Consider the following 126935-nt stretch of genomic DNA (forward strand, 5'->3'; position numbering starts at 1 on the left):
TGGGACTAGATTTGGCATTGCTGGAAGCAGTGGAGAATACAAATCAATGATTCTAAATGTAAAATAATGCACCTTGGGGGGGGGGGGGAATAATAATCTCCTGAGAGAGTACAACAGTGTTAGCCAGCACTACAGAAGAAAAATATTTGGGGTGCTTATTTCAGGTGATTGCAAAATGAGCAAATAGTGTGGCCAGGCAGTGAGAAAAGCAAATAAAATTCTAGGATGCATCACTAGAGGACTCACCGGAAGAAGGTCCTGATTCCTCTATATAGATCTTTATATCAATAGAGGACTCACCGGAAGAAGGTCTGGATTCCTCTATATAGATCTTTACATCACTAAAGGGATCACCGGAAGAAGGTCCTAATTCCTCTATATAGATCTTTATATCACTAGAGGACTCACCGGAAGAAGGTCCTGATTCCTCTATATCAGTGGTACTCAACCTTCCTAGTGCCGTGACCCCCTTGATAAAATTTCCCGAGTTGTGGGGACCCGTAACAGTAAAATTTTCGCTGCGTGGGTTGTTGGCACCCAAGGCAAGACAAGTACCGTATTTATCGGCGTATAAAACGCACCCTAACTGAAAGAGGGAAGTTTCAGGGAAAACCCTTTCCACGGCCCCCTGCGTATAACACTCAGGCGCAGTTTACCCTCTATTTTCCGGGTAAGAAAGTGAGTGTTGTACACCAATAAATACAGTAATTTGCGCCCCTAATCCTCAGACTACCCAGAGTACCTTCCACTCGTATAATATTAAAACCCCTCATGGTACATTTTAGGCTGTGCCACTCTTTGTTCTCCTTCCTTTCCCTTTGCTCTGTCTTAATTTCTTGTTTTTTCCCCATCGCTCTCTAGCAGTCTCTTGTTCTTTATTTTTATTTATTTATTTTTGTTCTCCACCCCCCCCCCCCCCTTCCATGTAGGCTCTTTTTATTCCTTCTATCACTCCCTTGGTGGGATGAGTGGCAGTGCTGGGGGGAGTTCTGATCAGCCAACTTAGATGCTCTTGATCAAGGTCATCTGCTTAACTGAGAACTGTAGTGGGGACTTCGAATGGCAACTCTAATCACAGGTAGTGTTACTCACTGTGTCTCAGGCTTCACTGTGTCTCCAGCACTGTGGTGTCTCGCACCAGTGACACCTGTGGCAAATCATCCCGACCCCCAGGTTTAGAACCACTGCTGTATATAGATCTTTATATCACTAGAGGACTCACCGGAAGAAGGTCCGAATTCCTCTATTTAGATCTTTATATCACTAGAGGATTTACTGGAAGAAGATCCTGATTCCTCTATAGATCTTTATATCACTAGAGGACTCACCAGAAGGAGGTCCGAATTCCTCTATATAGAGCTTTATATCACTAGAGGACTCACCGGAAGAAGGTCCTGATTTCCCTGCATAAATCTTTAGTTATTAGAGGGAGGTCCTGATTCCCATATATACAGTATCTCTCAAAAGTAATTACACCCCTCCCATTTTTGTAAATATTTTATTCTATCTTTTCATGTGACAACATTGAAGAAATTACACTTTGTTATACAAGCTGTACACTCACTAGTTTACATTATAACAGCCATTAATGTCTAAACTGCTGGCAACAAAAGTACACCCCTAAGTGAAAATGTCCAAATAGGGCCCAAAGTGTCAATATTTTGTGTGGCCACCATTATTTTCCAGCACTGCCCTAACCCTCTTGGGCATGGAGTTCACCGGTTGCCACTGGAGTTTTCTTCCACTCCTCCATGAAGACATCACAGCTGGTGGATTTTGGAGACCTTGCGCTCCTCCACCTTCTGTTTGAGGAGCCCTCAGATTTACAGCCTCTGCACTTCCAGTGCAATTTCAAGTGCAGTGCAAAGTGTATTTGCCTTTTGTAAATAACCCACATGGTTCCAGTAATCCATGTCCTTAGTCTTCTTTTTCTTCAGCAAACTGTTTACTGGATTTCTTGTGCATCATCTTTAGAAGAGGCTTCCTTCTGGGATGACAGCCATGCAGACCAATTTGATGCAGTGTGCGGAGTATAGTCTGAGCACTGACAGGCTGACCCCCCTACCCCTTCAACCTCTGCAGCAATGCTGGCAGCACTCATACGTCTATTTCCCAAAGACAACCTCTGGATATGACACTGAGCACGTGCACTCAGCTTCTTTGGTTGACCATGGGGAGGCCTGTTCTGAGTGGAACCTGTCCTGTTAAACCGCTGTATGGTCTGCACATGCTCAGTTGCTCTCTATTTTTAGACACTGTTGAGTTTGTAGAGGCCGATCTGCTTAAAGCCTTAAAACTGAATTAAACCCTCCTATTCTTTACAGCCAATAAAGTTGCTTTTGTTTGATCTGCAACTGCCATGGTCTGCACATGTGATCAGTTAGGACACCAGTCATTTGACAGTTTGGTTAAAGAACACAAGCAAATGTGACAGTTAGAGATCCCAGAATTCCAGTAATATAACTGTTTTTCTAAACTGTTAAATCGATGGGTTTAGTTCTGCTTTATAATTTACTGCTGTTCAGGGGCTCTGGGCTTCAGCAAAATGGCTGCCTCCAGCAACAAGAAACAGGAGCAGAGCTGGAGGCAATTTACAGCACATACAAATGTTGGTAACATAATTATACATTTGGAATGTATGTTCCTTGCTAAAGAAAATAATTTGTGATCAAGTAGATATGAGTAAAGTTCCGCTTTAACCACAAAAACCTAGCCCTACTTAGTCCACTACAAGAGCAAACTTGGGGACCCCCGCACCCCATTAGAATCACATGACCGCTGGGGAACGTACAGAGGCTTCAGCCACAGTTCCCACATCTTGGCTATGCCCCTCATATGGAGTAAATGTGCTCTCAAAGAAGCTGGCACCCCCTGTGGGAGGAGAACCGATGGAAGGGTGAGCGAGAGGCTTTTCATTGGTGCTATCTTTTGTATATAGCCTATTGAGTGCATTGACTTATACACTTGTCTGTGTTGCTGAGCTATGCAAAGAATTAAGGGCCAGATTCACAGAAAAAGTACCCCGGAGTATATGCTGATACTCTGCGTAAGTCGTCCGTGAATACGAAAGTACGTAAAGCACGTCGCCGTTCAAAACATTACGTGGGGTGACGTCATTTCGCGCAAAGCACGGCGGGTAATTTCAACTACATGAATCTGGCCCTAGGTTTTTATAACAGGTGGTAAAGAAAACCTAAAAAAATAAATAAAAAGGAGGCATACAGCGCCACCTGCTGGCTAAAAATAAGAATACAGGATAATACCACACCATATTTTGTACTTGCAGTTCGTGTAATAAAAAATAAATGTATACACTTAGATTTTCTTTAAAACACGTAATAATACTAAATGGGGGAGGTAAGGGGTGCTAGTTTTCATCTAGAGGCCCTCTACTCATTCAGATAGTGTTGCACATAGAGTAAGTACTGTATATGATCTGTAGCACTGAAGGAAAAAAACATATCCTAAAGATGCTGGGATGTCGTCATTCCCAGAACTCTCTTCTTTCATCTCCCCAGAGAGCAGCCATGACTCATTTGACAACAACTAATTATTCTGGTAGTCTGGTTAGTGGGAGAGCTCATTTGCATTTTGAGGACTTGACTAGATCTCGGCAGGTACAAAAATATTAGTATATCTGTGCATGTTTACCGCATTGCCATGTAAATATACATTATATATATATATATTTTTTTTTTTTTTTGGTTGAATAAGGAGTTATTTAACACCTAGACTCCGGTAACCTGTAGACAAATCTTTTCCAGCATGGTTTACCATGTTGAGTGAGAATGTTATTACATTCTATTTTGGAGCTGTCACCGACAGCTTCTGATCTACATGGGTGAACCAATCACTGTGGTTTCCGAACTTATGATCATCACGTCAGCCAATCATGCTGATAATATGGTCCTTGCCTCTCACATAGATAAAGTGACAGCTTAAAGGGGTTGTAAAGACAAAAATATTTTCCTCTTAAAGCGGGGGTTCACCCGTACATAACACATTTTCCCCTTAGCTTCATGCTCGTTTTGTCTAGGGGAATCGGCTAGTTGTTTTAAAATATGATCCGTACTTACCGTTTACGAGATGCATCTTCTCCGCCGCTTCCGGGTATGGGCTGCGGGACTGGGTGTTCCTATTTCGATTGACAGTCTTCCGAGAGGCTTCCGACGGTCGCATCCATCGCGTCATTATTTTCCGAAAGAAGCCGAACGTCGGTGCGCAGGCGCAGTATAGAGCCGCACCGACGTTCGGCTTCTTTCGGCTACTAGTGACGCGATGGATGCGACCGTCGGAAGCCTCTCTGAAGACTGTCAATCAAGAAGGTATGCCCGCTCCCGAAGACCCATACCCGGAAGCGACGGAGAAGATGCATCTCGTAAACGGTAAGTACGGCTCATATTTTAAAACAACTAGCCGATTCCCCTAGACAAAACAAGCAGGAATCTAAGGGGAAAAGAGAAAAAAAACACATCATTGGGTGAACTCCCGCTTTAAATTAAAGTCTGACAGTAGCTGATAAAGTAAAAAGTAAAGTTTTGCATTATAACTAGTTTGATACCTGTTGAAATCGAGCTGTTCTATTCACCTCCAGCACTCCTGAATCATTATTCTCACTGACTTCCTGGTTTGCGGTGCGCATTCATTCTTGCTACATCACGGCCTAATGGGAACTACAGTTCCCATTAGGCTTAGCCTCCATGCCTGTGAGGGATAAGAGAGCATCTTCACGCAGGGCTGTAGTCATAGGAAGGGGGTGAGCACATTCTGCTTTCCACCATGCAAAACGGCTCAGATTCTGGTGGAAAGCAAGAAGAGGAGAGACAGGAAATGGCATTTTCAAACCTGGATTACTGTATTTTGAAAGTCAATAGGAAAAACGAGGTAAGTGATATTTAAATGCTCTAGCTTACAGCAATCAATTGATCTAATAAAAAAACAAACCTTTAGTGTTCCTTTAAGCCAGAAGGCTCCAGCTGTCACCATTACACATGTGCCGAAAGGCCCCCGGTTTGGTTCGCGGAAGAAATTTCGAACATCGCAAAAGTTCGGAACCAAATATTGAAGTCGATGGCCCCCGAACTGGAAAGATCAAAGGTGCCTATTTTGAAGGCTTATATGCAAGTAATCGCACATACAATTGTTATGGGCGTCCGGGGACTGCCCTGGGGGACATGGATTTATTAAAAAAAAGGTTTGTAAAAAACAAATTTTAAATGAGCAGTAATTTATTGATGCATAAAGCGAAACCATAAAAATGAGAAATAAAAATTTAAAATGCCTTTAAATATATTGCATGGAGAGTCCCCTTAGTCTGCCTGTATAGTGGCACATCTGTACCATGTATAGAACCTGCTACAGCAATAATGACATTTATAATGCCAAGAAAAATGAAATTTTCCCTGCAAGCTTTCTTTATTTTGTAAATATTGGCTTAGAGGGCCAGTCTATATGATGAGGCCACAATTTAGCGCACTCAGAACAAGGTTCAAGATTTTTTGGATGAATTCTGGTGTCTCTTTCGCAGACTTTGGATAGAAGTAACAGGTGCAGGAAAACTGGGCTTTGTTGGTTGTGGCTAAGGATGAGCTCCAGCGTGTTCGCATAGTACACGTGCAGAGCCCGCCAGGAAGTCTGCACGGCGCTGTGCTAATCACAGCCAGGGAGACATTTCCCGATCTCTGCAGCAGAGCATCGGGACAATGTCTCCCTGGCTTTGATTAGCGCAGCGCTGTGCAGACTTCCTGCGGGCTCTGCACGTGTACTATGCGAACACGCTGGAGCTCATCCTTAGTCGTGGCTTCACACCGTAACCCTATAGAGGTACTCTTGATGAAAGCAAAAATTGGCCTTGCTGTCAAAAATTAAATGATATGCCCTTGTCAAACAGGTACGGAAAAATTTGGCCTTGGGTGTCGGTGGCGCCTTCACACCGTAACCCTATAGAGCAGGGGTGTCCAAACTTTTTTCAATAAGGGCCAGATTTGATGAAGTGAACATGCGTGAGGGCCATTTTGTCTGACATTCTTTGAACCATTAAAATGCAGTCTAAATGTGTTCCTCCGAGCAACTAATACACGGCCCAACAAGAATTCTCTTGCCTTTGTGGCTGTTAGTGGTGAAGAGATAAGCTTGGGTTTGTTATTTGGATATACCGTATTTATCGGCGTATAACACGCACCAGTTATTTCAGGAAAAAAATTACATTTTAAATAACTGTGAAGCAAAATAAGGGTCAGTGTCCATTAATGCAGCCTAATCGGTGCCCATCTGCAGCCTCACCATTGCCATGAATGCAGCCTCACCATTGCCATGAATGCAGCCTGATTGATGCCCATCTGCAGCCTCGGCGGGGACAGGCAGGGTGGCGGGACGAGAGCCAACAGATTACATACAGGAGAATCTCCTGTTTACATGGCGGCCCATTTAATACAAATTCCCGCCTCCTATGATAGACAGAACAGTCAGGAGACCCAGGAGACGGGACTTCTAATTACAGACGCTGCCGAGTATTCTCCTGTATGTAATCTGATGGCGCTCGTCCAGCCCCCTCCCTGTCCCCTCCGAGGCAGCGCTGAAAAATACAGTATATATCTTTTGGGGGCCACAAAAGATATGTATATCCAAATTACCAGGGGGCCACATTAAACCAGAACGCAGGCCGCAATTGGCCCGCGGGCCGGACTTTGGACATGTCTGCTATAGAGGTTCTCCTGATGAAATCAAGAATTGGACTTGTCAAAAATTGCAATGATATGCCTCGGCCAAACAGTAGCGGAAAAATTGGTCTGTGGGTGTCGGTGGCGCCTTCACACAGTAACACTATTATTACTACTATTGATGAAATCAAGAATTGGCCTTGCGGTCAAAAACTTAAATGATATGCACCTGTCAAACAGGTGTGGAAAAATCGGTCCTTGGGTGTTAATTGTGCCTATAAAACCTACACCAAAAAATGTCTTTCAGATGAAATCAACACCCACAAATCTAGGCAGCCTAGATTGTCTTTCAGAGATTCCAGATCCAGAAAGTACTTAATCAGCAACATCGGCATCAGGGGCATGATAGCTGCTGCTAATTCAGGACTGATTCATTTTGATAAATGTCAGCCGATCCATGGAATCTGTAGACAGACACACTCTTCTCTGTCGCAAAACCTCGGGCAGCACTAATTGCCCTTTTGGAAACCTTGGTGGTTGCAGGGCAACCCAGCAACTAAATTGCATACTGGGCAAGTTCTGGTCAGTGGTCTATTCTCATGACCCAGTAACCCAGTGGATAGTCAACTGGAAAGCTCTCCATGTCTGTCTTCATGCCTGGGTGCTGAGGACAAAAAAAAGTTGAAAAGCATAATTGAGGCGGCCCCCTTCGCCATCGCTCCTCTCTTGACCAACAGAAGCCTCAAAACTACCTTTTCAGTGAATGGTGTGTTAAATTTGGTGTTATCGCTCTCTCTCACATACTGGTCACTGGAAGTACAACATGGCACCTCATGGCAAAGAACTCTCTAAGGACCTGAAAAAATAATTGTTGCTCTACATATGGCTGCCCTAGGCTATAAGAAGATTGCCAAGACCCTGAAACTGAGCAGCAGCACGGTGGCCAAGACCATACAGCATTTTAACAGGACAGGTTCCACTCAGAACAGGCCTCACCATGGTCGACCAAAGAAGTTAAGTTCACGTGCTCAGCGTCATATCCAGAGGTTGTCTTTGGAAAATAGACGTATGAGTGCTGCCAGCATTGCTGCAGAGGTTGAAGGGGTGGGGGGTCAGCCTGTCAGTGCTCAGACCATATGCCACACAATGTATCAAATTGGTCTGCATGGCTGTCATCCAAGAAGGAAGCCTCTTCTAAAGTTGTGGCACAAGAAAGCCTGAAAACAGTTTGCTGAAGACAAGCAGACTAAGGACATGGATTACTGGAACCATGTCCTGTGGTCTGATGAGACCAAGATAAACGTATTTGGTGTCAGATGGTGTCAAGTGTGTGTGGCGGCAACCAGGTGAGGAGTACAAAGACAAGTGTGTCTTGCCTACAGTCAAGCATGGTGGTGGGAGTGTCATGGTCTGGGGCGGCATGAGTGCTGCCGGCACTGGGGAGCTACAGATCATTGAGGGAACTATGACTGCCAACATGTACTGTGACATACTGAAGCAGAGCATGATCCCCTCCCTTCGAAGACTGGGCTGCAGGGCAGTATTCCAACATGATAATGACCCCAAACACCCCTCCAAGACAACCAGTGCTTTTCTAAAGAAGCTGAGGGTAAAGGTGATGGACTGGCCAAGCATGTCTCCAGACCTAAACCCTATTAAGCATCTGTGGGGCCTCCTCAAATGGAAGGTGGAGGAGCGCAAGGTCTCTAACATCCACCAGCTCTGTGATGTTGTCATGGAGGAATGAAAGAAAACTCCAGTGGCAACCTGTGAAGCTCTGGTGAACTCCATGCCCAAGAGGGTTAAGGCAGTGCTACAAAATAATGGTCGCCACACAAAATATTGACACTTTGGGCCCAATTTGGACATTTTCACTTAGGGGTGCACTCACTTTTGTTGCCAGCGGTTTAGACATTAATGGCTGTGTGTTGAGTTACTTTGAGGGGACAGCAAATTTACACTGTTATACAAGCTGTACACTCACTACACAACATTGTAGCAAAGTGTCATTTCTTCAGTGTTGTCTCATGAAAAGATAGAAGAAAATATTTACAAAAATGTGAGGGGTGTACTCACTTTTGTGAGATACTGTATATCAGTGTCATCATGGGATAGGCTTTAGCATCCTCCTGAACAAAACCTGAGAGGTATGTATGGGATACTTATTGAACCAAAATAGATCAAACTCAAGGCATGGATTTTGGGGAAATTTTCATGATTTTTGGGGGGTTCTCTTTCTTAATTCTCCAGGGGCCAGATGCGGCCCTTTGCTTTCTTTTATTCGGGGCTTGGGGTGCTATTTTATTCACACCAATGAAGGGCACAATTCCTCCCAATGACACCAACAAGTGATGTTCCTCCCAATGACATCAACAGTAGGGCCCAATGACACCTATGATGGGGCACAATTCCTCCTAATGACACCAACAAAGGAGCTCAATGGAACCAATGATGGGGCCCAATTCCTTCCAATGACACCAACAATGGGGCCTAATTCCTTCCAATGATACCAACAATGGAACCCAATGATGAGGCCCAATTGCCCCCCACTGACACCAACAATGGGGGATTGTTTACTCCCACTGATGTTGGGACATTTTGTACTCCTGATGGCCACAGTCCGGCCCCCCTAAGGTCTGAAGTACAGTCAACTGGCAATTTGTTTAGAAAGCTTGGAGACCCTCAGACTCTCAGTGACTCTCTAAGAAGCTGAGCCAGGTGAAAATCCAGATATGTGGGCGGATCCCGACCATATGGTCTCAATCTTTCCCCAGCCTGGACCAGCTCTGTGACGTCAGCCTACAGCGGCTTTCAGCCCGCTGTCAGCTGAAAACGAGTCACAGGAGTGCAGAACGAACTGTACTACTATGGATCACAGGAGAAGTACAGCCAAACAAGCTTTGGTTGTACTTCTCCTTTAAGAATTAATAGCATCTGCAGAGGGCAGCACATTTCCATGTATGTCCCAAGGACCGATTCACACCACTGGCAGGGCAGGAATGCACATGACAGCGCATGTTTTCCTGCATCGGACTGCAACATTGCGGCAGGCAAACTGGACACCTAGCTGACACGTTTGACACTTTTTTGTGGACCAGTGACATTACTCAAGTGATCAGTGCTAAAAATATGCACTGCCACTGTACTAATGACACTAGCTTAACACCAGGGGCAATCAAAGTGTGCCTAGGGGGTGCTTTCTAACTGTGTGTGTGTAGGGGGGGAGGGGGCGGTGCTCTGACCGGGTGAACACAGAGATCGGTTTTCCTGCTAAGAACACAACACAAGATCTCCATCTTCTCCCCTGTCAGAGCGGCGATCTGCCTTGTTTACATAGGCAATTAGGTGGCTCACCAATCTGCCTCTCCTGGGAACGATCGTGGGTGGTCGGTGGACATCATGTCTGCCAGGCCTGGTGATTGGCTCCCCCATTATCCAATCAGCGTGCAATCGCGCCTCCAAGTGACGTACAGGTTACGTTGTTTCGCACAGCCGGGCCGCCTTGCTGCAGTAAATGTGCACCGCTACCAAATCAAACCAAGTACAAGATGAGGACAGTAACGGTCCTTCTGCATAGCTGAAGCAAAAGTCCTTGCAAAAGCAAACTGTGGACTTGGCTTTGTAGTAGAAGTAGTTAAAAACGTCTTCTTTAGAGCAATCAGAACCAGCCGATGTTCCCCTTTACACAACACACAGCTGACTCTCTAGCACCAGAGGGGTTGCAGCAGCGCACACGGGGCCGTCGTTAAGGCAGGGCAAAAAGGGGCTGCTGCCCCGGGTCCAGTCATTGTTGTGGGGCCCAAAGCAGCTGCCCCTTTGAGCCTACACTGCCTATAAATAGTTGACAAGTGGATTTGCGAGGGTCCAAGAAAATGTTTGCCCAGGGTCCAATCAATAGTAAAGACGGCCCAGAGCACACAGTCTCTAAGATCTCTCACTGTCTGTACTCTGTAAGTTGGTTGCCTCCTTCCAACATCCATGTGACCATCCTCTGCTTTTCACAGAACTTTGGATCTCTGTGGAACATAGGTGTGGAGCAAGACAAATGATCAGTATGAATATTTATACAGCCCTGGCCAATCCCAAGAAGGGTGGCCCTGAAGGCTGCTGGGAGTCTGTATAAATACTCTGAGACACAGAGTAGTGAGGTCTTGTCCTGGAGAGGAGAAGTCCAGCCTGGAGGGTTTGCTGCCCTGTGGGCTGCCCTATCATGTGCTTACTATTGGTGAGGCCTCAGCTAGGCTAGCTGAGGGGTCTGGATGCTGGAGTTGCAGAGAGCTGACTAAAAGGCTGTCATGTGGAGATCTAGTCCAGGGTCGTCTTAATAACATCATGGGCCCCTGGGCAAAGTAATGCTCTGGGGCCCCTACTAGCCTGTCGCAATTTACGCAATTTACTCAATTTAAGAATTCAAGTATAAATACCGTATATACTTGAGTATAAGCCGACCCGAGTATAAGCCGAGGCACCTAATTTTACCACAAAAAAATGGGAAAACTTATTGACTTGAGTATAAGTCTAGGGGGAGAATGCAGCAGCCACTGTAATCAGAAAAGAGGGTCAACAATGCCCATTTGCACGCTTCACTGTGCCCATTGCAACCTCACTGTGCCCATTACAACCTCACTGTGCCCATTACCTCACTGTGCCCATCCTCACTGTGCCCATCCTCACTGTGCCCATCCTCACTGTGCCCATTCTCACTGTGCCCATTACCTCACTGTGCCCATTACCTCACTGTACCCATCCTCACTGTGCCCATTACCTTACTGTGCCCATTACAACCTCACTTTGCCCATTGCAGCGTACCTGAAATTCTTGACAGGCTGCGCTGCGGGCGTCCATTTTTTAAAACTCGCGGCTTCCTCCTGGTCCCGTCCCGTTTCGTGATAGGCGTTTGACACTGTGTTCAGTGTTCCGCCTATCACGGACATTCTTTCATTCTCGGATTCAGTTTCCCAGCAGACACTGTGTTCAGTGTTCCGCCAGTCACGGACGTTCTTTCATCCTCGGACAAGAGAAGGTCTGTGATAGGCGGAACACTGAGCACAGTGTCTGCTGGGAAACTGAATCCGAGAATGAAAGAACGTCCGTGATAGGCGGAACACTGAACACAGTGTCAAACGCCTATCACGGAAAGGGACCAGGAGGAAGCCACGAAAAAAAAAGTGCTGAAAAACGTGACTTATACTCGAGTATATACGGTAGTTGATAGAATTAAACATAATAGAATAGATTTTAAACAATAAGAAAACATGCCCTAAACCAAAGACTAATCAACACAAAGGGCATAGTAAAAAAGGAGTCAGGCGGGTAGAATACTGGGATCAGGAGGGCACAGTACAGTTCAGGGGATGCTGGCCAGGACATGGCCATCCCGGGACAGCTTAGTAGAAAGCATGACTGTCCCAGCAAGTATAATGCAAGATAATGGGGCCCCCATGCACCTGGGGCCCCTGGGCAGTGCCCATGTATTAAGACAGCCCTGATCTAGTCTGGTATCACATCCCTTCTCCTGTGATACCAGATTAGATCAAGTCTACATTGATTGGTTTGTATGAAAGTTACAGGCCCGGATTCACAAAGGAGTTACGACGGCGTATCTCCAGATACGCCGTCGTAACTCTGAGTGTGAGGCGTCGCATCTCTGCGCCTGATTCATAGAATCAGATACGCCTCACAGTTGCCTAGATACGAGCAGGGTAAGTCTCTTACGCCGTTGTATCTTGGGGTGCATATTTACGCTGGCCGCTAGGGGCGCTTCCGTATATTTCCGCGTAGAATATGAAAATTAGCTAGATACTCCGATTCACGAACGTACGTGCGCCCGGCGTATCAAGATACGTCGTTTACGTAAGGCGTCGGACCGACGTAAAGTTACCCCTCATAAAGCAGGGGTAAGTCATGTTAGGTATGGACGTCGGAAATGTCCGAACAGCGTCGTATTTTACGTCGTTTGCGTAAGTCGTTCGTGAATGGGGCTGGGCGTAATTTACTTTGAATATTCGACGTAATACTGAGCATGCGCCGTTCGATAAGAGCGTCATTTACGTGGGGTCACGAAACATTTACATACAACACGCCCCCTACCAGCCTAGTTTGAATTAGGCGGGCTTACGCCGTGTCAGATACACTGCGCCGCCGTAACTTAGAGCGCAAGTTGTTTCTGAATACGGGACCTACCGCTCTAAGTTACGGCGGCGTAGTGTATCTGAGATATGCTACGCCCGCCTAAAGATAGGCGTTTTTTGAGAATCTGGGCCACAGTGTCTACAAACTCGAAATTTTCAAAATTCGGAATTTTTGAAATTCTAGAATTTAGAAAATCCAAAAATTGGAAATTCAAAAATACGGAGATTTTCAAATTTCCGAATTTTTGAAATTCCGATTTTTGAATTTCCGATTTTCAAATTTCTAATTTTCGTATTTTCGGAATTTTTAGAATTTCCGAAATTTTTGAATTTCCGATTTCCGAATTTCCAAAATTCCAAATTTCCGAAATTCTGAATTCTCGAATTTTCGAAATACCTGATTTTCGAAATTCTGAATTTTCAAAATTCCGAATGTTGAAACTGCATGATAGTGCCCTTTCTTCAGTGCGCATGCGCAGATGACGTCGGCACAAACGTATATGGTAAATATCTCCTAAACCGTGTAGGTTTAAGAGATATTTCCAGTACCTACAGGTAAGCCTTATTATAGGCTTACCTGTAGGTAAAAGTGGTGTGTAAGGGTTTACAATCACTTTATTGGGCTGCCAATGCACCAGATGATCAAAAGATCAGACATGCACTTTTTTTCTGCAATATACACTCACCAGACACTTTATTAGGTACACCTTGCTCATACAGATTTGGACCCCCTTTTGCCTTCAGAACTTCCTTCATTCTTCGTGGTATAGATTCAACAAGGTGTTGGAAACATTCCTCAGAGATTTTGGTCCATAGTGATATGATAACATTATGCAGTTGCTGCAGATTTGTTGGCTGCACATCCTTGATGCGAATCTCCTGTTCCACCACATCCCAAAGGTGCTCTATTGGATGAGTGTGGAGGCCATTGGAGTGCAGTGACCTCATTGTCCAGTGGTGAGATGATCTGATCTTTGTGACATGGAGCATTATCCTGCTGGAAGGAGCCATTAGAAGATGGGTACACTGGAGTCATAAAGGGATGGACATGGTCAGCAACAATTCTCAGGTAGGTTGTGGCGTTTAACCACTTAAGACCCGGACCTTTAGGCAGCTAAAGGACCCGGCCAGTTTTTGCGATTCGGCACTGCGTCGCTTTAACAGACAATTGCGCGGTCGTGCGACGTGGCTCCCAAACAAAATTGGCGTCCTTTTTTCCCCACAAATAGAGCTTTCTTTTGGTGGTATTTGATCACCTCTGCGGTTTTTATTTTTTGCGCTATAAACAAAAATAGAGCGACAATTTAAAAAAAAATTCAATATTTTTTTACTTTTTGATATAATAAACAGAGCTTTTTTTCTCAGAAAATAGGTGCAGGAACTCAACCAAGACCCCGTTCAGATTCACAAACAGTAGAAGGGTCTTAAAGGGGCATTAAATACCAAGATTGCATTACATACAGAATGTAAAGCTCAGGTGGTTACACACAGAGTGCAGAGCTGTCACTTGTAAACATAGAAACCAGAATTCTGTGTTTACAAGTGATTGTGGTGAGCAGGCACCAAAGGGTCTGAGCCAGAGGTGGTGGAACTGAGTTCCCCCAAGTTCCCCCTGAAAAAAAGCCCTGATAATAAATATCCCCAGAAATATATAAAAATATTATTTTTTTCCTCAGTTTAGGCCGATACGTATTCTTCTACATATTTTTGGTAAAAAAAATCGCAATAAGCGTTTATCGGTTGGTTTGCGCAAAATTTATAGCATTTACAAAGTAGGGGATAGTTTTATTGCATTTTTATTAATTATTTTTATTTTTTTACTAGTAATGGCGGCGATCAGCAAATTTTTTCGTGACTGCGACACTTAAAGAGGACGTACCTGTACGTGCATGTGCCCAGCCGTGCCATTCTGCCGACGTAAATGTGCAGGAGGCGGTCCTTAGGCTTTTAAGCAATGCTCAATTTGTACTAAGGGGTCCAACGTGTGCCAAGGAAATATCCCCCCACACCATTACACCACCAGCCTGAACCGTAGATACAAGGCAGGATGGATCCACGATTTCATGTTTTTTACACCAAATTCTGACCTGACCATCTGAATGTCGCAGCTAAAATCGAGACTCGTCAGACCAGGCAATGTTTTTTCAATCTTCTATTGTACAATTTGGGTATTCCTGTGCGAATTGTAGCCTCAGTTTCTTGTTCTTAGCTGACAGGAATGGCACCCGGTGTGGTCTGCTGCTGCTGCTGCTGTAGCCCATCTGCACCAAGGTTCAATGTGTTGTGCGTTCAGAGATGGTATTCTGCATGCCTTGGTTGTAACAAGTGGTTATTTGAGTTCCTATCATCTCACCTCTGACCTCTGACGTCAGTAAGGCATTTTCCCCCACAGAACTGTCGCTCACTGGATATTTTCTCTTTTTCAGACCATTCTCTGTAAACCCGAGGGATGGTTGTGTGTGAAAATCCCACTAGATCAGCAGTTTTTGAAATCCTCAGACCAGCCCGTCTGGCACCAACAACCATGCCACGTTCAAAAATCAATTAAATCCCCTTTCTTCCTCATTCTGATGCTCGTTTTGAATTTCAGCAAGTCGTCTTCACCACGTCTAGATGCCTAAATGCATTGAGTGGCTGCAATTTGATTGGCTGATTAGCAATTTGTGTTACCTAGCAATTGAACAGGTGTACCTAATAAAGTGGCCGGTGAGTGTATGTGCTATATGCTATAAAACAAATTAAGGTTTATTAGTTGAAGTGGTTGTAAAGTCAGTGAGCACCATTACTGTCAGCCCCTCTGTTATAACAAGATATAATACACAGTGTTAGAGTTTTTTTAAAATTATGCTGCTAAATACCCTATTTGTGTGCGCCGCTGTGCGGTCACGTGACCTCCCGTGGCTCTCCTCCCCAGATCTAAGGACTATAGCAGGAGGGGCTGAGAATCCATTATGACGTCAGCTGTGAGGTCACGTGACCTTCCGCAGCTCTCCTCCCCAGATCTAAGGACTATAGCAGGAGGGGCTGAGAATCCATTATGACGTCAGCTGTGAGGTCACGTGACCTCCCGTGGCTCTCCTCCCCAGATCTAAGGACTATAGCAGGAGGGGCTGAGAATCCATTATGACGTCAGCTGTGAGGTCACGTGAGCGGCGTGAGGTAATGTGGTGGCACAGCGGAACTCTGAAATACGGTAGTTAGCAGCATCATTTAAAAAAAAAAACATTGACACTGTTTATTATACCTTGTTATAAGAGAGGGGCTGGCAGTAATTGTACGCACTAACTTTACTGCCGCACAAAATAGCGGCAGGAGGGAGGGGAGGGGCGAGTTTCGAGATCGCTCACATATTAGGAACTGACAGGCAGGGAGGGAGGGGGAGAGAGAGGAGAGACTAACATAGCGGAATGACAGAGGTACATAAACTGACCACGGTATCATGGATCAGCAGCTATGATTACTGTGGTCAGTTCACATAGGGGACACACGAACATGCAGGATCAACCAGGGATTTTACAGCATAGAAAAGGACAGATTAAACCGCACAAGCACTATGCTGTTTCACATGCTTTAAAGGAACGGGATCTTTATTTTTTTGGAGTGCAAGGATTACTATTGCGACAACACATCACCACTTATCGACCTGCTCACTTACATTTAATGCGGCAGGTTGTCTCTCCTGCGCGAACCGACGTACCTGTACATCGGTCCGTGCAAGGAGGATAGCGGGCGGTGCAGGCTCATGCGCCGACCCACGATCACTGTGTACAGAGGCAGAACAGGGAACTGCCTATGTAAACATGGAGATTCCCCGTTCTGCCGAATGACATGTCATTTTATGCCCTGTACACACGATCGGACCTTTGTCTGACCAAATTCACATCAGAATTCCATTGGAGGAAAAGAGAACATGTTCTCTCTATGTAAACTCCAATGGAATTCATCGGAATTTCCGATGGAATTACTCCTATGGGGCTTACACACGGGCGGAACTTCCAATGGAAAAATTCTGATCGCGTGTACGCCCCATCAGAGACATTTTTACTATCACCCCCTTAACCACTTAAGGACCCCTTCACGCCGATATACGTCGACAGAATGGCACGGCTGTACGTGTCTCTGTAAGCCCAGCCGTGGGGTCGCGAGCGCTCTGTTGTCAGGCGCGCTAGCGACCTGGTCCGAAGCTCCGTGACGGGCCCGTGGGACCCGAACGCCGCCGGTGTCCCGCGATCAGTCACCGGAGCTGAAGAACGGGGAGAGGTGTATGTAAACACACCTTCCCTGTTCTTCATTGTGGCAGCGTCAGTGATCGTCTGTTCCCTGATCTAGGGAAAGACGATCACTGACGTCACACGTCCAGCCCCGCCCCCCTACAGTTAGAAACACATATGAGGTCACACATAACCCCTACAGCGCCCCTTAGTGGTTAACTCCTAAACTGCAATTGTCATTTTCACAGTAAACAGTGCATTTGTATAGCACTTTTTGCTGTGAAAATGACAATGGTCCCAAAAATGTGTCAAAATTGTCCGATGTGCCCGCCATAATGTCGCAGTCACAAAAAAAATCGCTGATTGCCGCTATTAGTAATTAAAAAAAATATTAATAAAAATGCAATAAAACTATCCCCTATTTTGTAAACGCTATAAATTTTGCGCAAACCAATCGATAAGCGCTTATTGCGATTTTTTTTACCAAAACTAGGTAGAAGAATACGTATCGGCCTAAACTGAGGAAAAAAAACTTGTTTTATATATTTTTGGGGGATTTTTATTATAGCAAAAAGGAAAAAATATTGAATTTTTTTCAAAATTGTCGCTCTATTTTTGTTTATAGCGCAAAAAATAAAAACGCAGAGGTGATCAAATACCACCAAAAGAAAGCTCTATTTATGGGGAAAAAAGGACGTCAATTTTGTTTGGGAGCCACGTCGCACGACCGCGCAATTGTCAGTTAAAGCGACGCAGTGCCGAATCTCAAAAAGTGCTCTGGTCTTTGGGCAGCCAAATGGTCCGGGGCTGAAGTGGTTAAGCAACTATTGTGTAACGGTGACAAGACCCCCATGTTGGGCAACTGTTGTGCTCTGTGAATCTATGATGGATAAGAGGGATAAAGGGACCCCCTTGCTTAGAAACAATTGTGGTCTGTGAATATATGGCTGGCGAATGGGGGAGAAAGGATCCATGTGTTTGGCAACTGTTGTGCTTTGTGAATCCTTAACAAATAACAGGACCCCTATGTGGGGCAATCATTGTGTTTGTGAATCTATGACGGGCGAACAGGGTCAAGAGACCCCTATGCTTGGTAACCAGCGTGCTCTATAAATCTATGATGGGGGAGTGGGATTACAGGGCCCAAGTGCTAAGCAACTATTGTGCTCTGTTAACATATGACAGGTGAATAGGGTGATGGGACCCCTGTGTTGGGCAGTTAATGTGCTCTGTGAATATATGACAGATGAAAAGGGTGATAGGACCCCTGTGTTGGGCAGTTAATGTGCTCTGTGAATATATGACAGATGAAAAGGGTGATAGGACCCCTGTGTTGGGCAGTTAATGTGCTCTGTGAATATATGACAGATGAAAAGGGTGATAGGACCCCTGTGTTGGGCAGTTGATGAGCTCTGTGAATTTATAACAGGTAAGTGAGGCGATGGGACCCCTGTGTTGGGCAGTTAATGTGCTCTGTGAATATATGACAGATGAATAGGGTGATAGGACCCCTGTGTTGGGCAGTTAATGTGCTCTGTGAATATATGACAGATGAAAAGGGTGATAGGACCCCTGTGTTGGGCAGTTAATGTGCTCTGTGAATTTATAACAGGTGAGTGAGGCGATGGGACCCCTGTGTTGGGCAGTTAATGTGCTCTGTGAATATATGACAGATGAATAGGGTGATGGGACCCCCGTGTTGGGCAGTTAATGTGCTCTGTGAATTTATAACAGGTGAGTGAGGCGATGGGACCCCTGTGTTGGGCAGTTAATGTGCTCTGTGAATTTATAATAGATGAGCAGGGTGATGGGACCCCCGTGTTGGGCAGTTAATGTGCTCTGTGAATTTATAACAGGTGAGTGAGGCGATGGGACCCCTGTGTTGGGCAGTTAATGTGCTCTGTGAATTTATAATAGATGAGCAGGGTGATGGGACCCCCGTGCTAACTATTGTAGTTGGTTAATCTATGATGGGTGAGCTGGTGATGGGACCCCCATGCTGAGCAACTATTGTGCTCTGTAAATCTATGAAGGGTAAGCTGGGTGATGGGGCCCCCTTGCTGAAAATCTATTGTGTCCTGTTGATCTATGGCTGGTGAATGGGGTGATAGGATTGTGTTGGGCCACTATTGGACCTTCTGAATCTATGATGGGAGACTGTGTGGAGCAACTATTGTGCTCTGTGAATCTATGAGAGGTGAGTGGGGTAATGGGATCCCCTTGCAGGACAACTATTGTTCTCTGTAAACCCTGACAGGTAAGTGGGGTGACAGGACCCCCGTGTTGGACAACTATTGCGCTCTGACTCTAGTTGAGTGGGAAGAGGGGACCCCTGTGCTGGACAACTATTGTGCTCTGTGAAACTATGATGGGTAAATGGGGTGACAAGACCAGTGTGCTATAAGAGGTGAATGTGTTAATGGGACCCCCTTGCAGGACAACTATTGTGCTCTGTAAACCTTAACATGTAAGTGGGGTGATGAGACCCCCGTGCTGGGCAACTATTGGTTCTCTGTGAATCTATGAGAGGTGAGTGGGGTAATGGGACCCCCTTGCTGGGCAACTATTGTGCTCTGCGAATCTATGAGAGGTGAGTGGGGTAATGGGACCCCCTTGCTGGGCAACAATTGTGCTCTGCGAATCTATGAGAGGTGAGTGGGGTAATGGGACCCCCTTGCAGGACAACTATTGCGTACTGTAAACCCTGACATGTAAGTGGAGGGACGGGACCCCCGTGCTGGGCAACTATTGTGCTCTGTGAATCTATGAAAGGTGAGTGGGGCAATGAGATCCTCTTGCTGGACAACTATTGTGCTCTGCGAATCTATGAGAGGTGAGTGGGGTAATGGGACCACATTGCAGGACAATTGTGTCCTGGAAACCCTGACAATTGGGGGTGACAGGACCCCTGTGCTGGGTATCTATTGAGGTTTGTGAATCTGAGACAAATGTGCAATGTGAGCAGAAGACCTCCTTCTTCTGAAATTTTGCTGATCTATGCCGTGGGAATAGGGTGACAGGACCCCCCCCCCCCCCCCATGCTAGGCTTCTATTGTGCTCTGTGTAGCAATGATAGGTAAGTGGGGTGACAGGACCCCAGTGCTGGACTATTGCACTCTGTGACTCTATAACAGTTAAGGGGGATGAGGGGACAAATATTGTGCTCTGCAAAACTATGATGGGTGAATGGGGTCATAAGACCCCTGTGCAGGGCAACAACTTTTCTCTGTAAATCTATGATAGATGAGCGGGGTGATTGGACCCCCACGCTGGACAACTATTGCGCTCTGTGACTCTATAACAGTTGAGTGGGATGAGGGGACCCCTGTACTGGGCAAATATTGTGCTCTGCGAAACTATGATGGGTGAATTGAATGACAAGACCCCTGTGCTGGGCATCTATTTTGCTCTGTGATTCTATGATAGATGAGCGGGGTGATGGGACCCCCATACAGGACAACTTTTGCGCTCTGTGACTCTATAACAGTTAAGTGGGATGAGGGGACCCCTGTACTGGGCAAATGTTGTGCTCTGTGAAACTATGATGGGTGAAAGGGATCATAAGACCCCTGTGCTGGGCAACTATTTTGACCTGTAAATTGATGATAGATGAGCAGGGTAATGAGACCCCCCATGCTGGGCATCTATTTTGCTCTGTGATTCTATAATAGATGAGCGGGGTGATGGGACCCCAGTGCTGGGCATCTATTTTGCTCTGTGATTCTGTAATAGATGAGCGGGGTGATGGGACCCCCGTGCTGGGCATCTATTTTGCTCTGTGATTCTATAATAGATGAGCGGGGTGATGAGACCCCCGTGCTGGGCATCTATTTTGCTCTGTGATTCTATAATAGATGAGCGGGGTGATGGGACCCCCGTGCTGGGCATCTATTTTGCTCTGTGATTCTATAATAGATGAGCGGGGTGATGGGACCCCCGTGCTGGGCATCTATTTTGCTCTGTGATTCTATAATAGATGAGCGGGGTGATGAGACCCCCGTGCTGGGCATCTATTTTTCTCTGTGATTCTATGATAGATGAGCGGGGTGATGAGACCCCCGTGCTGGGCATCTATTTTGCTCTGTGATTCTATAATAGATGAGCGGGGTGATGGGACCCCCGTGCTGGGCATCTATTTTGCTCTGTGATTCTATAATAGATGAGCGGGGTGATGGGACCCCCGTGCTGGGCATCTATTTTTCTCTGTGATTCTATGATAGATGAGCGGGGTGATGAGACCCCCGTGCTGGGCATCTATTTTGCTCTGTGATTCTATAATAGATGAGCGGGGTGATGGGACCCCCGTGCTGGGCATCTATTTTGCTCTGTGATTCTATAATAGATGAGCGGGGTGATGGGACCCCCATGCTGGGCATCTATTTTGCTCTGTGATTCTATAATAGACGAGCGGGGTGATGGGACCCCCATGCTGGGCATCTATTTTGCTCTGTGATTCTATAATAGATGAGCGGGGTGATGGGACCCCCGTGCTGGGCATGTATTTTGCTCTGTGATTCTATAATAGATGAGCGGGGTGATGGGACCCCCGTGCTGGGCATCTATTTTGCTCTGTGATTCTATAATAGATGAGCGGGGTGATGGGACCCCCGTGCTGGACAACTATTTTGCTCTGTGATTCTATAATAGATGAGCGGGGTGATGGGACCCCCGTGCTGGACAACTATTGTGCTCTGTGATTCTATAATAGATGAGCGGGGTGATGGGACCCCCGTGCTGGGCATCTATTTTGCTCTGTGATTCTATAATAGATGAGCGGGGTGATGGGACCCCCGTGCTGGGCATCTATTTTGCTCTGTGATTCTATAATAGACGAGCGGGGTGATGGGACCCCCGTGCTGGGCATCTATTTTGCTCTGTGATTCTATAATAGACGAGCGGGGTGATGGGACCCCCGTGCTGGGCATCTATTTTGCTCTGTGATTCTATAATAGACGAGCGGGGTGATGGGACCCCCATGCTGGGCATCTATTTTGCTCTGTGATTCTATAATAGATGAGCGGGGTGATGGGACCCCCGTGCTGGACAACTATTGTGCTCTGTGATTCTATAATAGATGAGCGGGGTGATGGGACCCCCGTGCTGGGCATCTATTTTGCTCTGTGATTCTATAATAGATGAGCGGGGTGATGGGACCCCCGTGCTGGGCATCTATTTTGCTCTGTGATTCTATAATAGACGAGCGGGGTGATGGGACCCCCGTGCTGGGCATCTATTTTGCTCTGTGATTCTATAATAGATGAGCGGGGTGATGGGACCCCCGTGCTGGGCATCTATTTTGCTCTGTGATTCTATAATAGACGAGCGGGGTGATGGGACCCCCGTGGTGGGCATCTATTTTGCTCTGTGATTCTATAATAGATGAGCGGGGTGATGGGACCCCCGTGCTGGACAACTATTGTGCTCGGTGAACCTTCATTATAGACCTTGCTTGTTTTCTCTTGCAAAACCTCCATTCAGTTGCTACAAGAGATGTACCATGAAGAGATCGCCTTGCTTTGGTGCAGCACACACTGTAAGAGCCCATTCACACCTTGGCGTATTCACGCCCGACGCTCGTGCCGCTGGAGGGGTGATTTGACATTGTTGTCTATGGAGATGGTTCACATCTCACGCCGAAACGCTGTACGCCTGCCGCCTGAAAACAAGTCCCAGACCCTTTTTTTCAGGCGGCTTTCGGCGTTCGGCATAGACAACAATGTGTTGTTAAAAAAAAAAAAATAGGTTAAAACGACCCGTTTTGTCGCGGCAAATCGCGGTACAATACGCCGCAATTTGTCGCGGCAAAATACGCCGCGTTGTAGTGTGAATGCAGCCTAGACATGCTCACTATATATAGCAGCAGATCTTCTAATGTCCCTCTCTTTGTCTTTTTACAGATCACAGCTTGGATTCTTTTTTTTTTTTTGGGGGGGGGGTCCAGCAAATGTACCCTGTACCTCTTCTTCACCCTCCAGCACCCTCAGTACTATCGGATGTGCCATGAGTCTGGCCTGCGCCGCTTGCTCAACGTAACATTGCAACCGTCAGCAATAACAGTGTGCTGTGCATCAGATCTGGTGAAGATGCATTGTTGTGTCTGTGGGTAAGAAATTAAAAAAAATAATAATAAAGCACCCAATGTTATCTTTTTGGGAAAAAATAAAATATGTTTTTATATATATATATATATATATATATATATATACACACACACACATACAGTATATGGATCTAACCCTACCCCTCCCCCCCAGCATCCCTTCCCTCCCTCCTCCACCTCCCCCCCCTCCTCTATCTCCCAGGCCCCGGATGTAAGTGACGTCACTGTGAGCCATCTTTTGTCAGAGGCTGGAGAAGAAGGAGCCGCAGCAGCACCAGAGACTGAACAGCACCCTGCAAAGATGTGAGTGATCCCCTCCCTCCCCTCCCTTGCATCGCACCACAGCACCCCACACTGCCATCCCTGCTCCGCATCCCACCCTGGTCCTCAAAATCTGCCACAATCAGGGAAATCCACACTCACTGCACCCAGCTGGAGGGTTGCTAGTGTCACACACACATACACACACACATATACACACACACACACACTGCACCCAGATCTGATGCTTCGCCCATCGCTGCAGCCAGGATCTGTACCACTGCAGTCAGATGGAGCCCAGGTGTCACCCTGACACCCAGCGACACCTACATTTGTCAGAGCCTAGGCAAAAGGCGCCGCCGCACCTTGCAAATCCATCGTTTCGATGGAACGGAGGGGAGAGGGACGCTGATACACGACACCCAGGGCTGGGATTGTGCATTGCACCTTGCAGATTGCAGGTGGAGGCTTTAGCGTGTCACACGCAGAGAAAGATGGCAACCAAAGGGACCGGGGGGGGGCTGTGTATCACACCTTGGTGGGGCGCCGTTGCCATTGGACGGGGGTCACGGGGAACAAAAAAAAAAAAACATGGTAAATCCAGGATTTGTGCATTGCAGATTGTAATTAGGTGGAGTGTCGCGGCTCGCACTGCCCCCAGATGGAGGTTGGTGTCACACACTTACAGGGATTAGGATTGTGTGTCGTTCCTTGTAAATACAGCCATGGAGGGGAGATGAAGGAGCATGCTGAAGGGTAGCAATCAGCTGGTGTCACACACACACACTCTGCATCCCTCACACACACACACACTCTGCATCCCTCACACACACACACACTCTGCATCCCTCACACACACACACACACACTCTGCATCCCTCACACACACACACACACACACACACACACTCTCTGCATCCCTCACACACACACACTCTGCATCCCTCACACACACACACACTCTGCATCCCTCACACACACACACACTCTGCATCCCTCACACACACACACACACACACACACTCTGCATCCCTCACACACACACACACACACTGCATCCCTCACACACACACACACACTCTGCATCCCTCACACACACACACTCTGCATCCCTCACACACACACTGCATCCTCACACACAGATACTGCAATCAGCATCACACATGCTACAAGCACCTCGCCTGTCACACTTACCACCAGCCGGAGCAAACCCCTTGGCATGTGCATTCACCTATATGTTACTTGTGTCACACAGAAACGCGTGGCACCCGTCCGTATATTTATTCTCGTACACACGCACGCTTCATTCATTCAGCCATGTTGGCGTTTCATCCACACTGCAAAAAAAATGGCTGTGTTGCTGATTCCAGAGAGAGAGATCAGTGTTGCCCATTGTATTCATCGTAACAAGAGTGACACACATTCGCAGGGACGTCACTACAGATCATGGGGGCACCATAGCCCCGTGACCTCTGTGAGAGTACTGTCATTGATCTTCACATCAAGTATGCCGATATGAAGGACAAGGGGCAGGAGAGCCGTCAGTATATTTATTACTAGCGACCGATACTGTGAATAGGAGTGGAGGGGCCACAGCGCACGGAATTAACTTTAACATTCATTTTTAATACAACCGATCTCTTCTCATCGATCTGTCTATTTCTATGGGACCTTCCATTAGGAATCTTCCCACCCCTTACCACCGCAGCAAGTAAATGCTGAAAGAGGTGTCTAGTAGTCAGCAAAAATAAGCGTTATTGGACTAAAACATAATAACCATCAGAATATTTTCAATATTACATAACATTTCCCGGTTTTTCCAGTCAGAAAAAAAAATGATGGTTTTCCCGACGGAATTCCTCTCAAGCCTGCCTTGCATACACACGGTCACACAAAAGTCCGGTAAACCTTAGTCTGCCAAGAACGCGTGACGTAAAAGACTACGACGAGCCGACAAAATGAAGTTCTATGCTTCCGAGCATGCGTCAAATTGTTTCCGTGTTTTTTTTTCCCGTCGGAAAACCATACAGATGAACAGTTTTCCCGCTAGGATTTTTTCCTGACTGGAAAAAAGAGATCCTGCTCTCTTTTTTTTTTCCAGCAGTTTTCCCGTTGGAAAAACTGCGATGGAGCATACAGACGGTCGGAATTCCTTGCTCTCATCGCAGTTTTTCCAACAGGAAAACCGGTCGTGTGTACGGAGTATTTGATTTTCTGCAGATTTTTGTCTTTAGATTTACCAAAACCATATAATATGAGGTCAAACCTTAAAGGGGTTGTAAAGGTAAAAAAAATTTCCCTAAACATCTTCCTTTACCTTAGTGCAGTCCTCCTTCACTTACCTCATCCTTCCATTTTGCTTTTAAATGTCCTTATTTCTTCTGAGAAATCCTCACTTCCTGTTCTTCTGTCTGTAACTCCACACAGTAATGCAAGGCTTTCTCCCTGGTGTGGAGTGTCGTGCTCGCCCCCTCCCTTGGACTACAGGAGAGTCAGGACGGCCACTAACACATAGCTCCTTTCTCTATCTGCAATGTAAAGAGCGTCCTGACTCTCCTGTAGTCCAAGGGAGGGGGCGAGCACGACACTCCACACCAGGGAGAAAGCCTTGCATTACTGTGTGGAGTTACAGACAGAAGAACAGGAAGTGAGGATTTCTCAGAAGAAATAAGGACATTTAAAAGCAAAATGGAAGGATGAGGTAAGTGAAGGAGGACTGCACTGAGGTAAAGGAAGCTATTTAGGGAAATGTTTTTTTTACCTTTACAACCCCTTTAAGAGTTTCAATTCATATGCAATGAGGCAGGCCTTTGCACTACATGGTTTTGGTAAATCTGAAGACAAAAATCTGCAGAAAATCGAATAGTGTGTATGGGGCATTAGTGTTACAGGATGTTTTTTACAGCTGCTGTCAGGGGCATTTGATGTTTTTTTTTAACTGCCTCTAAAAGCCCCACCATGTTAGCCTATGTGTCCATGCACACATAAACTGTCAGAGGCGTTTGGAGGCATAAGCATTTAGTTGCAGCAAAAAAAATAAAAAATCGACAGCCTGTGCTTCCAGGAGCAGTAACAACGAGCTGTAAAAACGCAAAAAAACGCGCCAAGTCGCTTTTGACGTTTTTAGGCATTTTAATATTATAGAGAGTATTTTCAGCAAAAAAAAACGCCCCAGAAACGCTAACGCGGCAAAAGGCCCAAAAACGCTAATGTAAAAACTAGACATGTGCGTTCTTCGTAAAGAATGGATTTTCGTACAAATTTGTTAGTATTCGTACATTCGGATCAATTCGAACATCCGAAAAGCTGAAAGAACCAAAATACGAAAATTACGGAATTACGAATAAGCAAAATAAAGAACAAGTGAAAATACGAACGTACGATTGGACAATCTTACTAAAATACGAAACACAGCAAAAGAACGAAAATGACATCTATAACGAACTATTTGCATTCCGTATTTTAAATCCTTTGTCTGTTCTTATTTTCATTCGTATTTTCATTTGTGTGTTTTGTAAATCCGTTTCTTTGTCTGTTCGTAAATTTGTGTACTTGTATCGTTCTTTCGAATGGGCAGTGTAGTTAGTGAGTGATGTATCTTACTTAATATCTTAGCCAATCAGCGAGTCACATTGGACAGTGTAAAGCCTCGTACACACGATCAGACTTTGTGTACGGGGCTTAAGGCCCCTTTCACACTAGGGCGTTTTTCGATCGTTATTCAAGCGTTTTTCAAATGTTTTTCGAGCGTTATTCAAGCGTTATTCGAGCGAAGCCTCATCTGCAATCCCAATGTGCTGGTAAAGCACCGCTAAAACCCTAACGTTTTAGGGCGTTTTTGCAGCGCTTTCTATTCATTTCAATGGAGAGGGGCGTTTTTGGAGCGTTTTTTTCAGCGCCCAAAAGCTGCTGCTTGCAGGACTTTTCTCAACGCCCCGCCAGTGCAATGCCTCAGTGTGAAAGGGTAAGGCCTTTTTTTACAGCGCTTTTAATTCATTTCAATGGAGAGGGGCGTTTTTGGAGCGTTTTTTTTCAGCGCCCAAAAGCTACTCCAAAGATGCTGCTTGCAAGACTCAGTGTGAAAGGGTCCATTGAGATGCATGGAGAGAGCGTTTTATGAGCGTTTTAATAGCGATATTTTTAACGCTAAGGCCCCTTTCACATTGAGGTGTTTTTCATGCGGTACATCGCTAAAAATAGCGCTGCTATACTGCATGAAAAAAACCTGCCCTGTAGTGTTCAATGTGAAAGCCCGAAGGCTTTCACACTGAAGCGTTGCGCTAGCAAGAGCGCTCCAAAAGTCCTGCTAGCCGCATCTTTACTGCGGTATAGGAGCGCTGTGTTCCACGGTAATACCGCCCGCAACGCGGGCGGTATTAACCCTTTTTCGGCCGCTAGCGGGGGTTAAAACCTCACCGCTAGCGCCCGAATATCGCGGTAAATACGACGGTATAGCCGCGGCTATACCGTCACCGCGGCTCTATCCCCAATGTGAAAGCAGCCTAAAACACTGTAAAAACGCTTTAGTGTGAAAGGGGTCTAAGAGAAAGTCTATCGTATGGATATGGATTAGCCGCGTGTTGAAAATTAAACTAAAGTACGAGATTGCGAATGACCGCGCCGCAATGTATTTACGAAAGTACAAAATTACGAATCCATTAAACGAAAATTATTATCCAACAAAATTACGAATTTCGAATCAACGAAAATAAATTAGACAGATTTATGAATCATTCAGTATAAACGAAAATAAAACTGTTTTACGAAAATTCGAACGGGTCCGAATAGGAAAACTTGCGTCTTACGAAATACGAACGGGTCAGAATAGGAAAACTTGCGTCTTACGAAATACGAACGGGTCTGAATAGGAAAACTTGCGTCTTACGAAATACGAACGGGTCCAAATAGGAAAACTTGCGTCTTACGAAATACGAACGGGTCCGAATAGGAAAACTTGCGTCTTACGAAATACGAACGGGTCAGAATAGGAAAACTTGCGTCTTACGAAATACGAACGGGTCTGAATAGGAAAACTTGCGTCTTACGAAATACGAACGGGTCCAAATAGGAAAACTTGCGTCTTACGAAATACGAACGGGTCCGAATAGGAAAACTTGCGTCTTACGAAATACGAACGGGTCCGAATAGGAAAACTTGCGTCTTACGAAATACGAACGGGTCCGAATAGGAAAACTTGCGTCTTACGAAATACGAACGGGTCCGAATAGGAAAACTTGCGTCTTACGAAATACGAACGGGTCCGAATAGGAAAACTTGCGTCTTACAAAATACGAACGGGTCCGAATAGGAAAACTTGCGTCTTACGAAATACGAACGGGTCCCAATAGGAAAACTTGCGTCTTGCGAAATACGAACGGGTCCGAATAGGAAAACTTGCGTCTTACGAAATACGAACGGGTCCGAATAGGAAAACTTGCGTCTTACGAAATACGAACGGGTCCGAATAGGAAAACTTGCGTCTTACGAAATACGAACGGGTCCGAATAGGAAAATTTGCGTCTTACGAAATTACGAATCTTTACGAACCTACGGAACGAGACGAAACGCACATGCCTAGTAAAAACGCAGCTAAACCCGGAAAAACGCCAATGTAAAAACGCGGCTAAACCCGGAAAAACGCCAATGTAAAAACGCGGCTAAACCCCCCAAAAATTTTTTTTAGCACTGCTGTAGCGCTGGTGTTTTTAAAACGACCTGTGTGCATGAGCCCTTAGAGGGAATGGACGGGCAATAGTACAAGGAAAGAACTTGTAACATTATTTTTCCATAGAATCATTCTATTCTTATTAGCTGCCACCCCTACCACCGCAGCAAGGAAATGCTGAAAGAGGTGTCTAGTAATTAGTAAAAAGAAAATAAAAAAGTGTTAAGGGGCTAAAAAATAATAACCATCAGAATATTTGAAATCAGGGGTGTCAAACTCAATTTTATCGTGGGCCGCATGGGCATTATGGTTTTCCTCAAAGGGCCAGTTGAGCACCACCTTACACCAGATCTTAAGAGCCCCCCACCATCAGCAGTCGATAGTCCCCCACCGTCTCTTACATCACAGTTTACCCCCCTTACCTTGTGCTGCTGGGGGGTGGAGCTGGAAAGCAAAAAGTGCAGGGTCTGGAGGAGGACCAGAGGGGGGGTTGGAGCCAGCTGAATGGCGAGACCAGGAGAGGAGCGGAGACCAGGGGGTGCTGTGGCTAGATCTGTAGGAGGCACAGGATCAATAAAAGGAGTTCTGGCCTCCTTTCTGCTAAGATGGGAGGAGGGGGGGGCAGACATGAGCCTCTCTACAGCTGCACAGAGAAGGGCAGGATCTGGCAGAGGAGATCTGTCCTCCTGTATGCTGCCGACCGGTGAGACAAAGTGGGGGCAAGAACAAGGAGGTTGTCACAGCTGCAAGGGAGGTGCGAGGGCCAAATGAAATGGTCTGGAGGGCCGGATTCGGCCCGCGGCCTTGTTTGACACCTGTGTTTTAAATGATTACATAGGTTTTAGCGGGAATGGAGGGGCAACAGTGCAAGAAATTAACTTTTAATCTTAATTTTCCATATAATCATTCTATTGGCATTCGCTCCCACCCTTACCACCGCAGCAAGTAAATGATGAAAGAGATGTCTAGTAGTCAGTAAAAAGAAAAGAAAAAGTGTTATAGGACTAAAAAAAAAACAATCTTAATATTTTATATTATTAGTGTTTTCCATATAATTATTCTATTCTAATTAGCTCCCGCCCCTACCACCACAGCAAGTAAATGCTGAAAGATGTCTAGTAGTCGGTAAAAATAAAATAAAAAGTTTTATAGGACTAAAAAAAAAAATCTGCAGCAAGTACATGCTGAAAGAGGTGTCTAGAGGTCAGTAAAAAGAAAAGAAAAGGTTTTATAGGACTAAAAATCTGCAGCAAGTAAATGCTGGAATAGATGCCTAGTAGTCGGTAAAAAGCAAAAAAAAAGTTTTATAGGACTTAAAATATAAAAAATCTGCAGCAAGTAAATGCTGAAAGATGTATAGTAGTCAGTAAAAATAAAATAAAATAAAAAGTTTTATAGGACTAAAAAAAAAAAAAGTCTGCAGCAAGTAAATGCTGAAAGAGATGCCTAGTATTCAGTAAAAAGCAAAAAAAAAGTTTTATAGGACTAACAAAAATAAAAATCTGCAGCAAGTAAATGCTGAAACATGTCTAGTAGTCAGTCAGATGTCTAGTAGTCAGTAAAAATAAAATAAAAAGTTTTATAGGAATAAAAGAAAAAATCTGCCGCAAGTAAATGCTGAAAGAGATGCCTTGTAGTCAGTAAAAATAAAATAAAAATTGTATAGGAAAAAAAATCTGCAGCAAGTAAATGCTGAAAGAGATGTCTAGTAGTCAGTAAAAAGAAAAGAAAAGGTTTTATAGGACTAAAAATCTGCAGCAAGTAAATGCTGAAATAGATGCCTAGTAGTCAGTAAAAAGCAAAAAAAAAGTTTTATAGGACTAAAAATATAAAAAATCTGCAGCAAGTAAATGCTGAAAGATGTCTAGTAGTCAGTAAAAATTAAATAAAATAAAAAGTTTTATAGGACTAAAAAAAAAAAAAGTCTGCAGCAAGTAAATGCTGAAAAAGGTGTCTAGTAGTCAGTAAAAAGAAAAGAAAAAGTTTTATAGGAATAAAAAAAAATCTGCAGCAAGTAAATGCTGAAAGAGGTGTCTAGTAGTCAGTAAAAATAAAATAAAAAGTTTCATATGAATAAAAAAAAAAACAATCTTACTATTTTATGTTATTACATAAGTGCTTTCCATATAATCATTCTATTCTAATTAGCTCCCACCCCTACCACCACAGCAAGGAAATGCTGAAAGAGATGCCTAGTATTCAGTAAAAAGCAAAAAAAAAGTTTTATAGGACTAAAAAAAATCTGAAGCAAGAAAATGCTGAAATAGATGCCTTGTAGTCAGTAAAAGGCAAAAAAAAAACGTTTTATAGGACTAAAAAGAAATCTGCAGGAAGTATATGCTGAAAGAGATGTCTAGTAGTCAGTAAAACGAAAAGAAAAAGAGTTATAGGACTAAAAAAAAAACAATCTTAATATTTTATATTATTACATAAGTGTTTTCCAAATCATTCTATTCTAATTATCTCCCACCCCTACCATCACAGCAAGTAAATGCTGAAATAGATGCCTAGTATTCAGTAAAAAGCAAAAAAAAAAGTTTTATAGGACTAAAAAAATAAAAATCTGCAGCAAGTAAATGCTGAAAGAGATGTCTAGTAGTCAGTAAAAAGAAAAGAAAAGGTTTTATAGGAATAAAAGAGAAATCTGCCGCAAGTAAATGCTGAAAGAGATGCCTTGTAGTCAGTAAAAATAAAATAAAAAGTTTTATTCTAATTAGCTCCCACCCCTACCACCACAGCAAGTAAATGCTGAAAGAGATGTCTAGTATTCAGTAAAAAGAAACAAAAAAGTTTTATAGGAATATAGGAAAAGTAAATGCTGAAAGAGATGCCTTGTAGTCAATAAAAATTTTATAGGACTAAAAAAAAAAATCTGCAGCAAGTAAATGCTGAAAGAGATGTCTAGTAGTCAGTAAAAAGAAAAGAAAAAGTGTTATAGAACAAAAAAAAAAAACAATCTTACTATTTTATGTTATTACATAAGTGTTTTCCATATAATCATTCTATTCTAATTAGCTCCCACCCCTACCACCACAACAAGGAAATGCTGAAAGAGATGCCCAGTAGTCAGTAAAAAGAAAGAAAAAAGTTTTATAGGACCAAAAAAAAGAATCTGAATATTTTCTATTATTACATATGTGTTAGTGCTCTTGCAACAACTAATTTATATCCCAAATACAAACGTCTTTAAACACTGTCTTTTTTCAGCACTATAAGCCTCTGAGGAGACACATGTTTTGTACAGCCTGAGGAAGACTGAAGGCCCCGTACACACGATATGAAAATCGGTCGTCGGAAAATCTGATCGTGTGTATAAGGCTTTAGTTAGGCATTCAGGGTTAATTTCAGGGCTGGCTGGGATGACCACAAGCAATCTACACTGCTAAGGCAGCTAAACAAATGACTACACAGCCTGCAAAGGGGCTCTGTGACTTGCAATGGTGATTGCTGTCTGTAGTCAGCTGTTCTTGATGGGAAAAGTCACAGGGGGTACCGTGTCATAATGGGGCCCCTTCCTTCCCCCAGGCCCCACAGCAGCCGCATGGCCTGCCCTAACCATAGTTATAACGCTGCGCAGCAGTATTATTATGACAGGTTTGTGTCACACACATACAATGCACTCAATGATCAGATTTGTGTTAAGTTGGCCACACATGTTAAGATTTCTCTCATTCAGCTGAACGAGAAATCACTCGATCCACCAGCATGCATTGGCAAATCCTCAGCGCCAGCTATTCTGACCACAGGGCACCCGCGGCTGTCAGAATACTTGAACACTGGCTGCGTCTGACTGGATGCAGGTGTTGTTCGGCCAGGAATTTTCTGCCTGGCTCCTGCAATAAACGACTTTTGGTGATGCCAACAGGGCCACCCACGGAACAAATTCCTGCTGAATCGGCTGCCATTCGATCCATGGCCAGCTCAGGTCTCACGTTCATTAGATTGTTCCACGTCGACCTTATGATCCAATTCATATTATTAACATTGGTATTCAGTCTCATTTGTATGGACCAAGATGATATCATACCAGCCAGGTGGCCACCCTTATGAATGCCCACCAATTTACTGGAGTGGCAGTGGTTAATGTTCATGCTAAAACTGTATACTACTGACAAAATGTAGTGTATGGAGTGACATGATCAGCGCAAACAGCAGTGGCCCATAACAACCAATCAGAAACCAAAGTAACACAAAATGCACTCTCTGGTTGCTATGGGTTACAGCACTATGCACTAGGTGCTCCATATTTTTTTTTTTTGGTAATCCTTTATGTACTTCTATACATTCTGCAAGTCTGGGCATGTCTGTGAGGCCTGCTGGGACATGTAGTCAGTCCAAGCTGGATGCCACAAACACACACAGATGGCCGTGTCACGCTGACCTCGAAGAGAGGATTGTGTTACACACTGGAGAGGGGCGGGGGAGGTTGTGCCTATACATCCTCTTGCCTGAGGCAGCAGTTAAAAGAAGGCCGCAACCTAGCACAAGCCTTGTGGTACTATAGCTGTGTACACAATGACACAAGATAAACAAAAGGCTCCATTCATAAGCTTTAGGCCACACGCACACTATTCTTCAAAAAAAAAAAGCTTTTACAGGTGTTTGGCGTTTTTTTTTTCAGCCTGTAAACACAGCTCTATGTAAGCCTATGTGGCCTCATGCACACTGGGCTTCGAAAATTGCGCTTTTCACACGCGTTTGGCGTTTTTTTCAGCCTGTAAACACAGCTCTATGTAAACCTATGTGACCTCATGCACACTGGGCTTCGAAATGCCGCTTTTACAGGCGTTTGGCGTTTTTTTCCCTTCAGCCTGTAAACACAGCTCTATGTAAGCCTATGTGGCCTCATGCACACTGGGCTTCGAAATGCCGATTTTACAGGCGTTTGGCGTTTTTTTTCCCTTCAGCCTGTAAACACAGCTCTATGTAAACCTATGCGGCCTCATGCACACTGGGCTTCGAAATGCCACTTTTACAGGCGTTTGGCGTTTTTTTCCCTTCAGCCTGTAAACACAGCTCTATGTAAGCCTATGTGGTATAATGCACACTGGGCTTCGAAAATTGCGCTTTTCACATGCGTTTGGCGTTTTATTCAGCCTGTAAACACAGCTCTATGTAAACCTATGCGGCCTCATGCACACTGGGCTTTGAAATGCCACTTTTACAGGCGTTTGGCGTTTTTTTTCTTCAGCCTGTAAACACAGCTCTATGTAAGCCTATGTGTCCTATTTGAGAGCTGGTTCTCAAATTTTCAGACAGGAAAAGTTCTTGTCGGAAATTGCGATCGTCTGTATGCAAAAATCCTTTGCATGCTCGAAATCGATTCGACGCATTTTCGGAATCATTGAACTTCATTTTTCTCGGCTCGTCGTAGTGTTGTACGTCACCAAATCTTTGACGGTCTGAATTTTGTGTGACCGTGTGTATGCAACACAAGTTTGAGCCAATTCCGTCGGAAAAAAATCCACGGTTTTCTTGTTGGAATGTTTGATGGTGTGTACGCGGTATCACTGAGACTTAATGGCAGGTTCAAACCAGAGACGCGCAGGCACGCGGTTTAGCAGCCTATTTATTTGAATGGCCTGCAAATCACATTGGAGGGCAAAAAATGGTGGTGCTCGCACTACTTTTGAAAAACGTGCCACATCAAATTGCAAGGTACTTCAGTAACATGCAATCTGGTGCCCGCAAAACACACTACGTTTGCGATCTGCGTTTGGGGTACCACTAACAATGCATTGGCGCACACAGCAGATGACAAAAGCAGTGCGTTTTTGAATGCGGTGCAGGAAACATGGACGGATTGCGTCTTTCCAGCACTGTGTTTTGGCATGAACTGTAACACTGGCGTTGACCTCAGTAGATGGGCACTTGGCCGGCGGTAAGAAGGTGTTATGTTATCTTCTCACTTCCTGTTTTAACCCCCAAAAACCTGCATTGCCATCCCGCAAAAGCATTCATTACGTCATGGGCCCTTTCAGTTGCATCCGGCAAGCAGTAATGCCTCAAAACACGGGGGTGGAGGGGAGAAATTGTTTGGATACTATGCACACCCCTGTCCACTGTCTCTACAGCTTAAGGCCCCTTTCACACTGAGGCAGGATGTGCGGTGGCGGTATGGCGCCGCTATACCGTCGGAATTGCGGTGGTATTCGGCCGCTAGCGGTGCAGTAATAACCCCCGCTAGCGGCCGGAAAAGGGTTAATACCGCCGGCAATGCGCCTCTGCAGAGACGCATTGCCGGCGGTATTACCGTGGTGTCCCATTGTTTTCAATGGGATGGAGCGGTGAAGGAGCGGGGTATACACACCGCTCCTCTCACCGCTCCAAAGATGCTGCTTGCAGGAGATTTTTTTTTCTCCCGCCAGTGCATCGCCTCAGTGTGAAAGCCCTCGAGCTTTCACATTGAGAATGCTGGGGCAGGAGTATTTCAGGCGTTATTTATGCGCTATTTTTAGCGCTAAAACGCCTGAAATATGCCTCAGTGTGAAAGGGGCCTAAGTAGGGTTGCCACCTCATCCCTTTAAAAAGGAACACATATTAATTACACAGGTTCTGTGGCTAATTAAGGTGGTAATTAGACTCATTTGGTGCCTTACCTGCATTAAATTAACCTCAGAACCTGTGTAATTCATATGTGTTCCTTTTTAAAGGGATGAGGTGGCAACTCTAGGCCTAAGGCTTCATTCACATCTGCTCGTTCGGTGAACGCAGCCAGCAGATGTGCATTTTTGCACACAGCAAAATGCATGACAAACGTGAGGTAAAAAAACCACACAAAACACGACACCCGAAAAAGTGCGGGAGTTTCTTTGCAGCCCTTGAAATGAACAGTCTACCTTGAGGCGAATCAGTTTGCATTTGTATCGCTATACAAGTTATTCCCTCACTCACCCTACATGTACCACGCACAGATGTGAACCAAGGGTTAGGCCGCATTCCCGCCTGAGTGTTTCGTGAACGTGCGCAAAATGGCGCATTTTGCTTACATTTACAAAAACGTGCGGTCTTGCGGTGCCATTTATTCACAACTCAAACAGCTACAAGAGCTACTTTTGCCGTGCAAAAGCTTGCTTTATTGAAATGAATGGGTCGCCGAATGCATGTAGCGCAGAAACGCGCACAAAATGCACATAACCGCGACACCCACCACTATATGAGCTGCTTTGGGGCATTCGCCACATGTAGGGCAGCCTATTAAAAAGAATGGTCTGCCATATGCATGCCAAAATGCACGAAAAAGCACACGTTGACGTCTAGATGTGAATGAGGCCTAAGGGTCACCAGTTGGGGGGAGGCAGAAATTGTACGCTGAGCTGTGAACGAGATTGCAAACGGGTCGGTACAAAAAAAATATATTTAAAACTTTATTTTATTTGAAGTTCCACTTTAGGCTGACCATACACCATACAATGTGATTGTACAATCTCCTGTTGCTCTACCATCCTCTATGCCAGGGGTCTCCTCCAAACTTTCTAAACAAAAGGTCAGTTTATTGTCCTTCAGAATTTAGGGGGGCAGATTGTGGCCATCAGGAATAGAAGGTGTTTCGGCAGCAGTGGGAGTAAACAATGCCCCATCTTTGGTGTCATTTGGAGGAATTGTGCCCCATCATTGGTGTCATTTGGAGGAATTGTGCCCCATCATTGGTGTCATTGGCAAAAATTGTGCCCCATCGTTGGTGTTATTGGAAGGAATTGTGCCGCTTTGTTGGTGTTATTGGGAGGAATTGTTCCCCTTTGTTGGTGTCATTGGGAGGAATAGTGCCCCATCATTGGTGTCATTTGGAAAAATTGTGCCCCATCATTGGTGTCATTTGGAAAAATTGTGCCCCATCGTTGGTGTTATTGGAAGGAATTGTGCCGCTTTGTTGGTGTTATTGGGAGGAATTGTTCCCCTTTATTGGTGTAATTGGGAAAAATTGTGCCCCTTTGTTGGTGTCATTGGGAGGAATAGTGCCCCATCATTGGTGTCATTTGGAAAAATTGTGCCCCATCATTGGTGTCATTGGGAGGCATTGTGTCCCTTTGTTGGTGTCATTGGGAGGAATTGTGCCCCATCATTGGTGTCATGGAGACAAATTGTGCCCCATCATTGGTGACATTGGAAGGATTGTGCCCCTTTGTTGGTGTCATTTGAAGGAATTGTGCCCCATCGTTGCTCTCAATGGGAGGAATCATGCCCCATCATTGGTGTCATTGGGAAAAATTGTGCCTCTTTGTTGGTGTCATTGGGAGGAATGGTGCCCCATCATTGGTGTCATTTGGAAAAATTGTGCCCCATCATTGGCGTCATTGGGAGGAATTGTGCCCCATTGTTGATGTCATTGGAAGGAATTGTGCCCCATCATTGGTGTGATTTGGAAAAATTGTGCCCCATCGTTGGTGTCATTGGGAGGAATTGTGCCCCATTGTTGGTGTCATTGGGAGGAATTGTGCCCCATTGTTGGTGTCATTGGGAGGAATTGTGCCCCTTTGTTGGTGTCTTTTGGAGGAATTGTTGCCCCATCGTTGGCATCATTGGGCCCCATTGCTGGTGTCATTGGGAAGAACTGTGCCCTATCGTTGGTGTTATTGGGATGAATAGTGCCCCATCATTGGTGTCATTTGGAGGAATAGTGCCCCATCATTGGTGATTTTGGGAGGAATTGTGCCCCATCGTTGGTGTCATTGCGCCCCATTATGATCATATTCATCAAATAAGTACCTTAGTGCTGCCGATCAAAGCAAAATGATCGATGATTTTCTTCCCTGGCCAATCACGAGGCTGTACAATCAGGTTGGGAAGTTATGGATATTCATTTGATTGCGGATTTGATTGTTTTGTTAATTTTATTATTATTATTTATCATTATTATTCTTAATGTTATTATTATTTATGATTTTAGTAATATCAGTCGTAATAATAATAATTATAAAATGAGAATGAGATAAAAAAAAGAAATTTCGGCCATTTTTTTTTTTACAATTTTGTGACTCCCTCCATCAGAGACCAATTAAATGTGTGCGGGAAGAAGACATGTCAGAAATAAAACACTACTGCCCCCTCCCCCCCCCCCCCCCCGAATTCTGCACAAGGATTCCCCCCTCTGTCATTTTATTCCACATTTGCACAAGATGGCTGGCGGTGGCGCGGGGCAGGCTGGGTGATGGGGGGGGGTACACTGCGTTATGTCGGAGGGCGTGTAGGGACAGACGGGGCTTATGTCTGCTCAACGCCGCCACCAATCACCTTCTCACCGGTGATAGTCAGCTTCCGACGCGCTCATTGCGCCTAATCCTTCCCGTAATAAAGAAAGAAAGAAAGAAAGAAAGAGAGAAAGATAAAAGGAGAGGAGGCGGCACACTCTCCTGTAATCATGGCAGCAGACAGCAGAGCCCGGATATTATGCAGCATCATGGGGGAGAGGACATCTTCTTAAAGGGACAGGCCCTCCCATTATCTCATAGGAGGATACAGTCCCCCCTCCCCCGCTCAATGACATTTCCATCTCTGCTTCAGTTCCCATCATCGCTCCATCGCTGCAATGTACGTAACGCGTGCGAGTGCGAGATACGTGTCATTATATGTGTATATATATATATACTCACCGATCCCATCACTTCACATCCTATCTATTATCCGTCTTATATTTATGTTCCATCTATGATTATCCAGCTGTATATACTGATCGATACATCGATCATTCAATCATTACTTCTATCTAGCTTTTATCTATTCAGCCGTCTTTCATCTGCATTATATTTCTACTTTAATATGTATATCTATGGGATCCATCGATCTGTAACTTCCTTCTATCTGAGTGTTCCTCCCCCTCTACTCCCCTCTACTCTCTACTCCCCTCTACTCCCCTCTACTCCTCTCTACTCCCCTCTACTCCCCTCTACTCCCCTCTACTCCTCTCTACTCCCCTCTACTCCTCTCTACTCCTCTCTACTCCCCTCTACTCCCCTCTACTCCCCTCTACTTCTCTCTTCTCCTCTCTAATTCTCTCTACTCCTCTCTACTCCCCTCTACTTCTCTCTTCTCCTCTCTAATTCTCTCTACTCCCCTCTACTCCCCTCTACTCCTCTCTACTCCCCTCTACTCCTCTCTACTCCCCTCTACTCCCCTCTACTCCCCTCTACTTCTCTCTTCTCCTCTCTAATTCTCTCTACTCCTCTCTACTCCCCTCTACTTCTCTCTTCTCCTCTCTAATTCTCTCTACTCCCCTCTACTCCTCTCTACTCCCCTCTACTCCTCTCTACTCCCCTCTACTCCTCTCTACTCCTCTCTACTCCCCTCTACTCCCCTCTACTCCTCTCTACTCCTCTCCACTCCCCTCTACTTCTCTCTACTCCTCTCTACTCCCCTCAACTCCTCTCTACCCCTCTCTACTCCCCCCTACTCCTCTCTACCCCTCTCTACTCCCCTCTACTCCTCTCTAATTCTCTCTACTCCCCTCTATTCCTCTCTACTCCTCTCTACTCCCCTCAACTCCTCTCTACCCCTCTCTACTCCCCTCTACTCCTCTCTACCCCTCTCTACTCCTCTCTAATTCTCTCTACTCCTCTCTACTCCCCTCTACTCCCCTCTACTCCTCTCTACTCCCCTCTACTCCTCTCTACCCCTCTCTACTCCTCTCTAATTCTCTCTACTCCTCTCTACTCCCCTCTACTCCCCTCTACTCCTCTCTACTCCCCTCTACTCCCCTCTACTCCTCTCTAATTCTCTCTACTCCCCTCTACTCCTCCCTACTCCTCTCTACTCCTATCTACTCCTCTCTACTCCCCTCTACTCCCCTCTACTCCTCTCTGTTCTCTTGTCTGTCTCTCCCTGTGTGATCCTTCTATGTATCTGTCAAATCTCTCTACCTCTCTATATATCTCTTCTCTCTGTGTCATCCTACCTTCATTCCTCTCCCCATTCTTCTCTCCCTCCCGCTCTCCCTTCTCTCCATTCTTCTCTCCCCTCCCTCTTTCCATTCTCCTCTCCCTTTCTCTCTCCTTTCTCTCTCCCTTTTTTTCTCCCTTCTTCTCTCCCTTCTTCTCTCCCTTCCTCTCTCCCTTCTTCTCTCTCTTCTTCTCTCCCCTCTTCTCTTCCTATTTCTCTCCCTTCTCTCTCTTCTTCTATCCCCTCTTCTCTTCCTTCCTCTTTCCCTTCTTCTCTCTCTTCTTCTCTCCCCTCTTCTCTTCCTATTTCTCTCCCTTCTCTCTCTTCTTCTATCCCCTCTTCTCTTCCTTCCTCTTTCCCTTCTTCTCTCTCTTCTTCTCTCCCTTCTTCCCTTCCTTCTTCTCTCCCTTCTTCTCTCCCCTCTTCTCTCCATTCTCCTCTACCTTCCTTTCTCTCTTCTTCTCTCCCTTCTTCTCTCCCTCCCTTCTTCTCTATTATTTTCTTCCTTCCTTTCTCCATTCCTCTCTTTTGCTCTCTCCCTTTCTCTCTCCATTCTTCTTTCCTTTCTTCTGTCTTCCCCTCCCCTCTCCATTCTCTATATTCCTTTCTCCCTTCCTCTCTCTATTCCTCTCTCCCTTCCTCTCTCTCTATTCCTCTCTTCCTTCCTCTCTCCATTCTTCTCTCCCTTCCTCTCTCCATTCTTCTCTCCCTTCCTCTCTCCATTCTTCTCTCCCTTCCTCTCTCCATTCTTCTCTCCCTTCCTCTCTCCATTCTTCTCTCTCTTCCTCTCTCCATTCTTCTCTCCCATCCTCTCCCCATTCTTCTCTCCCTCCTTTTCTCCCTTCCTTTTTCCATTCTCCTCTCCCTTCCTCTCTCCTTTCTTCTCTTCCTTCCCTTCTCCATTCCTTTCTCCATTCTTCTCTTCCTTCCTCTCTCCTTTGCTCTCTCCCTTTCTCCATTCTTCTTTCCTTTCTTACTCTCTCCCTTCCTCTCTATTTCTCTCTCACTTCCTCTCTGCATTCTTCTCTCCCTTCTCCTCTCCCTTCTCTCCATTCTTCTCTCCGTTCCCCTCTCCTTTACTCTCTCCCTTCTTCTCTACCTTTCTTTCTCCATTCTTCTTTTCCTTCCTCTCTTTCTTCCCCTTTCCATTCTTCTCTATATTCCTCTCTCCCCTCCTCTCTATATTCTTCTCTCCCTGCCTCTCTCTATTCTTCTCTCCATCCCTCTCTCTATTCTTTTCTCCCTTCCTTTCTTTCTTCCTCTCTCCATTCTTCTCTCCCTATCTCTCCTCCTCCCTCTCTCCTTTGCTCTCTCCCTTCTTCTTTCCCTTTTTCTCTCCATTCTTATTTCCCTTCCTCTCTTCATTCCCCTCTCCATTCTTCTCTTTATTCCTCTCTCCATTCTTCTCCCCCTCATTCTCTCCATTCTTCTCTTTCTTCCTTTCTCTATTCTTCTCTCCCTTGCTCTCTCTCTTCTCCTCTCCTTTCCCCTCTCCTTTCCTCTCTCTCCCTTCTCCTCTCCTTTCCTCTCTTCCTTCTCCTCTCCTTTCCTCTCTCTCCCTTCTCCTCTCCTTTCCTCTCTTCCTTCTCCTCTCCTTTCCTCTCTCTCCCTTCTCCTCTCCTTTCCTCTCTCCCTTCTCCCCTTCCTTCCTCTCTCCCTTCTCCTCTCCTTTTCTCTCTTCCTTTTCCTCTCTTTTTCACTCTTCCTTCCTCTCCCCATTCTTCTCTCCCTTTCCTTTCTCCTTTCTTCTCTTTGTTCCTCTCTCCATTCTTCTCTCCCTTCTTCTTTCCTCTCTCCCTTCTTCTCTCCTTTCCTCGCTTCCTTCCTTTCTCCCCTCATTTCCTCTCCCCCTTCCTCTCTCCTTTCCTCTCTTCCTTCCTCTCTCAATTCTTCTCTCCCTTCCTCTCTTCCTTCCTCTCTCCCTTCCTCTCTCCATTCCTCTCTCCCTTCCTCTCTTCCTTCCTCTCTCCTTTCCTCTCTCTATTCCTCTCTCCCTTCCTCTCTCCCTTCCTCTCTCTATTCCTCTCTCCCTTCCTCTCTCCTTTCCTCTCTCCCTTTCTCTCTCCCTTCTTCTCTCCCTTCTTCTTTCCTCTCTCCATGTGTCTCTCCCTCCTTCTCTTTTCTTCCTCTCTCTCTCATCCCTCTATGTAGCAGTGAGATCTCTGTGTCCTCTCTTTGTATTTATCTATACAGGTCATCTCTGTCTGTCCCTCTCCCACCATTGATATCACACTGTGTATTGATCTCTCAGACACATCTGTAGGTGGAGGAGATTTCTTCAGCCAGGAAACCATTCTCTGTATCACAATGTAAAAGTTACAAATAATGCCTGATTTCTGTGACCCGGGGGGATGAGATTCTCTCAGTCCTTCTAGTGATGGATGTACACTATATTGTCATAAGTATTGGGACGCCTGCCTTTACATGCACATAAACTTTAATGGCGTCCCAGTCTTAGTCTGTAGGATTCAATATTGAGTTGGCCCGCCCATTGCAGATATAACAGCTTCAACTCTTCTGAGAAGGCCGTCCACAAGGTTTAGGAGTGTGTCTATGGGAATGTTTGACCATTCTTCCAGAAGCACATTTGTGAGGTCAGGCACTGATGTTGAATGAGAAGGTCTGGCTCACAGTCTCCACTCTAATTCATCCCAAAGTTGTTGAGGTCAGGACTCTGTGCAGGCCAGTTCCTCCAAGTCAAACTCGCTCATCCATGTCTTTATGGACTTTGCTTTGTGCACTGGAGCGCAGTCATGTTGGAACAGGAAGGGGCCATCTGTTCCCACAAAGTTGGGCGCATGAAATTGTCCAAAATGTCTTGGTATGCTGACATCTTAAGAGTTCCTAAGGGGCCAAGACCAACCCCTGGAAAATAACCCCCCACCATATACCTCCCTCCACCAAATGATTTGGACCCGTGCACAAAGCAAGGTACATAAAGACATGAATGAGCGAGTTTGGGGTAGAGGAACTTGACTGGCCTGCACAGAGTCCTGACCTTAACCCAATGGACCTTGTTTTTTGCATTGGTCCAAATCATTTGGTGGAGGGGGGATTATGGTGCGGGGTTGTTTTTCAGGGGTTGGGTTGGCCCCTTAGTTCCAGTGAAAGGAACTCTTAAGGTGTCAGCATACCAAGACATTTTGGACAATTTCATGCTCCCAACTTTGTGGGAAATGTTTGGGGACGGCCCCTTCCTGTTCCAACATGAAAGCACGGTCCATAAAGACATGGATGAGCGAGTCTGGGGACTGGCCTGCACAGAGTCCTGATCTCAACCCAATAGAACACCTTTGGGATGAATTAGAGCGGAGAATGTGAGCCAGACCTTCTTCTCCAATATCAGTGCCTGACCTCACAAATGCTCTTCTGGAAGAATGGTCAAACATTCCCATAGACACTCCTAAACCTTGTGGACAGCCTTCCCAGAAGAGTTGAAGCTTTTATATCTGCAAACGGGAGGGCCAACTTATTATTGAACCCTACAGACTGGGATGCCATTAAAGTTCACATGCGTGTGAAGGCAGGTGTCCCAATACTTTTGGTAATATAGTGTATATGGGCATGGGCGTCCGCTCCATAGGGCAGGGGGGGGGCAATTGACTGCCCCTGGAAAATCAAGAAGGTGTTGAAGAGTTTTGCGGCCGCGGGCTTTCTGAGCGGTCCCGGGCCGAATGTCACACAGGCACAGCGAGCAGCGTGAAGCTGTCTCCCCCTCCAGTGTTTATGTGTACACAGGGAACCTGCTGTGCCTGTGCAGCGCTGATGGCTGATCTGAGGTACTGAATGGGATGGGGGAGGGGGGGTCCATCTGTGCTGAAGGGGGGGGTTTGTGCTGAATGGGGGGGTCCATCTGTGCTGAAGGGGAGGTCTGCACTGAATGGGGAGTATGTGCTGAAGGGGGGGGTTTATCTGTGCTGAGGTGGGGGGGTCTGTGCTTAAAGGGGGTCCATCTGTGCTGAAGGGGGGTCTGTGCTGAATGAAGGGGTCTGTGCAGAATGGGGGGGTCTGTGGTGAAGGGGGGTCTGTGCTGAATGGAGGGGTTTGTGCAGAATGGGGGGGTCTGTGCTGAAGAGGGGTCCATCTGTGCTCAATGGAGGGGTCTGTGCTGAATGGAGGGGCCTGTGCAGAATGGGGGGGTCTTTGGTGAAGGGGGGTCTGTGCTGAATGGAGGGGTTTGTGCAGAATGGGGGGGTCTGTGCTGAAGAGGGGTCCATCTGTGCTCAATGGAGGGGTCTGTGCTGAATGGAGGGGTCTGTGCTGAATGGAGGGGCCTGTGCAGAATGGGGGGGTCTTTGGTGAAGGGGGGTCTGTGCTGAATGGGGGGGTCTGTGCTGAAGGGGGGGTCTGTGCTGAAGGGGGGGGTCTGTGCTGAAGGGGGGGTCTGTGCTGAATGGAGGGGTCTGTGCAGAATGGGGGGGTTTTTGGTGAAGGGGGGGTCTGTGCTGAATGGAGGGGTTTGTGCAGAATGGGGGGTCTGTGCTGAATGTAGGGGTCTGTGCTGAAGGGGGGTCCATCTGTGCTGAATGGAGGGGTCTGTGCTGAAGGGGGGTCCATCTGTGCTGAAGGGGGGGTCTGTCCATTCTCTAGGCTATATTTATATGGGCATGGAGTGAAGCTGAATTATCTCATGAGCTATTTCACACTGCTAGCTGGCCGTATTATCGGTAAAGCGGCGCTTTACCATCGTTTTAGCTGCGCTATTCGGTCGCTAGCGGGGCGCTTTTAACCCCCGCTAGCATTTGAAGAAAGGGTTAAATGCGACTGTGTATCGCTGCTGCCGAAGCGCCCCTCCCTGAAAAAATTTCAGTGGACGCCCATGTATATGGGGGGTGTACAATACGGGCCGTGTTATGGTGTCCAATGCGTATTACACCATAGATTACCCAATACGTAGGTCTCCGGATTCCGGATAAGACGTCTTCTATGCCGTGTGTATGATTTCTGATCTGATCATGTACAATGTTCCCATAGATCATGAATGGCCCTGTCCACTTGGCATTGCATTGTGGGATGTTGGGGGCGGGGTGTGTAAGTGCTGACTTGGAGAGAAGTCAGTATTTGCATAACTTGTAAAAGTGTCGGCAGGCTTCAGGAGGTCTTCATGTCAGGATCAGATCTTTATATCCACTTGGAGTTTGTCTTTAAATTGTAAAAAACGAAATTGTGTGCAGTGTTGATGCCGCACTTTCCCTTTTATCTCTATGGCAGCGGCGGCAGGTGCCCCTAGGGGGTGGGGCCTTTAAGGGTTGTGTAAACCCCTGAGGAGTTTCATGAGTTTTTCTACTCATGCCATCACTGTGATTGGCTGTCACTGGGATCACATGATCGGCAGCACCTTCTACCAGCTCCCAATCTTTGCTATGAGTTGTCAGTGACAGCGCAGTCACAGTGCTGGGCGAGGGCAACTGAGCATGCTGTTCAAAAATGTGGCAGCACAATATAAGGAAAACCTTGGCACTGCCACATATATGGGGAAGGGGTCACATTAAACTTCCAAATAACACTTAGGGGTCTATTTATACATTTTTCCACACAAGATGGACACAATTTTCACCCAGGATTCACACATTTTGAATTTTTTATTTTAATGGCCACTGAGAGGTGGCACTGATGGGCTGTACCGATGGGCACTGATAGGCAGCACTAATGGCAACTGATGGGCACTGATAAGCAGCACTGATGGGCACTGATAGGCAGCACTGATAGGTGGCAGTGATAGGCAGCACTGATGGGCACTGATAGGTGGCACTGATAGGAGCACTGATGGGTACTAATAGGTGGCACTGATGGGCACTGATAGGCGGCACTGATGGGCACTGATAGGGGCACTGATAGGCAGCACTGATAGTTGGACCTGATAGGCGGCACTGATAAGGAGCACTAATGTGCACTTATAGGTGGCACTGATGGGCACTCATAGGTGGCACTGAGGGGTACTAATAGGCAGCACTGATAGGCGGCACTGATAGGGGGCACTGATAGGCAGCACTGATAGTTGGACCTGATAGGCGTCATTGATGGGTGGCACTTATAGGTGGCACTGATAGGCGGAATGATGGGCACTGATAAGTGGCACTGAAAGGTGGCTCTGATAAGCACTGATAGGTAGCACTGATGGGGAGGCACTAATGGGCGGCACTGATAGGCAACACTGATGATCTGCACTAATGGGCAATAATGAAGCAGCACTGGTGGGCACTGATTTTAAGGCATTGATGAGGCTGCACTTATGAGGCAGCACTGATGGTCACAGATGTGGAGGCATTGAAGGGCACTGATAGGCAGCACTGATGAGGCTGCATTGATGGGCACAGACGAGGAGGCATTGAAGGGCACTGATAGGCAGCACTGATGAGGCTGCATTGATGGGCACAGACTAGGAGGCATTGAAGGGCACTGATAGGCAGCACTGATGGGCGGCACTAAAGGGCACTGATAGGCAACACTGATGATCTGCACTAATGGGCAATAATGAAGCAGCACTGGTGGGCACTGATTTTAAGGCATTGATGAGGCTGCACTTATGAGGCAGCACTGATGGTCACAGATGTGGAGGCATTGAAGGGCACTGATAGGCAGCACTGATGAGGCTGCATTGATGGGCACAGACGAGGAGGCATTGAAGGGCACTGATAGGCAGCACTGATGAGGCTGCATTGATGGGCACAGACTAGGAGGCATTGAAGGGCACTGATAGGCAGCACTGATGAGGCTGCACTGATGATCAGTGCCCTGATTATCTGTGTGCATGTCCCCTGTGACACGCATTAGGAAAGTACTGCCGAGTGTGTAATTTCTGTCTGCTGCCTCCTTCCTCTGCTATCAGCATGGATCACTTCTGATACGTTTTCCTGTTACCAAGAGGAAAAGAAAAGGTGTCGGGGGAGGGAACTCCAGCACACACACCTGCAGGGGCGGACTGACAACTCATGGGGCCCCCGGGCAATCGAAGATTATGGGGCCCCCGGGCTTACAGATGGCCACCACACCAGGAGGCAGTGCAGAGTTGGGGCAGCTAAAATCTCGGGATTTTCACATCAAAAGCATGTCAGTTTTGGACATATCAGAGACAGATGTAAAAAAAACACAGATTTTTACATACTGTCCCTGGTTTTATTGAGCCTGGCAACCCTGATGGGGCCCCCTAGTGGCATGGGGCCCTCAGGCAGTGCCCGAGTGACTCAATGGTCAGTCCGCCCCTGCACACCTGTGATTGATATCCTCAGCTCTGTTTCTGTGTGCTGTGTGAGAGGGGGGGTGTGTCCCTTTCCCTCCAATCAGCTCTCAGAGCCCTCCTCACTGAGCTCTGCAGGGTGTAAATTCAGCTCTCCGCCCTCTTTTTTTTTTCTGAAAGCCCGGACAAGGTGTCTGAGGTCGGACATTTTACATGTGATCCTTACTGATGTTTATCCTTTAGGGGGCAATGCTTGGAAGATTTTACAAAGGTGCTTTATCTAGTGCACTGTATTTGTGAGTGTTTTTATTCTTTAAGTTAATAAAGCTGGGAGTGTTAATGGAACACTATTAGCTAGATTCAGGTAGAGTTAGGTCGGCGTATCAGTAGATACGCCGACATAACTCGGAATCTGCGCCCACCTAAGTTTAAGTGTATGCTCAAACAGAGATACACTTAAACCTATCTAAGATACAACGGCTTGCGCCCAGGGCTCGAGTCCTGCGGGAACGCATGGGAACGACGTTCCTATACCTTTTCCACAGCAGGAACGTCGTTCCCATAGTAACCGGGGCGCGTCTGTCCTCCCCTCCCTCGGTCCGCCTATTCCTCCTCCTCCAGCGGCTGCCGTAACAAAGTCTCGGCTCTAGTGGTGGGGTGCAGTTCACCCTAGCACCTGCAGAGGTGGGGCGCCAAAGTGCCATAATGCTCCCTTCCATCCTCCCTCTCCTTGTTTGTTTCACACACGAGTCGGGCTGTATCTGCTTGTCTTCCTAGCTCATCCCCCACTCGGCCGTCTGTCCAATCCAAATTCCTCCTCCCCTTTGTTTCCGCCCACAGTCCAGCCTGCATGGAGCCTCCAGCATGGACTTATATGACTAACCAGAGTTGTAAGGTACGTGAGCTATCTGCAAAACCCCCTCTCCCCCCTGAATTATTTTTTCTTTGCCTCTGCTTCTCTCTCATTTCTTCCCCGTGCAACTGGGGGGGGGGGGGCGTTGCGGTAATTGTGCAGACTGAGGGAGTAATTGTGAGGGATGGGGGATGGGGGGGGAGTAATTGTGCAGACTGGGGGATGGGGGGAGTAGTTGTGCAGACTGGGGGATGGGGGGAGTAATTGTGCAGACTGGGGGATGGGGGGAGTAATTGTGCAGACTGGGGGATGGGGGGAGTAGTTGTGCAGACTGGGGGATGGGGGGAGTAGTTGTGCAGACTGGGGGATGGGGGGAGTAGTTGTGCAGACTGGGGGATGGGGGGAGTAGTTGTGCAGACTGGGGGATGGGGGGAGTAATTGTGAGGGATGGGGGATGGGGGGAGTAGTTATGCAGACTGGGGGATGGGGGGGGGAGTAGTTGTGCAGACTGGGGGATGGGGGGAGTAATTGTGCAGACTGGGGGATGGGGGGAGTAATTGTGCAGACTGGGGGATGGGGGGAGTAATTGTGCAGACTGGGGGATGGGGGGAGTAGTTGTGCAGACTGGGGGATGGGGGGAGTAGTTGTGCAGACTGGGGGATGGGGGGAGTAGTTGTGCAGACTGGGGGATGGGGGGAGTAATTGTGAGGGATGGGGGATGGGGGGAGTAGTTATGCAGACTGGGGGATGGGGGGGGGGAGTAGTTGTGCAGACTGGGGGATGGGGGGAGTAATTGTGCAGACTGGGGGATGGGGGGAGTAATTGTGCAGACTGGGGGATGGGGGGAGTAATTGTGCAGACTGGGGGATGGGGGGAGTAGTTGTGCAGACTGGGGGATGGGGGGAGTAGTTGTGCAGACTGGGGGATGGGGGGAGTAGTTGTGCAGACTGGGGGATGGGGGGAGTAATTGTGCAGACTGGGGGATGGGGGGAGTAGTTGTGCAGACTGGGGGATGGGGGGAGTAGTTGTGCAGACTGGGGGATGGGGGGAGTAATTGTGCAGATTGGGGGATGGGGGGAGTAGTTGTGCAGACTGGGGGATGGGGGGAGTAATTGTGCAGACTGGGGGATGGGGGGAGTAGTTGTGCAGACTGGGGGATGGGGGGAGTAGTTGTGCAGACTGGGGGATGGGGGGAGTAGTTGTGCAGACTGGGGGATGGGGGGAGGAGTTGTGCAGACTGGGGGATGGGGGGAGTAGTTGTGCAGACTGGGGGATGGGGGGAGTAGTTGTGCAGACTGGGGGATGGGGGGAGTAATTGTGCAGACTGGGGGATGGGGGGAGTAGTTGTGCAGACTGGGGGATGGGGGGAGTAGTTGTGCAGACTGGGGGATGGGGGGAGTAGTTGTGCAGACTGGGGGATGGGGGGAGTAGTTGTGCAGACTGGGGGATGGGGGGAGTAATTGTGCAGACTGGGGGATGGGGGGAGTAATTGTGCAGACTGGGGGATGGGGGGAGTAATTGTGCAGACTGGGGGATGGGGGGAGTAGTTGTGCAGACTGGGGGATGGGGGGAGTAGTTGTGCAGACTGGGGGATGGGGGGAGTAATTGTGCAGACTGGGGGATGGGGGGAGTAGTTGTGCAGACTGGGGGATGGGGGGAGTAGTTGTGCAGACTGGGGGATGGGGGGAGTAGTTGTGCAGACTGGGGGATGGGGGGAGGAGTTGTGCAGACTGGGGGATGGGGGGAGTAGTTGTGCAGACTGGGGGATGGGGGGAGTAGTTGTGCAGACTGGGGGATGGGGGGAGTAGTTGTGCAGACTGGGGGATGGGGGGAGTAGTTGTGCAGACTGGGGGATGGGGGGAGTAGTTGTGCAGACTGGGGGATGGGGGGAGTAGTTGTGGAGACTGGGGGATGGGGGGAGTAGTTGTGCAGACTGGGGGATGGGGGGAGTAGTTGTGCAGACTGGGGGATGGGGGGAGTAGTTGTGCAGACTGGGGGATGGGGGGAGTAGTTGTGCAGACTGGGGGATGGGGGGAGTAGTTGTGCAGACTGGGGGATGGGGGGAGTAGTTGTGCAGACTGGGGGATGGGGGGAGTAGTTGTGCAGACTGGGGGATGGGGGGAGTAGTTGTGCAGACTGGGGGATGGGGGGAGTAGTTGTGCAGACTGGGGGATGGGGGGAGTAGTTGTGCAGACTGGGGGATGGGGGGAGTAATTGTGCAGACTGGGGGATGGGGGGAGTAGTTGTGCAGACTGGGGGATGGGGGGAGTAGTTGTGCAGACTGGGGATGGGGGGAGTAGTTGTGCAGACTGGGGGATGGGGGGAGTAGTTGTGCAGACTGGGGGATGGGGGGAGTAGTTGTGCAGACTGGGGGATGGGGGGAGTAATTGTGCAGACTGGGGGATGGGGGGAGTAGTTGTGCAGACTGGGGGATGGGGGGAGTAGTTGTGCAGACTGGGGGATGGGGGGAGTAATTGTGCAGACTGGGGGATGGGGGGAGTAATTGTGCAGACTGGGGGATGGGGGGAGTAGTTGTGCAGACTGGGGGATGGGGGGAGTAGTTGTGCAGACTGGGGGATGGGGGGAGTAGTTGTGCAGACTGGGGGATGGGGGGAGTAGTTGTGCAGACTGGGGGATGGGGGGAGTAGTTGTGCAGACTGGGGGATGGGGGGAGTAGTTGTGCAGACTGGGGGATGGGGGGAGTAATTGTGCAGACTGGGGGATGGGGGGAGTAGTTGTGCAGACTGGGGGATGGGGGGAGTAGTTGTGCAGACTGGGGGATGGGGGGAGTAATTGTGCAGACTGGGGGATGGGGGGAGTAATTGTGCAGACTGGGGGATGGGGGGAGTAGTTGTGCAGACTGGGGGATGGGGGGAGTAGTTGTGCAGACTGGGGGATGGGGGGAGTAGTTGTGCAGACTGGGGGATGGGGGGAGTAGTTGTGCAGACTGGGGGATGGGGGGAGTAGTTGTGCAGACTGGGGGATGGGGGGAGTAGTTGTGCAGACTGGGGGATGGGGGGGGAGTAGTTGTGCAGACTGAGGAAGTTTATTTGTTAAAAAAAAGTAGTACATAAAACACACACATGCAATTTAAATTTTTTTGAGGCGGGTGGGGAATCTTGGGTGAGTTCCCACACTTTTTTCCCCAGGACTTGACCCCTGCAAAGTTGCGCCATCCTATCTTAGGGTGCGATATTTAGGCTGGCCGCTAGGTGGCGCTTCCATTGCGGTCGGCGTAGAATATGTAAATCACTAGATACGCCTATTCACGAACGTACGCCCGGCCGACGCAGTACAGATACGCCGTTTCCGTAAGAGATAGGCCGCCTAAAGTTCAAGATGCCCCCTAGGTGGCGTAGCCAATGTTAAAGTATGGCCGTTGTTCCCGCTTCGAAATTCGAAAATTTTACGTCGTTTGCGTAAGTCGTCCGTGAATAGTGATATACGTCATTTACGTCCACGTCAAAATCAATATGACCGTGCAGCGTACTTAGCCGCAATGCACACTGGGAAATGTAGGCGGACGGCGAATGCGCCGTTCCAAAAAAACGCCAATCACGTCAGGTCAAAGCATATTAACATAAAACACGCCCCCTCAGCCTATTTTGAATTAGGCGCGCTTGTGCCCGCCGCATTTACGCTACGCCGCCGTAAGTTAGGAGGCAAGTACTTTGAGAATACAGCACTTGCCTCTCTTACTTAAGGCGGCGTAGCGTAAATACGATACGCTACGCCGCCTTAAAGTTGCGGCAAACTACGTGAATCTAGCTATATGACTTTTCTGCTGAATGGGCCGGATCCTGGTGGATTGCTGCAGTGTATTGACCCACCTTACCTGAGTGTAGGTCATATCCTGGAGGGAAGCGGCGGCAATGAAAGGGGGGCGAGAAGACGGCGGCGGAACGCGTTTCAATTGTATATGATGGACTGGCACGCATGATACTTTATGTACTGATATTTAACCCCTTGCCGACGAGCGTACGCACATATGCGGCCTCGGCTTTCGTGGGGTTATACCGGGATGATGCCCGCAGCTGCAGGCGTCATCCCGGTACCATTGTTTAGAGCGGGCGATTGGCTATCCAGGCATAACAACCGATGCGGCTAAAAGCTGCTCGGTTTTTATACCGGAGGAGCGGGAGGGGACATCCCCACTCCGCCGCTCTTACTGGGAGACCCGATCCACGATGCGCCACCTCCGGCGCCTAGCCACAGCCGTAAACGTCTTCGATCCAGTCTCCTGAATGTAAACATGGAAGCGATGTCACTAGTGTGACCACATTTCCAAACTACCATTCAGGGACACCCCCCTTCCCAAAAATCAGCTTGTGCTGTAACGAATCACAGCACAGTGATTGGACACTAGAGGCGGGATTTATTTCTCCAATCACAAACAGGGGGGCGGGGCTCTGCTTCTCCAGGCATTCCCGGCCAGTACAAGTACTGTCCGTGAGGAAAGCGGTGATGTGGCGGCCTTTTTTTGGGGACATTAGTTTGGCTTGGGGGGGTGGCTGTGTAAGTTTGTCAGGTCCCCGGGACAGACCTGCAAAATGCGGGGACTGTCCCAGGCAATCCGGGACATGTGGTCACCCTAGACGTCATGACATCACTTCCGGGTTACTCGGCGCCGGATTTAAAAAAAATATACAGTATTCAGAATATCCGTTTTCGGCGATCTGAATACGTTAAAGAGCAAAGGAGGGATTTGGGGTCTTTTAGACCCCCGATCCCTCCATAAAGAGTACCTGTCACCACCTATTACTGTCACAAGGGATGTTTACAGCAATAAAAGTGATCAATTTTTTTTTTTTTTTTTAAACACAATTTAATATTATAAAAAGAAATAAGAAAAAAAAAATTTTTTTTTTGAAGAGCCCCTGTCCCCACAAGCTCGCGCAGCAAAGAAAACGAATACGGAAGTCGCGCTCGCATATGTAAACGGTGTTCAAATCACACGCGTGGTATCGCCGCGATCGTCAGAGCGAGAGCAATAATTCTAGCACTAGACCTCCTCTGTAACTCTAACCTGGTAACTGTAAAAATAAAATAAAAATTAAAGTGTTGCCTCTGAAGATTTTAAGGTACTGTAGTTTGTCGCCATTCCACGAGTGCGCGCAATTATAAAGCGTGACATGCTTGGTATCTATTTACTTGGCGTTACATCATCTTTCACATTATACAAAAAAATTGGGCTAACTTTTCAATAGTTCATGAAAATGTATTTTTCCCAAAAAGTTGCGTTTAAAACACTGCTGCACAAATACCGCGCAACATAAAATATCGCCATTTTATTCTCTAGATTCTCTGCTTAAAAAAAAATATATATATATATATATATATATATATATATATATAATATTAGAGGGTTCTAAGTAATTTTCTAGCAAAAAAATACGGATTTTAACTTGTAAACAGCAAATGTCAGAGATAGGCTTAGTCATGAAAGGGTTACAAGAAGAATCAAGTTGTGATATAAATAAAGAACTACCGTGAATAGAACTGATCAGATGCTTTTTATGATGACAGTTATTATTTTGCTATTTTATTAACCACTCACCCTCCAGAAGATTTACCCCCCCCCCCTTCATGACCAGGCCACTTTTCAGGATACGGCACTGCGTTACTTTAACTGGCAATTGCGCTGTAGCGCGATGCTGTACACAAACTAAATGCATAGTATTTTTTTAACCAAAAAAATAGATTTAATTTGGTGGTATTTGATCACCTCTGCGTGTTTTTTTTTGTTTTTTTTTGCGCTATAAAGTAAAAAAGAGCGACAATTTCGATTTTTTTTTTACTTTCTGCTATAAAACACTTTTAATAATTATATATTTATTTATTTTTTTTATCGAATTTCTTCACAATTTTAGGCCAATATGTATTTATTTTTTTACAAAAAATATGTAGCAGAATGCTACATATTTTTTGTAAAAAAATAAATAAAAAATATCCCAATAAGCGTATATTTTTTATATTGCACCAAATTTTGAGAGTCTACGAACTATGGTATATACTGACATCAGTGGAAGGATTCGTGCCCCATCATTAGTGTCAGTGGGAGGAATAATGCCCCTTTATTGATGTCAGTGGGAGGAATAGTGGCCATCATTGGTGTCAGTGGGAGGAAATGTGCTCCATTGTTGGTATCAGTGGAATGAATAGTGCCCCATCATTGGTATCAGTGGGATAATTAGTGTCCTATCACTGGTGTCAGTGGGAGGAATAGTGCCCATCATTGGTATCAGTGGAAGGAATAGTGCCCCTTTATTGATGTCAGTTGGAGGAATAGTGGCCATCATTGGTATCAGTGGAAGGAATAGTGCCCCATTATTGATGTCAGTTGGAGGAATAGTGGCCATCATTGGTATCAGTGGGAGAAATAGTGCCCCATCATTGACATCAGTGGAAGGATTAGTGCCCCATCATTAGTGTCAGTGGAAGGAATAGAGCTTCATATCTGTAGGAGGAAATCCCAAGGGTCGGATAAAGCCACGTGTAGCGCCCTGCCCCCAATGAGTGGGCGCTATGTGTTGAAATTATAGTTCCCTGGGCAGTAGTTTGGCCCAGAGAGATTTTGTTCAAATTCATGGCTCTGTTCCAGTTTAGCTGGTTGCATGATTTTCCCTCTGACGGTGGGTGTCGCTGTCGCCGCTGGTTAGAGTTGGAAAGACAACAGGCTGGATGCATTGGGTACCTCTTTCCCAGAAGCAGCCCAGAGGGCGTGGTGAACCCGCTGTGCATTCTGGGAGAAGGTACTTAAGGGGCAGACACCATTTTGTGGGGTTCGTCTTCCGATCCTCACCTGAGAGCCCTCCTGGCCTCAGGGATGTGACGGCAGTTACCGCCTCGGGGCCACGTTGGCCAGGGGCCTCGCAGCTGAGATGTGGGCCCGGGAGCTACTAGGGGCCTACTAATCCAGGGATGATCCTGTGTGGCCTTACCTGCTGGAAGGGACCGAGCAATTGAGGAATGGCTGAAAGATCCTGGCACTGAGAGCTGGGTTCTACCTTCACCTAGTCTGTGGCAGAGACTATCCTTTGAACGAGCTTCGCACCGACTGCTAGACCAGTGAGAGTGGGCCTCTCCAGTGGAACGGCCGTTCCTCTGAACCTAAAAGAATATCTGTGGTTTGCAAGTCAGATGCCTGAATCTCCCCTAAACCTCCATCCCAGACCCGGACTATTATGCAGGTGAAGAACCAGGCCCCTTTTTGCGATTCGGCACTGCGTCGCTTTAACTGACAATTGCGCGGTCGTGCGACGTGGCTCCCAAACAAAATTGACGTCCTTTTTTTCCCACAAATAGAGCTTTCTTTTGGTGGTATTTGATCACCTCTGCGGTTTTTATTTTTTGCGCTATAAACAAACATAGAGCGACAATTTAAAAAAAAAGTGCAATATTTTTTACTTTTTGCTATAATAAATATCCCCCAAAAACATATATATAAAAAAACTTTTTTTCCCTCAGTTTAGGGCGATACGTATTCTTCTACATATTTTTGGTAAAAAAAATCGCAATAACTTAGGCAGTTGTCTCGACGTGATTCTGAGCATGCGCACTGGGATGCGGCCACGAGACGGCGCATGCGCCGTTAATTTTAAGTTCTTCTATGGCGCTTGGCCCATCATTTGCACAGGGTCACGCCTCATTAGCATGGCTGACGCCCACTTCCACCTACGCTGGCTTACGCTGAGGAAACCCAGCGTATCTTTAACAGCGAGTGGGAGCAAGTGCTTTGTGAATCCAGTGCTTGCATCTGTGCAGTGCGCCGGCGTAGCGTAAAAGAGATACGCTACGGCGGCATAAATATGCGCCGATGTATGTGAATCCGGGCCTATATATATATATATATATATATATATATATATATATATATATATATATATATAATATATATATTTTTTCAGACACCCTAGAGAATAAAATGGCGGTCGTTGCAATACTTTATTTCACACCGTATTTGCACAGCAGTCTTACCAACGCAATTTTTGGGGAAAAAATACACTTTTTAAAATAAAAAAATAAGAAAAATTAGCCCAATTTATTTCTGTAATGTGAAAGATGATGCGACGCCGGGTAAATTGATACCCAACATGTCACGCTTCAAAATTGCGCACGCTCGTGGAATGACGACAAACTTTGGCACTTAAAAAATCTCCATAGGCAACGTTTACATTTTTTCTACAGGTTACGAGTTTTGAGTTACAGAGGAGGTCTAGGGCTAGAATTATTGCTCTCGCTCTAACGATCTTGGCGATACCTCACATGTGTGGTTTGAACACCGTTTTCACATGTGGCGACTTACGTATGCGTTCGCTTCTGCGTGCGCGCACAGTGGGACAGGGCGTTTGAATTTGAAAATGGGTCACTTTTATTCCTATTACAATAAACATCCCTTGTAATAGAAAAAAGGCATGACAGGTCCTCTTTAATGTTAGATCTGGGGTCAAAAAGATATACGAGTGCTTTGGATTACAAGAATGGCTTCTGGAATGAACTATGCTCGTAATCCAAGGTACTACTGTATATATACAGCGGGTAATATAAGAGACCTTTCACATCGAGCGTCGGCAGCAAAACACTGCTATTTTTAGCAGCGTTTTACCACCGGATTTGCGATGCTAGCAGCTGAAAAAGGGTTAAAACCGCCCGCAAAGCACCACTACAGCAGCGTTTTTCCGGCGGTACGGCAGCGCTGCCCATTGATTTCAATAGGCAAGAGCGCATTAGGAGTGGTGAGTTCACCGCTCCAAAGAAGCTGCTGGCAGGACTTTTTCTGATGCCCTGCCAGCGCACCGCTCCAGTGTAAAAACCCCAATTCGCTCCGCAGCTACTCCGGAGATGTGGAAACTGGCTCCATTGAGAGCCGGCCACAATATCCTGTCATGCGAATTGGATGTGACCAAACCCGCATCCAATTTGCACTAGTGTGACCCCAGCCTAAATGTTGTGAAGCGTACATAAAGGAGCTTCAACATGTTTTTCCTTCAGCAATGGAGTCTTGCGTGGTGACCCATGGGCCATGGCGGTTGATTGCATTACTTATTGTTTTCTTTGAAACAATTGAACCTGCTAATTCCAGGTCTTTCTGAAGCTCTCCACACGTGTTCCTTGGCTCTTGGACTACTTAATTCTTTTCACTCTTCTGCCAGAAATCTTGCAAGTAGCACCTGGTCGTGGCCGGTTTATGGTGAAATTATGGTCCTTCTGTAGCCAATGCCATCAGTATGTTTTGCAACAGAAAGGTTGTGAAGGTCTTGAGAGAGCTCTTTGCTTTTACCCATCATGAGATGTTTCTTATGTGACACCTTGGTAATGAGACACCTTTTTATAGCCCATTAGTTGAGTCTGAACAAGCTGATATTAATTTGCACTCACAAGGGGCAGGATTGCTTTCTAATTACTGAGAGACTTTAGCTGGTGTCTTGGCTTTCCATGCCTTTTTGTGCCTCCCATTCTTTATGTGTTCAATACTTTCTCCCTGTGTCATTCCATTTTATTACACATAACTTAATTTCTGAACTTATTTATTTTGGTTTCTTTGTATTTATGAATTGCATGAGTTGTTACTGACATATGATGAACATTTCATGTCAATAGCACCTTTAGAAATATATTTTCCTTCCACTGACACCAGCAATGGGGTACGATTCCTTCCACTGACACCAATGCTAGGACACTATTCCTTCCACTGACACCAGAAATGGGGCATGATTCCTTCCACTGACACCAATGATGGGACACTATTCCTTCCACTGACACCAATGCTGGGACACTATTCCTTCCACTGACACCAATGCTGGGACACTATTCCTTCCACTGACACCAATGCTGGGACACTATTCCTTCCACTGAAACCAGAAATGGGGCATGATTCCTTCCACTGACACCAATGCTGGGACACTATTCCTTCCACTGACACCAGAAATGGGGCATGATTCCTTCCACTGACACCAATGATGGGACACTATTCCATCGTCCTACGTCCAAGCTTTGCACCACAGAAGTGAATAGATGGCTTTCAGGCCAAGCTTTGCACCATAGAAGTGTATGACTGTCACGGGCTGTGTTCCGGCATCACAGCTTCACCCTTTTTTCATTACTGTCTAGTCTAAGAGGCCTGTCTCCACCATCAGTGCGAGACAGGCATTAAACTAACCCCGTAATTCATCTTGAGGGCTTAGCCCATAAAGTAATGCCAATTGCTGGCAAGGTAAAACTGCCAAGGAAGCTGTGACGAAAAACACAACGGGCGGGTGGTTGGACAACTCTTGTGGGACATGCCTCTGCATAGCTTTTTCTAGAGTTTTGGCTCCACCCCGTCACCTCGTGCCATTTTAGCCAATCCCAGTGGAGCCACTCCAATTCCCTGATTAGGTTGATGCCCGCTTGGTTGCCAAGCATCCAGCAGTCAAGGCTCCCTTTTCTTAGTGCAGGGCGGGTCAAGGGGCATGCTACTTATACTAAGGTGACCAGATTTTTTTAATTAAATCCGGGGACATATTTTTTCTTTACTAGTAATGGCAACAATCGGCGACTCTCTGCCCGTCGCTGCCCGCCTCACAGCCTCTCAAGTCTTACTCTTCGGGCCCCGGCTACTACTGGGTGGGAAGCGGAGGAAGATCACTCCGCCAGGGACGGCAAGGGAGATAGGCAGGTGGCTGGCCAGGATTTGAGCCAAGGCAGAAGAACATGCGAGCGAAGCTGATTGAGCATGCGCCCGAAACTGAAGAAATATTCCCTTCGCTCCGACCAGCACATGATCATCAGAAAGGGGCACAGATAATATGAAAAATACAACCCCCCTATGCTAGTAGGCACAGCGGAGCGGGGGGGTGTAGATTCAATTTTTTTTATTTTAATTCTGCACTGATTGTCTTTGAAATTGCCCCTGTCCCCTATTAAATCCAATCTGGGGACAAAACCAGGGACAGACTGGGGACAGACTGGTCTGGGGACAGTATCCTCAATCAGGGGACTGTCCCCTGAAACTGGGGATGTCTGGTCACCCTAACCTATACCTAACTTACTGTAGACATGTGGATGAGCTGGTTCAGGATCTGCAGCCTAAACCTGGCAGCACCCTAGTCCTCTCAGAACTAGCGGGGACACGGTACCTATGTGTTCCTTTTCTTCATAGGTCCTAATAAAAAAGCTGACTACTAGCAAGGTTATTGGTGTATGGATTCTCCATTAGGGCCTAGGGAAAAAACTGAGCATGTGCACAACCATGTGCCCCGCCAGCTTAGAAATGGAACATGGCATCAGATTAGGTAGCAGCTTCTAGTACACTGATCTGGGGGGAAATAAAAGGGGGCATAAGTAACAAGGAAGGAGAAAAATGAGGGGGAACAGTTAGGTTTGCTTACTTATAGGTATAGCATACCTGCCAACTGTCTTGGATTTGCCGAGACAGTCTGGTATCTTGGCCCTCTGTCCCACCAATGCTCTGTCCCATGCTATGTCCTGGGATCACAGCATCAACTTTATTTGAGGGCAATTGAGTGGGTGGCCCCGTGGCATAGTCTGGACAGGACCAACCTTATAGTGGGTGTAATAGGTAGTCACAACATTTTTTGAGGCTGGTTATGGGCAGGAACAACCCCTAAAGTAGGTATGATTTGGGTGCACCCATGTGGAAGGTTGGCAAATGAAAAGTGGACCGTGGGCGGGGGTTAACAATGTCCTACATCATTCAGCTTCAGTCAGCGCTGCACAGTTTGTCCTTACCTACAGACGCCCCATATCTGCATCGGTACTGTCGTTTTTTTTTTTTAACTCGCCTCAGCCACCTGTCAAAACCAGGCAATGACCGTCCCGTACACATTGCCACAGCGTTACACAAACAAATAGGGCATGCGGTAATACCACCTGCCATTGTGCCTCATAGGAAGTGAATGGGGCGATGTGGTGAAGAGGGATTTCAGTGTGAAATCTCTCATTAAACTGGCACGCAGGAGGCGGCATATTGCCTGTTATCCAGTCGCTTGCTGACAACCCAACCCACCACAGATTGCGAGCCAGCAGCAAGGCCCAAAGCACAAAACGTTTTTTTTTTTTAAAAGAAATATGTTAATTTTAAGCAAATAATAAAGAAAATAATAATATAATTGCGAAAATACCAACTTTCAACAACTTTAGATTTTCATTTTTTCTCAAGCAAATGGTTATTGTTTACAACACACAACTGCAAATTTATTGCTGTTATTTTTCCTGAGGTAATTATTACAGTCATATACTTATAGCAAGGACAAATAGCGGCTCTTGTTGTTCAGCCAGCTCAGGAGTTATAAACACCATCATCTGAGGTAAATTAAGATGGCTGCCGCCGCCCTGCTAGGCCTGATAATCCAGAGACAATACAAGTCTAGACTTATATCAACGGTGGCAGATGTAGCCACTCTTTACACACAACACAATTAGGCAGCGGGGATCAGGTTTCCCTTTTAATGACATCATTGCCCATTGTCTCATCCTCAAAGAGCACCTGTCACACACGTGAGGTAGGAGCAGCCATTTTGATGGACAAATCGTGAGAGCGCTGCTAGAGAGCAAAACCAGCATGGGGGTTGTAGACGATGATTGATGACGTCATCGCAGGTCGATGATCTTGTGGTCTTGGTGTGAATAATGCTTGCATATTGTGCAAAATGGCTCCCGTCACTAAGCAAATGGATATATATATATATATTTTTTGTATTTACACCATTTTAGTATAGAGTTCGAAGTGTGCTTCGAGAGGCTCCTGCACACCGACGTCCAAAAATGCCACATTTTTAAGCATTTCTAACGTTTATTATTATTTTCAATTTAATTTTTTTTTTCTACTGATCTAAATAGTTTTTATTGGGCTTGTACACGCAGGTACATAAACATGCGGTGCGCATAGATCAGGCATGACTGGACAGTATTGTACGCATGTCTTCGCACAAATATGCACATTTACTATACAGCCATTTTTACGCAGGAATTTTCTGTCAGGAATCTGATGATCATACATCAGTACTGTGTGGAAGAACCCTAATGCCGCGTATACACGATCGGACATTCCGACAACAAAATCGTGGATTTTTTTCCGACGGAATGCTGGCTTAAGCTTGTCTTGCATACATGCAGTAACACAAATGTTGTCGGAAATTCCAAACGTTAAGAACGCGGTGACGTACAACACTATGACGAGCCGAGAAAAATTAAGTTCAATGATTCCAAGCATGCGTCAAATTAATTCCGAGCATGCGTAGTATTTTTGTGCGTCGGAATGTCCGATCGTGTGTACGCGGCATTAGGGTTCTTCCACACAGTACACGATTTTTGTGCGTCGGAATTGGCTACAGACGATCGGAATTTACAACAAGATCTTTTGTTGTCGGAAAAATTGAGAACCAGCTTTCAAACATTTGTTGTTTTAGGAAATTACGACAGCAAATGTCCGATGGAGCCTACACACGGTCAGAATATCCGACCAAAAGCTCACATCGAACATTTGTTGTCGGAAATTGCGATCGTGTGTACGCGGCATAAGGCTCGGTTCACACTGCTGCAGTGCGAATTACAACAGTTTTTAAGTGCGATTGCGTTGTGAGTTCACAGTGCGATTTTTGTGTGTCAAAGTGCGATTCTAATATGAATTAGAAGTCTATGGAGCTAAATTCGCACCGCACCAAACTCGCACAGGAACCTTTTTTTTTTTTGCTGCATCAGAATCGCACTGCATTGATATGAACGACCTTTGTTGAAAGCAATGTTATTTCAGATCACATGCGAATATATGCATTCGGAATGGATCAAAATCGCATTAGAATTCGCATCAGTGTGACCGGGTCTGAAAGAGCCCAAACTGTCTGATTGTGAGATCTTTCTATTAGATTTTTTTTTGCAGAGAATTTCTGGAGGTGATTGAAAAATTGGACATGGATTTCTGATAATTACAATTACTTGATATTTCTTCGATAGCTGAGGGCAACAGATTTTTGCTGAATGTGGCAATGCGTGCTAAAACATGCGCCGTTAACATATGGCGAGGCACCTGCTCTATACTGTATGTGGTGCATTGTAGTGTCATTCATTGGGAATGGCACCCCAATGCATTGTACAGTGCAGCCTGAAGCACTACACGCTGCAGTGCGCTACAACGCATATACCAGTATTATCTTGGTAAAAAAGGGTTACACGCTTTTGCATCTATAACGCCACGCACGTTAACCTATGCCATAACATGCATGCATCAACGGCGCTCAGGCTTGGTTCACATTCATGCAGGCTGCGTTTTGCGTGTAGGGCAGTCTATTATTTTTAATGGGCTGCCCTACCCGCAGAAACATGGGGAAGCCCCCGACCCTGTTATTTAATATAACTGCATGGTGCTGCAGCACCATGCAGTTCTGCATGCGCGAAGATGCAGGCATTTTGCCAATGCATGGGGGTGCCATTAAGAATTGGCTGGTGACTTACTCTATGCCACATTTCTGGCAGTGGGGGAAGCAACACGTACAAAGTGGTGAGTGCCCTCCCCACCCATTCTAGCGATAATTTGCCAGCGGCAGGATCGCTAGTGTGGCATTGGCCTAATAATAAAGGACCTTACGAGACGCAACGCAGCCTGCATTTTATGAATGGCGCATAAACTACATGTGAAGCCAATACCACGTTGTCACCAAGACAGGAAGTGAGGAAAATTCTTTAGCGGCAACACAAAGCTGACAGGGGTTCTACCCTTCCTTTAGGGCCAGTTCACACTGCTGCAAATTCTATTGCAAATTTAAGCCAGGAGCCGCTTTTCACGGCATGACCCCGGCCTTTGAACGGCACAGCGTGCCCTTTCAAGACGGCGCATACGCCGTTGAAGTCGTTGCTCTGGGAAATTGCAAATATCTCCGAGACCGTGTAGGTTTTGAAACCACCGTGTAGCCTTAATCTAGGCTTACCTGTAGGTGTCCCCGAAGTTTTACAACCACTTTAACTTTTTGCCGACCTGCCGCAGTTATACGGCGGCAGGTCGGCTCCCCTGCACGAGAGCCCGTAGCTATACGTTGGCTCTCGCTCAGGCCACTAGGGGCGCGTGCGTGCCGGCGGAGGCGCAAACGCTTCCCCCCGCTCGCCCCCGACTCCCGTGCGCGTGCCCGGTGGGCGCGATCGCCGCCGGGCACACGCGATCGCTCGTTACAGAGCGAGGACCGGGAGCTGTGTGTGTAAACACACAGCTCCCGGTCCTATCAGGGAGAGAAATGCTGATCTTCGGTTCATACAATGTATGAACAGAAGATCAATCATTTCCCCATGTCAGTTCACCCCCCCACAGTTAGAACACACCCAGGGAACATACTTAACCCCTTCCCCACCCCCTAGTGTTAACCCCTTCCCTGCCAGTGAAATTTTTATAGTAATCAATGCATTTTTATAGCACTGATCGCTATAAAAATGCCAATGGTCCCAAAAATGTGTCAGAAATGTCCCCATAATGTCGCAGTACCGAAAAAAAATCGATGATCGCCGTCATTACTAGTAAAAAAAAAATATTAATAAAAATGCCATAAAAATACCCCCTATTTTGTAAACGCTATAACTTTTGCGCAAACCAAATAAACGCTTATTGCGATTTTTTTTTTTACGAAAAATATGTAGAAGAATACGTATCAGGCTAAACTGAGGAGAAAAAAATGTTTTTTTTATATATTTTTGGGGATATTTATTATAGCAAACAGTTAAAAATATTATTTTTTTTTCCAAATTGTCGCTCTATTTTTGTTTATAGCGCAAAAACTAAAAACCGCAGAGGTGATCAAATACCACCAAAAGAAAGCTCTATTTGTGAGGAAAAAAGGACGCCAATTTTGTTTGGGAGCCACGTCGCACGACCGCGCAATTGTCAGTTAAAGCGATGCAGTGCCGAATCGCAAAAAGTACTCTGGTCTTTCACCAGCAATATGGTCCGGGGGTTAAGTGGTTAAGCCTCGTACACACGATCCGATTGTTGGAAGGGGATTGTCTGTTGTCAGACTGTTGTCCTAAAATCTGACCATTCATACGCTCCTTCTGACAATTGTTGTCCAACTTTCAGCCAACAAATGTTGGATGGCAGGCTAGTACATTTTCGGCAGACAACAGTCTGTTGTCTGATTTTCGTATCGTCTTTACACAAATCCGTCACACAAAAGTAGAAAGTACAAACACGCATGCTCAAAATCAATGCTCATGAAACACAAAATTAGCAGAAGGGGCCCAAAGGGTGGCGCTCAAGAGCTAAAATTCCTCCTAGTACGTCACTACGTTCGTGTGTACCATTATTATGCAAGACAAGATCCTGGCACATGCCCATTGGACAGACGCTCGGTTGGCCAACAATCGAACCGTGCGAACGAGGCTTAACTTTCTGCGTGTGTTGCTGTGGGAGATTTTTCCTCACCTCCTGTCTGGTGTCACCCAGACAGGAAGTGAGAGGAGATCTCACTAACATGATAGCAGTAAAATCCCAACAGGGTTCTAACTCCTCTCCAGTCTGTTTAAATAGGTTTAGTCTCGGCAAACACTTTTTTAATTCTGAATTCATTTTGCGAGCTGCAGTTTTGAAACCACCGCCGAGGTATATTAGCAACTGCTGAGGTAAACTCAGGAAAGGAAGTCTATGGTTTGCAGCGAGATTGTACAATTGTACTGCTGCATGTATTATGGGATGGAGTGACACCTAGTGGTTTAACCCTTTTACTGCAAGAACTGTTTCTTTCCATTTTCTGATGCACTTTTTCTGTATGCACTTAAAACCCACCCAAAAACAAAGAAATATATATATATATATATATATATATATATATATATATATATATATATATATATATATATATATATATATATATATATATATATATATATATATATATAATGTGTTTAGGACTCATACAATAACATGTCTTACAATTGCTTATGTACTCATGTGCACCATACACTTGCATTTGTGTTTGTGTGTACACAGGGGTGGGGAGGCTTTAATTGTTTTTTTTTTTTTTTATTATATTAATATATTTTACATTTTGTAACATATATATATATATATATATATATATATATATATATATATATATATATTACTTAACTTTATTGCTATCACAGGGGGGCTGACAAGCTTCCAATGAGATAAGATATTTGGAGTGACAGGTTCTCTTTACAGAGGCATCAATAGATCTAATGTCCTTCTTCTGAACTCCCTCCATCAGACTGAGTACATACTCCTTGATTGGTCGTTCTCAGCCGAGATCTGACAGCTCGGAACCCTGATGTGCTCACAGCTGAGTGCTTCCGGGTTCACTGATCACAGGGAGAAGCAGGAAACAGGTCCTATGTTTCATAATATATTACATTATTTTTATTTTAATGATTTACATTGGTGGTCACCAAACTGTGGCCCTTTGCTTGCTTTTATCACAATTCCTAGCAATGATGCCAACAATGGGGCACAATTCCTCCCAGTGACACCAACGATGGGGCACAAATTAACCGCCGCTCCCGGGTGAGTCACAGCCATTCGTCTATTTTGGTTCACAGACGATGTGGCCCCATGACACCAACGATGGGGCACAATTCCTCCCAATGACACCAACGATGGGGCACAATTCCTCCCAATGATACCAACGATGGGGCACAATTCCTCCCAATGACTCCAATGATGGGGCACAATTCCTCCCAAGCATGGGGCACAATTCCTTCCAATGACACCAATGATGGGGCACAATTCCTCCAAATGATACCAACGATGGGGCACAATTCCTCCCAATGACTCCAATGATGGGGCACAATTCCTCCCAATGATGGGGCACAATTTCTCCCCATGACATATACTATACTAGTGGTTTCAAGTTTGGTTCTCAGTGATCTGCAGCGCCTCCTGCAGTAACATCTGCCAGTGCGTCCAGACACATGGCTCCAGAAGCTATACAAAGAGACCCTGTCATCACACCAGATGCGGCCCTTTGCTTGCCTGTATCCGGCCCTTGAGGCTCTTTCTACTGACACCAACAATGGGGCATAAATTCTCACACTGTCACCAACAATGGGGCCTAGATCCTCCCACTGTCACCAACAATGGGGTCATAAATCCTCCCACTGTCACCAACAATGGGGCCTAGATCCTCCCACTGTCACCAACAATTGGCCCATAAATCCTCCCACTGTCACCGACAATGGGCCCATAAATCCTCCCACTGTCACCGACAATGGGCCCATATATCCTCCCACTGTCACCAACAATGGGGCCTAGATTCTCCCACTGTCACCAACAATGGGGTCATAAATCCTCCCACTGTCACCAACAATGGGGCCCATAAATACTCCCACTGTCACCAACAATGGGGACATAAATCCTCCCACTATCACCAACAATGGGGGCTATAAATTCTCCCACTGTCACCAACAATGGGGCCTAGATCCTCCCACTGTCACCAACAATGAGGCACTATTCCTCCCACTGACGCCAACTGTTTCTCCCCCTAATACCAAAGATGGGGCATTGTTTTCCCCCCACTGGGCACAGTCCGGTCCCCCTAAAGTCTGAAGGACAGTGAACTGGCCCTTTGCTAAGGAAGTTTGGAGACCCCTGGCATAGAGCAGTGATGGCGAACCTTGGCACCCCAGATGTTTTGGAACTACATTTCCCATGATGCTCAGCTTCACTGCAGAGTGTAGGCGCATCATAGGAAATGTAGTTCCAAAACATCCGGGGTGCCAAGGTTCGCCATCACCGGCAAAGACGATGAACCAGCATACAAATCTTATTTGACAGAATTTTCTGCACTGACTGACCAGGGAGATCATCGAAAAATGAGCCCTGTATACACTCCCGCGCCAGACGCCATTTTTCTGAATAGACGGCATAAGTGGATAATGCAGCAAAGCAAGGTTTTCGGTTTCATCAGTCTCAGTTTTTTTTTTACTCCTCCTTTCAAGGAAGGCTTTGCTGGCAGAAATTTCGCCCTGAATCAGCTGTTAGGCCCGCGCCAAAGCCTCTGCCTCTACTGCGCATATGAAACGCCTTCTGTCGCTGCTTGGCTTTGTATCAGCCACTAGAGGGAGCCAGACTCCTCTACACACAGCTAATCTGTTCTGTATTCCCAGGCTGAAGATTCCTAAGAGAGCCGTCCAATAATCAATCTAATTACAATTTCAAATGTAATAAAAGCAACAAGAAAAATCAAATAACAATCCACCTTAACCACTAGAGAGCTGCGCTATAGACGAAAACAGTCCACATCGCGTCTCTCAACTGCCGGGTGGACGTCCTTTTATGTGCATTCCCAGCGCGCCGCTGGGGGCGCGCAACGGGGAAACACTGTGCCCGGCGCATCGCTGAGATGCCGATGCGCGTGCCTGGTGGCCGCGATGTCCGCCAAGTACCCGCGATCGGCGGTGACAGCAGGGACGTGGAGCTCTGTGTGTAAACACAGAGCTCCACATCCTGTCAGGGAGAGAGGAGACCGATCTGTGTCCCTTGTACATAGGGACACAGCATCGGTCACCTCCCCCAGTCAGTCCCCTCCCCCCACACAGTTAGAACACACCCAACATACCTCCCAACCGTCCCGGATTTCGCGGTACTATCCCGCGGTCCCGCGGGCAGAGCAATTTTCGCGGCACCCCCCCGCCATTACCGCCATTCGCGGTAAATCTTGCGGTCCCGCGATTGGCGACAAACCCCCCCGCTTCAACAACTTCTAACCACGGAATCCACCCCCGCTCAACAACTCTGATCTGCGCCCCCCGCTCAACAACTCTGATCCATGGAATCCCACCCCCGCTCAACAACTCTGATCCATGGAATCCCACCCCCGCACCCCCGCTCAACAACTCTGATCCATGGAATCCCACCCCCGCACCCCCGCTCAACAACTCTGATCCATGGAATCCCACCCCCGCTCAACAACTCTGATCTGCGCCCCCCGCTCAACAACTCTGATCCATGTAATTCCCCCCCCCCCGCTCAACAACTCTGATCCATGGAATCCCACCCCCGCACCCCCGCTCAACAACTCTGATCCATGGAATCCCACCCCCGCACCCCCGCTCAACAACTCTGATCTGCGCCCCCCGCTCAACAACTCTGATCCATGGAATCCCACCCCCGCTCAACAACTCTGATCCATGGAATCCCACCCCCGCTCAACAACTCTGATCCATGGAATCCCACCCCCGCACCCCCGCTCAACAACTCTGATCCATGGAATCCCACCCCCGCTCAACAACTCTGATCTGCGCCCCCCGCTCAACAACTCTGATCCATGTAATTCCCCCCCCCCCGCTCAACACTCTACAACTTTAATATGCGCCCCCCCCCCCCCCCCCCCCCCGCGCTCAACAACTTTGATCCGCGACCATAAAAAAAATCCACAAAAAATCATAAATCTTTCCCCTTTTTTGTATCAAAATTTTCTGTATTTTTTTGTTTATAGCGCAAAAAATAAAAAATCGCAGAGATGATCAAATACCACCAAAAGAAAGCTCTATTTGTGGGAAAAAAATTATAAAAATATAATTTGGGTACAGTGTTGTATGACCGCGCAAGTGTCATTCAAAATACGTCAGCGCTGAAAGCTGAAAATTGGTCTGGGCAGGAAGGCGGTTTAAGTGTCCAGTAATGAAATGGTTAAACTACAAGTTTATTTTTACATAGTGTGTTTTGAAACAGCCACTTACAGTCTCCATCAGAAGCATGTGTGGCAGGGTGACAACTTAAAAACACCATTGGGGGGGAGAGGAATGGAGCGTTGTCACCTTATAACAGGAGTAGGGACCTTCACAACAGGAACTGCAGGTATTATTTTAACCTCTTGCCGGCCATGTAACCTATAACGTCCACACCCCTGGGTGGGCTCTGAGCGCAATGCTCTGCGGTCCAAGTCCACCCTATTTTTAAGCCTATTAGAGCCTGTGGCTCTAATCAGGTGCTTCAAAAATACACCCCTGCCGCTGCATAATAATAATAATAATAATGCTAACAATGCTAATAATAATAAAAATAAATAATAATAATAATTATAATAATCCTCATTATAAAAACGATAATAGTAATAATAATTATCATTATCATCATAATACCAATCATATGCTTTTGTAGTGTATTTAAAAGGCAAAAAGGAGAAGTTTATAGCCGGAGTTTATGTGTACTTTATATACAGAGAAGACCATCAGCTGACTCTCTCTGGGAGAAGATCTGACTCTCTAACTACCTCCTGACATATATGAGGAAAAAAAAAACGAGAAGCGCCTTGTCAATCAGAGAGAGGTGTGAAGAGAGTTGACACTCCGCAGTCAGGCTGTGATCTCACACCTCTGCACACCTCCTGCTATATGAAGATCTTCCTCGGGGCGATTCCACTTGTCACGTGCTGCTTTAACCCTTCACTGCCTGCTTTTGTTTTTTTTTATGATTTTATTTAAAAAAAATTCAGCTTCGGAAGGTTTACCCGTCTTCATGACCAGACCATTTTTTTATTTATTTTTGGCGCTGCGTTACTTTAACTAACAATTGTGCGGTCCTGCATGCAAATAAAATTGATGTATTTTTTTGCCCACAATTAGAGTTTTTTTTTTGTGGTATTTGATCACCTCTGCGTTTTTTTTTTTTTGCCTTTATAAACAAAAAAGCGACAATTTTGAAAAAAAAAATATTTTTTAATATCTGCTATAAAACATATCCAATAAAAAAAGGTCAAATTCAATCTTCTTCATCTATTTAGGCCAATATGTAGTCTGCTACATATTTTTGGTAAAAAAAAAAAAAAAAAAATTAAAACATAAAGGGCCAGATTCAGAAAGATCAGCGGATCTTTCTGCTGGCGCAACATATCTCATTTACGTTACGCCGGCGCAAGTTTATCAGGCAAGTGCTTTATTCACAAAGCACTTGCCTGTAAAGTTGAGCCGCCGTAGCGTAAATCCCCCGGCGGAATTCAAATTTGGCGGGTAGGGGGCGTGTAAAATTTAAATCAAGCGCGTCCCCACGCCGAACGAACTGCGCATGCGCCGGCCGCGACATAATCCCAGTGCGCATGCTCCAAATCACGTCGCTATTTGTCAATGAAAGCTACGTGAGCGTAACTTACTCCAAGCTCAATTGTGAATCGACTGACGCAAACGACGTAAAAATTTAAAACTCGGCGCGGGAACGACGGCCATACTTAACATTAGCTGCGCCTCATATAGCAGGGGTAACTATACGCCGAAAAAAGCCTAACGTACGTTTCTGAATCGCCGTATCTACCTAATTTGCATATTCCTCGCGGAAATATATACGGAAGCGCCACCTAGCGGCCAGCCTGAAATTGCAGCCTAAGATACGACGGTGTAAGACACTTACACCTGGTGGATCTTAGGGCTATCTATGCGTAACTGATTCTCTGAATCAGGCGCATAGATACGACGGCCGGACTCAGAGATACGACGGCGTATCAGGAGATACGCCGTCGTATCTCATATCTGAATCCGGCCCTAAGTGTATATTAATTGGTTTGCGTGAAAGTTATAGCGTCTCTAAATTATAGGATATACAGTGGAATATACATGTCTTGGTTTACGAGTAACGCGGTTAACAAGCGTTTTGAAAGACGAGCAACTTTTTTTTTGTCGGTTGTGTTGTCTCGCAAAACAAGCAGAATTCAAGCTAATGGGGTGTGCAGTACTGCATTTGGCCAGAGGAGCGGGGGCGCCAGTGACACTCGTAACGGTTCGGGGCCATTCGGAAATACTCAGTTCCCAAGTGTTTCCGAACCTTTCCGAGGATTTCCGAGATCAGACAAACTGTCCCCGATTATTTCCAAGGCTCTCCGGCGCCCCCCCTACCTCTGGCCATATGAGGTATTGCATGCCATAGAAGTCAATGTGGAACAAATTATTTTTGTTTCCATCGACTTCTATGGGGAAACTCGCTTTGATATGCAAGTGCTTTGGATTACAAGCATTCTCCTGGAACGGATTATGCTCGTAATCCAAGGTTCCACTGTATACTGGAATTTGTATTTATTTATTTTATACTAGTAATTGCGGCAAACGGCGACTTAGGACTGCGATAGTATGGCAGGCAATCTGACACTTTGTGGGGACCAGTGACACTAATACAGTGATCAGTGCTAATAATATGCACTGTCACTGTACTAATGACACTGGCTGGGAAGGGGTTCACATCTAGGGCAGTGAAGGCGAACCTTGGCACCCCAGATGTTTTGGAACTCCATTTCCCATGGTGCTCATGCACTTCGCAGTGTAGTTGAGCATCATGGGAAATGTAGTTTCAAAACATTTGGGGTACCAAGGTTCGCCATCACTGATCTAGGGGGTTCGAGGGGTTAAATGTGTGCCTAGCCAGTGTTTATGTTTATGCTGTATTTACTAAGGCTTATGCCAGTTTTTTATTCCCTGCTTTGCAGGGAAACAAAAACCGCCACATCCCAGCTGACAGGACAGAGCTCTGTCCTTTCTTCCCCCTCTCCAATCATTGGGTGCCGCTGGTCAATCATTGGCTGGAACCTGCTGATTGACTTGTGCTGTGACTAACCAGCGTGCCGACTACCCGGGAGTGCTGGATCACGTATTAGATACGTGATCCAGCACAGGAAGCGGTAATACATCCTTTCATCTCTAATGGTTTGTATGTTACGCCATCATTTGCCTTTATTTGGTGCTGGTCTTACCAGCTAATGCCCAGGTTTAGCAACAGTGTCCTAATAATAATCAGATGTATAGGAGGCTAAAGGGGGCCTGATTTATTTGGTATCTTTTATATTGCACCAAAAAATAAATGCATGCAGCATATGGTGGTGTTGGCTGGGCCAATTTTCTCTGTAATATACTATAATGAAATAATTCCTAAGATCGTCGGCTCCATCTAGTGGCCAAAAATCGGTACTGTTTTCTGAAACATCGCAGTGTTAATTTTGGCAGCAAATTTCGATTTAGTTTTAGTCTTATGCCGCGTACACACGGTCGTTTTTCGGCATGAAAAAAAACGAAATTTTCCAGCATGTCCAAAAAACTAAGTTTTTCCAATCATTAAAAACGATGTTGCCTACACACCATCGTTTTTGAAAAATGTTGAACAAAGCGCGGTGACGTACAACACGTACGATGGCACTCTAAAGGGGAAGTTCCATTCGCCTTGGGGCTGCTTTAGCTGATTCCGTGTTAGTAAAAGACGATTTGCGCTTTTTTGTCTGTTACAGCGTGATGAATGTGCTTACTCCATTATGAATGGTAGTTTTACCAGAACGAGCGCTCCCGTCTCATAACTTGCTTCTGAGCATGCACAGGTTTTTTACGGCACCAGGGGCGAGCAGACGGCACGCACGCGCCCCTAATGGCTGGAATGCGAAATTACGTTTATCTACGTGATTTCGCGCAGCCGAGCCGACCTGCCGCCATATAACTACGGCGGCTGGTCGGCTAATGGTTAAGGCCTGATTCACACCTATGCATTTTTTTGGTGCTCTTTGCAGACACTACAGTCCATTTCACATGGTTTCCTATGGAACACGCTCTGTAGTGCAAATCTGCACAATGCCATAGGTGTGAATCAGGCCTGATGAGAAGTCTGGGTGGAGCTGGGGGTGCAGATGGGGACTTAGGGAAGAGGGAGGGCCACTCATGTTATCCTCATTTGTGAGGCTATGTCATACACCGTATGCCTGGAAATCCGCAGCGCATGCCGCTGACGCACTGTGACGTGCCCTCCATGTACGACGTCTAATGACACCTGGCAGATTACAGAACCAACTCTGTGTTTAAATACAGCCGGATTATCCCGATTAATATATGGGCAGAGCGGCTATATATGGCTCACCCAGGCTTTTTCTGCACCTAATATGGTGCTCAGCATCTTTTATTGCACTACAAACCCCCACACATGGCTCAGATGCCTCTCTTAGACCCCTTTCACACTTAAGCGTTTTTACAGCGTTTAAGCGTTAAAAATAGCGCTATTAAAACGCTCTCTCTGTTGCATCTTAATGGACCCTTTTACACTGAGTCCTGCAAGCAGCATCTTTGGAGCAGCTTTTGGGCGCTGAAAAAAACGCTCCAAAAACGCCCCTCTCCTTTGAAATGAATTGAAAGCGCTGTAAAAACGCCTTACCCTTTCACACTGAGGCACTGCAAAGACGCCCTGAAACGCTTGAATAACGCTCGAAAAACGCTCGAATAACGCTTGAATAACGCTTGAATAACGCTCGAAAAACGCTTGAATAACGCTTGAACAACTCTTGAATAACTCTCGAATAACGCTGGAATAACGCTAGAATAATGCTTTAATAACGCTCGAAAAACGCTCGAATGACGCTCGAATAACGCTTGAATAACGCTTAAAAATTGCTCGAAAAACGCTTGAATAACGCTCGAAAAACGCTCGAATAACACTTGAAAAAACGCTCAAAAAACGCTTGAATAACGCTTGAATAACGCTTGAATAACGCTCGAATAACGATTGAATAACGCTCGAAAAACGCTTGAATAGCGCTCGAAAAACGCTCAAATAAAGCTCAAATAAAGCTCGAATAACGCTTGAATAACGCTTGAATAACGCTTGAAAAACGCTCAAATAACGCTCGAATAACGCTCGAATAACACTTGAATAACGCACGAATAACGCTTAAATAACGCTCGAATAACGCTCGAAAAACGCTTGAATAACGCTTGAAAAACGCTTGAATAACGCTTGAATAACGCTCGAAAAACGCTTGAATAACGCAAGCAGCATCTTTGGAGCAGCTTTTGGGCGCTGAAAAAAACGCTCCAAAAACGCCCCTCTCCTTTGAAATGAATTGAAAGCGCTGTAAAAACGCCTTACCCTTTCACACTGAGGCACTGCAAAGACGCCCTGAAACGCTTGAATAACGCTCGAAAAAAGCTTGAATAACGCTTGAATAACGCTTGAATAACGCTCGAAAAACGCTTGAATAAGGCTTGAATAACGCTCGAAAAACGCTTGAATAACGCTTGAATAGCGCTTGAATAACGCTCGAAAAACGCTTGAATAACGCTCGAATAACGCAAGCAGCATCTTTGGAGCAGCTTTTGGGCGCTGAAAAAAACGCTCCAAAAACGCCCCTCTCCTTTGAAATGAATTGAAAGCGCTGTAAAAACGCCTTACCCTTTCACACTGAGGCACTGCAAAGACGCCCTGAAACGCTTGAATAACGCTCGAAAAACGCTCGAATAACGCTTGAATAACGCTCGAAAAACGCTTGAATAAGGCTTGAACAACGCTTGAATAACTCTCGAATAACGCTGGAATAACGCTAGAATAATGCTTTAATAACGCTCGAAAAACGCTCGAATGACGCTTGAATAACGCTTAAAAATTGCTCGAAAAACGCTCGAATAACGCTCGAAAAACGCTCGAATAACACTTGAAAAAACGCTCAAAAAACGATTGAATAACGCTTGAATAACGCTCAAATAACGATTGAATAACGCTCAAATAACGCTTGAATAACGCTCGAAAAACGTTCAAATAACGCTTGAATAACGCTCGAAAAACGCTTGAAAAACGCTCGAATAACGCCCCAGTGTGAAAGGGGCCTTAAATAGGAACTGCAGTCTGCTCCCATAATTTGTAATAAAAAAAATCTCTGCCATTCTGAAGCTTACAAATGGAAAAAGAAAATATGGACAGCCGCACTCCAAAAAACCTTGATGGTTGCCTTTATTTAAAAAAGGAAAAATGCACTACAAGTCACAGCACACAACACGGGAGTAAAACAGTTGACGCGTTTTGCACTATAAATTAGTGCTTAGTCATAGCTATGATTAAGCACTAATTTATAGTGCGAAACGCGTCAGTGGTTTAACCCCCGTGTTGTGTGCTGTGACTTGTAGTGCATTTTTCCTTTTTTAAATAAAGACAACCATCAAGGTTTTTTGGAGTGCGGCTGTCCATATTTTCTTTTTCCATTTGTTGCCTTGTGCATTGCCAGCACCCTTGATCTTCTGAGACCATACTGATCATCCTAACACAATCCACCTGGAGCGGTAACTTTCTTTCTTCCATTTTGAAGCTTCCCTCCAACCACTTTGCATATTATTTTCTATATACAGTGGAGCCTTGGTTTACGAGTATAATCCGTTCCAGGAGAATGCTTGCAATCCAAAGCACTCGTATATCAAAGCGAGTTTCCCCATAGAAGTCAATGGAAACGAAGATAATTCATGTCACATTGACTTCTATTGTATGCAGTACCGCATGTGGCCATAGGTGAGGGGGGGCGCCAGAGAGCCGATTGGATGCACTCGGAAACCCTTGGAGAGGCCCGGGAACGGAGCGTTTCTAAATATTTCCGAGTGCAATCCGAACGGCTCCGAGTGTCACCAGCACCCCTGGCCAAATGTGGTACTGCACAACGCAGAGTCTTGAATCCTGCTCGTTTTGCGAGGCAAAATAGAATTGGGTATATGGGATTGTACGATATTTTTTTTTTTTTTTTTTATGGTTGAACTGGATGGACTTGTGTCTTTTTTCAACCTGAGTAACTATGTAACTATGTAACACTTGCAAACCGAGTCAGGATTTAAAAAAAATGATAGCTCGTATTGCGAAAAAACGCTTGATAACTGCGTTACTCGCAATCCGAGGTATTACTGTATACTATGATGTAAACACACAAATCCCTGTTCTGTCAGGGCAGAGGAGACAGATCTTTTGTTTTCCTACTAAGTAGGAACGGCGATCTGGCTCCTCCCCAGTCAGTCCTATCCCCATACAGTTAGAACACACACGAGGGAACACACATTTTTTTTTGGGAACACACATTTAACCCCTTGATTGCCCCCCTAGTGTTAACCCTTTCCCTGCCAGTGACATTTACACAGTAATCCGTGCATTTTTATAGCTCTGATCGCTGTCAATGATCCCAAAAATGTGTCAAAAGTCTCTGATCTGTCCGTCACAATGTTGCAGTACCGCTAAAAATCGCAGATCACTGCCATTACTAGTAAAAGAAAAATGCCCAAAAAAATGCCATAAATGTTTACCATTGTTTGTAGACGCTATAACTTTTTCACAAACCAATCAATATACGCTTATTGTGATTTTTCCCCCCAAAAATATGTAGCAGAATACATATTGCCCCAAACTGAGGAAGAAATTACATTTTTTAATTTTTTTTATGGGATATGTTTTATAGCAGAAAGTAAAAAAATATACTGTATATGATTTTTAAATTGGAGATCAGTGTAGTGCCCACTTACATTAGAGGTCAGTGTAGTGTCCCCTCACATTGGAGATCAGTGTAGTGTCCCCTCACATTGGAGATCAGTGTAGTGCTCCCTCACATTGGAGGTCAGTGTAGTGCTCCCTCACATTGGAGGTCAGTGTAATGCTCCCTCACATTGGAGATCAATATAGTGCTCCCTCACATTGGAGATCAGTGTAGCGCTCCCTCACATTGGAGATCAGTGTAGTGCTCCCTCACATTGGAGGTCAGTGTTGTGTTCCCTCACATTGGAGATCAGTGTAGTGCTCCATCACATTGGAGATCAGTGTAGTGCTCCCTCACATTGGAGGTCAGTGTTGTGTTCCCTCACATTGGAGATCAGTGTAGTGCTCCATCACATTGGAGATCAGTGTAGTGCTCCCTCACATTGGAGATCAGTGTAGTGTTCCCTCACATTGGAGGTCATTTTAGTGCTCCCTCACATTGGAGGTCAGTGTAGTGCTCCCTCACATTGGAGATCAATGTAGTGCCCACTTACATTAGAGATCAGTGTAGTGCTCCCTCACATTGGAGATCAGTGTAGTGCTCCCTCACATTGGAGGTCAGTGTAGTGCTCCCTCACATTGAAGATCAGTGTTGTGCTCCCTCACATTGAAGATCAGTGTTGTGCTCCCTCACATTTGAGGTCAGTGTAGTGTTCCCTCACATTTGAGGTCAGTGTAGTGTTCCCTCACATTGCAGGTCAGTGTAGTGCTCCCTCACATTGGAGATCTGTGTATTGCTCCCTCACATTGGAGATAAGTGTAGTGCTCCCTCACATTGGAGATCAGTGTACTGCTCCCTCACATTGGAGATCAGTGTAGTGCTCCCTCACATTGGAGATCAGTGTTGTGTTCCCTCACATTGGAGATCAGTGCAGTGCTCCCTCACATTGGAGATCAGTGTAGTGCTCTCTCACATTGGAGATCAGTGTAGTGCTCCCTCACATTGGAGATCAGTGTAGTGCTCCCTCACATTGTAGATGGTGTAGTGTTCCCTCACATTGGAGGTCAGTGTAGTGCTCCCTCACATTGGAGATCAGTGTAGTGCTCCCTCACATTGGAGATCAGTGTAGTGCTCCCACACATTGGAGATCAGTGTAGTGCTCCCACACATTGGAGATCAGTGTTGTGTTCCCTCACATTGGAGGTCAGTGTAGTGTTCCCTCACATTGGAGATCAGTGTAGTGCTCCCTCACATTGGAGATCAGTGTAGTGTTCCCTCACATTGGAGATCAGTGTAGTGTTCCCTCACATTGGAGGTCAGTGTAGTGCTCCCTCACATTGGAGATCAGTGTAGTGCTCCCACACATTGGAGATCAGTGTTGTGTTCCCTCACATTGGAGGTCAGTGTAGTGTTCCCTCACATTGGAGATCAGTGTAGTGCTCCCTCACATTGGAGATCAGTGTAGTGCTCCCTCACATTGGAGGTCAGTGTAGTGTTCCCTCACATTGGAGGTCAGTGTAGTGTTCCCTCACATTGGAGGTCAGTGTAGTGCTCCCTCACATTGGAGATCAGCGTAGTGCTCCCTCACATTGTAGATGGCGTAGTGCTCCCTCACATTAGAGGTCAGTGTAGTGTTCTCTCACATTGGAGGTCAGTGTAGTGTTCTCTCACATTGGAGGTCAGTGTAGTGCTCCCTCACATTGGAGATCAGTGTTGTGCTCCCTCACATTGGAGATGGTGTTGTGCTCCCTCACATTGTAGATGGTGTAGTGCTCCCTCACATTGGAGATCAGTGTGGTGCTCCCTCACATTGGAGATGGTGTAGTGCTCCCTCACATTGGAGATCAGTGTGGTGCTCCCTCACATTGGAGATGGTGTAGTGCTCCCTCACATTGGAGATCAGTGTAGTGCTCCCTCACATTGGTGGAGATCAGTGTAGTTCTCCCTCACATTGGAGATCAGTGTGGTGCTCCCTCACATTGGAGATGGTGTAGTGCTCCCTCACATTGGAGATCAGTGCAGTGCTCCCTCACATTGGAGATCAGTGTAGTGCTCCCTCACATTGGAGATCAGTGTAGTGCTCCCTCACATTGTAGATGGTGTAGGGCTCCCTCACATTGGAGATGGTGTAGTGCTCCCTCACATTGGAGATCAGTGTAGTGCTCCCTCACATTGGAGATCAGTGTAGTGTTCCCTCACATTGGAGATCAGTGTAGTGCTCCCTCACATTGGAAATCAGTGTAGTGCTTCCTCACATTGGAGGTCAGTGTAGTGTTCCCTCACATTGGAGATCAGTGTAGTGCTCCCTCACATTGGAGATCAGTGTAGTGTTCCCTCACATTGGAGATCAGTGTAGTGCTCCCTCACATTGGAGATCAGTGTAGTGTTCCCTCACATTGGAGATCAGTGTAGTGCTCCCTCACATTGGAAATCAGTGTAGTGCTTCCTCACATTGGAGGTCAGTGTAGTGTTCCCTCACATTGGAGATCAGTGTAGTGTTCCCTCACATTGGAGATCAGTGTAGTGCTCCCTCACATTGTAGATGGTGTAGTGCTCCCTCACATTGGAGATCAGTGTAGTGCTCCCTCACATTGGAGATTAGTGTAGTGCTCCCTCACATTGTAGATGGTGTAGTGCTCCCTCACATTGGAGATCAGTGTAGTGCTCCCTCACATTGGAGATGGTGTTGTGCTTCCTCACATTGTAGATGGTGTAGTGCTCCCTTACATTTAATTTAGCTTGGAGTCCAAGAAAACTGTCCCCGATGGATTCTGACCAGTACCCTCTATCTTTCAGGTCTGCCCCAGCTGCCGGCCCTCCCGCTGCTACTGGAGAAGGAGGAGGACCCCCAGCTCCCCCCAACCTCACCAGCAACAGAAGGCTTCAGCAAACCCAGGCACAGGTCGATGAGGTGAGTAGAGAAGAACACAAGACGTAAAGCCATAGTAATCCGGTAGTAGGTCTGTGTATCTTCAGTGTCTTTTCCTCCCGCCCCACAGGTTGTGGATATAATGCGCGTCAACGTAGACAAGGTGTTGGAAAGAGATCAGAAGCTGTCCGAATTGGATGACCGTGCGGACGCTCTGCAGGCCGGAGCCTCGCAGTTTGAAACCAGCGCGGCCAAACTCAAACGCAAGTACTGGTGGAAGAACCTCAAGGTGAGTTTGGAAAGGGGTCATTAAAAGAGTGTATGGATTCTTCCCCCCGGGGACCACAACAGTCCTGTGAAAGTCTGGGTAGTGCTGTGGTTTGAATTGGGCCTACTATGTGACAGCGAGATGAGGCAATGGAGAGATGGCGTGCCTACATGTTATAAAATAATACAGGCTTTTTACCCCCCTATCCATCCATGGCTATCAAAAATTAAAAAAGTATAACAGTCCCGTCTCGGTTAGTTCTTCTTTTTTCATCCTTGGTCTTCTATCTTGCACTTTCCTTTGATCGTGTTCATTCTTCACCCTGATCTCTGAGAGTCCTTTATCTCCCCTTTGTTTTCCAAACCTCAATCTTTTTTTTCTTTTGTTTTTTAACCTTGCTCTTGCTTCTCCTGGGCCCTCCTCTGTCCTCCATCTTGTCTGATCTCCATGTTTGTTCATTAGGGTTGCCACCTCCTTCCTTTAACCACTTAACCCCCGGACCATATTGCTGGTCAAAGACCAGAGCACTTTTTGCGATTCGGCACTGCGTCGCTTTAACTGACAATTGCGCGGTCGTGCGACGTGGCTCCCAAACAAAATTGGCGTCCTTTTTTTCCCACAAATAGAGCGTTCTTTTGGTGGTATTTCATTACCTCTGCGGTTTTTATTTTTTGCGCTATAAACAAAAATAGAGCGACAATTTTGAAAAAAAAAAATATTTTTTACTTTTTACCATAATAAAAATCCCCCAAAAATATATTAAAAAAACTATTTTTTTCCTCAGTTTAGGCCGATACGTATTCTTCTACATATTTTTCGTAATAAAAATCGCAATAAACGTTCATTGATTGGTTTGCGCAACAGTTATAGCGTTTACAAAATAGGGGGTAGTTTTATGGCATTTTTATTAATATTTATTTTTTACTAGTAATGGCGGCGATCAGCGATTTTTTTTCGGTACTGCGACATTATGGCGGACACTTCGAACACTTTTGACACATTTTTTGGGACCATTGGCATTTTTATAGCGATCGGTGCTATAAAAATGCATTGGATTACTATAAAAATGCCACTGGCAGGGAAGGGGTTAACACTAGGGGGCAGGGAAGGGGTTAATTATGTTCCCTGGGTGCGTTCTAACTGTAGGGAGGGGGGCCTCACTAGGGGAAATGACTGATCGCTGTTCATACATTGTATGAACAGACGGTCAGACATTTCTCCTCCCGACAGGACCGGGAGCTGTGTGTTTGCACACACAGCTCCCGGTCCCCGCTCTGTAACGAGCAATCGCGGGTGCCCGGCGGCGATCGCGCCGGGCACGGGAGTCACGGACGAGCGGGGGGCGTGCGCCTCCGGCAGCGCGCACTCGCCCCTAGTGGCCGCAGAGAGAGCTGACATTATTGTACCGGCTCTCGCGCAGGGGAGCCGACCTGCCGCCGTAGAACTGCGGCGGCAGGTCGGGAAGTAGTTAAACTCGAACACAGGTTCCGAGGTTGATTTAATGCAGATAAGGGGCACCAAGTGAGTTTAATTACCACCTTAACCACTTGCCGACTGTACGTTGCTTTGAATCTGCTGCCTAGCAGGCGCTCGCGACTTGATGTCCGCCGGTGTCCCGCGATCGTGTCACGGAGCTGCAGAACAGAGAGCTGCCTATGTAAACAAGGCATTTGCCTGTTCTGCCTAGTGCCAGGACAGTGATCTACTTCTCCCTGTCATTGGGAGCAGTGATCACTGTCATTTCACTTTTAGCCCAGCCCCCACACAGTTAGAATCACTCCCTAGGACACACCTAACCCCTTCCTCTCCCCCTAGTGGTTAACCCCTTCCCTGCCAGTGTCATTTACACAGTATACAGTGCATTTTTATAGCACTGATCGCTGTATAAATGGCAATGGTCTAGGGCTGCAACTAACAATAATTTCCATAATCGATTAGTTGGCTGATTATTGTTTCGATTAATCGGTTAATAACCTTAAAAAAAAAGTGTGGCCAAAAAACAATGTCTTCCATAAAAAACGTTTGTTCGATTTTCTAATCGCCAGTGGGGTCAAATCGACGTTTGTTCTCAACCACAGTGACGGGGAAGTTTAGAAATAATAGAAAACTTCTTGGGCAAAGGAATTTTCACACCGTGTGCGTGGTTTTCATTCAGAAATGACATTCATATTAAAACTGAATGTTAAAAGCAAGTGAAAATTTCAAACGACATTCTTTCATTCAGCAAATGTACAACGATTTTTCATATTAAAGGGGTTGTAAAGGTAAAAAGTGTTTCCCTAAATAGCTCCCTTTACCTTAGTGCAGTCCTCCTTCACTTACCTCATCCTTCCATTTTACTTTTAAATGTCCTTATTTCTTCTGAGAAATCCTCACTTCCTGTTCTTCTGTCTGTAACTCCACACAGTAATGCGAGGCGTTCTCCCTGGTGTGGAGTTTCATGCCCTTGGACTACCAGAGAGTCAGGACGCTCTCTACGTTGCAGATAGAGAAAGGAGCCGTGTGTTAGTGGGCGTCCTGACTCTCCTGTAGTCCAAGGGAGGGGGCGAGCACGACACTCCACACCAGGGATAAAGCCTTGCATTACTGTGTGGAGTTACAGACAGACAGAACAGGAAGTGAGGATTTCTCAGAAGAAATAAGGACATTTAACCACTTAAGGACCCGCTCATGTACATATACGTCGGCACTTTAAAGATGGATATCTCGGTAACGGCAGCAGCTGCTGCCACAATCGAGATATCCATCTTTTCAGTGAGCGGTCCTGTAAACGATAACGGTGGTCTCCGCGGCGGATTCTCGGCAAGATCACCATTATCGGAGGCGGGAGAGGCGCCCTCCGCCGCTTACCGGAGCCGTCGGCATCAGCGGAGGCGATCGGGTCCTGTCCCCTTCTCGGCTGGGATACGAGTGAGGGCAATATGGCCCCCACCTGTCTCCATAGCAGTGCGGAAGCGACGTCAAAACGTTACTTCCACCCATGCTTCTTAAAGTGACATTTTCTTCTTGTCATTTTTTCAAATAACCTTTTTTTTTTCTGCATTTTAGTCTAAATATGGGATCTGGGGTCTTTTTGACCCCAGATCTCATATTTAAGAGGGCCTGTCATGCTTTTTTTATATTACAAGGGATGTTTACATTCCTTGTAATAGGAAAAAAAGTGATCACATATTTTTTTTTTTTTGTGTAAAAATGTATATAAAAAAAAAAAAATAGTGAGGTATCACCGCGATCGTTGGAGCGAGAGCAATAATTCCAGCCCTAGGACATGTTGGGTATCATTTTACTCGGCGTAACATTATCTTTCACAATATAAAAAAATTGGGCTAACTTTAATATTGTCTTATTTTTTAACCTCTTCCTTACCGGGCCATTGTAAAATGACGCCCCAGTGTGAAAGGGGCCTAACTCATGGCAGTTTATGAAGGTCCTCCATTGGTTAGAACAGTTCATAGTAGGCTTAGCTCCCAACTGTCCCTGATTTCTAGGGACTGTCCCTGATTTGGAGCAATGTCCCTCTTTCCTCCTCATTTGTCCCTATTTTTGGTTTGATCTTTAAAGTTGTATATAAAATGCACTATTTATCTTTCAAAAAGTGTTTCCCAGTGCTAAACTTTTTATCGAATTTCTAAATTGTTGCTTTTGTACATTTTTAAAAGCCAATATAAAGCAATAATAGTAGTAAAAAACAGCCCTTGTGGATTTACTTGACCTTTTTCTTTGGTTAATTCTCCTTTAAGGGGGTGTGGCAGGGGGCGTGTCCTATGCCTGCATACATATGGTTGTAGGTGTCCTTCATTCCCATCAGAAAATGTTGGGAGGTATGTAGTAGGTGGTGTTCTGTCTAGCACTTCAGTGCTCACACAGTCGTACATCCAATGGTGTCATGACCCCTAATGCTCAATCCAATGCTGCCCTCCTCAAACGGGGAAACTACGGGAAAAAAACCTGTAAAATGACACAGGAGGGCACAAACGCCTAGTGCAGTGATGGCGAACCTTGGCACCCCAGATGTTTTGGAACTACATTTCCCATGATGCTCATGCACTCTGCAGTGTAGCTGAGCATCATGGGAAATGTAGTTCCAAAACATCTGGGGTGCCAAGGTTCGCCATCACTGGCCTAGTGTGTTACCACCACCAACTTTTATTATATACAAAAGCCAAAAACATATTCATAAACATAAGAAGGAGCAAGCGTTCCAAAACACAACTGCCATATTGGCTGACACGTTTCGGGGGACATGCCCCCTTATTCAGAGCTAAACCAACCTCGTGCAGTTCCAAGTGGCTTATCATCTCTACCCTGGTCATTTTGGAAGGGGAGGTTCCTCTTTATATGAGGTTCCTCGTAATATGTGAACATTTCAATTGTGGAACTGCACCAGGTTGGTTTAGCTCTGAAAAAGGGGGCATGTCCCCCGAAACCCATTAGCATTCCAACCACAGCAAATATGGCATTACCTAAAGCTGAAATTGTTTTAAAATGTTTGTTCCTTCTCATGTTTGTGAGTATGTTTTTGGCTTTTGTATTTAATAGAAGTTGGTGGTGGTAATGTGTCTTTTTACAGTTATGTAGGTGGTGTTTTTTTGCGTAATGTGACTTAATGTGACACATCAATAAACCATCTCTCTCTCTTCTCCATCTTACTCTTTGTGTTTTTCTCTCCTCAGATGATGATCATCATGGGAGTGATATGCGCCATCATCCTCATCATAATTATTGGTAAGTTATTGTCCTGTTGTGTGTCATTGTTTTTAGTCTATGTGTTTTTATATATATATATATGTGCTGCTTGTTATCTGTGCTGTATACAGATGGCTGACTTTACTAACCTCTTCTTTTTCTCTCGCTTCTTTCTCCCAATGCTCCCCTGCTGTGCCCATCCCATCCTTGCATCTACTGTACGTATCACACACCTTGTCCTCCATCTTGGTCTTGTTTTTTACATTAATTGCTGGTTTTCTTCTAATCCTCCATCTTGTCGGTTTTTCACCCTCATCCCTTATTTCCTACTACTCCACCCTGTCTGTTCTTCACCCTTATTCCTGCTAATCCTGTTTTTGTTTTTTTCTTGTGTCCTTTGTTTTGGTTTGTTCTTTCTTTTTATACTGATCCTGGGTCTTCCACTGGCCTTCTACCTTCGCTAATATTCATGCTTGTCCTAAACCCTGTTCATTCTTCACTCTCATCCCTAATCGTCTTGTCTGTCTGTAATTCATGATTCTCTGTGATCCTTTTTATTCCTCACCCTCGTCCTCTATGGTTGTGTATCCCCCCTTTGTCTTTCAAACCTCCGTCTTGTGTGTTCTTCAACCTTGTTCTTGTTCCTGGGCCTTCCTCTGTCCTTCATCTTGTTCTTGATATTTTTTCCTTCTCATCCTGGGTCTTTTTCTGTCCTTCAACTTGCCTGTTCTTCATATTCGTTCCTGCTCCTCCTGGGTCTTTTTCTGTCCTCCATCTTGCCTGTTCTTCATATTCGTTCCTGCTCATCCTTGGTCTTCTTCTGTCCTCCACCTGGCCTGTTCTTCATGTTCGTTCCTGCTCATCCTGGGTCTTCTTCTGTCCTCCATCTTGCCTGTTCTTCATGTTCGTTCCTGCTCCTCCTGGGTCTTCTTCTGTCCTCCATCTTGCCTGTTCTTCATATTCGTTCCTGCTCATCCTGGGTCTTCTTCTGTCCTCCATCTTGCCTGTTCTTCATGTTCGTTCCTGCTCCTCCTGGGTCTTCTTCTGTCCTCTATCTTGTTCTTTATATTTTTTCCTTCTCATCCTGTGTCTTCTTCTGTCCTCCATCTTGCCTGTTTTTCATGTTTGTTCCTGCTCATCCTGGATCTTCTTCTGTCCTCTATCTTGTTCTTTATATTTTTTCCTTCTCATCCTGTGTCTTCTTCTGTCCTCCACCCTGCCTGTTTTTCATGTTCGTTCCTGCTCATCCTGGATCTTCTTCTGTCCTCTATCATGTTCTTTATATTTTTTCCTTCTCATCCTGGGTCTTCTTCTGTCCTCATCTTTCCTGTTCTTCATGTTCGTTCATGCTCATCCTGGGTCTTTTTCTGTCCTCCATTTTGCCTGTTCTTCATGTTCATTCCTGCTCATCCCGGGCTTTTTCTGTTGTCAATATTTTCGGTTAATTATGTTTATTTCTATTAATTTTGGGTCTTCCTCTGTCCTTTATCTTTTGTTTGTCCCGATTGTTTTTCACCTTTCCTCATTACTTTGTTCTTCACCTCATGTTCCTGTTCATCTTGTCTTTGTCTTTGCTCTTGCTCACCCTATTTTCTTTTCCCTCAACTCTGATCTTTTGTCTTTTTCTTGTCTTCTTTATGTCTGTTCCATATCTTTCTCCATTTCTTTGTTCTTCACTTTATCTTTGTTGCTGACCCTTGTTCCTGTCCCTTATTCATTTCGTCTTACTCATCCCTGTGTCTGTCACTTGGGCTCATGATGTCTCCTTCCTCTTGTCCTTTTCATGCTTCCACCCCAATGCTTCATCTATCTTCTGCATCCCAACATTTCTTCTTTTTTGTCCCCCGCAGTTTATTTCAGCACCTAAGGACAGAGACACACTATCTCCCCGTCTCTCTGTCTCTTTTTCTCCCCTTCGCCGGATCTGTCATCTACCCCAGCTGGGACCAGACAAAAAAAACTTCTACATAAAACTCCCCCCTCCTGCCTCTCCCCCCTCCCCTTTCTGACATAGGGAAGTGGGGACCCCTGCCCCCATTAATTGTGCAAAAGCTCTCTCCCTCCTTACTCTCCCCTGTAAATACCCATTGACTGAAGGACCCTCTAACTTATATACACACACACACATATATATATAATATTTAATTTGTCCGTGTGCAGGTTTTTTTGTTCCCCTTGTTTCCCGTGAAACTGTGTGTCCGTGCTGTTTATAAACCCCCCGAGGGGGGAGGGAGGGGCAATTTCTTCCCAGAACTGGTCTCTATTCACCCCCTACTGAAACAAGTCCGTTTTTTTTTTCTGTTTTGCGTTTTTTAATTAATTTTTGTCAATTCAGCAAGAGTGGCAGTTGAGGATTTAATGGAGGAGGATGGTGTGTGTGCGTGTGTACAGTATGTATGTGTGTAAAAAAAAAAAAAAAAAGATATATATATATAAATATAAATCCTCTGTATTCCCCTTTCCCCTTTCTGTATGCCCATGTGTCTCCTCTTCTTATAGATTTCCTAAAAGACGGGGGCACAAGTACAAGACAAATGATCTGTGCTGCCATATTTTCCCTGATTACTCTGCTCCAAAGCATTCTCTTTTTTTGTTTTTGTTTTGGGGGGGTCATATGAGTTGGTTGAGTGGTGCCCTTCCTTTATCCACTACTCTGGAGGGACGTAGTGTAAAGAAGTGGGCTAAAACTACTCTGCAGCCCCCTTGTCCTCCCACTTTGACTGTGGTAATCCGCTGGCGTGCCTTGCAGGAGGCAGAATCGCCAGAAGGCGCAGGGATAGCAGAGGGAGCTGGCCGAGTGAGATAAGAGTGTGAGCTGGCTGTGTGTGACTTGGGGATCAGTGCAGGCCGAAAAGAAGGGCAGATTTGATTCCCTGCCACCTCTTGCCACTTAGGAGGGAAGTGGCACTTAGGGTGGCGTTGGCTTCTGCTTCTGTATACCCCACTGGCAGATAATCCAACGAAAGGGCTTCATAGCCCCGCTGCTACTCGATAAGGTCAAAAAAGGGTATCTTGTTGGGAGTAGCTGTGTCAAATCCCGAAACCCCTACACCACTCCATGACTGTAATAGCAAGAGAGGTGCCATTTTGTCCCTTGCCCCTTCTAACCAATCCCTGCATGGGACCAGCCATGACGTAGCTGCGACCAGCTAGGGCAATAAGGCACATACCCCGCAGAGATGTCTCAACCCTGGTCCCTTTTCCTCTTGTGCCTGATTGCCCGGTTCGCCCGCAATGTCTCATGAGGAGGGAGGGGGTGAGTGTGGCCAGGGGCAATAGGATAAATCCCCCCTCTCTCCTTTTTACCACCCTCAATTCCCCCTCCCCCTCCTCCTATTCCCACAACATAAATATTAAAATAAATGTTGTTTAACCAAAAATGTTCTGTTTGTGGCTCATTCTTTCTGTGGGGAATGAGGGAATGTTTAAAGTGTATGTAAACCCTAGCAAGGAATTTATTTTATATAGAATTGTTTATAAAGCCATTCAGAACAAAGGAGACCATCCTACAAAGCTAGCCAGATGGTAACTCAACATTGTCCCATCAGGATGCGAAAACAACGCAAAAGCAAGATGTTCCGAATGGGATGTGGTAATATGATGATGCAAAAGTCCCATATGTAGCACTACCCCAACAGGGGCTGCTGGTAACTGCTTCTCCACCAGCTCACCTGGCTTTTCCGAAGATCTCCCAGGGCAAGGGATAGGATGGGTTAAGCACAACGCTGTCCTCCTGAAAGGCTTCCTACATGTGGCAGTCTCTCCCCTTGTGAATCCCCAGGTGTGCTGATGTACTTACAATGTCCTCATTGCTTCTTAGGCAAGATACCTTTCAAACCGCACGCTCAGCCTGGAGACAGAGGCCATCCCTGACACCAGGATGCCCTCCTAGGCCACCGACATTCTCCTCAGCACTCCATCTTCCACCCAACTCTCCTGCTGGCAAGACTCATCCATACTTAAGGGCTGACCTAGCCACCCTGCCAGGACAGTACGCCTGGGGATTGGACAGGTTCCCTCAAGTATGCAGATCAACCCTCCTGGCCTCCGCCCGCTAAATTCTAGAAATTTCTCCAAGCTTCCAGACCCAGGGGGAGGCACCAGTGACCTGCCTCTGTGAGTCATTCAGCCTGACCTACAGTAAACCCTGACCCAGATTAAGACTAATTTTACCATAAGTCAAACATAAATTTGCCTGCACTATTCTAGTAGCACACTGGAGGGTGCTACATAAATGTGAGATCACTAGGATTCCGAATTAGGCCCCCACCCTTGCCAAGGGGCTTCATCTATATTTCTAGGTTGTACATTAGTCAACAACATAATTAAAAGGAGAAAGAGATAAAAGAGTAGAACGAAGGAATAAAAGATTGAGGGGAAATGGAGCGGTAAAGGATCCCAAGGACTAGAGAGCCAATCAACAAAGAACTTATTTTATTTGCTCACTTTAGGTCTGTTAAAGTGTATGTTTAGCTAAATTTTGGTGGAATAGATGGAGTGTGGAAGAATTAGAACTCCTGTCAAGTTTTTATCTTGTGTGTTAAAAGTATAAATGTGTAACGGTGCCCCCTTGCGGGTTACTTGGGTTCACCCAAGATGCAGGGTCTTACCAACAGTTGGTTTTCACGAAAGGGCCTAAAGGCAGAGTTGGGACGGAGACCCTTGTGGTCCTTGACTACTTTGCTGCAAACTGTTGCCAGATCATCCCGCTCGTTTTGCTGGAATGGAGGGGCTATAGTGCAGATACTGTTCACAGAGCTGCAGGCAATAGAGCAGTCAAGTCCAAGCAGGGGTCAAGGCAGGTGAGAAAGTAGTCAGATCATCTGAACAGAGGTCAAGGCAGGCAGCAAGCAAGAGAGTAGCAAGATCAATTCAGGTCGGTAATAGGCTGGCAATCTCTCAGGCATGTATTAAAGAATATGTAAACCCAACATTACACATTCCTGATAGGTGGCTGCTGTACCATGTCCTTGTATGAAAAAGTCTCCTGTCCTCTATGTATTGCTTCCTTTGTGTGAAATCCCTAAAGTTCCTGCCAGTCCCTCTGCTTTCCTATTAAAAACTGACCACACTAAGTAGGAGACGTCACCATGGTCAGTTCTCTAGCTGTGCTGGGAACTCAGCCTGCTCTCCACTAATGGTCAGATTTGTCCTGACACACACCCCCTTTTACTTATACTGGGAAGACCAGTGTGATGCTGTTTCTTCTCCCCCCAGCTTTTATGCAACTGAGAACAGAGGAAATGTGAACACTTATAAAAAAGGGAAAACATCATTTCTAATGTTTTTTAAATCTATACATAAATGTTTTGCCTTTCATTTCTATTTTGAACTGAATGGGTTGTTTTACAAGGCGATCATTTACAATCAGGGCCGTCTTAACAGCATCATGGGCCCCTGGGCAAAGTAATGCTCTGGGGCCCCTACAATGATGACAATGCAGGTAAACAGACATTAAGTAGGTAGGAGGCAGACTGCCTCCCCTGTGTATCTATCACTCTCGGTGCCATCATGGGGCCCCCAATTATGGGACAGCGTGGACTCAAGGAATCAGCTGCTTTGGGGAAAGTGCAGGGGCCCCCCATGCAGCTAGGGCCCCTGGGCAGTGCCCAGGTGTGCCCTCTCATTAAGACTGCCCTGTTTACAATCACTTTAGAGCTGGTGAGAAGACACAGCACCAGCCTCTTCAAACTGGTACTTCGATACTTTTCCTGGTAAGAAACACATCCAGCAACATAACAGGGAGATCTGGAAATCCTGGCAGTCAAGAGGGAACCATATCGATAGGAGGAACCAGCTCGGCAGAACACCGGCCTCAGCTATTTACATATGAATGCCGCCACTATTAACATATGAATGCTCCCGTTATTTACATATGATTGGTGTTTTTTATATGTAAACACAGGGTCTGCGGGTGAGTCATCTGTACACAACAATAGGGCAGAGCTGGGCAACATTAGTAGCAGCACTTCACACTGAGATATCAGGACACCGCACATGACTAAAACTTCAAGGGACAAGGGAATTTAAACTGGGATAGTTGGCAAGTATGAGGCAGCTGCTTTGGGCCCCACAACAATAACAGGGCCCAGGGCAGCTTCCCCTTTTGCCCTGCCTTAAAGATGGCCCTGATCAGGAGCATAACATTACATTTTTTAATTGGTTCCATTCCTGTAACCAGTTAACGCAGAGGACTTTGCCGCTTTGGGTCCTCGTTATTACAGACAATATCTGAGCCCTGAAGCAGCGGGATGTCTTTAAACTGCCGAAACGCGTTGGAGGCTTTGTGTTTTCTGGTTATGATCAAACACTAACGTTGAAAGATGTTGTACTGTTAGACATTTGGTCTGCCACTCTCATTACATTTTTTTGGGTCCCTTAGATACGGGGCACCTTGTTTATGTTAAGAGTGGCCTCACCGGAGCCAATTCTTTAACCATGAACTGCTTGCTGATAAGTGTGATACAGTGCTTCCAATATATAGAGATTTTTAATGCTGTCTGTGTCCCCATTGAGGAGGTTTAAACTCTTTATTTGTCCTAATATCCACTGTCACCAAGGTAGAAGGAATTGGAAAATCCAAACTGTTACAGTTGTCACCAGAACAAAAGGTAAGTGGAAATCTTCCAATGGGGAGCTTGTGCTGGTGACAACAGTCTGTGGGGGGGATTCATCTCACTTTGTAAAGATCATCTCTCGCTTCCTGTTGTGTCACTGGGACCAAAATGATAAAAAACACTTATGGAGTTTGAAGACTGGTTTTGAATATACTTGGAATATACCATTATATACACTTTAAAATTTGCCATTAAATACGATGGCCCGGACTCACATACAGCGGCGCATATTTATGCCACCGTAGCGTATCTCCTTTACGCTACGCCGACGCAGCGCAGAGAGGCAAGCACTGGATTCACAAAGCACTTCCTCCCAAATCTGCGCTGGGTTTCTCAGGCGTAAGTCGGCGTAAGTGGAAGTGGGTGTGAGCCATGCTAATGAGGTGTGACCCCATGCAAATGATGGGCCGAGCGCCAGACAGATACATATCGCCAACTGCGTATGCGCCGTCCCGTGGGCGCATCTCAGTGCGCATGCTCACAATCACGTTGGAACAACTGCCTAGGATACGTCGGATCACTGCCTACGGCGTGAACGTAACCTACGCCTAGTCATATTCACGTCCTACGTAAACTAGGTCGGCTTGAGTTCCCTGGTGCAGACCTTTGCATGGATGCTGCTGAGTTACACCTCCTTTATGAGGCATAACTTTACGCCGGACGTATGACTTTACACGCACTGCGTCGGACGGACGTACATTTGAGAATCGGCGTATCTCCCTCATTTGCATATGTGAATAGAAAATCAATGGGAGCGCCAAATACGGCCAGCGTAAATATGCGCCCACTCTACCCCGGCGTAGGCAAGTTACGTCGGTCGGATGAAGCCTATTTTCAGGCGTATCTAGTTTTGTGGGCACAACGCACAGATACGAAGGCGCGTATATCGAGATACGTCGGCGCAAGTGCTTTGTGAATCCGGGCCATTTTGTTTTTTTGTTTGCTGAATGCAGAAATCCTGCCAGAAATCCAATGCTGTTATCTCACACACTGTTATTGACCCTGCCCAGTTCAGCTCTGTGTGCGCTATAGAATACCCCCCCCCCCTCCATGTTATGGAGATGAGAAGAAGGGGAGGTTTCTGCAGTCCTGTCCTAAGGTGACAATGCTTTTCCTCCATTGATACAGTGCAGTGAGTAAGCGTTGTCACCATTGAACAGGAAATGTGTTACTGGCAGGATCACCAGGTGAAAAGTGAGAGATAAGAAAATGCCTGGAAGAAGAAAACGAATGCAACCACCACATGAAAGGATTGGTAAGCTGAAATATATTACATATTTTTTGGGGGGTTTACATAATTTGGGTTTAGATAAGGGGCTCTCCAATGTGAGGCCCACGGGCTCAAAGATTTTGTTCGGCCTCTTTGATGGCTTTGATGGGGACCCTAATGTAAAGGATGGAGGAATCTGATTGGGACTCTGATGTAAGGGAGGATTCTGATGAAGACCCTGATGTAATGGATGTAAAGGAGGACTCTGATGGGGACTTTGATTTAGGGGGAGAATCTGATGGGGACTGTCATGTAATGGGGGTACTCTGATTTAAAAAAATGCTCCGATGGAGCATATTGGGGAACAATGATTGTTGTTCTAAACCATATCATACCGATAAAAAAATGTTTTTTTATTTCAATTGTATTCAATAATCTATAAAACTTTTTTTCAGCCAGTAAAATATATGGTGTGACCCTCGTACTGGAAAATTTGGAGACCCCTGGTTTAGATGAATCCCAGGATTGATACAATTGTATAGAGAAACATTGAACAATATATTAAAGTGGTTGTAAATCTCAGACATGAAATAGGCACAAAGCATAGGGGTATGTGGAATAGGAGAGCTTTGCTTCAGACCACCTGATGATGGGAAGGAATAACATACTTCCTGATGATTAGGAAGAACGGCCCCTTACAGAGGACTACATGGGCAGGCAGAGGGTGTTTGTGTGGGTTGTGTCTGAGTATACTTTAAAAAGTGAGGGCAAATGATGAGGGCCCCTCTTTTCCCATTGAGCTTAGCCGAGAGACAGCGAATACTGAGGATGACCTTACGCAAAGTATCATCTATGCGCTTTTATTTTTATATGCCCTGTAATATGTTATTTTTTCTAATTTCTTTGTAAATAACTAAGACCTTTGCTTCTTTGAGCATTGTAGTGGAAATTAGTCTGGACTACTAGAATGGACTTTTTGCGGTACAAGTAATGAATGTAAAAAATCTATGAATATTTATTCATAAAAAAGAGTATATAAGAAAAGATATACATAATTTTGTGGGAACAGTACATTATCAGCATATTATCTCAGTACATATTATAAAGAATATAACAAAAATGCTTATACTTATGCAAATATACTCATGACATGAGACTATATAGCACAGAAGAGTATATATAAACTTTTAATCCTTGAATGAATGAATGAATGAAAAATTTATAAAGCGCGGCACATGCGAACTGAATCGCTTCTGGGCGCTAGTTGTTCGTGTCTCATGCCATCAAAAGAGCAGAGTCTTGATCTGTCTTCTGAAAGTCAGGTGGTTTTCCTCCAACCGAATGCTGGTTGGTAAAGCGTTCCATAGTCTAGGACCTTGAAAGGCAAACCTTCTTTCTCCTTTAGACTTGTATTTGTTTTTTGGTACCCTGACCAGATTTTGGTCGGTGGATCGCAGAACGCGATTCGAATTGTGAGGTTCTATCTTGTCGCAAAGATATTGCGGAGCCTTCCCATGGATGCACTTATGTGTCAGGCAGAGTGCTTTAAATGCAATTCTGTCTTTTACTGGCAACCAGTGAAGGGTTCTCAGCGAAGGTGAGATTGATTCCCATTTTTTTTCCCAGTCACCAGTCTGGCGGCCGTATTCTGAACGACTTGCAGATGGGAAATTTGGTACTTTGGGAGTCCGAGGTAGAGGGCGTTAGCATAGTCCAGTCTGGAATTCACGATTGTTCCCACCACGACTGCTACGTCTTCTTTGGGGATAAATGGAATAAGTCTGCGGACTGAGTTTGATATGCAGAATGTTAAGTCTTGCTTTTACTCTCGACATGTTTCGTGTACAGGACGCTTCATCAGGAGCATAGAGTTGGATTAAACAGGTCTCCGCATAGGTTTGTGGAAACGACCGTTAATAATAAAGTATAGTATATACAGCGTTGTTGCCTAAACAGCCTTTTGAGCATGTATTAGGTCCTTTAAAACACCGTTGTATATGACGGTAAAAAGCTTAGGCAAACGCACGCTTGGTTGAAAGACGGTAGTGGAGGGTAGGCAACCGGTTACCCCATCCAAGGTCCCTAAACCGTGTCCCTGGAACTGGCGTATCTCCAAATGTAAAGTTGTTTGGACATCAGGGGGGGAAAAAAAGGCAGGGTGGAGAATCATAACCCTAGCACAGAACCGGAGATAGTCCTTTGGATAGTGCAATATTATCTTGATATCCAGGGAGTAAGAATCCAGCCAGGACCGGTAGGGAGCATGGAGGGGATACTGTATCCGTGTTGCACTAACTTTGAGCATTGTGTTTATTTTTAAAGTTAATGGCCCATATTCAAAGAGATTTTGCTCTCTGATTTTGCCCTGCGCCCCCGCAAATTTGCGCCGCTGCCCTCGATTCACGGAGCAGTAGCTCCGTAAATTGCGAGGGCGCGCCGCCAAAATTGCCCGGCGTAAGCGCGCGCAATGTAAATGATCCCGCCGGGGGCGGGAATCATTTAAATTAGGCGCGTTCCCGCGCCGATCGTAAAGCGCATGCTCCGTCGGGAAACTTTCCCGACGTGCATTGCGGCAAATGACGTCGCAAGGACGTCATTTGCTTCAAAGTGAACGTGAATGGCGTCCAGCGCCATTCACGATTCACTTACGCAAACGACGTAAAATTCGAACGTCGCAACGCGGGAACGACGGGTATCCTTAGCATTGGCTGCGCCTGCTATTAGCAGGAGCAGCCTTACGCTAAGCACGCCGTACGGAAACGACGTAACTTGCGTACGCAGGGCCCGCGCAACAATTGTGAATCGGTGTTAGTATGCAATTTGCATACTATACGCTGATCACAATGGGAGCGCCCCCTAGCGGTCAACGCAAGAATGCAGCCTAAAATCTGCGTGGCATAAGAGCCTTATTCCACTCAGATTTTAGGCTGCAGTTAGCGTTACGATGTTCCTGAATCAGGAGCATTCATAACGCCGGAGCAAGTAAGCAATTGCGCTGCGTAACCTATGGTTACACAGGCGCAATTGCTTCTTGAATCTGGGCCCATATTGGTATTATATCATCAATATTTGTATTATCAGAGCTTTGATAGTCTAGATAATTATAGGAACAGGCAAAATAATACATATAGTTATAAATTAACTTGACTGAACCACCCCCCTTTTATTTCATCATGTGACAGCTTTATATCAGTTAGGAAAAAAGGTACTTAGACGTTGTTGTTTTTTTGTATTAAAATAATTACTGTGCCATCATCCACATACAGAAATAAAAGGGATAATGTCAATTAAACAGTGTGGCCCAGATTCTCGAAGGCGTTACGACGGCGCAACACCATTAGCGCCGTCGTAACTCCTCATCTGGCCCCGGGTATCTATGCGACTGATTCTTAGAATCAGTTGTGCATAGGTACCCATTAGATCTGACAAGCGTAAGGCTGTTACGCTGTCAGATCTTAAAAGTAATTTTTTTCCCCGCCGCTAGGTGTCGCATCGTCGCTTTTCCCCGTCGTCTATGCAAATGAGGTAAGTACGGCGATTCCCGAACATACGCGAGGTCGATGCAGCGAATTAACATCGTTTGCGTAGCGTACCCGACGCGTAAGGTTGCCCCTGCTATTAGCAGGGGCAACCAATGTTAACTATGGCCGTCGTTCCCGCGTCGAATTGAATCAAAATTACGTTGTTTGCGTAAGACGTCCGTGAATGGCGCTGGACGCCATTTACGTATACATCTAGGCAAATGACGTCGGGGCGACGTCATTTAGCGCAATGCACGTCGGGTAATGTACCCGACGGAGCATGCGCAGTACGCTCGGCGCGGGAGCGCGCCTAATTTAAATGGTGCCCGCCCCATTTGAATTGGGCGGGCTTGCGCCGAGCAATCTAACGATACACCGCCGCAAGTTTACAGGTAAGTGTTCTGAGAATCAGGATTTAAACCTGTAGACCTGCGGCGGTGTAACGTAGAGCTCATACATTACGCTGCCCAGGAGCAGCGCGGATGTATGAGAATCTGGGCCTGTGTGTTTAGTTTCACTTTAAGCAATAAAGCATGGTCAGCTCACAACCAGTGACTGGACAGTAAAGGAGCAGATGCCGTTCACACCTCTACTTACTCTGCTCTCTCCTCCTGTCAGCATGTTCCTTGTCCCTACATATTCATGCTGCTTATGGGATGCTCCTCCTATTCACAGTCTGAGCTCTGCTACACATGGAAAAACAAGATCCTTATTCCAAGTCAAGTCAAATATAGCTACTTACATTATTTAAATACATTTGTTTATAATGAACACAAAAGGTAATTAATTGCAAATACACAGCTCCTGTATATATAAATATTATTTGTACCGATTTAACTTTCCCACATTCTGTCATGTTACAACCAAAACAAAAATGTATTTTATTGGGATTTTATGTGATAGACCAACACAAAGTGGCACATAATTGTGAAGTGGAAGGAAAATAATAAATGGTTTTTAATTTTCTTTTACAAATAAATATGTGTGGTTTATATTTGTATTTATCCCCCCCCCCCCCCCTGAGTCAATACTTTGTAGAACCTCCTTTCTCTGCAATTACAGCTGCAAGTCTTTTTGGGGATGTCTCTACCAGCTTTGCACATCTAGGGAGGGACATTTTTGCTCATTCTTCTTTGCAAAATATCTCAAGCTCTGTCAGATTGGATGGAGAACGTCTGAGAACAGCAATTTTGAAGTCTTGCCACAGATTCTCAATTGGATTTAGGTCTGGACTTTGATTGGGCCATTCTAACACATGAATATGCTTTGATCTAAACCATTCCATTGTAGCTCTGGCTGTCTGTTTAGGGTCGTTGTCCTGCTGGAAGGTGAACCCCCCCCCCCCCAGTCTTAAAGTCTTTTGCAGACTCTAAGGCCTCGTACACACGACCAGACATGTCCGATGAAACCGGTCCGCGGACCAAATTCTCCGCGGACAGAATACGCGGTGACGTGGCTGCGTCTATGACGCTGCGACGTGCGCGACCCAGGAAGTTCAATGCTTTCACGTATGCGTCGAATCACTTTGACGCATTCGTGGGATTTCGGGCCAGCGGACATGTCCGATGAGTTATACTAACCATCGGACATGTCCGACGGACAGCTTTCCAGCGGACATGTTTCTTAGTATGCTAAGAAACTTTTGTCCGCTGGAAACCTGTCCGCTAGGCCGGAAAATTGTCCGGTAGGCCCTACACACGACCGAACATGTCCGCAGAAACTGGTCCGCGGACCAGTTTCAGCAGACATGTTCGGTCGTGTGTACAAGGCCTAACAGGTTTTCTTCTAAGATTGCCCTGTATTTGGCTCCTTCCATCTTCCTATCAACTCTGACCAGCTTCCCTGTCCCTGCTGAAGAAAAAAATCCCCACAACATTATGTTGCCACCACCATGTTTCACGGTGGGGATGGTGTGTTCAGGGTGATGTGCAGTGTTAGTTTTCTGACACACATAGCATTTTGCTTTTAGGCCAAAAAGTTCAATTTTAGTCTCATCTGACCAGAACACCTTCTTCCACATGTTTGCTGTGTCCCCCACATTTATGGCTTCTCGCAAACGGGACTTCTTATGGCTTTCTTTCAACAATGGCTTCCTTCTTGTCACACTTCCATAAAGGCCAGATTTGTGGAGTACACAAGGCACTGTATATATATATATATATATATATATATATATATATATATATATATATATATAATATATATATATATATATATATATAAAGTTCAAAGGGTGAGGTGCTCTAAACGGTCCATGAGCATAATATAGAAAAAAGAGTGGGATTGCTGCGCAAAAAACATTTAATTAAGGTATGAACAATGATATCAGATACAAGGTATATACCATGTATACCTTGTATCTGATGTATAAATATAATTTTTTTGTGCAGAAATCCCACTCCTCTTTTATATATACACTTTAACCCCATTTTCATTGGGACAGAGCCTCGCTCTGCCTTAATATATATATATATAAAAATGTTGTTATTTATGGCTTTTTATGAACTTCCCAGTCTTTTGGCTGATTAAATAAAACATCTTAATAAGTGCGAAGCAAAATAAAGTTCTGAAATATATCTGCAACGTGATTGAGGGAGTAGAACCCTTGAGAAAGTGCACACGCACGAAATGCGTTGAGAGGGCCTACGTGCTGACGTCATTGCCGCCGAGTTCTCGAAGTAGGAAAGGTGGTTATGCTTGTAAGTTTTTTCTGGACAATTTTTTATGATTTTATGCTGCAGCAACTGTTATTGATTTTATCTGTCATATCAATAAAATACTTCATTATGTGAGCATTGTTTGGGCTCCCACTGGTAAGCTTTGTTGTACAGTGTTTGACCCATTTGGATATCACCACCTGATCACTACATCAGAGCAGGAGGCCACTATGCTTCATAGCAATGTGCATTGATGTCCACCATCTGTGGATGATCGCTTTGGAACTCACCATGTGATTGCAACACCAGGACTGGAGGCCACTTTGCTTCATGGCATTAGGCTCATTGATGTCCGTCATATGGTGAGTGTCTAGATTGGTGAAGGTGCGCGGTCGTGCCAGTCCATATATTTTTTACACGCTGGGTGAAGTGTGTTTTATTTGATGCTTGACGCTATCTGATTAATGGTGAATGTTTTGGACACAACAAACCTGCCGTTAGAATTTCTTTAAAATACACAGAACGCCCTCAATCACGTGACGTCACGGATTTATTTCAGGACTTTATTTGCTTATCACTTATTAAGATGTTTTATTTTTGTCACAATTTATTTTTTTATTGATTATTGAAGGTTGTGTAGATTCACTTTTGTGTGCTAGCTGCTAATCTATTTATATAGCGCTCACTTTTTTTTTTTTTTTTAGCTGATTACGTTCTCCCCCTGTATACATGCGTACACCTCCTATTGTCTAGTTTATTCTTTCCTTTCTAGCTGCTGAGTCATTCAGTAGAACCAAACTCCCCCCCACCATCTATTGCTTCTTCTTTTTCGACTTCCGAATCCCATTATCTATAAAAATCAATTTTTTTATTTATTTATATGCCCACTCATATGAATTCTGGCTTTCTCACAAAATTATATAACATGTTTCGTTGTTCACAGCAATTCCAGGCAACAATTAAAATTATTCAGTGAGCTATTAATTCCATCTAGCAAAAACAGAAATTGAGCTAAAGCCACAAATTTAATTCAGTTCACGGACCTTTGATGAAAAGGGAAGGTCTGCTTTGCTTAAAGCCCTACACCACCAAGTATATATATATGGAGAGCGTGATGTGTTGGGTGCCCTGTTCATCTGCCAACAACTATGCGAACAGGACCACACACACGGACTCACCTGGCTGAGTGGGGAATCTTTACTGCAGATATCTGTAGATACACCCCCCAATAGCTCAAGGTGCATAGACACTATATATACCGTATATACTCGAGTAAAAGCTGAGTTTTTCAGCACTTTTTTTGTGCTGAAAATGCCCCCCTCTGCTTATACTCGAGTCACCTTTTTGTGCCTGATCTCCCGGATTTGGGGGCCCGGTACCTGGACCCCAAACTTGGCACACATATAGCCCCACTCTTCCTCTACAAGTGTGCAAAGTTTGTTGTCTGTGGGGCCTATGGCAGGGGAGCACTGATTTTTCAAAGTCTGGCACCCCTTCCATAGACTCTCATGTTAAACGGTAATTTTTTCAATAATTTTGGGGACCCAGAACTTGGCACACATGTAGCCCCAGTCCTCCTCTATAAGTGTGCAAAGTTTGCTGTCTGGTTGACCTTTGGCCAGGGAGCACCAATTTTTCAAAGCCGAGCACCCCTTCTATATACTCCCATGTTAAACGTAAGTCTAGTCATTAACACAGTGAGGCATGAACACAGTGAGGCATGGGCACAGTGAGGCATTGGCACAGTTAGGCATGGACACAGTGAGGCATGGGCACAGTGAGGCATGGACACAGTGAGGCATGGGCACAGTGAGGCATGGATACAGTGAGGCATGGGCACAGTAAGGCATGGACACAGTGAGGCATGGACACAGTGAGGCATGCAGATGGACACCCTAGGCTTATACTCGAGTCAATACGTTTTCCCAGTTTTTTTGTGGTAAAATTAGGTGCCTCTGCTTATATTCGGGTCGGCTTATACTCGAGTATATACAGTATGTAGTGGATGGTTGCTACTAGTTACTAACATCCATCATGTCACCCTGCTGCCAGACCTCCATCTATCACCTCAGAGACAATGAACAGTCATTTGCGTTGTTTTGCTTTTGCCTATTGGGGGATATAACTTGGTTGGGGGAAAGGGAATATGGGATGCCCATAGAACGGATTGCTTTGCCATCATATTTAAAGAACTTGGTCAAATAGGTTGAGCCTTGAAGAACTGATGGACTCTAACATTTACAGTCCCTTCCCCTGCATAACCCATGCAGACTATGGCTCCTCCTCTGCATAACTCAGAGTGTTGCTTCCAGGACTTCTCTCCTCCTACACAAAAACTTCCACTGTAAACGGTTAAGCCTCGTACACACGTACGGTTTTCTCGGCAAGAAACCTGCTGGCAGAGCTTTCTTGCCGAGTAAACCGTGCGTGTGTACGAGGCTTTGAGGTTTCTCGTCAAGAAATCTGCCCAGAATCTCGACGAGAAAAATAGAGAACCTGCTCTCTATTTTCTCGTCGTGAGATTCTCAGTAGTGTTTTCTTGCCGAGAAACCCGAGCGTGTGTATACTTACCTCTCCATGGAAACCTGCGCATGCTCGAAATGACTTTGACGCATGCGTGGTAGCTTTCAAGGAATAGGTAGGGTGAAGCAAAAAGGCGGCTACGTCATCGAATGTGACGAGCGCATGCTCGTCGTACTCGATGACGTCACCACGTTCGTGCCATTCAAAAGAACAGCAGTTCTTTTGAATTGAGTGTGTGTGTGTACACTCGGCCGGCAAGAGAATCTTGCCAAGAATCTTGTCAGGAAAAACAACGTTTTTTTCCTGATGAGATTCTGGGCCGTGTGTACAGGGCTTTAGTCTTACTGTCCCATCATCTTCACTTGACAAAAGAGATCACTCTGAATAATCCCAGATGCTGCCTGTAATTGGCTGTGTAGTTACTAGGCCAGAGGTCTGCAGCACCTCTCCCAGGCAGCTTAGTAATTTAGCAGCTTGTATTAGTTGGTGGACTACTGATCCCAGCTAACCGGACCTGAAAATCCTGCGCCCGCAGGCCGCATCGATTTGACACAAATCCCACAGTCTCTCCTCTGGCTTCGCACCCAGCTCCCCTGGCATGCCTCTTCCAGAACTCCACTGTGTCACACTCACCAACCTTCTCCTGCCCCAAGTCCATGATGGAGAACTTTAACTGGACATGTTTTCCTAAAGCTTGTCCAGTCCCTCTGTTCTAGGACACCTCTTCCATGACCGTGTAAGGATGAGGCTCCCTCCCAGCACTCCCGGGCTCCTCCGCTAGGCGCGCACCCCCTTCCAGGTGAGGATGGGGCCCCTGCTGCTATCTAGCACTCCATTCTCCATGTCTCCCGGCCGACAATTCTCTTCCAGTGTGCTGGACCTGAGCTTATATGGGAGGCCTGCCCCCTGCCAATTCCAGTTGGGGATTGGTCAGGGCTCCTCACATGAGCTCCCTGTCACTCCAGTCCGGTGCCCTGCCCCTCTTCCTGAACATTCTCCCTGGAAGCAGGGGAGGTGCCCCAGAATTGAAGCACGGGTGGTCAGACCCACTGCTACACTAACCACTCCCTGCCCCCAGATCAAAACAAGCAGGCGCTAGCCTGAAGCATAGGCCTGCCTAAATTTACCTACGCTGGTAGCTTACCTCACAAAAATCTGCACTCTAGCACCTATGGTAGAGGGTGCTACATATATACACACACATACAGCACTGTATGTGCTTGAAAGAGTATTCATACCCCTTGAAATTTTCCACATTTTGTCATGTTACAACCAAAAACGTAAATTTATTTTATTGGGATTGTATGTGATAGACCAACACAAAGTGGCACATAATTGCAAAGTGGAAGGAAAATGATAAATGCTTTTCACAATTTTTTTTTACAAATAAATATATGAAAAGTGTGGTGTGCATTTGTATTTAGCCCCCTTTACTCTAATACCCCTAACTAAAATCTAGTGAAACCAATTGCCTTCAGAAATTATCTAATTAGTAAATAGAGTCCACCTGTGTGTAATTTAATCTCAGCATAAATGCAGATGTTCTGTGAAGCCCTCGGAGGTTTGTTAGAGAAGCTTAGTAAACAAACAGCATCATGAAGGCCAAGGAACACAACAGGCAGGTCAGGAATAAAGTTGTGGAGAAGTTTAAAGCAGGGTTAGGTTATAAAAAAATATCCCAAGCTTTGAACATCTCAGGGAGCTCTGTTCAATCCATCATCTGAAAATGGAAAGAGTATGGCACACCTACCAAGACATGGCCGTCCACCTAAACTGACAGACCGATCAAGGAGAGCATTCATCAGAGAAGCAGCCAAGAGGCCCATGGTAACTCTGGAGGAGCTGCAGAGATCCACAGCTCAGGTGGGAGAATCTGTCCACAGGACAACTATTAGTCGTGCTCTCCACAAATCTGACCTTTATGGAAGAGTGGCAAGAAGAAAGACATTGCTGAAAGAAAGCCGTAAGTAGTCCCTTGTGCAGTTTGCAAGAAGCCATGTGGGGGACACGGCAAACATGTGGAAGATGTTTTGGTCAGATGAGACCAAAATTTAACTTTTTTTTCAGAGTTGATGGGAAGATGGATGGAGCCAGATACAGGGCAATCTTATGCACGGTCGTTTTTTGTGATGAAAAAAAAACAATTTTTTTTAAAACGTCATTTAAAATGACCGTGTGTGGGGGAAAACGTTGCTTTATGTCTTCTGAAAAACGACATAAAAAAAATTCGAGCATGCTTTAATTTTTTATGTCGTTTTTCAAAACAACGTTTTTAAACCCGCACATGCTCAGAAGCAAGTTATGACGCGAGCTTGAATGGAACAGAGTGCCGCCGTACGTGCTGAACGTAACCGCGCTTTGCTAGAGCATTTTGAAAAAACGATGGTGTGTATGCTACGTTGTTTTTTAAAATGAAGTTTGAAAAACTTCGTTTTTTTTTCATGCTCAAAAACAAAGTTTTTTTTCATCACAAAAAACGACCGTGTGTACGAGGCATTAGAAGAAAACCTGTCAGGCCCCGTACACACGTCCGAGGAACTCGACGTGCCAAACACATCGAGTTCCTCGTCAAGTTCAGTGTGGAAGCCGCCGAGGAGCTCGGCGGGCCGACTTTCCTCATTGAACAACGAGGAAATAGAGAACATGTTCTCTTTTCGGCCCGACGAGTTCCTCGACGGGGTCCTTGCTGAAAAGTGTACACACGACCGAGTTTCTCGCCAGAATCCAGCTCCGACGGAGTCTCTGGCTGAATTCTGACGAGAAACTCGGTCGTGTGTACGGGGCCTGAGAGTCTGCAAAAGTCTTGAGACTGTGGGGGGAGGTTCACCTTCCACTGCTTCCAGCAGGACAACGACCCTTAACATACAGCCAGAGCTACAATGGAATGGTTTAGATCAAAGCGTATCCATGTGTTAGAATGGCCATAGTCCAGACCTAAATCACATTGAGAATCTGTGGCAAGACTTGAAAATTGCTGTTCAAAGACGCTCTCCATCCAATCTGACAAAGCTTGATGCCGCGTACACACGACCGTTTTTTAGGTTCTAAAAAATTAAGTATTTTTTAATGTCATAAAAAACGATCGTGTGTGGGCTTCAGAGCATTTTTCGGGTTAAAAAAAATTGCCATGCTCTATTTTTTCACAACATTTTTAACGTTGTCGTTTTTAACCGCTTAACGACCGCCGCATGTATATGTACGTCCACAGAATGGCACGTACAGGCATATGGACGTACATGTACGTCCCCACCTTTCCGCGGGTCGGGGGTCCGATCGGGACCCCCCCGGTACATGCGGCGGTCGGAAATCGTCGGGGAGCGATCCGGGATGAGGGCGCGGCTATTCGTTTCTAGCCGCCCCCTCGTGCGTATGTAAACACGGCTTCCCCGTGCTTCACTGTGGCGGCTGCATCGATCGTGTGATCCTTTTATAGGGAGACACGATAGATGATGTCAGACCTACAGCCACACCCCCCTACAGTTGTAAACACACACTAGGTGAAACGAAACTCCTTCAGCGCCCCCTGTCGTTAACTCCCAAACTGCAACTGTCATTTTCACAGTAAACAATGCAATTTAAATGCATTTTTTGCTGTGAAAATGACAATGGTCCTAAAAATGTGTCAAAATTGTCCGAAGTGTCTGCCATAATGTCGCAGTTACGAAAAAAATCGCTGATCGCCGCCATTAGTAGTAAAAAATAAAAAAATAATAAAAATGCAATAAAACTATCCCCTATTTTGTAAACGCTATACATTTTGCGCAAACCAATAGATAAACGCTTATTGCGATTTTGTTTACCAAAAATAGGTAGAAGAATACGTATCGGCCTAAACTGAGGAAAAAGACAATTTTATATATGTTTTTGGGGGATATTTATTATAGCAAAAAGTAAAAAATATTGAATTTTTTTCAAAATTGTCGCTCTATTTTTGTTTATTGCACAAAAAATAAAAACCGCAGAGGTGATCAAATACCACCAAAAGAAAGCTCTATTTGTGGGGAAAAAAGAACGCCAATTTTGTTTGGGAGCCACGTCGCACGACCGCGCAATTGTCTGTTAAAGCGACACAGTGCCGAATCGCAAAACCTGGCCTGGGCATTTAGCTGCCTAAAGGTCCGGGGCTTAAGTGGTTAAGGTTGTAAAAAATGGTCATGTGTGGGCTTTAACGACGTGAAAAATCCATGCATGCTCAGAAGCAAGTTATGAGACGGGAGCGCTCGTTCTGGTAAAACTACCGTTCGTAATGGAGTAAGCACATTCATCACGCTGTAACAGACAGAAAAGCGCCAATTGTCTTTTACTAACAAGGGGTGGCGCCATCCGAATGGAACTTCCCCTTTATAGTGCCGTCGTATGTGTTGTACGTCACCGCGCTTTGCTAGAGCATTTTCTTTTCACGATCGTCTGTAGGCAAGGCCGTTTTAATGATCGGGTTGAAAAAAACGTTGTTTTTTCTAGACCATTAAAAACTTAATTTTTAAGAAACCAGACATCTCCAAAAAGACTTGCAGCTGTAGATAGAAAGGAGATTCTACAAAGTATTGACAAATGACAGTATAAATACAAATGTACCCCACACTTTTCACATATTTATTTGTAAAAAAAAATTGAAAATCATTTATCATTTTCCTTCCACTTCACAATTATGTGCCACTTTGTGTTGGTCTATCACATAAAATACATTTATGTTTTTGGTTGGAACGTGACAAAATGTGTAAAATCCAAGGGGTATGAATACTTTTTCAAGGCACTGTATATACATAAATTGTTATTTATGGCTCTTTATAAACCTCCTAGTATTATCATGAGTTACATTACAGAAAGCTGTTCACCAGTGTGCCATAATGTTCTTCCATTGTGATCACTAACTCTAAACACCTACTATAAAACTACTACAGTGCTAAAGGCCCCAGGTGTGTGGTTCCTCCCATGCAGGTATCTTGTTCGAGGACCCTCCTACATTCTGAAATACACCTTTTGGGGATGGTGGGACACACTTGCTGCTATTCCAGGATCACACTTGCTGGTATTCTTGAAACACATCTGCTGGTAATCCTGGAACACATCTGCTGGTAATCCTGGAACACATCTGCTGGTGATGCTGGAACACATCTGCTGGTAATCCTGGAACACATCCACTGGTGATGCTGGAACATATCTGCTGGTGATGCTGGAACACATCCACTGGTGATGCTGGAACACATCTGCTGGTGATGCTGGAACACATCCGCTGGTGATGCTGGATCAGGGAGTGAAGGGAAATCTCTGCAGCGGAAAACAGCAGAAACAAAAATGGGTTTTATGCATTCATTACTATAACTAGGGTTGTTCCGATACCACTTTTTAAGACTGAGTACAAGTACCGATCCTTTTTTTCAAGTACTCGCCGATACCGATTACCGATACTTTTTTACAATCATTACACAGTATACTGTATGCATAATCACTTACTTACTATTTTAGAAGCTTTTAAAAAAAATTGTCTTCTGAGATAAGGCGGCACCATTGAGCACTGTTTTCTGACTCTGCTTTTGATATCATTAGGCCCTTCCTTGTTTCCCTCACAGTAATCTCACGCATGCATGGTGGGGTGTGTGTAAAAAATAAATAACTAAGTTGATTCGTTACTAATACATGTCATTGAATATTAAAATTTTCCGTGTGCAATATTTACTTTGTTTTGCGGCTGTATGGAGTCTCTATGGTACCCTGGTTTACTCCCCGTGTGAATGAATGCCCAGTCTCGCAAGTCTTCACAGCTGGGCCGCATACACCAGAAATTACGGACACAGCATGCTGTCACTGGGGAGACGAGCGGCACACAGAGCGTGCCATGAATCAAAGGACATCATGGGCCATCTTTAATAGTGACTGATCCGATACCTGGGAGAGGCAGCGTGTAATGCCTGTGTCCGTGTATAATGCTCAGACGGCAGCCATCCAGTGTACAAAAGCCGCGCCTCCTCCTCGTCTGTGATAGGGGAACACTCCCAGCAAGTGAGTCAGTTTTCTGCCTATCACGGACACCCTCTCATCCTCATCCCATGGACGAGGATGAGAGGATGTCCACGATAGGCGGAACACACTCACTGCTGGGAAACTGAGTTCCCCTATCACGGACGAGGAGGAGGCACAGCTTTTATACACTGGATGGCTGCCGTCTGAGCATTATACACGGACACAGGTATCGGATCAGGCATCGGGAGGATTTGCGCGAGTACAAGTACTCGCGCAAATGCTCTGTATCGGTCCTGATACCGATACTAGTATCTGTATCGGGACAACCCTAACTATAACCAAATCTAAAATCCTAAACTTTGCTATCCAAAACGACTAATTCAGAAACATGTATTTCACACACACTATATAACCCAAAGTATTGGGACGCCTGCCTTTACATTAACTTTAATGGCCTCCCAGTCTTAGTCCGTAGGGTTCAATATTGAGTTGGCCCGCCCTTTGCAGCTATAACAGCTTCAACTCTTCTGGGAAGGCTGTCCACAAGGTTTAGGATTGTGTCTATAGCAGGCATGTCCAAAGTCTGGCCCGGGGGCCAATTGCGGCCCCCTTGGTGATTTAATATGGCCCCCCCCTGGGATTTGGATATATATATATATATATATATATATATATATATATATATATAGCCATTGCAGCCTCACATGTGCCCTGGGGGCCACAAAAGATATATACCGTATTTATCGGAGCTGCCTCGGAGGGGACAGGACGTGCGCCGTCGGATTACATGAAGAGAATCTCCCGTTTACTCGGCGGCGTCTGTAATAGGAAGTCCCGTTTCCTGGGATGCCATTGCATGACTGTTCTGTTTATCATAGGAGGTGGGGCTTTGTTTTAAAGAGGCCACTGAGTAAACGAGAAATTCTCCTGTTTGTAATCTGACGGCACTTGTCCCTCCCCCTTCCTGTCCCCTCCGAGGCTGCAGGTGGGCATCGATCAGGCTGCACTGATGGCAATGGTAAGGCTGTATTGATGGCAATGGTAAGGCTGCATTCATGGCAATGGTAAGCCTGTGCGTGTTATACGCTGATAAATACGGTATATCCAAATAACACGCCCAAGCTCATCCTTAGTTCTGAGCAGCGCTCGGGAGTCGTTGGGGCCACAAAAGAGATATATACAGTATATCCAAATAAAACCCCCAAGCTCATTTCTTCATCACACACAGCCACAAAGGCAAGAGAATTCTTATTGGGCAGTGTATTAGTGCTCAGACAAACACACTTGGATCAAATTTTAATGGTTCAAAGAATGTCAGGAAAAATAGTCGGCCCTCGAGCATGTTCATTTCATCAAATCTGGCCCTCTTTGAAAAAAGTTTGGACACCCCTGGTCTATAACAATGTCTTCCAGAAGTGCATTTGTGAGGTCAGGCACTGACGTTGGAGAAAGGGCCTGGCTCACAGTCTCCACTCTAATTCATCCCAAAGGTGTTCTATCGAGTTGAGGTCAGGCCAATCAAGTTCCTCCACCCCAAATTTGCTTATCCATGTGTTTATGGACCTTGCTTTGTGCATACGTGGGTTGGATGCAATGTCATTCTTTCCTAGGTGAGGAAGGAGGAAATGCTGCCTGCAGCAAAAAAAGAAAAAGGAAAAAGTGAGAGAGGCCACTTTAACTTTAATGTTTCCTCGATTTCATTAGCTGTTCTCTGATTGATTTCACTTGCTGTGTGGAATTGCTCTATAATGCGTATTTTCTGATTATTTTATACTTTATATTTTTATTTTATTTTTTTACCCCTTTTTACGTCTCGTCCAATCTTTATCCTCTTTTCCCCCTTTATCCCTTCGCTCCATATATTTATTTTTTCCCATCCCAGCTTCCTGCAATAATTCTCACATTCACTGCCATGATTATCCAGCTGACTGGCGGCCACTGCCATTGGCTGTTGCCTAGGCACACGTACACAATACCATACTGCATAGTGTGACGCATTTCATGCATGTGAGTCATCGCTAAACGCTCTCATTGTCTGCAGCTCGCTCTCATGCTCTAAATTTTATGTCCCCCCCCCCCTTTACTGTACAATTTCTCCATCTTGTTTTTCAGAAAATTTGAGATTTTTCTTTTTAAAGCTCTGTGACCGATTTTGAGAATGTCATATCAATAGTAAATAAATAGGACACTGCGAAGGGGCCATGATGCTGTGGCAACCTAGTTTAGTAAAAAGAAGTACCATGGCAGCCCTTTCAGAAAGAATAGGGTGCTTAAAGTGAACCTTTCGGCCCCCTAAATACTGTACATTACCACAATGCATGGTAACCCATGGCACTCTAGGTGTTTGCCATTGATTTAGATCGGCACACCAATGCACAATGCGGTAGGTGCCAACAGAACCGCAGTGCACTGCCGAATCCACATCTAGCTTTTATTCTTTTGCCTTAGGCCTCGTACACACGGACGGACTGTCCGTTGAAATCGGTCCGCCGTGTACGGATGAAAAAGGGACATACATTGCGATCGCGGGTGTCCGCTGACACCTGATCTCGCCCGGTGCCGCAATCCTCCGATTCTGCAGAAGGAGGAAAACCCTATTTTTCCATCCGTCTGCGGATCAGATCAGGTGAACACGGACAGACGGTCCATGCTCATTCGATCCCCCCATAGGGGAGAGCGGAGAAAAGACAGGGCGATCCCTGCACAGTGTGTGGGGACCGCCCTGTCATCCGCTGGCTCAGCGGGGATCAACGGAGCGATTTCTGCTGAGCAAGCAGAGGTTCACGGGGCGGACCATCACTGATCCGCTCTGTATAGAAGAGCCCTAACAAAGGGCAAGGCCAGAGGCGTAACCAGAACCTTCAGGGCCCATGTGCCATGAAACCATGAAGGACGACCCCCTGCGAGCCCGGGGCCCTTCCCTCGTACTGCTGGGCTCTGAGGAAGAAGGTAATCCTTCAAAACGCGTCAGTCAGCAGTGGCCCTTAAAACCTCCTCTGTCACCATATGGAGTTTATCGTTTTTAGACCAATTGCTGTCATCCAGAGACTATTTGTGTTGCGAGTTTTCTCCCAATTGTTTGTGGGTCGTTTTATAATTCATTTTTAAATAAAACATATCTAATGCCGCGTACACACGATCATTTTTCTCCATGAAAAAAAACGTCGTTTTTCAGCATGTCCAAAAAACAAAGTTTTTCCAACTTCATCATTAAAAGCTATGTTGCCCACACACCATCGTTTTTCAAAAATGATGAACAAAGCGCGGTGACGTACAACACGTACAACGGCACTATAAAGGGGAAGTTCCATTCGCCTTTGGGCTGCTTTAGCTGATTTTGTGTTAGTAAAAGACGATTTGCGCTTTTCTGTCTGTTACAGCGTGATGAATGTGCTTACTCCATTACGAACGGTAGTTTTACCAGAACGAGCGCTCCCGTCTCATAACTTGCTTCTGAGCATGCACGGGTTTAAAACGTAGTTTTAGCCCACACACAATAATTTTTTACAACCCTGAAAAACAACATTTTTTAAAACGACGTTAAAAAATGCAGCATGTTCGAAAAAAAATGTTGTCGTTTTTCAGAAACTGATAAACGACAACACATGATCATTTTAAATTACGTTTTTTAAAAACAACGTTTTTTTTCATGACGAAAAATGATCGTGTGTACGCGGCATAAGGATAATGCACAAGGCTGGTGCGAAAATGTTACGATTAATCGATGAATTAATAGTTAATTTCCACAGCCCTAATTACAATATTATTTTTTTCCATTTTTTTTCCCAGGTGTACGTCGTGGGGCTTTGGTGAGATATCAGGAGTCTAAACAGACCTCTGATGTTCCACCTTTGAGGCTGAGAAAAGAGATTGGGGACACAGCCCTCAATCTCTTTTTCTACAGCCTCAGCTGCGCAGAATGACTGGACAGGAATATCTCTGTACAGAGCTTCCCGTTAATTAAAAAAATTAAAGTGTTACTAAACCCAGGACCCTGCATTCACTATATCTGGTCTCCCACAGTACACTGAACATGGAAATTCTATAGTTTTAGTAAATATAATTTATTTGTGTAGCGCCTGTGTACTTTCAGTACAGGTGCTATTTTAAATTTAAGGGGGATGAGAGAGTTATTTAGCTCTCATCCATTTGATTTGGCTAAGTTAGGCCTCTGTTTCAGCTGGCCTGTACTGTCGGTTCATTCTGTAATTCCTGAGGTGCTTTTCCACCCTGGGGCAGCAGGTGGCAGCAGTGGAGTCTAGGTGGGGGTGCCTCTTGCCAGCAGCCAATCAGGAGGGGTTTTCCCTCACGGGGCATGCTGGGGAGGGTACTTCTGGAGCAGACGCCATTAGGCGGGGGTTCTTGTTCCGGTTGTGGCGCCCACCTTCAGGGTGACCACACATCACGGCCCCCGGCGAGATGGCCTACCAGGCCGGGGTGCGCGTGCCACGTGGTGTTCTGAAGCTGTGGCGGGTGGCCCCAGTGATCGGCTGGGTCCCCAAATTCTGAGAGGATCCCAAGCGAGATAGCTGTTCGGTGGGGAGTCCGCCTGAGGAGAGCCAAGAGAGGCTGGCGATCCAACAGGGCCTAGACAATCCATCGGGGATCGAGGTGACCGGACACTGAGAGGTTGGATGTCAGCAACCTGTCAGTCGGTAACCTGAGGAGAAAACTACCTGAGGGAAATTCAAGCCCAAATTCTACCAAGGAGGATTGTCTCCGTGATCTAAGTTCTAGGGAGGGTCTGTGGCAGAGACCTGTCCCTCTCAGATTTCCGAGTGATACTCTGGCTGCCAGGTCGGTGTGAGAGGCCTGTCCAGGTACACTATACCCACTCCGGCTGGAGGGGCGACGAAAGTGAAGCGTCGTTGGAGGCAGGACTGCTTCCGTTCTGTTGGGCCTGAATCTGCTAATCCTTCTCCTCACCCATCTTTGATCTATCTACCTCAAGTTTTACTGTTTGCCGTGTTGGGCAGAAACAAAAGCACAAGAAAGACACCTGCTGTTTGGACATTCCATCATTGCTGCTCTCATCATCATCTACCCCTAGACGCTCACAGAGGTAACACACCATCCCTATTCTTTCCAGCGGCTCCTTCGGGGGTGAGCGCTACATTTATTTATAAATTTATTAAGTACACCCCCCACATTTTTGTAAATATTTTATCATATATTTTCATGTGACAACACTGAAGAAATTACACTTTGCTACAATGTAAAGTAGTGAGTGTACAGCTTGTACTGTATAACTGTAAATTTGCTGTCCCCTCAAATTAACTCAACACACAGCCATTAATATCTAAACTGCTGGTGAAAATGTCCAAATTGGCCCCAATTCGCCATTTTTCCTCCCTGGTGTGATGTGACTCGTTAGTGTTACAAGGTCTCAGGTGTGAATGGGGAGCAGGTGTGTTAAATGTTGGTGTTATCGCTCTCACCCTCTCATACTGGTCACTGGAAGTTCAACATGGCACCTCATGGCAAAGAACTTTCTGAGGACCTGAAAAAAAGAATTGTTGCTCTACATAAAGATGGCCTAGGCTATAAGAAGATTGCCAAGACCCCGAAACTGAGCTGCAGCACGGTGGCCAAGACCATACAGCGGTTTAACAGGACAGGTTCCACTCAGAACAGGCCTCGCCATGGTCCACCAAAGAAGTTGAGGTCACGTGCTCAGCGTCATATCCAGAGGTTGTCTTTGGGAAATAGATGTATGAGTGCTGCCAGCATTGCTGCAGAGGGTGAAGGGGTGGGGGGTCACCCTGTCAGGGCTCAGACCATACGCCACACTGCATCAAATTGGTCTGCATGGCTGTCGTCCCAGAAGGAAGCCCCTTCTAAAGATGATGCACAAGAAAGCCTGCAAACAGTTTGCTGAAGACAAGCAGACTAAAGACATGGATTACTGGAACCATGTCCTGTGGTCTGATGAGACCAAGATAAACTTATCTGGTACAGATGGTGATAAGCGTGTGTGGCGGCAACCAGGTGAGGAGTACAAAGACAAGTGTGTCTTGCCTACAGTCAAGTATGGTGGTGGGAGTGTCATGGTCTGGGGCTGCATGAGTGCTGCCGGCACTGGGGAGCTACAGATCATTTAGGGAACCATAAATGCCAACATGTACTGTGACATACTGAAGCAGAGCATGATCCCCTCCCTTGAGAGACTGGGCCACAGGGTAGTATTCCAACATGATAACGACCCCAAACACACCTCCAAGATGACCACTGCCATGCTAAAGAAGCTGAGGGGAAATGTGATGGACTGGCCAAGCAGACCTAAACCCTATTGAGCATCTGTGGGGCATCCTCAAATGGAAGGTGGAGGAGCACAAGGTCTCTTATATACACCAGCTCTGTGATGTCGTCATGGAGAAGTGAAAGAGGACTCCAGTGGTAACTTGTGAAGCCCAATTTGGACATTTTCACTTAGGGGTGTACTCACTTTTGTTGCCAGCGGTTTAGACATTAATGGCTGTGTGTTGAGTTATTTTATAGAGACAGTAAATTTACACTGTTATACAAGCTGTACAATCACTACTTTACATCGTAACAAAGTGTAATTTCTTCAGTGTTGTCACATGAAAATGTGAGGGATGTACTTACTTTTGTGAGATACTATAGGTAGTAATTATCCATAGTGCTATCTCTCCATAGTGTGTACAGTCCCTGTAGATGGGAAGGTTGTAAAGGGCGGCTTTCTCCAGCGCTGTTATGTCAGTGTATGATATCACACACATGATCAGTGTTATGTCACTGTGTACAACACCGGCTCAGTGCTGTTATGTCAGTATACTCTACCATACACATCATAGTGTTATGTCAGTCTATATTACACACAGCCTTAGTGCTGTCAGGTTTGTGTATAAATCAATGCTCTCAGTGTATAGATCACTATATGCTGTGGAGTTCAGATCATTACTCTGGGTGTATAGATCAGTATTCTAGGCATATAGATCAGTACTGTCTGAGTATAGATGAATACTCTCAGGGTAAACTGCAGTGGCGGCTGGTGCAAACAAACAAAAAAAAAACCCCATCAATTGCAGCCTCACTGTGCCAATCAATTGCCGCCACTGTGCCCATCAATTGACGCCACTGTGCCTATCAAACGCAGCCACTGTGCCCATCAAACGCAGCCACTGTGCCATAAAATTGTCGACACTGTGCCATAAAATTGTCGCCACTGTGCCATGCCATCAAACGCAGCCACTGTGCCCATCAATTTTCACCACTGTTCCATGCCATCAAAAGCAGCCACTGTTCCATCAATTGCCGCCACTGTGCCCATCAATTGTCGCCAATGTGCCATGCCATACATTTTCGCCACTGTGCCATGCCATTGTCGCCACTGTGCCCATCAATTGTCACCACTGTGCCATGCCAAACGCAGCCACTCTGCCATCAATTGTCACCACTGTGCCATGCCAAACGCAGCCACTGTGCCATGCCATTGTCGCCACTGTGCCCATCAATTGTCGCCACTGTGCCATGCTAAACGCAGCCACTGTGCCATCAATTGTCGCCACTGTGTCATGCCAAACGCAGCCACTGTGCCATGCCATTGTCGCCACTGTGCCCATCAATTGTCGCCACTGTGCCATGCCAAATGCAGCCACTGTGCTCCCACAGGACTGCAACGCACAGGACACAGAAATGGAGGACCGCAGCCGCCGTAACAACCTGCGGCGGCAGGGAATACCTGAGGCCACAGGTCCTGAGGACCTAGCAGTCATGGTCACGGCCATATTCCACAGGTTCTTGGAGTCTCCGCCACCTGCACTGGAGATAGACCGTGTACATCGCACCTTTGGCCCCAAATCAGTGGACCCTTCCAGACCCCGGGAAGTGCTGTGTCGCTTGCACCGCTACACACAGAAAGAGGCCATTCTGTGAAAAACATGGGACCTGGGAGACATCAACTTCGATGGAGCAAACATTCAGATCCTCCCAGACTTCTCTAGAGCTACACTACAACGCCGGGGTGATGCTGAGGCCGGTCCTGGAGGCGGTGAGGCGACACAGCTGTACCTACCGCTGGGGTATCCTCTGGAGATTATTTTCCACTCAGCGCAGACATCCTTCACCCTGCGTACACCTGCAGACCTTCTGGATCTCTTTTCCTTCCTGGGTGCTGAGCCGGTCCAAGTACCCAACTGGCTGATGAAGATCCCGAAACCGACGGGCCGCCGGGGCCCGACTGCCCGGGGGCTCAGCCAGCCTCCTTGTCCCCAGAGGTCTCAGGGTCGCTCCCGCACCACATCCATGAACAGGTCACGTGAGTCTTAAACGTCTCCTAGTAGTCCTTTCTATGCTGGTTATTTTTTCTTTCTTTTTTGAAGTCTGACTGAGTTTTACCCCTCTGTTGAGGTGTTCCCTGTGGTGGGCCTCCCCCCCTTGCTCCCCTTGCCTTCCTCTGCGAGCTGAGAGCTATGGCCTAAACCGCCCACACCCACATGTGCCGCTTCTGCTCCGCGCTGAGAGCCCCTCTCCCCGCCTGGGGGGATGTTACCCCGCACATTCCCTATCTGCACACATACGCAACTTAGGACTGTGAATTCCTGCTGGCCCTCCTCCTTGGGCTGATGTGCCCCGATACACCAGCGTGGACTTTTGCCCAGAAGTGCTCTGGGGTTTCCGACGCAGCCACGACGGGGGAAATTGTTGCTGTTGCTGCGGGGTGCCTGGCCCCTCCTGCCCCCCTGCTGGCGGGGGTCCAGGGGATAGGAGCGCACCGAGATGCCCTCTGACGTACCTTCTGCCTTTGCCCGGAGCCTCGTCCTGACGGATGCCAGGAACTGGACGCCCACCGGTCACCCCGGGACACCAGACTATACACAATTTTTAATTCATGGGTCACGTGAGTTGGGGGCTGGGGGATTGTCCTACTGGGGGGGGTCTTTTTCTATTTTGTGCCTACCTGGGATGGACTGGTGGGTTTGTTGGTGCTGTTGGGTGGGGGGTTGGGGTGCTGGGGGTGGGGGGCGGCCTGGGGAGGTATGTTTTGTTTTTTAGTCAGTCTGTACATTTTGGGGCAGATCCACAAAGCACTTACGCTGGCGTATCTCGAGATGCGCGGCGTAAGTGTATATATACGCCAGTGTAACTATGCGCCGTATCCACAAAACGAGATACGCCTGAAAATCGCCTTTTTCCGACCGACGTAACTTTTCTGCAGCGGCGCATCGTGGGCGCATATATACGCTGGACGCACCATTGATTTGCTATTCAAATATGCAAATGAGTGAGATACGGCGATCCACGAAAGTACGTTTGTCCGGCGCAGGCTACATGCACCGCGCATAAGTTATACGTCCGGCCTAAAGTTACCACTCATAAAAGCAGGGGTAACTTTGCACCAGACGTGTGCAGGCCAGCTAGAGAGCAGCTTCAACAGACCGTTAGGGACGAGCTGAGCATCCACACCTGCAGGACAACACATCTGTATGCCAACATGCCAGGGACATCCATGGTCATAGCTATACTACTGGCTTTACATGCGCGTAGAAGGAGGAGGGCACGGGCGCGGATATACCGACCGCGCCTAAACGGCTTTGGCATGGGTGAATCGGAGGTGTATCGCATCTTCAGATTCAGCCCTGATGCCATCCTGGAAATAGCCACAACCCTGCAAGATGACATCACCAGCCAGACACACCGCTCACATGCAGTGGAGCCACTGGTCAAGGTACTGGCAACACTCCATTTCCTTGCCAGTGGCTCGTTCCAGCGTACAAGTGGAGTCGTGTCTGGGATGGCACAATCCTCATCATGGCACAAGGAGAATGCACGCATGCACACCACTGTGGTCCCTAGCACACACACCCCACATCCTCATCATATTGGATTAGCCCAAGTCCACCATTCAGGACTTGGGAGCAGCAACGCCCTGTCAAGGCTCCAATTATGTTGCTGTCCATTCATACACCATTCACATGGACCTGGGGATCACTTCTCCCTGGTCCTGCGGATCACTTCTCCCCGACGACCAAGGGTGACACCCCTTTTCCGGCAGGAATGTCACCACCACATTCAAACACCAGTCACACTGTAGCCTGCACTACTGACCGTGTGCCTGGGCCAAAAAAAAAAAAAAACTCATAACCTGAGTATATACACAAAATAAACACAAAAACTCATAACCTGAGTATATACACAAAAAAAATATATATATTAATGGCGCTGACGTGCCCCACGCCTGCCGCGGCCACGGCCCGGCTCCCCATGGGAGACTCATGGGGGGGAATCAGGAGGAGGAGCATCCCCTGGTCTCTCCACGCCTGGCGGCCTGCCCTCCAACGCCAGGGCGATGCGGGTGAGGACCGCATTTATGTCCTCCTGCAGCCTCACCCCCGCCTGGATGGCTGCTGTGTTGTCCCTGACAGCCTCTGTCAGGGCGTGGACCTCCTCCCCCAGGCCTGCTGTGGTGACCTGCAGTTCAGCCAGGCAGGTGACCACATCTGCGGAATTGGAGCCCACATCCTGCACAGCTTCCTTCATGGTGGCCATGCTGTGTGCCATGTGGTCAATGTTCATGGCAACCACACCCAGATGGCCGGTCTGGTGGGCCTAGTCCCTCTTCAGGTGTTCAGGCAGAACGTCAAACACCCCCCTTGTCTTCCTAGACACCTTTCTGTGTCCAGAAGTGGCTTGGGGCAGTGGAGAAGGGGAGACCCTTGGGGGGGTAGCCCTGTTGGGGGAGGAGCGGGAGGGGCTATCCGTGATGGTGGGTTGATTGGTCCCAGCCACAGGGGAAGACTCCTCCAAATGGAGCCTGACCTCATTGCCACTGGTGACCTCCTCCTCCTCAACCACCTCCTGAGGAGAGCTGTGGCCACTCCCTTCCACAGAGGACTCCTGGCTTGCCAGGGGGTCTGCCTCAGACTGATGTCCGGGGGATGTTGTGGACTGGCCAGATGGCCAAGTACCCTCCTGCACATCTGTGGATGACACAAAACATTCACATGTTGGAGGATCCACACACTTGTCACATGTTCCCTTCCACCCCCACACATGCTACACACCAGATAGGAGATAAAACACACTTCCCTGTCCTCAAGGCATCCTCAATGGAGTCAAAGCCCTCCACTCCCTCCACTTGATGCCTGTGGAGGCACTGGGCAACCACCTGCTCCTCAGGAGTGAGCGTCTCGGTAGTTGCTGGTCCCCCTCCAGTGCCCCTGGCATGAGTGCTCATCCTGGCCAGCTTACCTTTCACCAGGCGACGCAAATCATTGATTTTTTTTAAAATGTCATTGGGGGTCCTGGCCTCACTCCCCAAAGCATTAACATCAGTGGCAATCAGCGTGAGGATCTCCTTCCTCCTGGCCTGGGTGGTATTGGCACTCTCTGCCCCATGAAGAAACCTATCATACTGGGCCATGGCCCCGATAATGACCGCCTTCTCCTGTGGGGAAAAATTTAGCTTCCTCCTCTTCTGAGCTGCTGGAGCAGACATGGCTCAAGAACAATCAGCTGCAAAGAAAAGAACAAAAGTACCTTGCTTCAGGGGGGAAACAAACGGATGTACTTTTGCACTGGACGGGCGCATGTCTGGGCGTATTTATGCCCTGGGCGTATCTCACTAATTACGCCGGGCCTAGTTCGTATCTCACTGATTATGCCGGGCCTAGTTCTGAGCATGCGCAGAGAGGCGCTGAACATAGTCAGCGTCACGGCGCATGCGCCGTCCTTTCGGCCCTTCATTTGCATGGGGTCACGGCTCATTTCAATGGAACACGCCCACTTCCTTCCTACTTTCAATTACGCCGGCTTACGCCTAGGAATTTACGTTGCGCCGGCGCAACGTCGGGCGCAAATACTCTGAGGATACGGTACTTGCCTCTCTAGGTTGAGCCGGCGTAGCGGAAATGAGATACGCTACGCCGGCCTATATATGCGCCGATGTACGTGGATCTGCCCTTTTGTTTACTTGCCTAGTTTGCTTAGTTTTATTGTTTCTGCAGTTTAAAACATATTTTACCTGTTTAACCTGAATGATAATGTGTTCCACATGTTTTCTCACATTTTGATTTACCATGTACCACCACACATCCACCTATAGCCCATATACACGCGACCAGTAGTGGCCGGGGTGGTCGGGAAGGGCCTGGGAGCTCCCCCGAGAGCCCTTGCTGAACACACTCCCACTTAGGCCGGCGCTCATCTTCCAGGTACAACCGGGGAGCGTAATTGCAAGTATTTTGAAGATACTTTAGATACCCAGTTTTGCTGGTTAGCGCCTGCTGCGTTTTTTACCTTCGGCGGACGCGTCTCACTCCCCTGTGGGACTGGTCACCCTCAGGGGGAACTTTCGCTTTTGCTTTCCTGTCCCTCCTCTCCTTCCTCCCCTCTTCTGGTTCTGAACCCTCTCCCCCTCTTCGCCCTCCCCCACCTCCTCTACCTACTCCCACCCCTTCCCCCACAAACATGGGTGAGGTCAACATTGTCACTTTGAACGCCAAGGCACTTAATGTCATTGACATATGTAACTTAACGACATGAGACGCTTGAATGCGGATATTGTCCTATTGCAGGAGACACACTTCTGTGAGAATGCCTTTCCGATTCTGAGAAATAGATTTTATCCGACGATGTACCACTCGACTTACTCTGAGGCGAAGTCTAGGGGGGTGTCTATTATGATTTGGGCTAAAGTACTGTGGTCACTAATTGCGGTCTCCACTGACTCGATGGGTAGATCTTTATTTGTCAAGGGTCTGATTGGCGGGGTTAAGGTGACCATTGCGAGCCTTTACGCCCCGAATAGCCAGCAGGACACTTTCCTTAAGAAGTACCTAGCTAGTCTCAGGAAGTTTTCCGAGGGACAGCTCATTGTCGGAGGGGACCTCAATGTCCCCCTACTCCCGATGGAGGATACTTCCACGGGGCGCTCCTCCATCCCTCGGGGTACGCAGAGGGCCATTCACCTGGCGCTCCACAATTCGCAGCTAATTGATACGTGGCACCTTTTTCATCCAGGCGAGCGAGACTATACTTTATATTCTCGCCCCCACAACTCGTACTCGCAAATTGATTATTTTGTGATCCCTCATAATCAACTCCAAGTGGTCAAAGACACCTCCCTGGGATCCATCTGTAACGGATTATGGACTATTCTGCCTGGACATTGATAATAACTGCAGGACTTGTTACAGTTGGATTTACCACATTGTATTCTGAGCACAAAGGGTTAACTGGACAAGTATCTTTTCATTGCTGGAATGCTAATGTTCCCTTCGCATAGATAATGAACTCTTTTGTGGAGGTAAACAGCCCCCCTGCGAGGTGTATGCTGATGGGGATTATGTGTGAGTGATAATTGTTTTAAAGGTTAATTGCATTCTATTGTCTGATCAAGTTAAGGAGCCAAAATGGCTAGCAGCTGATTGGCTCAAGGGAAGGTCATTCTTTCAAAGTGTGTGTATTGAAGTCCCCCCTGGGGGGGGGGGGGAGTGTCATTTGTTTCTGTACAGTTGTAAGCAGATATAAGCAGGTGAAATATGCCAAATAAAGTCAGTCTGCTTGACCCTTCAAACGTAGCACGTCTCGTTTCTTGGAAGGGCGTTTGATGGGATATACCGGCGGTACCTGCATATCGCAGCTTGCCAGGGAAAAGGACGTCTCCAACGGCCGATACCCCTCACTACCAGTGGGTAGGCGTTACATTGGTTGGCAGTAGTGGGATGGTCCTTTTATCCAAAGAGCAAGTTCTGAATGGAGTCGCAGTACGCCAGGCTGAAAAGATCCACACTGAAAGATCTATTGGAGATTCGTGGTAGGAGCGCCAGCAACAGACCACGGAGGGAGCTGATAGCTGAACTGCTGGAGCTGGACGAAATGGATGGATCCATGGAAGGAACGGAGCCCCTTGCACCGGTCAGCAAAGAAGATGTAATTACTGGGATTGTACAGCGGAGATTATCCTTGTATCCAGAAACGTCCGTGGAACTAATCAACCAGCTGTTCCGGGAAGCAAGGGAGGAGATACAAACGAAGAGGGGACAAGAACTGGAACTGGTAAGAGCGAGACAGCCCATTACACCTGCAGTTCCTACCCCCCCACCTGCTGCTACAGGAAAGAAAATACCGTTCACTGCATTTAAAGCTTTTGTAGAAAGTGAGGAGGAAATCAATGGATATTTGGCGGACTTTGAGAGACAGTGCTCACTACACCAGGTACCACCAGACCAATGGGTCACTATTTTGTCGGGGAAATTGTCGGGCAAAGCCAACGAAGCCTTTCGGGCTCTCGCTCCAGAGGATATTTTACAATATCAGCAAGTTAAAAAGGCGCTGCTAACCCGATATGCCGTAACGCCAGAAGCCTACCGCCGGCGCTTCCGGGAGTCCAAGAAGATGGCTGTGGACTCCCACATGGAATGGGCCAACCAGTTACAAAGGGTGGCATCCCTTTGGGTCCAAGGGTGCAAGGCCAACACCGGGGAGGAAGTATTGCAGCTGTTCCTAATGGAACATTTCTTCCAAGACCTGGCCGCAGACATACAAGACTGGGTACGAGATCGCCGGCCCGCTAACTTAAACGAGGCGGCTCGGCTAGCAGATGAGTACGCGGAGACAAGGAAAGTAAGCCAGGGTACGACGCGGCTGGCTCAGAAGGTAGAACCGCGTACTCCAACCGTCACCCCACGCCCAGAGTTTCGGGCTCCAGTCCCACCACGTCCTCAGGGGCCTAGCAACTACCCCCGGGATTCGCCTAGGGTGACGTGCCATCACTGCAGCGACACGGGACATATTGCTCGTTATTGCCCTTTGAGAGCTACAAATAACAACTGGAGACGCACAACACCCAACACAGAGGTCACTCCATCACGTCCCTCTGCGGCCCACTGCCTGGAGACCGAGGGGGGCCCTGAGGAATGTCTGGGAATTTGGTATGAGGCAGACCCAATACAAGCGGCCTCTCCGGATAACCGTCAGCATCACCGTCAGGAGGTACGAGTGAATGGACAAGTAGCACAAGGCTTAAGAGATTCCGGGACTACTATCACTCTGATTCAAAAACATCTGGTAAAGCCAGAGAACGTGTCCACTCGCACAGTTGCCGTCCGGGTCGCAGGGGGTGCTGTATTTCGCGTACCCACCACCCGGGTGCACTTAGACTGGGGAGCCGGGTCAGGAAAGACCACAGTTGGTATCATGGACAACCTACCTGCCGAGGTGGTGCTGGGCAACGACATTGGCCCTCTGACTTCGGCTTATTTACCTGCACCTGCTGCTGCTTGTCCCGGGACCACCCGCGTTGCTGGAATCAACCCGCTTGCTGCTGAGAACCGGGTAAGACTACCTTCCCCGACATGTACTGTAGATCCAGCACAATATCACAGTCTAAAATGGGAATGTGACAAGTTGGCCAGTGAGAAATCAGAGATGCAACGACACTATGTCATGTATTATGAGATGTCCCGTGGCTTGAACATTGAAATGCACAAACAGGCGGAAATTGTCAAAAGATTAAATGGGATTTGCATCCAGGTGGTGCCGTATCTGTCCCAAGAGCATCAGCAACAGGTTTTGGGAGCCATTGAGAGAGCAAAGCAAGTGACTGTTCCAGAACTGAATTCTATTCTTCACCGTCACCATCAGCTACCGACCTGGTAAGCCAATGGGAAGGCCGACGGACTGTCCAGGCAAACGGAACTTTTACCCTAACAGCAGACCGGACATCCCCAAGTTGATCCGAAAAGGATCAATCCGGGTCTGCCGGAGTGTTCCACAAAAGGGGGGCAGTGTAACGGATTATGGACTATTCTGCCTGGACATTGATAATAACTGCAGGACTTGTTACAGTTGGATTTACCACATTGTATTCTGAGCACAAAGGGTTAACTGGACAAGTATCTTTTCATTGCTGGAATGCTAATGTTCCCTTCGCATAGATAATGAACTCTTTTGTGGAGGTAAACAGCCCCCCTGCGAGGTGTATGCTGATGGGGATTATGTGTGAGTGATAATTGTTTTAAAGGTTAATTGCATTCTATTGTCTGATCAAGTTAAGGAGCCAAAATGGCTAGCAGCTGATTGGCTCAAGGGAAGGTCATTCTTTCAAAGTGTGTGTATTGAAGTCCCCCCTGGGGGGGGGGGGAGTGTCATTTGTTTCTGTACAGTTGTAAGCAGATATAAGCAGGTGAAATATGCCAAATAAAGTCAGTCTGCTTGACCCTTCAAACGTAGGACGTCTCGTTTCTTGGAAGGGCGTTTGATGGGATATACCGGCGGTACCTGCATATCGCAGCTTGCCAGGGAAAAGGACGTCTCCAACGGCCGATACCCCTCACTACCAGTGGGTAGCCGTTACACCATCACTTGGTCGGACCATGCCCCGGTAGTGCTGAGCTACACTCTGACAGACCTCTACAGAAGTCAGAGGCCGCCGTGGAGGTTAAACGAGAACCTTCTACGGGATCCTGAGGAACTGGCTGACGTGACAGGGGAAATCTCCAGCTATTTCCACACTAACGTGGACACTGACAGCGACGCGGGCCTAATTTGGGAAGCTCACAAGGCAGTCATAAGGGGGGTACTTATAAAACACTGTACGAGACTTAAGAGGCAAAGGACGGCACAACTGAACCTACTTCTCGAAAAACTGCAGGTCCTGGAACTCAGACACAAACAAACCCCGACAACCCTCATTGGAACTGAGCTTGACACATTACGCACGCAGGTCACGGACCTACTCACCTTTAAAGCAAAGTCGGCACTCCAAATCTCACATAAGAAGGTCTACGAATCGGGAAATAAATGCAGTAGATTGCTGGCACAATCCTTACGATCATAGAAACTGGCGTCCTACATTCCGGTCATTCACTCCCCGACAGGTCAGAGAGTAGCAGTGCCCCAGCAAATTACACAGGAATTCAAATCCTTTTATGAGTCACTATACAATCTGCCCACGACAATAACAGCACAAGACCGCACAACAGACTACATAACCTCCTCAGGCTTGCCCACCTAACCTGTCGAGACACGAGACCTGTTAGAAGACCCTATTAAACTACCTGAGATCCAGCTCGCAATAGGGAACACCAAACTTGGGGAAGCCCCTGGCCCGGACGGACTTACGCTCCAATACTACAAGACACTACTCCCATCGCTGGGTGACCACTTGGTGAAACTGCTCAATGGACTTACTGAGGGGGGAGCATTACACTCCACCATGTTACAAGCACAGATATTGGTGATCCCCAAAGACGGTAAAGACCCGACCCAATGCGGGAGTTACCGACCTATATCCCTGCTTAACACAGATCTCAAATTATTTACCAAAATTATAGCCACTAGACTGCAAACCCACCTACCCCACCTGATACACTTAGACCAGGTGGGTTTCGTCCCAACGAGGGAAGCAAGAGACAACACCACCAAAGTCTTGAACTTGCTCTATTCGGCCACCTGTACTTGCACCCCCTGTGTCTTTGTTAGCACCGATGCTGAAAAGGCGTTTGACCGGGTCAGTTGGAGCTTTATGCTCGCCGCGTTACGACACATGGGCCTCGGTAGTAACATGCTGAACTGGATCTCGGCGACATACACGGCTCCGTCGGCTAGAGTCAGAGCCAACGGATTGTTATCAGACTCCTTCCTGATCTCTAACGGCACAAGACAGGGATGCCCAATATCCCACCCCCTCTTCGCTCTCTCCTTGGAACCGTTCCTATGCCACGTCCGACTAAACCCTAACATCATAGGAGTAGTGATTAATCACACTCAACACAAGGTGTCAGCATACACGGACAACCTTATGTTCTCCCTCACTATACCCTCCGTCTCCCTGCCGAGTCTGCTACAGGAATTTTGAGAGATACGGGGCACTTTCTAATTTAAAAATCAATTTTACGAAGTCAGAGGCGATGGGCGTGGGGATACCCCAATCACAGCTCACAGGTCTACAATCCAGCTTTCACTTGAAGTGGACGGCAACTGCCCTAAAATATTTAGGCACTCACATTCCTCAGACATTCTCGCGGCTATACGATCTCAACTTCCCACCCCTATTGAAAACTATTAGAACATTACTAAACCAATGGCATACAGGTCTCCACTCTTGGATAGGACGCTGTAACATCCTAAAAATTGTGATTTTAACGAAATTCCTCTACCTTATGCAAGCGTTACCTATACACATCCCCACATCCTATTTTAAACAGGTTCAAACCACCTTTACTGAATTCATATGGGCCAAAAAGAGACCGAAACTCTGACAAAAGCTGCTGGTCCTACCCAAACAATGTGGGGGCCTTGCATTACCGGACCTTCGTGACTACCATGGGCAGTTCATATAGGGAGGCTCATAGACTGGTCCTGACACCAAAAGACCAAGCTCTGGACACAGCTGGAGCAAGACCAAAGCACGACCCCCCTCGGCAGGACCGCTTGGTGCTACTCGCTCTTACCGGCTGAAACGAAACGTCACCCTCTGATTGGCAACACGACCCGACTTCCATCACTTCCCCGAACTCTCCGCTATACCCCATTCTGGGGAACCCTGGTTTCAGGCCGGGCCTATGAGATGGGATCTTTTGGGGGCTGAGCGATGCAGGACTTCACCAGGCGGTCCATTTCAGTAGGGGAGGACGTTGGTTCACCATTGCAGAACTTTCTGACCCCACGGGCCCATTACGCTTGGACTTCTTGAGAGCCCGCCAACTGGGTCACTTTCTCCATTCCTTGAAACCCCCCGCCGCTAACGACCAACCTCTCACTACACTAGAGGGAATCTGTGACACCTCGGGAACCATAACACATACTGTGTGTATATATATATATATATATATATATATATATATATATATATATATACTCTCTGGGGATAGATCAGTACTCTCTGGGTATAGATGAGTACTCTCTGGGGATAGATCATTACTTTTGGGTATGGATAAGTACTCTCTGGGGATAGAACAGCAACCTTGGAATAGATGAGTATTCTCCGGGGATAGATCAGTACTCTCTGGGATAGAGGAGTACTCTGGGGATAGATTAGTACTCTCTGGGGATAGATCAGTACTCTCTGGGGATAGATGAGTACGCTCTGGGGATAGATGAGTACGCTCTGGGGATAGATCAGTGCTCTCTGGGGATAGATGAGTACGCTCTGGGGATAGATGAGTACTCTCTGGGGATAGATGAGTACTCTCTGGGGATAGATGAGTACGCTCTGGGGATACATGAGTAAGCTCTGGGGATAGATGAGTAAGCTCTGGGGATAGATCAGTACTCTCTGGGGATAGATCAGTACTCTCTGGGGATAGATCAGTACTCTCGGGGGATAGATCAGTACTCTCTGGGGATAGATGAGTATGCTCTGGGGATAGATCAGTACTCTCCGGGGATAGATTAGTATTCTAATCTAACTCTCTGGGGAAAGATCATTACTTTTGGGTATGGATAAGTACTCTCTGGGGATAGAACAGCAACCTTGGAATAGATGAGTACTCTCCGGGGATAGATCAGCACTCTCAGGTATAGATTAGTACTCTGGGGATAGATCAGTACTCTCTGGGATAGAGGAGTACTCTGGGGATAGATGAGTACTCTCTGGGCATAGATCAGTACTCTCTGGGGATAGATGAGTACTCTAGGGGGATAGATCAGTACTCTCTGGGGATAGATGAGTATGCTCTGGGGATAGATGAGTACTCTCTGGGGATAGATGAGTACGCTCTGGGGATAGATGAGTACTCTCCGGAGATAGATCAGTACTCTCCGGGGATAGATGAGTACTCTGGGCCATATTCTCAGAGAAGTTACGATGGAGTAAGTCAGATACTCCATCGTAACTCCCTTTTTAGGCCAGTGTATCTATGCTCCTGATTCTCAGAATCATTTTTGCATAGATACACTTAAGATCCGCCATCTTACACTGGCGGATCTTAAATGCAATGACGCCGGCCGCCGCTAGATGGCATTTACGTGAAGGAGTCATTTGCATATGCAAATGATCCTTCTACGCCGATTCCCGAACGAATTCGCGTCGCGTAACCGTCGCTAACGTCGTTTGCGTAAGCGGAAACTTACCCCTGCTATATGAGGGGTAAGTTTCCGCAAGTCTCGCGTAGGCCATGTTACGGATGGCGTCGGGTCCCCGTCGTGTTTTTTCGTCGGATACGTCGTTTACGTAAGTCGTTCTTGAATACGACTTTACGTCAATGACGCACACGTCGGCGTCATTGACGTTTTCCGCCGAGAACTGGAGCATGCGCACTGGGCTTTTTGCAGCCAGGCGCATGCCCAGTTCTTTTGCATCGGGGGCGCGCTTCATTTGAATAGAAGCCGCCCCCTTGGAGATCCGCCAAGCTACGCCGGGACACTTACACTCCGCTGTCCCAACTTATGGAGCAAGTGGTTGGGGAATACAACACCTGCTCCAGTAAGTTGGGACAGCGGAGTGTAAGTGCCCTAAGCGAAGCAGGCGGAGATTCTTGGAGAATATGGCCCTCTCTGAGGATAGATGAGTACGCTCTGGGGATAGATGAGTACGCTCTGGGGATAGATGAGTACGCTCTGGG

General features: G+C 46.4%; 1 protein-coding gene across 2 annotated transcripts; it reads left to right on the top strand.

The window, feature by feature from the left end:
* Nucleotides 1-23298: 23298 nt before the first annotated feature.
* On the top strand, nucleotides 23299-86347 carry VAMP2 (vesicle associated membrane protein 2). 2 transcript variants are annotated; one of them, XM_040346767.1, is made up of 5 exons: nucleotides 23299-23404; nucleotides 78892-79006; nucleotides 79095-79253; nucleotides 83906-83957; nucleotides 85769-86347. In XM_040346767.1, coding segments are annotated over exons 1-5 (345 nt in total). In that variant the 5' UTR covers nucleotides 23299-23402; the 3' UTR covers nucleotides 85786-86347. The 2 variants fall into 2 exon arrangements, with proteins under 2 accessions (XP_040202701.1, XP_040202702.1); XM_040346768.1 differs by lacking the exon at nucleotides 23299-23404 and adding an exon at nucleotides 38538-38555.
* Nucleotides 86348-126935: the final 40588 nt, after the last annotated feature.

This window comes from Rana temporaria, chromosome 3 (genome assembly GCF_905171775.1).
Source record: "Rana temporaria chromosome 3, aRanTem1.1, whole genome shotgun sequence".
Taxonomy (NCBI): domain Eukaryota; kingdom Metazoa; phylum Chordata; class Amphibia; order Anura; family Ranidae; genus Rana; species Rana temporaria.

Bases quoted from the DNA above. Each gene is read 5' to 3' on its own strand.
- VAMP2 (XM_040346767.1), top strand. The intron at 79,007-79,094 runs GTGAGTAGAGAA...CCCGCCCCACAG, and splicing joins CCCAGGCACAGGTCGATGAG to GTTGTGGATATAATGCGCGT. The intron at 79,254-83,905 runs GTGAGTTTGGAA...TTCTCTCCTCAG, and splicing joins ACTGGTGGAAGAACCTCAAG to ATGATGATCATCATGGGAGT.